Genomic DNA, 134,181 nt, shown 5'->3' with positions numbered 1-134,181 from the left:
TTTGTGAGGAGACCTCCCCCCACCCTCCCATCTTCCTTCAGCCCTGCACCACCCTCCACCCCCGTTTCCTGCCAAGATGTAGGTCCTGGTGACTCGGTTTTGCGTCCTCCCCCGCCCCGTGGTCCTCCCCTCTCCAAGCGGGACTCGTAAAAATCACAGACTCTTAGGTCAGGAGAGGCCCTCAGAGAGCCTGTTGTCTGCTGAACCCAGAGAGGCAGAGCGGGTGGACCGAGGTCACACAGCAGCCAGGAGCAGACTTGTAAGCACACTCGTGCCCCCTGATGCCGGGTCCAGAGCTGTCCCCTCTTTGACAAACCTTGTATCTGGCCCAGGAGTATCCTGGAAAGAAGATGAAATGATTAGATAAAAAGGTCCTCATTTAGACAAAACCAAAATGTGGGGCCAGCCACAACCTTTGCCTTGTTCTCGTGTTTTTCCCAGGAGGAAGCTGCATTCACTTTCGCGCTCGTCCCCCGTGACTTCTGGGGTGCCCTTGATAGCTCGGATAGCTTGATAGGTGACAAGCCAGCCGTTGTTCCTCCTGCAGAGATCACGGTTCTCTCTTGGCAAGCCCAGAGGCTTGCTCACTTCAGGGAATGGGTTTCAAGTTTACAGAATCCCAGCACGGCCCAAAGAATCTACAGAGCACGTTTTAGTCAATGACATTCCAAGATCCCGTTCTGGTGACAGCCTGCCTCGTCTCCTCCTTAGTTCTTAGAACGAATCCGAGCCTTCCGAGCTGAGAGCTGCCGGGAGCTTGGAGTGGTGCCATCGTGAAGGCCAAATGTGCCATGGAAGATGAACTAATTAACGAGCTCTTTGGCATCTCTGAAAGCTAGGATACAGATAGTAAAGAATACGTGTGTGGTATTTTATAACCCTGGACGCCACGCGGTCCTTGCCTAAACTAGATGCCGGAAAAGCCGGGGAGGAGCCAATCCAAACATGAATCTTACGGGTCTAGACCTCGTTCAGAAAAAAAAATCTCCGCAGGCTTCTCGAACCCATTACAACGTGTAATATTGTTCAAAACCACCCACTGGGGATGGGGTGCCTGGGTGGCTCAGTCGGTCGAGCGTCCGACTTCGGCTCGGGTCATGATCTCACCGTTCGTGGTTCAAGCCCCGCGTCGGGCTCTGTGCTGACAGCTCGGAGCCCGAAGCCGGCTTCGGATTCCGTGTCACCCTCTCTCTCTGCCCCTCCCTTGCTCGTGCTCTCTGTCTCAAAAATAAAAACATTAAAAAAAACATTTTTTTTAAACCACCCGCTGGTGAGATGCCTAAAAATCGTTTGATTCAGGTTGGCTATAAACAGATTTTTTTCTTTAAAGGCAAAAAAAAAAAAATTCTCCATTTGAGTATAGGCTTATACGGAAGAGAAAGTTGGATATAAAAGGTGAATACCGAAGCCCGCAAGACAAACCACCCATGGCTTTTCTTTTCTTTTCTAAGAGTCAATTTTTAATTCTTACCCGAGTAATACATATCCATAGTTTTTCAGCCAGCGTAGGTGCATAAAGACCGTTTGCTCCTGGGCCAGGCGGTGCATAACCGTGGGTACACGGCCTTTCTTGCCCAAATTCTCCCCCCTGGTTTGATCATCTTTTTGTGTGTCTTTGTGTTTGCTTGTGTGTTGCTTTCGGTGTGGCACATTCTTTAGTAACTTCCTGAGAAATGTAACCTGGGAAGTCAACATTTAACTACCTTGAGGTTGTGCATACCTTAACACGTCTTGATTCTGCCTGTACCCAAGTATAACTGGGTGCAGGATTTCTGGTGGAGAATAACTCTCTCTTACCCGCCTCCCTCAGGGCAGTGGTTGACATTTCTGGCCCCATCTGGATGCCCAAGCCTCTACGTGGGACTTGGGCTTCCCCCCACCTCCCAGGAAGCATTCAAGTTTCCTTCTTTCTTAGTGTTCCGAGCTGTCCTGATGGTGGTGTGTCCTCTACAGTGTGAACCTCATGCTGGGTTCTCTTGGGAAGTTTCTTAAATCTTCTCATAGTGGTTCACATCCTTTCTTTCTGAACCACCTGTTATTCCAACGTGGGACCTTCTGCGCCATAATCCTTTAATATTTTTTTTTCTTTTCCACTTGTAGTCTTTTTATTTGGGGGGATCTGGCTTCAGGGCAAGGTACTCAGCTCATCTTCTCACACGCCTGATGAATGGTGAATGCTTAGTTTCCAGAACCTTCTGTTGCTGTTCTCTTGTTTCTGTTTTATAGTGTCCTGTTCTTGGTTCGTGGCTGCAGATCTTCGCCGTCTGGGGATGTTCATGATAGCGGGTCTGGGGAAGTTCTTTCCTGCTCCCTGTATTGGCTCTGTTTTCTCGAAGTCCCCTTTTCTCTTGGTTAGTCTCGGGCTCCGTCTTTCACATCACGGGCTTTCTTCAAATATCTGGTGGTTCTGTGGGTCCATTCGTACTGGAGAGTGACACATCCGAAAACAGGCTGGAAGACCTTTGTCAACCGGCAGGCTTTTCTGTAGGGGCACCCAGTTGGCACCTGACGTCTTCATGAGAAGGCCCCCATATCGATTGTAGGTCTTTTCTCTGGGGCTAATTGTTTCTTTACAGATATTTTCACTTCTCTCCTGCCTGGGAAAGAGGAACGTACTAGAGCTGCTATGAAATGTCCTCTTACAGTTTCTAAAAAAGGCATTCCCTCCGGGTGAACGGCTTCAAGAAAGATGCCTCCGTTGGGCAGAAGCCACCCATAGGCACTTGGCCTGGCTGGCAGATGGCATCTTTGGCCCCTTTCTCTAACGAGATGTAGACCTGAGCGAGGGCAGGGCTTTAGGAGCAGAGCAAGGACTAGATTTGTACCGCCCAGTCGTTCCCTCAGCCGAGCGCCTTTGTGCAGTGCTCAGACTGCACGGCCGCACCCGGAGATCCTAGCGCACGCCCGCGTGCTTGCGTCCTGACCTGAGCGGGCAGTCTCTTCACGGTCTGTACTTGGACTCATTGAACTGCTCCTGCCTCGCTGTGCCTGCGCAGCTCCTCCGATCCCCCTGTGGAGTAGGACCACAGCTGTGACAGCTCAGTGGCATGTCTCCGCCCATGTGCGGTGGTCGGGTCCTCTGCCCTGCCCTCCTCTCCAGTGGCGCTGCCCCTGCCACCAACGGGGTGGCATCTTTCACCCCCTCGCATCCCCTGTCCGTCCCATCGTCTTCACAAGCGCAGAACCTCTGTTCCTTTGCTCTTATTCTCGCGGGGGTCTTACGAGGGATGAAAGGAACCCACGTGTCCAACACCCCACCTTGAAGCTTCCCGTCCGAGTTTCGGAGCTTCCCGTCCTGTCCTGGCCAGACCTGGCCTCTGTGGGGAGAGGGGCTCCCGCCAGGACCTGGGACCAGGGAGTTTACTGTCACCGCCCAGGACAGCCACCTGGACACGCACTGTGTGCCTGCTCCTTGTAAGGCGAGCGCCCTTTAGAAGGCTGCCTCTTTGGTCAGTCTTTAGAAGTCGGAGGATATTCGACAGCCTGAGGCATCTCGTAAGGGTCTAGCACTTTATCTAAGCAATCAGAACACTGAAGGCCAGGAAGGGGACGTGACTAGTCCCACTGCTAGTTAGTGACCCCAGTGTGGTCATCGTGATGCCCAATTACGTTTTTTTTTTTAGTTTATTTTGAGAGAGAGAGCGCGCGCATACGGGCACAGGGGAGAGGCAGAGAAAGAGGAGAGAGAATCCCAAGCAGGCTCCGTGTTGTCAGCACAGAGCCCGACACGGGGCTCGATCTCACAAACCGTGAGATCATGACCCCAGCTGAAACCCAGAGTCAGGTGCTTAACCGACTGAGCCACGCAGCACCCCCCCACCACCCCCCCACCCCTTCCGGTCATGTTTTCTGCAAAACTACATCCTGCAGCCACTGAAGGTGCCCTGTCCCTCCCTCCTTGCCAAGGACTCAGAACATCGCGACGCCAGTCTCTCAAACACACATCCGAGTAAACAAGAATGTGTCTTACCGAATATCGCAAATCACCAAAGCTTCTTTGGTAAGAACTATTCTCCTTCTGTGGTCATGTCGCTTTCCGAGCCTCTTCCTGTCTCTTTCCGAGTGCAGTCACGCAACGGGACTCGAGGGCCCGCCGGAGCTTTGAGATGTGGCCTCTCTGCCTCTCTGCTTAGAGACCTTCCTCCGGGGTCTCTGCCGAATTACCCAGCTGTACTCAGCTTCACGTCCTGAACCCCCCCGAGTGGGCTGCGTGGGAATCCCAAGTCGGCGTGGCTTCTCAGAACCTTCTCGGCGATGCTCTTGCCGGGAAGCAAACACATAGAGCTCTCCAGGTCCAGATGTGCTCTTTCTCGCTGACATTGCATAATCTCGGCTAAAACAGCCTTTGGGGGAAGATTTAACATGTTGGGCCCGCAGCTGTCCCAGGGATCCCCCCCCGCCACCCCCCGAATAGCAGGTTACACCTCTGGCCCTTGCAGCTGGTGAGCGGGGCTGCTCCCAGGACACAGTCCAGGACCCGGGGCGAGACGCTGAAGGCTGAGAGCCGGCATGAATGAGATCATGCTTCTTTGCCGAAAATTGCCACAGAGTTTGCCTGAACAGTTAGCCAAGGTGAGGGAGCCACGAAAGGAGACATAGCTTCTCTACCAGACGGGGAGTCCACAGATCTTTCGACCCCACCTCTCATCAGGCATTTCCTTGCGGAAGGACAGCAGTTTAGGGAAGTTTAGGGAGCCTGGTGCCCGAGAAGCATGGCTTTGGGGTGAATTGTGCCCCGGATCTAACATTTCTGTCGTGTGTAGACCCCGCGTGTTTAGGCTCAGGCTTGGGGTGCGTTTGGCCGAGTAATTGGGCGATTCCCGGGTACTTGGGATCTCCGGCTTCTCCGAGAGCCAGCGGAGGACCACGGGGGTTCCTGTGCACCCCGGCCTGTCCTAGAATCTGCAGGACCACCTCCCTTCCCCCCCCGCCTTCCCGCCCCGCTCCGCAGACCCTGGACACCGACTTGTCTGTGTTTACAATGTGTTCGGAGAACCTTGAGGAAAACACATCAAGCAAGCAGTTCTCGCTGGCCGAGGGCCGTCCCATCAACAAGCCAGAAAGACAACTATTTATCTTGTGCTGTTTGACCACGCTGTTCTTAAATGCGAGCACATCTCAACCCTCCGTGGGCCGATCCCGCGGCTAACCTTTTAAATTGCCGACACCCTAGGTTTCATCCCGCAGGGGTCTGTCCAGCTGAAACCATTTTCCTTAAATCGTCACTCCCTTCGTCCTCTTCCTCCGGGAGGTACTGTGGGATGGGGAAAGCGCAGGTTTGGGAATCAGCCAGATCTAGGTTGGAGTCCCCGCTCGGTCACCTGGTATCGGCATGACCATTAAGCCCTCTGGGCGTCTTCTGTGCGGAGTGGCCCCCACGTACACACTGGTTGAATGAAGAGTGCTTCCCTGCAAACCTGCCGTGAGGCTGGGAAGTGTCCAATAGCTCCTTGCTGTGCATCGCCTTCCTCTCCAAGCTTTGCAGACGCCCTCTTTCCTTAACGTTCCATTGACCGGAGCTGCTTTGCAGCCTCTCCCGTCTGCCCTGCTCCCGCCTGCTGCTCTGTCTCCACTCTAACCCAAGCCTTTTATTTATTTTTTTTTAATTTTTTTTTCAACGTTTATTTATTTTTGGGACAGAGAGAGACAGAGCATGAACGGGGGAGGGGCAGAGAGAGAGGGAGACACAGAATCGGAAACAGGCTCCAGGCTCTGAGCCATCAGCCCAGAGCCCGACGCGGGGCTCGAACTCACGGACCGCGAGATCGTGACCTGGCTGAAGTCGGACGCTTAACCAACTGCGCCACCCAGGCGCCCCAAACCCAAGCCTTTTAAAGAGGAAGTTGCAACCACCGTATGCCCATTACTCTCCGGACCCTCGGCACAACCACGGGAGGTCAGTTCAGAGATGAAGCTAACGCCTAGGGAGGGGAAAAACAAAAAAACAAAAAAACAAAAACAAGGTCACAGAACCAGGAACATAGGACTCTTGTTTGCAAACCCTGATTTTCGCCCTGGGCTTCACTGCTTAGAAAATAAAGTTCTACCCTGACGAGGTTCTGATTCTTGATGACTTTGGCCTAGTTGGCAACTGTGGGTGGAGGTTCCCAGAGTCGGGAAGGTGGGGAACTGGGTTAGCCCCATTGTCATTCCCCACCGTGCGTCCTTCTCCCCCCTCTCAAGTCGCTGCCCTTACTCCCAAGCCCATATCAGAACCGCTGAAGTGTCCCCTTCATGCTTGCATAAAAATGACTGGAGATGCCCCAAGTTCATGTTTTAGCCTGGGGTGGCAAATTTGCAGCCAAACTCATGGCCTCTAAAGAACCTCTAGCAGTAAAATCTCAGCGTCTAACCTCACAAACTTCAGCGACCCATTACCTCTGCATCCTGCCCCAGCTAATCACCTCTCCACCTGCCAACACATGCTTTTCAGAGCCGGAAATTAGGCTCTCTCCTTCCAAAAACAAATACATTTCACGGTGCGGGGCAGAGCACAATTAAAGTGGGGTTGGAGGAGTCAGAGAACTTGGACGAAGTCTTAATTCGTGGGTCCGTGACCGAGAAATACTTCTTTTTCCTTGAAGTTTAAAAGTTGTGATTTTTGTATTATTGCAAAAACGGAAATATCTTTTTGGTTTATTCCACGCACGTCAGCGACCGCTTCCCTTAGCCCCACCCGAAGTCAATAGAATGTTCTCCGCAAGACGGTGCTACAAATGCCTGTGTTTCTAAATGCCCCGCAAGGATTGAAACGCTTCCTTAAAGGAAACTCTCTGTAACCTAGAGAGGTGACATGGTTCCAAAGTAGGACGACAGTGGTCTGAGCATCAGGAACCCACATCCAGGCTGTGGCTCGCCTGCTGTGACACCTTGAGTAATTCACTTACCTCTCTGGGTCAGAAGTTGGAAGATCTGTTAGAAAGTCCTGCCTAGGTTTAAACACCCAAAGGTTAGCAAGTTCGATGGGGTTTTTTGTTTTGTTTTGTTTTTTAAGCTCAGTAAGTGACCTCTTTGCTTAAAAGAAATGCATCTCTGTATTTTGTAAGTGAAATCCAAAGCTTAGAACGTTGCTTCCGGCTTTAGTATCTGATAAAGGTGCCTTCAGGAAGGGTTTGGTAAAACAAAGCGTAGTCTGTTAGAGGTGTGGGGATGAAAGTTGGGAGGAGGGTGGGGGAGACCTGCTTCCTAGGGCTCCCGGACCTGAACTGGTCTCCTTAACTTAGGTCCGCATAGAAGGCAGTGTCCCGGGGAAATCTGTTCCAAATGTCAAAGTTCAGCAGTGGGAGTAAAGAGCTGTAAACTGGACCTTTCTTTCTGCACTTCCCAGCTTCCCCCCCTTTCCCTAGCAGACTCCAAACAGGTAGAGAAATCTCAGTGGACTCCAGCTGTGTGCATGGGACCCCTGGAGCCAACGAGGGACACCTCCGGGTCGAATGTCCCTGAGCGGGCGCCGTACCTGTGGGGCGGGGGTGGAGGGATTTTGTGCTTGAAATTGCACCATAAGATAGTGCCTGCATCACCTGCGTCGGAGCCAAAGACAAGTTGGAGAAAAAAGTTTTTCGCTACCAAAGGACATCGTTGGGGCAAATTACTAAGCCTGGCCGAGGTATCTTCAGAGCCTGTCCTATTGGATGGCGACAGGAGTTTATTTCAAGGTCTGTAATACGTTTAACGGACTCAGTGCTACCGTTTCTTTCAATGTCACGGCAGAGCTTCCTGGACAAATGTCTGAACCTTTTTACTGAGGGCGCTAAGAGAATTACTGAAAAAAAGTGAAATGTTATTTTGTAGAACGAGGGTTATTTTGTCTATTTAGTACATACGTATAGCCGTAGCTTTGTAAAAAGGGGTCTTTGTAAAAAGAAATGGTATGAACGTGCACTCTTATTTATTGATTATTGTAAATGAAGATATAAATGACTATTTGCATAATTTATACCTGTGGGAAATTCACTGGAGTATTTGCTATTTGACCGTTTTCTATCAAGGAACAGCATAGGCCCGGTGCTATGACGAGTGGTCTCGGAAAATCACGTGTATTCTCAAGAAAATTTTTAAGCGTGAACTGTCCGTCTCACTGATAACTCTTATTTCCATGCGTGTCTGTGTCTGTGCGAGTCAGAAATTGCACCATCGTTCCCGTGTCCCCACCAAGACTGCCGTGGCCAGGGTAAAAGTGAAGCCGGGGGGTGGGGGGCTTTCAAGCTGTAGAGACTGTTGGGAAGGTGCCTTTTCTGACGAATGACTGGCCTCGAGCCTGTGCGCGTGAGGCTCCAAGAAGAAATAGTAGAAAAAGAACGGTGGTGAAGCAGCCGCCCTGGGTTTGAACCCGGATCTGTCTCCCACCAGCCACGTGGCCTACCGTGAGGGATTCTAGGAGTCCGGGCTCCCCGGAAAACAGAGCCCCAGTAAAGCTTATGTGCTCACGCACCATCGGGGGGATCGGTGCAATCCTAGGGAAGCAAAAGTGAGACAAGGAAGGAGAGAAGAAAGCAAACCAAAGGCAAGACGGCATATTCATGGCCCATCTGCTGGGGATCAGGCACCGCTCTGGCCGCTGAGTATCAACAGTAAATGGAACCAAAGCCCTTGTTGGTAAGCTCCTTGGAGCTTACGTTCTAAGTCGGGGGAGATAGACATGAACCCCCAAATAGGCAAAACATATAGCATGTCACATACGTATAGGTGAGTGCCGGCAGAAAGGCCGGGAAGGGGAATCAGGTTGGGAGCGGAGGGGAAGTGAGATATTAACAGTCAAGAAGGCCTCTTTGAGGGACAGACGTTTGACTAAAGACCCAAAGGAGACGCAGGGACAAGTCCCTGGAAGGTGTGGGGGACGAGTTTTCCAAACAGAGGAGGCAGCAGGTGCGAAGGCACTGAGACGGGACCACGGCTGGTGTTTTTAAGGGACACGAAGGATCCCGCGTGGCTAAAACAGTGGTTGGGGGCGGGGCGGAGAGGTAGGAATTCACTGGACCAGGTCAGGGAGGGCCGGCCCCGTAGGATGTCGTAAGGGCTTTGACTTTTCCTCTGAGAGAGCTGGGATCCACTGGGGGGTTGGAGCACGTGCTGACTCACCTGTCAGCAGGCTGGCCGTGGCTGTCCCGAGGAGGCTAGACTGGGGGACAAGGGCGGAGCTAGGAGGCCATTGCAGCCGTGTGGGGAGAGAGGACACTGCTAAAGACCAAGGTGGTGAGCAGTGACTGAATGTGGATGCCTTTGGGAAGCTGACCCTCGGGAGTTGCTAATGGGTTGGGCGCGGGGTGTGGGGGTCAAGAAAGGCTCCAGGTTTGGTGGGAACGATGACAGTGCCGGGCGCTGTGCGAGGGGCGGGGATGTGGGAGGGGCGGGTCTGGAGTCTGACTTTGAGCAGGGGAAGCTGGGATGCCTGTTGGATGTCTCCTTCATCTCTCCTCAGCCAAGGGTCTTCCGCCCACGGTGCGGGGAATGCCGTGGGGTGACCTGTCCGTCCAGCCCCCGTGATCCCTTCGCTGCTCTGCTGCTGTGCTACTCTGGGACTTGGGAACCTCTGGCGCGTTCCGGGTCCCGGGTCCCCAGGGCACCACGCAGCCATCCCCGATGGCATCCTGCGGGGCCCCCACCTCCGCCTCTGCGCCCCCCTGCCCCCCGCGGTGAGCATTCTCTCCTCTCACCCGGCGGTCTCTGCGTTTCTAATCTTCTGAACACCGACACCAGGAAGCCCTCCGCAAACCTGCTCCCTGCTCGAACGGACACGAGGAGAAAGCACGGGGTGAAAACGCATCAAACTGTCCGGGGGTGGGGGACACGAGAGGAAGACCCGTCCTGCGTTTGGGTCACCAAAGCCTGGAACCAGCTGCCCGCGATCTTGTTTCGCCCCGGTGGCCCCTTCTCGTTTCGGGCACGGTGACTGTGCCGTGAAAAGGTCAGATGTGAGGATGTGCCATTTGGGACCAATGTCAGTCGCCTCTGGCAGAAAACCCACCAAAGCACTGGCTCCCAGCGTTCTTCTAGCTGCGTCGTCCCTAGGCTGTCATCCTCGTCCCCTGCTCCGAAGTGGTGTCCGTGCCCCCCAAACGGCACGTGTGTTGGTGATAAGGGCAGGAGTGAGGTCAGTGAGTAGCCGCAGAAGAAAGCGGTGTCTATGGCTGCCATTAGCTGCCCTTTCGTGAGCATTGTCCCAGGGCTCCAGACACCCCTCACACCGTCATAAAACTCGCACCATCCCGGGAAGTGGGCATCCTGCCCATGAGAAGGCTGATGTTGGGTACAAGAGACTCATTCACAGCCTGCCCGGCAGAGTTAGAATAAGAACTTGGGGCGCCCCCACCCCCCACCCCGGGGGCCTGGGTGGCTCCGTCGGATGAGCATCCGACTTCGGCTCAGGTCATGATCTCTAGGCTCGTGAGTTCGGGCCCCGCGTCGGGCTCTGTGCTGACAGCTCGGAGCCTAGAGCCTGCTTCGGATCTGTGTCTCCCTCTCTCTCTGCCCCTCCCCAACTAATGCTCTGTCTTCTGTCTCTCAAAAATAAATAAATGTTAAGAAAAAAATTTTTTTTTAATCACTTAAAGAGACAGCCAGGGGAGGAAGGACACTCAGATCTCCCTCCGTCATCTTGAAAGCAGGAAATAAATCTCCCATACGAAAGATCCCCTCCCTGCACCAGGAGGTAAAGAGACATCGTTATCACCAGAGATGGAGAATTTAGAGCTTGGAAGGCTGTATAGACAACCTTGTTACTCTTTACTAATTTACTACCCCAGCCCAAATGCTGTTTGGAATTCCTTACCGACTGAACTTGCCAAAGTTAAGTTTTCTTTGTCCTGTCAATTCCTCACAGATGTATTGTCTTTGCCTCAAAAGCATACGGGGCGCCTGGGTGGCTCAGTCGGTTACGCGTCCCACTTTGGCTCAGGTCATGATCTCGCAGTTCATGAGTTCGAGCCCGATGTGGGGCTCTGTGCTGACAGCTCGCAGCCTGGAGCCTGCTTCAGATTCTGTGTCTCCCTCGCTACCCCTTGCCCACTCACACACACACACTCTCTCTCTCTCGAAAATAAACATTTAAAAATAAATAAATAGTATAAAAACCGCCCACCTTGGTCATTTCTTTAGGTCTCGATTCCACTATCAGGCCTCTGTGTACAAGTCATTACACTTAGAGGGTTTTTTCCCCTCCTTTTAATATGTTTCACATAAGAATCCTGAAGGGTAGCAAGAAATTTCCCCTCCCCTACAGGATCATAGGAGCTTTCTCCCAAATGGCCTTGACCAGTTGAGCTTCAAACCTCCTTCACTGACCACAGCCCTGGCAAGTACACCTGTCTCCCACTAGAAGAATCCTCTGGCCACGAGAAGACACGGTCTAGGGCTTGTGGCTGCCAAGGATGTGGGAGGTCCTGTCCAGCCGTCATTGTGTAGACGCAGGTAAGTTCCTGGCTTTAGTAAGCCTGCATCCTCCAGCATCATCAAAACACCCAGATGGGACTGAGCCAAATCATCGTTCTCCCCTTCTTTCAAACACTCAAGCCCTAGATACCAACTGATGGGGGGGGGGGTAGTGAATCTCTAAACGTCCTCCCATGTACAGCATGTGACACGGTGGCCAGCACTGCACTCCGGGGACCAACGCGACCTCCAGCCAGAGGGAGACACTCCACCACGTAGGTGCTACGGAAAACGTTCAGCCTTTTTAAATCTATCAGAAAATAATAGCTTTCACTTTTACCGTCTGTTCCATAAGTGGGATAAAAGTCTAGGCTGCCCTGCCTCCCCGGCACATTTATCTCTCATATTTTAAGTTTTTTGAGTTTACTTATTTTTGAGACAGATGGAGAACGAGTCGGGGAAAGGGAGAGAGAGAGGGGGGTAGAGAGAGAATCCCAAGCAGAGGTCCGTGCTGTCGGAGCAGAGCCCAAAGTCACCAAACCAGGAGGTCGTGACCTGAGCCAAACTCAAGAGTCGGACTCTTAACCGACTGAACCACCCAGGCACCCCTCTATCAGTCTTGTTTGAAAGTCATTACTAAAAAAATAAATAAATAAAAATAAAGTCGTCGCTAAAAGCCAATTCATCCCTGGATCTGTGAGCCAGGTAGGTGGGGTCCCCACGTCAGAGAATACAGACATTTCGGCTGCATGCTCTGGAAACCTGGGCTCGCCACACAGGCTTTAATTTCTCGCACAGGCCATTGCAGTAGGTGGTCCTGAGGTGCGGTGGCTCCATGATGTCACCCACGTGTCGGGTTTCTTCTGTTCTGTCATCCTTAGTGTGTGACTTTCACCCTCATGGTCTCTTCCGGTCGAACGATGTTCTCTACAGCCCCAGCCTCGCATCTCTGTGTCGGGACAGTAGAAGGAAGCCCCAGGGAGAAAATAAAACAGCCCTGGTAGACGTCCATGTATGTCCCATTGGCTGACACTGTGAGACACGACCAGCCCTGGGCAGCAAGGGAGGTTGGGAAACGTAGTAGCTGCCCGTAAGAAAGGAGAGCCTGTCTGTTGACGAAGAAGGAGAAAATGAGCACAGTGGAGGCAGCTGGTTGTGTCCGCTCCAGACTCCTCTTGCCCATTTTGGGGAGTGGGGTTACCTCATTCTTGTCCAATGGGACACCTAACCATAATGACCACTTATTAAACATCTGTCATGAACCAGGAAGTTTGCCTGAGCCTCGATGTTCTCTTTCAATCTTTGCAATAATCCTGAAGGCAGCTCATTATCATCCCCATTTTATAGAGGAAGAAATGGAGACTGAGAAATGTCATGGGGCACCGGGGTGGCTCAGTCGGTTAAGAGTCCGACTCTTGATTTCGGCTCAGGTCACGATCTCATGGTTCGTGAGTTCGAGCCTCGCATCGGGCTCGGCACTGACAGCACAGAGCCTGCTTGGGTTTCTCTCTCTCTCTCTCTCTCTCTCTCTCAATAAATAAATAAACTTAAAAAAAAGAAAGAAATGTCAAGGGTCCCATCCAAGGCATCACCCAGGCAACTGATGAGAAGATCCATGCTTCGACTCTGAGGTCTCCTTAAAGTCTAACTTTCCGCTATAGCCCAACATATATCTTGATCATTGCCTCAGAATAAGGGCTGGTGCTGAGAGATTGTCACACTGCAGATTATTCTTCTAAATTCAGCATCGTTCATTTCCCGGCTATTCCTCTGCTGCCTGTCCCATGGGGTAACTCACTGATATAAACAATCTGGTATCCAGTCTCAGATGGCCATCTGTGCTATTTTGGTCCCCGCAAATATTTTTGTAGCAAACCTCCTGTAAACACAAGTGCTTGAAAGTTCACCTCTGTTTCTCAGGGTCCAAGGGAGCCTGAGTCTTCAGGAAACTGATCGGTCAACATGCCTAGTTCCAAGCAAAAGAAATCGACTCTGGATGATGAAGCAGAAAGAAGTTAATGAAAGGGATGGGGAGTTAATAATGCTGGAGGGGTTTTGTTTGTTGTTTGTGTAATCAAAGGCTCTGACTTTCTCTTCAACGAGATAAGTAAATAAAAGGATATGGGCAGTAAAAGAATTGTTGGCAGAGGTAGAGAACCAAATTTGGGGCAAAGCTTGGAGAACAGTCCCCGAGTCAGAAAAGAAATTCCCTGCACCTGTCCTGCCCCTTGGAGCCCTGGGGAGAGGCACCAGGGGTACCCGCCTGATGCCCTTTCACCACCAGGAGGCTCAACTTTGCAAACTTGCACTAATGCTGCCTCCCCCAAAGCCAGGTGCCTGCCACCACCCCATCTCATATTGGGAGGCAGGACTCCACAGGCAGGAAATTTCTCTACGTGTAGAAGACTATTTAGACGATGAGGGACAGGCATGGGGCACCTGGGTGGCTCAGTTGGGTAAGCGTCCGACTCTGAAAAGACATCTGATAAAGGACTTGTATCCAAAATATACCAAAAAACAAAAAACAAACCCCAAACTCTTAAAACTCGGTAGGAAAACAACCCAATTAAAAAAAGTAAGAAAGCAATCTGAACAGACACCCCACCAACAAAAATCTACAGATGGCAAGAACGTGTTTAATAGGATGCTCAACATCGTAGGTCATCAGGGAATTGCGAATTAAGTCAAGGAGGTACCGCCTCACATCTGTTGGAATATGGCCAACATCCAGAACACAGCCAACATCACATGCCAGTATGATACAGAGCAACAGAAACTCATTCGTCGCTGTCGGGAATGCAAAAAAGGTTATAGCCACTTTGGAAGACAGTTCAGCAGTCTCCCACAAAGCGAAACAGAGTGTTTCGAAAAACACACACACAAACAAAAAACGACGCCGGCGGCAAAAACAATCCACGGAGTGTATTTGGAGGTCTCGTTGGTTTTATTAAGCGACTCAAGAATCGGGCAGCAGCCCGTCCAGCAAGTAGAGAGATGCTCGGAGGAGTTACATAAAATGGCAGATTTACACGGGAAGCGGGGTGACGCGAGAAGTCATCAGCAAAAGAAAAGAAAGGATTGTTTCAGCCAGAACGTCGTCTTTGGGGGGTGAGCGGAAGCGTTTGTATCACGCAGGCGACCCTCACTCGTGCTTGATCTGGAAATGGCAGGTGGACTCTTAAAAGATCACATTCTCGGAAGAGGTTGAAACTGTAGTTAAATCTTCGTTTGCTGTTGTAGGGGGCAAAGGACTCCAAACTGGGCTTGTGTTTTTCTTTTTTAACAACTGTCTTCCCATCTGATCTGGCAGTCACGCTCCTTGGTATTTAACCACACGAGTTGAGACTTGGGAGCACACAGAAACCCATATGCAGATGTTGATAGCTGCTTTCTTCATAACTGCCCAAACTTGCAAGCAACTAAGATGTCCTTCCACAGGTGAACGGATAAACAAACTGTGACGCATGTAGACAATGAGCCATTATTCAACAACACAAAGAAATGAGCTATCAAGTCATGAAAATACACGGAGGAACCTTAAATGTGAATTGCTACGTGAAGGAAGCCACTGTTAAAAGGCTGTATACACCTTGCGATTCCAACCACAATACATGACATTCTGAAAAACACCAAACTATGGAGACGGTAAAAAGATCAGTTGACTGCCTAGGGTCACAGGGGAGAGTGGGAGGGATGAATTGTCAGAGCTGGGGATCTTTAGGCAGTGAAACTATTCTGTATGATACTGTCATCGTGGGTACCTGTCAATATGCACTTGTTAAAACCCACAGAACTACCCAACACAAAGAGTGAGCCCTAACATAAAGTGTGGACTAAGCTGAAAAGGTTGCGGCTTGGAGCGCACAGTCAGGAAGAAAATCTTGAGACATCGCCGGTGCAAAAAGATGGTTTTATGAAAGGACCGGGACGGGACGGGACCCGTGAGCAGAGAGACATGCGTTGGGGTTGTGAGGGGTGATTGATTATATACTTTCAAGTTGGGAGGGGATCAGGGATAGACTAAGTCTCTAAGGAATTTGGAAGCAGGGGTTCCAGGACCCCGGGGGAGCTAGCTGTTATTAGGAAAATGTCATTCGTTACCGTCTAAGAAGACCTCAGTCATGAGACCCTTCAGATGTATGTCAGTGGGCCGTATGCTTGGAGTATGATTGCTAACGTGTCTTAGGGGATAGAGATAAAGGAAGTTTCCAAAGGGAAGGTCATATGTTAAAGGACACTTCCAGGAGGTCAGGATAATGTTAAGCCAAGATTGCCCCTTGCCCTTAGCCAAGTATTAACCTCGAGGCAGCTGAGTTCCTAGAGGAAGGTCACTCTGCCTGTCTCATGAACTTGTCAATGGGCTGTAAGTAGTAAGGAGATTGAATTTTTTCCTTTCGCCTTTGTTGCCCGCATCGTGGACCTTGGGTGATGATGAGGTGTCCGTGCAGGTTCATCGATTGTAACAGATGTACCACGGTAATGCAAGATGTTAAGGAGGGAGACTGTAGAATCGGGAAGTAGGGTGCTTCCTGCTCCATTTTTCCTTAACCCTAAAACTGCTCAACAAAAGGACGTCTATTAAATTTTTTTAAAGTTTCATGAAAAAAAAAAAAAAGAGGTAAGCGACAGCCATGATTATCATAGGAAGTTGCTACCGAATAATTACCCAGAGGGGTTACAAGGTACTCTTTTTGCCCAGGGAGAGGATCTGAATAGTCCAGTCACAGAAGACAAAGAACACATCTTACATGAACCCACGGGTGCAAATGGTAACTAAAGAAACGTAAGCTGAAAGTACCACTTTCCCCATTTTAAATTAACAAAATGTACATTGTGGCGCTGTTTTACACGTGCGAAAACAGCGTATAATTTCAGATGCCACCTGCTGTTCACCGGAGCTGTGAGGCGTTGTGTTAGGATAATTCCCGACTGGTGGGAGTCTACTCGATAAACACTTGGGGTTGCTGGTGTGGGGAGCAAGATGCTCCTGCCTTTTGACCAGAAAAGTCTAGAAATTTATTCTAAGGAAGGTTTCCTGAGAACCGAATTCTACAGAAGTTAAAAACCAATCGTGGAGGGGCGCCTGGGTGGCGCAGTCGGTTAAGCGTCCGACTTCAGCCAGGTCACAATCTCGCGGTCCGTGAGTTCGAGCCCCGCGTCAGGCTCTGGGCTGATGGCTCAGAGCCTGGAGCCTGTTTCCGATTCTGTGTCTCCCTCTCTCTCTGCCCCTCCCCCATTCATGCTCTGTCTCTCTCTGTCCCCAAAATAAAATAAAACGTTGAAAAAAATAATTAAAAAAAAAACCAATCGTGGAATATTATTGTTCAGGAAGAATGTCCTGGTGTCTCCAATACATTGATGACATCTTAAAAAGTGGGAGATGTTACAGGGTAAAGGAGGCTCCGAAAAGATAACAACCAAATGCAACAGATGAACTTCGTCTGGACTCTGATTTGAATGAAACGTAAAAAGATTTTTTTTCAGGGCGGGGGGCAGGGGGGCACTTGGGTGGCTCAGTTGGTTAAGCATCCGGCTTCGGCTCATGATCTCATGGTCCGTGAGTTTGAGACCTGTGTCGGGCTCTGTGCTGACAGCTCAGAGCCTGGAGCCTGCTTCGGATTCTGTGTCTCCCTGTCTCTGCCCCTCCCTGTTCACGCTCTGTCTCTCTCTGTCTGTCAAAAATAAATAAATGTTAAAAAAAAAAAAGTGTTTTTTTGGCATATGGGGAAATTTTAATAGGGACTGGAAATGAGGTGATATTGACAAATTATTGTTAATTTTGTTATGCAAAAAGTGGCAGGTGATTATGTTTTAAAAAGTCATATTAGAGAGACAAGTTGAAGTATTTATAGATAAATTGTCATGCTAAAAATAATCCAAATTTGTGTTGTGTATATTTTACCACAATTTTTTGACATCCATAAAAATATATGTAGTGGTGAGGAAGAAGGGTGTGGGAAATGAAATAAGATTGGTAAATGTTGACGGTGGCTGAAGATTTATTATGAGCACGTTGCAATTTATTATACATGTTTTATATGCTTAAAATTTTCCACAATAAAATGCTTTAACCCATCCCCTTACTACAAACAAACCTTACTACTTTTTCTAGACGTTGAGCTGGGCATCCAGCTGCCTGGTAAAGACTCCATTTCCCAGCCTTCCTTGTGGCTAGGTGTGGCCATGTGACACGTTCTGACCAATAAGAGTTAAGAGGAAGTGACCCCTGACAAGTGCTACTGATGGTTCTTGCCCTTATAATAACTCCCTGTATGTGGGTTTCCCTGGTCTTTGCCATTTCCCCACACGTATCCTAGGGGACAGGGTCAGAAATATTGGGAAAGGAACCAAGGAATCCCAACCTTTTTTTTGCCCCCTAATCTAACAAATTCATTCTTTATTACATAAAGATAAGACTGAAGGATACTCTGTCTCCCTGGATCGATTTCAGGACCAATTTCTATGACTACATCAAGCGAGCCTTCACTCGAGAGTCACTCCTGGAACACCCCATGCTCGCTCTCTCTGGCTTAGTTTAGGTGCAGTGAATCAGAAGAGAACCCATGAACTTCATAGCCACGAGCTGGGACCTTGTCGTGTCAGCTTGTTTAGGAATTTTCTTAGCCATTTGCTCAGTTAATACAGATGATGAAAAATTTGTACACCCCGTCTATTATGTTTCAAGCACCGGGCCAGGTCTGAAGAAGACAAATTAATAAGGTACTATTTCTCCCTCTTTTAAAGATTGTGTCGCCTGGTGATTTAATTTATACAAGACTGTAGACAGAATTATGTGCGCTGTGGTTGGAAAACAGATCTTTCCAAGACCACGCACAGTGCTATTATTTCTGATTAGATATAAAATCCTGACTCTAAACAAATCTCTGCTGGCTTCGATCTAGCAATAAAAGAATAGAGCTGCTATTCAGAGGTTTTTGTTTTTTGTTTTAACTGCAAAAACATTATAACAACAAAAAATATTTTAAAAGAGACAATTCCACTAGTAATCAATACATATACCATTTGAATGTTTCCATTTACTGCAGTCCTTGTTTATATTTATGTACAACTTTTATAAAGCTTAACAAGAGCATATATATAAGATTATACTCTGGGGGCACCTGGGTGGCTCAGTCGGTTAAGTGTCAATTTCAGTTCAGGTCATGATCTCGCGGTCCGTGGGTTCGAGCCCCGCATCGGTCTCTGGGCTGAGAGGCCTACTTGCTCTCTCTCTCTCTCTCTCTCTCAAAAATAAATAAACATTAAAAAAAAAAGAGATTGGGGCGCCTGGGTGGCGCAGTCGGTTAAGCGTCCGACTTCAGCCAGGTCACGATCTCGCGGTCCGTGAGTTCGAGCCCCGCGTCGGGCTCTGGGCTGATGGCTCAGAGCCTGGAGCCTGTTTCTGATTCTGTGTCTCCCTCTCTCTCTGCCCCTCCCCCGTTCATGCTCTGTCTCTCTCTGTCCCAAAAATAAATAAACGTTGAAAAAAAAATAAAAAATAAAAAATAAAAAAAAGAGATTATATTCTGAAACATTTGGTCCCACCCTCCCTTCATTCACACATTTTTCATATGGACTGCCTACGTATCTTAATGGTTGCAGAATATTCTATCATTCTAATAGCATGTTTTACTTAGTTACTATCTAAAGGTTTGTTTTTTAGGTTGTTTTGAATATTTCACCATCATAAAAAAAATGCTATAATACACAACGTCATGAATTTAACTTTTTCCTTTCGGAGTATTTCTTAGCAAAAGTTCCCAGGAGTATAAACGCTAATTCAAGGAGTGATTATTTTTGTGTTCCCTGCCAAGCTGATTTCCAGAAGAATTGAGCCAATTATGATTACTAAGAATACAGCAGTTTGAACAGAACATCACCACGTTTGAGCATTTGCACGTACATTTTGGTTAACTTAGAAAATATACTTTAGAAATTTATTTATAAAAGAATACCTTTTCTTGAGTTTTTAAGATTACAAGTGGGGTTGACCTCTTTATTTGAAATTGACTGCCCTTATATGAAATATGAATGTCCTTGCACAGGATATCTATCGGAGCCTTCAAGATGTCATTGTATCCCTGGCGTTTATTTTTCAGGCTTAACTTTTCGGGGAGCAGTTTTAGGTTCACAGCAAAATCGAAAGGAAAGTACAGAGATTTCCCATACGCCCCCTCCCCCCTCCCACAGTTAGCCTCCCCCATTATCAATGTCCCCCACCAGAAGGGGACATTTGTTACAACTGCTGTCCCCACAGTGACACATCATAATCACCCAAAGTTCACAGTTCACGTTAGGGTGTATCTCTGGCTTTGGATAACATCGATTACTTGTACCAATTGCTTTCAATCACAGTACAGTTTTTCGGGAACCTCGTTAATAACATTTTCTGACAATATCTTGCTAACAAGGATGTCCGGGGCAAGTGGGTCCCATGGCGTTTTAATATATTTAAGCAAAGAGTTTCAACTGATTAATAGATGCCAAAATGTTAATAATTTCACATGATATATGAAATACAGAATAGACCACAGGGAAATACATAGCTCCATCTACTGTAAATACTTTGAATTGGCTATCTCTGGGTTTGTACTTTAGGCCCCTCAGTTTGTTTTCATCATGCATTTAATTAAGAGTTTTGTAAGTGATGTCGGGCTCATAGCATTTTGCTAGACTCTTAAGGGACATAACTGTAATTAACATGAGGATCCTGCCCTCGGATCTGCTCGCTGAACAGTTTTAAGGCTTGAGAGCCGGTCACCTGCTGACCCTGTACTGCCTTGGAAGGACTGAGGTTTTAGGGTCTAAGAGGAGTTTGCTCTGCTCTACCTAAAGCTCCAATCACTGAAAGGGGGTGAGGTCAAATGACGAGAGGGCAAAGGACTTCTGGAAAGGGTTGGAGAGGTGAGTAGGGAAGCGGAGGGAGAGGGGCCAGGGCAAGGAGGTTGCCAATGGTGTTCTTACTCCCAGGTGACCAGCATTTCGAGACAATGAAAGGACGCGGTCAGAGGTGACGGTTCTGTGACGGACCAGGTCATCCGTTCGCAGCAGGAATGCGTTGCACAGGCCAGACGGCATGTTTTGAACTGGAAGAAACTGCAAGCGACTGCTGTCCAGTAGATGAAAAAGGTTCTCAAGTAAAAACCATACCCTGTGGTAAGTGCTGAAATAAAAGCCCGTGTGTGCTATGTGCCTTGGAAGTAGAGAGAAGGAAGACACTCACTTTGCTGCAGGGAGGTGGGGGGCGGGAGGAGCGGGGCATCAGGTCTCAGACGGGTGGCCTCACAAAGGAGGAGACTGGTGAGATAAACCCTGAACGGTAGGATTTCTGAGGGCACAGAAAAACAGGAAGGGTATTTCGGGCAAGGGGAACAGCATGAACAGCTGCACAGAGGCGTGAAATGTCATCATGTGTTTGGGAAACAGGGAGCCTGGTGCAGCTGCAGCTTAGTAAGGTGGCCAGGCGGGAAGTTACATAAGCAGCTTCTGCAGGACCTTGAACTTCAGGGTGGGAAGCCTGCAGACACTGGGGAGCACTGAGAGCCCCAAAGCAGGGCAGAGACGAGAGAACAATCGTCTGGAAGCGAAGCAGAGGGTGGACTGTAGTGAGTGAAGAGTTGGAGAGGCTGGGTAGGAAGCTATTGCAATGAGTTCAGAGGAGAAAGGGAAGAGATCAGAAGCAGGGCAGTGGCAGTATAAAGAGGAGGAAACAGAATCACAAGGGGAAGTTCAAATTGACCTGTGGGACGGACAGTACTGGGCCACTAACTGGACTTGGGTGGCATTTCTATTTTTTTTTTTTTTAATTTTTTTTTCAACGTTTATTGATTTTGGGGACAGAGAGAGACAGAGCATGAACGGGCGAGGGGCAGAGAGAGAGGGAGACACAGAATCGGAAACAGGCTCCAGGCTCCGAGCCATCGGCCCAGAGCCCGACGCGGGGCTCGAACTCCCAGACCGCGAGATCGTGACCTGGCTGAAGTCGGACGCTCAACCAACTGCGCCACCCAGGCGCCCCTATTATTATTACTATTACGCATCTTAACAACTGAGTCATCGTTTGCTGGCTTTTTTTTTCAGATACTCACTTTCATGGATAATTTTTAGAAAACATATAATTGAATTTCTTTGGATCAAGCAAAATATCAGAAATGACTAGAAAAACCTTTATTGCATTTAAGATCCTTTTTTTTAATGTTTATTTATTTTTGAGACCATGTGAGAGACAGAGGGCAAGCAGTGGAGGGAGACACAGAATCTGAAGCGGGCTCCAGGCTCCGAGCTGTCAGCCCAGAGCTGAGCTGGACGCGGGGCTCAAACTCACGAACCGTGAGATCATGACCTGAGCCGAAGTCGGACGCTTAACCGACTGAGCCATTCGGGTGCCCCGCACTTAAGATCTCGAACCCTTAAGTCAGAACCTTGGTAACTTAGTCTCTTCAATAGTGCCCACAAAGCAGGTGCAAAGCATTAAGGTATTACCACGCCTAGTTTTTACCTCTGTCTCCTGCCTTTGCACTGGGCTGAGAGCTTCCGCAAATCAGACACCGACTTCTTTGCCATCATGTCCCCAGTCTTTAGGGGACTCTGAGAACAAGGTCACGGCCAGTGTTCCAAAACCCTTTGTTGAAGAACGAAGCAATAAATAAATGAATGGATGGATGAGGCAACAAAAGAATGAAATCCTTCTTTTGGACTAAATATAATGTGCATCGTACTTGGAAATTGCCCAAATGACCCAGGCAAGGGATGAGTAGAATGAACGCCTGACAGACGCACTTAGACACGCTGGAATCCACAGCGAATAGGAGCCAATTAGCTTCCCATCCAGAGGCAGCCGAAGTCCCGCCACCCACATCCTCCCTCTCCCTAGTAGTTTCCTCCCTAAATCGACGTGTCAAAGAGGCTTTAGCCCAAACAATTTGGATTCGGTTTCTAATACTGCTCGGATTTTCTGCACACTTCACAGACTTTTTGTATAGATACTGATTCAGGTACAAAACCCCAAATACCAGTGATGTAAACAAAGTCATGTTCCTCACCTAAGAGTTTAGGCTGTTGGGGCACCTGGCTGGCTCAGTCAGTAAGCGCAGGACTCTTGATCTCAGCTCAGGTCTCACGGTTTGTGGGTTCGAGCCCTGCATCAATCGTGCTCTGTGCTGACAGTGCGGAACTTGCTTGGGATTCTCTCTCTCTCTCTCTCTCTCCCTCTCTCTCTGCCTTCTCTCTCTTAAAACAAATAAATAAACTTAAAAAAAAAGAGTTGAGGGGCGCCTGGGTGGCGCAGTCGGTTAAGTGTCCGACTTCAGCCAGGTCACGATCTCGCGGTCCGTGAGTTCGAGCCCTGCGTCGGGCTCTGGGCTGATGGCTCAGAGCCTGGAGCCTGTTTCCGATTCTGTGTCTCCCTCTCTCTTTCTGCCCCTCCCCCGTTCATGCTCTGTCTCTCTCTGTCCCAAAATAAATAAACGTTGAAAAAAAATTAAAAAAAAACCAAATAAATAAACTTAAAAAAAAAAAGAGTTGAGTCTCTGATGGTGGCTCTAAGATGTTGGGATTCCAGTTTCTTTCTATCTTGTAGCTCTTACATCCTCAATATGCAGCGTCTGTTACCTCATCTGACAAGACAGATCCAGCGCCCCACCACTGTGTCCTTATTCCAGCCCCAGGAAAGAAAGAAAAGAAGGGAGGAAGACATTTTAACTTTAATGGAATGACACAGAAGTTGCCTGCATTACTTCGGTTCACGTCTTGTTAGCCAAAGTTGGTCACGCGGTCACACTAGCGCCAAGGGATGCTGGGAAATCAAGCATTCAGCTGGCTCACCGTGCACCTGCCGGAAACTCCCATCGCTTACAGAACGAGGTCCTTAACCTTTCTTAGGCCGTGGATCCCCTTGGCAATGGGTTGAAACTGCTTCTCAGAATTCTCGAAGTTTTTAAGAAAATAAAAACTTCAAAAATATTTACATGACAGGTAATTGTGAAATATTTACATCTGTGCTTCTTCCCGCATTAACAACAAATATGGCAGCCGGTCTAATAAGTGTTGTAACTACTGTGGCTGCTGCCTCCGTTACATTCGTCATTGAAGGAAATACTAAACTTCAGTTAGAGGTTAGTCAAAACAGAGATGTATTTTTTTTCCTTATCCTGGTTCATGAACACCCTGAATTCTATTCAAAGGCTTCTGGGGGTCTGTGAACCTACATTATGGGCCCCCCACTAATAGCATAAGATGAAGGGAGACGCATTTCAATCCATGCCCGGGCTCTGTGGTCAGTGCTCTCTGCAGGAGTCAGGGTTCGGTGAGGAGACAGCAACCACAGGGGCATTTGAAAGGGGAAAGTTTAATATAATTATTAACTATAACAATGATTGGTATCACAAGGAATTGACTGGTAGGAAGTAGAGGGAATTCTAAAGAACGTCGGAATTGCAGATGTGAAGAGAGCTCGGGACTGACACCCAGGAATTGTTAGAGGGCATGGCATGGCTGATTGGATGGCAGAGCCGTTGGTGTGGAACCTTCTGGAAATCCATCCATGCTGCGGAAAGCCATTCGTGGAGAGGGATCTCGCTGCAGACACTATGAAACAACCTGTGGCGGTTGCTGGGTGCTGGGTGCTGGGTGCTGGGTGCTGCTGACTGTATACTGCAGAAGTCAGGCTCTGGGGAAGCTACATGGCAGGACTGGGCACTGGGGAAGCCGTTGGCACGGTGGGAGCCAGGTGCTGGGGGATCTGCCTGCACTGCTGTAATTGGTGATGCTTAAACCTGACGGCTGGCCAATTGCTGTTGTTTGACCACCAATTTGCAATTTCCCTCTTTGCTCCAGCCTTGTCTTCCCCATCGATGGTCCTGGGCTTCTGCCCAAGTTCTTGGTTATCTCCTAGTTCTCTCTAAGCAAAGCTTCAAGAATGGACTTGAATCTCACCAACGGGTCTAGAACTCGGATACTTTGCTCAGCGTTTTCTAGTTCGTTCCTTGGAACCACAAATTATTATCCAAGTATCTTCGCTTACCAGGTGGAATCTTATCACACACTGGAAACTTAAGTGAAGTCCCGATGGTTTCTGAGAACCACGTTTGTTACGGCGCCCTACCCAACAGACTGAGTCTTCTTGGACCAAGCCCAGACCTACCAACATCTTTTGGATCCTGGGAACCTTGTTGATTCCAGTTTCCAGATACACTCCTCTTCCAAACCCCCATCCGGTTCCTAGTGTTTGCCCTTTCCTGCTGACCCACTGCTGAAATCCATGATGATTTGGGGTCAAGGCCCTTAGACAGTCAACAGCAAAAGGGGAAAGACCCAAGACTAGCCTTAGGGGCACACAGAAGTGGTTCCTACTGATGTGAAGTTTTTTGTGGAAAGTTCTAGAAACTCCTCCACCTAAAATATTCTTCTTTCTTTCTTCTATTCCCTGCTCCCTCATTCTCCCCGCCCCACATGCATATCTTACCTCCAGACTCTCTCAATACTGGAAACAGTACCATTTGTGGGTTTTTTTTTTTTCCTTTTGGAATTAAAATCATCATGATTTACTGAAATCTCTTTCAGCTACTCATACAGACCCCTGAGAGAGATAATAAGCCATTATTACCTACAAACGCTTTATGATGTCTTATTTACTCCTTGCTTTTAATAAGCTGTCTGCAAATGGGGCCCCGAGGAGGTAAGTCACAACACATGTCAGTGTGGATCGACTACACATCCAGCTTGCCAAGGACAGTTCCAGTTTACATGTGTTGTCCCAGGATGATTTTTAATCGCGTCCCATTTCCCTGTTGCCTAGGTGTAGCCAATAAATCAGTCACTTAACTAAGTTGGAGGGGTCTGGACCGTGTCATTTCATTTGGGGATAGAGAAGTCTGGAGGACGGATTGAATTTGCTGGGAAGCAGTACGGCATGTTGAGGAAAAGCTGTCAGAGAAGAGAAAATGCCATAGAGACGGCTGCAGACAAGCTTTGCTGACTTTAGAATTTGCCGTAACCAACCTCCCAGTGTGAATTGGGTTCCCATCTGTCAATGCACCTGGGAATGGCACACGTTGGCTTTTGAGGAACATAGCCCAGCAATAAAAGCCTAGTGACACAGGCTTGAAGTCAGTCAGTCTTGAATTTAAATCTCAAATCCGGGGCGCCTGGGTGGCTCAGTTGGTTGGGTGTCTGACTTCGGCTCAGGTCATGACCTAGTGGTCCTTGAGTTCGAGCCCCGCATTGGGCTCTGTGTCGGACAACTCAGAGCCTGGAAGCGACTTTGGATTCTGTGTCTCCCTCTCTCTCTGCCCCTCCCCTGCTCACGCTCTCTCTCTCTCTCTCAAAAATAAATACACACTGGGGCGCCTGGGTGGCTCAGTCGGTTAAACGTCTGACTTCAGCTCAGGTCATGATCTAGCGATCTGTGAGTTCAAGCCCCGCATTGGGCTCTGTGCTGACAGCTCAGAGCCTGGAGCCTGCTTCGGATTCTGTGTCTCCCTCTCTCTCTGACCCTCCCCCATTCATGCTCTCTCTCTGTCTCAAAAATAAATAAACATTTTAAAAAAAATAAAAGAAGTTGTTCTTCAAAGTGTTTAAAAAATAAATACACATTAAAAAAATAATAAATAAATAAATAAATAAATAAATAAATAAATAAATAAATATTTAAAAAATCCCAAATTCACTCCTAACTGGTATGTGACCGGGTCCCTTCTCTACTCAGTCTTCTACTGATAATCTGTGTCCCTTGTCTCTTTGAGTCTTAATTCCTTTCTTTGTCAAATTGAGATGATAGTAACACCCACTCTTGAAGCAGCACTAAAGATGAAATGAATCAATGTGGGTAAGGTATTCAGCATAATGCTTGGGGCGTAGCAATCACTCAGTTTCATCAGTCGATATCAGTAGTGGAATGTTTGTCCACCTGTCCTTCTCTGAAAACCTCCTACCCCGCTGTAGTAGGCTGAATAAAGATGGCCCCCGAAGATATCCGTATCCTGATCCTTGGAACCTATGAATGTTACCTTGGGTGGCAAAAGGGACTTTGCAGGTGAGATTAAGGTAAGGATCCTGAGATGGAAGAACTATCCTGGATCATCTAGGTAGATGCCAAGGGTACTTACAAGAGTCCTCATGAGAGGGAGGTAGAGAGAGATCTGACTACAGAAGCATAGAAAGGTGATTTAATGCTGGAAGCCGAAGGTCGTGCTTTGAAGACAGAGGAAGAGACCTCAAGCCAAAGAACACAGGCAGTCACCAGAAGCGGAAAGAGGCGAGGAAATGGATTCTCCCCTCCCAGCCTCCAGAAGGAACCAGCCTGCCAATACCTTGGCTTCAAGCCCAATGGGATAGAGTTTAGACTTCTGAACTCCAGAATTGTAACAGAATCCATTAAAAAAAATTTTTTTTATGTTTGTTTACTTATTTAGACAGAAAGAGGGACAGAGTGTGAGCTGGGGAGGGAAGACAGAATCGGAAGAGAGGAAGACAGAATTGGAAGCAGGCTCCAGGCTCTGAGCTGTCAGCGCAGAGCCCCACGCGGGGTTCGAACCCACAAACCTCGAGATCATGACATGAGCAGAAGTCGGACTCTTAACCCACTGAGCCACCCAGGTGCCCCATAACAGAATGCATTTCTGTTGTTTGAAACCACTGAGTTTGTGGTAATTTATTACAGAAACAACAGGAAACTAAGACACCCACCCATGGGGGGAGCCTCTCCATAGTCATATTTCTTTCTTTCTTTTTTTTTATCGAGGTGTAATTGACACATAGCGTTACATTAGTTTCAAGGATACAACATGATGATTTGATACTCATATATTGCAAAATGATCACCACAATAGATTGTCCCCTTCCATCACCGTCCATAGGTACAGAAGCCTTTTTCTCGTAATGAGAACTTGTAAGATCTATTCTCTCAGCAACTGTCAAAAATGGAATAGCGTTATTATTAACTATGGTCACCACGCTGTACGTTACATCCCCATGACTTATTTCAACAGCCTTGTTACTTTCCCTTGGTCTAAGAGTGCACACGTGACCTAAGCGGGGACAATTAGATTCTTCCTCCCAGGCGTTTGGAATTTTGACCTAGGCATGTGGGTGTTGAAACACATCCATGGCAGAAAGCCAGAGCCATGGTTCATGACCTTCTGTTGCTGGGTTTCTCACACCAGTCATGCTTCCTGCCTGCCCCTTAGATTAGTCAGCTCTCCCTCAGATATAACAGGGATCTACTGTGGGATTCAACGGTATCCTTTCAACAAAATCCCTTTGTCAATTAAGGTAGCTAGCCTTCAATGTCGGTTGACGGTCACCCCAAGAAACCGATCAATACAGACAAGCTGTAACGAACAATCATCGGAGAAAACCGCTTGTCTGCAACAAGCCGCCGGACCACGGCCTGGCTAACAGCCCCAAGTCAGGCTTCTGTGGCTTTAAAGCAGTTACAGTCCCTGAGAAGCTCCACAGCACAGTTGAACAGGGAGCAGACGAAACACCAGGGCTGCTGAGAAAACGGTTCTTTCTCCCTGGCCCGGCACAGTCAAAGGTGAGGCAGCTCATTTTGACGGGGAACCTTAAGGAAATGTCATTTTTTTTTAAGGCTTATTTATTTTTTAGAGAGAGAGCATGAGCGAGGTAGGGAGAGAGACAGAGGATCCGAAGCAGGCTCTGAGCTGTCAACACAGAGCCTGAAGCAGGGCTCGATCTCACGAACCATGAGATGGTGACCTGAGCTGAAGTCGGATGCTCAACCGACCAAGCCACCCAGGCGCCGCAGGAAATGTCATTCTGAGTAGATCTGCGTGTTCTTGACACACGACTGGATTTTCCCTAAGAGAGGGGTGGGGGTGGGGGAGGAACTGAAGAAATGTTCCCACCGTCTGGTCGCCAAACTGGCAGGGAGAACACAAAAGATGCATAGTTCAATCTAAAAGAACTCACGTTTACTCAGGCATGTGGTGAAGCTCTGCGAAGTGTGTTGTTCACTTTCAGAGAGAACACTGCAGCCAAACCCGGGGCCTCACGAGACGCCACCCCGGAAGAGCGCACAGAAGCACGGGAGTGAGTTTGCTTCTGTCACTAGCCTCCTGTATATCTTCTGCTGACCATTCAAGAGCCAGTTCGGTGACAGCGACTTCCAAAGAACAGCTGTCTTTTCCCTAAGGCTTCATTCATCCAGCAGGCTTTTATTGAACTACTGCTTTGTGCCTGGGACGGTACGAAGGACATGTGATCCAAAGAGGATCTGACATCTTTTCTGCTCCTGGTGCGGGCTGATCGCTGAAGTGGGAGACACAGGGAAAGGCTCTGCTTTGATATGAAGCATCTCAGAATCCTGCCAACGGGATTGTCGGCGTCTGGAGGGCACAGACCATATGCGATTCTCTCATTTCCTGGGGTGCCCAGCACAGGAGTATGAGAGTAGAGAACCCTCACACTCAAGGCGTACTCAAATATGTGCTGCTACTTTTATTGAGTTTATTTCGGCGATTCTTGCTATATATGTCTCTAATAGTCACGATGACCGTAACTCATGGAACGCCGATTAGGTGCTAATACATTATTCACCGAATTCTCTCAACCTCAAGCCGCGGGTACTCATATTATTTACACTTTATGAAGGACAGAAATGGTGCTCTGTAAGGTGGTCTTGTAAGAGATAGGGCTGGATTCCAGTCTCGACTGTCTGGAGACGGAGGCCGACCTCTCTCCTGCCGTACGTGGTCCTGTGACCACATTTTATGGAAAATTTGCTAAGGATCGATGAAACTTCAAGCTTTCTATTTTTCATAATCATTTGACTTGCAAGGATGGAGATGCAATTCAAATGGTTTTAAAAATATTGGGGGCCGGGTGCCTGGCGGGGCTCAGTCGGTCGAGCGTCCGACTTTGGCTCAGGTCATGATCTCGCGGTTTGTGAGTTCGAGCCCCGCGTCGGGCTCTGGGCTGACAGCTCGGAGCCTGGAGCCTGCTTCGGATTCTGTGTCTCCCTCTCTCTCTCTCTGTCCCTTTCCTCTCACACTCTGTCTCTCTCAAAAATGAATAAACACCAAAAACAAACTAAAAAAAAATGAAGCTGACTTTAAGGCTATCTTACAACGCCTCTGTCTCTGTCTTTCTGTCTGTCTCTCCTTCCTCCTCCACACCTTGTCTCCATCTCTCATCTCAGTCTTTTCTATTTTTTGGTGTTCTTGACTTCCCCTGAAATGGGCCCTCTCCGCATGAGGGGAACACGGCTGCCAGGACCACACGCTTACGCCCACTGACCAGTGAGGCACCGGGATTCCTCTTCACCAATTCCAGGCACAAAAATCTTAGGGAAGGTTTTGATTGGCCGGGAGGGGGTCATGCGGCCAGGAGAAAAGTGAATTGTTCCAGCCTTCACATGGCCAGCTTTGAGATTAGGGGTGGGGTCTGTGCCTGGCAGTCCGTGGAATGACGCGGTCAGAGGTGGGATCGTGGGAAAGAGAATTTCTACTTAAGAAAACATGGGCTGCACCAGGACAGACAAAGCAATGTGTGTGCATTGCTGCCTAAGACATGGGCCGTTGCCTCCTGCGGTAGCTAATGTAGGTGTAACTTGCATTGAAACTACGGAAGAAGGTACATTTCACTCAACTTTAAACAGAGGAGGGGATGGGGCGCCTGGGTGGCGCAGTCGGTTAAGCGTCCGACTTCAGCCAGGTCACGATCTCGCAGTCCGTGAGTTCGAGCCCCGCGTCAGGCTCTGGGCTGATGGCTCGGAGCCTGGAGCCTGTTTCCGATTCTGTGTCTCCCTCTCTCTCTGACCCTCCCCCGTTCATGCTCTGTCTCTCTCTGTCCCAAAAAAAAAAAAAAAGTTTTAAAAAAGAAAAACAGGGAGGTGAATGGTAGTATAAAGAAGAAAGGAATGATAAATCTACCTAAACTCAATATTAAAGTCGATAGTTCCGTTGAACTGCATTAAAAGAAAATCTGGGGAAACCTGATTTTATAATTCTAAGCTCCTTGAAAAATGGCCTCCGTGCAAGTACTAATCCCCTGTGAATGTTGTTTACCAAGTAACAATTCAATGCAAACTCAGAGTATACTATGTCTTTTTTCCCCCAATTACAAAAAGCTAATGCCAAGATATGGGAAAATTGCTATAGTCCGATGTGAGGGAGGGGCAGGGAAAGTCAATCAAATACTGTGACACAGATAAGGTTACCACAGGGCTATAATGTTTCTGTTGTTTTATTTTCCCCTGTCAGAGTGAAAAGATACTGAAACTCTATAGGGGGGGCTATTCAGGGCGCTGGGAAAAGTGGCAAGGACTTTGGGGGTAACTTTCCCTGGTAAACTACTGAATTGTCTCAAGGTCAGGCTTCGTTCCTTCTAAATTAAACAAGCCTCAGGGATTCAGTACCGATGTGAGTGCAAAAGACAGAACTGAATCAAAAGTCATCCCCCAAAACCAAGAGACTCCAAGATGCCAGGAGATGACTTGATTTTTACTCAAGTTCAAAGAGAGGCGTGGGGCGCCTGGGTGGCTCAGTCGGTTAAGCGTCCAAATTCAGCTCAGGTCACGATCTCGCCATCTGTGAGTTCGAGCCCCGCACCGGGCTCTGTGCTGACAGCTCAGAGCCTGGAGCCTGCTTGGGATTCTGTATCTCCCCTTTCTCTGCCCTCCCCTGCTCACACTTCTGTCTCTCTGTCTCGAAAGTAAATAAACATTAAAAAAAAATTTTTTTTAATAAAAGATTAAAAAAATAAAGAGAGGCGTAATATAATTATGATCTGGGACAGTGAAAAAGGTATTGAATGTGTCTGACTGGTGTGTTTTTCTCTACATTTTATTCCAACTGAAAATGTTACTTGAATAGATTAAGGTTCACGTTTAGCTGTTTTATTTATTTTGTTAAAAACAAAGCAAAATAAGCTCTCTTTTCCTCTCTCTCTGACCCTCCCCTGCTCATGCATCGCACACCCCCTCTCAAAATAAATAAATAAACTTAAAAAAAAAAAAGCAACATAACAAAAAAGTTGAACCATGTGGTAAAGACCGATAATCTTTTTTTTAAATAATTTTTTTAAGTTTATTTATTTTGAGAGATGGAGCATGTGCGCTTGAGTGGGGGAAGGAGTAGAGAGAGGGGTAGAGGGAGAAGCCCAAGCAGGCTCCGTGCTGTCAGCACGGAGGCCAACGTGGGGCTCGAACTCACCAACCGTGAGATCATGACCTGAGCTGAAATCAAGTCAGACACTGAGCGGACTGAGCCGCTCAGGTGCCCCAGGCCTGCTGATCTCGATCACAGTTCACAAGGCCCTTTGGTCACATGGCAGAGCTCTGATGCCCAGCAGGGCTCTGTCGGACTTACACCTTCTGCTTCCCAGAAGACAGACTCTGGGTGACCTTGAAACCACCGCTATTCGAGGGGAGAGCAAAGCACACACATTTTCACCCTCCAAATATCCCTAATTCAGCTCCATGTCTCTCCCATTAGGACCATCCTGGTCAAAGCCATCACTTCCTTACAGTTTCGCAAATGAATCCTTCGATTTTGTGCTTCTCCGTTGTCTACACTGGCTGGAGTTAACATTAAAAAATGTGTATCTGGGGGCGCCTGCGTGGGTCCGTCAGTCAAGCATCCGACTTCGGCTCAGGTCGTGATCTCGCCGTTCGCAAGTTCGAGCCCCACATCGGGCCCTATGCCAACAGCTGAGAGCCTGGCGCCTGCTTCAGATTCTGTGTCTCCCTCTCTCTCTGCCCCTCCCCCTCTCAAGCTCTCTCTCTGTCTCTCTCTCAAAAATAAACATTAAAAAAAATTTTTTAATGTATATCTGATGTCATCACCGTTGGCTGAAAAACCTATCTATGGCTTCTCCATCTGTGAAATGAAACAGTAAGTCCTTAACATGATACACAAGTTCCTTTGTATTCTGGTGCCACTGCTCCTGGTTCTCGGGCCTTTGGACTCTGGGAGTTTCACCGATGGCCCCCTGGCCGGGCCTTTGGACTTGGACTGAGTTACAACCCCAGCTCTCCTGATTCTCCAACTTGCAGATGGCAGACTGTGGGACTTTTTGGCCTCTATGACGGGGTCAGCCAATTCCCATTAAAAATCTCCTCTTCTATTTCTCTCTCTATACATCCTATTGGTTCTGTTTCTCTGTAGAACCCTGACTAATACAGAAGTGTGAAGAACTCCCGTATTTCCTTTACCCTGAAACTCCATCCACTTTTCACCAATCATACCGATGATATCTTTTAGGGCCAAAAGATCCAAACCAAGCAAGGATTACACGTTGCACTTACTCATCATATACCTTTAGTTTCCTTTGTTCTGGAAGTGTTTTTTAGTCCTTCTTCGATCTTCATGATCTTAAAATCTTTCAGTCGTTTTGTAGGCTATCCCTCAACCTGGGTTTGTCTGGTGTTTCCTCATAAGATTCAAGATGCTCAGGGGCGCCTCGGTGGCTCCGTCGGTGAAGCGTCCGACTTCGACTCAGGTCATGATCTCACAGCTCGTGGGTTCGAGTCCCACATCGGGCTCTGCGCTGACAGCTCAGAGCCTGGAGCCTGCATCGGATTCTGTGCCTCCCTCTCTCTGCCCCTCCCTGGCACTCTCTCTCTCTCAAAAAGTAACACTAAAAATTTTTTTTTTAATGCATGTAATGCAGTGTGGGGTGGGGCCCACTTTCTGTCTTGGACTGCAGGTCCAGCTGTCGTGTCCCTGGCTGCTGGCCAAAGCAGACCTTGTCCGGTAGGGACCCTTGACACGGTCCACGCACAATAGCTGTACTTGGCCTGTGCTGTGTCACAACGGCAGTTCGCGGGATAGCGTGAGGACATGCTGCTGTTTCTCTGCGGTTAAGTTTCCCCCAATAAAGCCCATATTATAGCTGCGCCGTGTAGCACGCTTCGGGTGTATCTGTGACCTGTTGCCTGAAAGTTAACATTGAATACTTGAGTAAGGTGACGTCTGCTAGATTCTCTTTTGTAAAGTTCTTGTTTTTCAACTAAGAGTTATAGGGGAGATGCTTTGAACCTATGTTACTATCCCATTCTTTGTCCAACTTTCACCCAGGAGATTTAGCAAACACTGATATTTCTTGTCTGATGATTGCCAAATGGTGATTTTCTAATTCCATCATTCCTTCTAAGTTTTTTTTAAGAGAGTGATAGAGCATGCACACTCGAGAGGGGGGGCAGGGAGGAGGGATAGAGGGGGAGGGAGGGAGAGAGAGAGAGAGAGACAGAGAGAGAGGGAGAGAGTCTTAAGTAGGTCCCGCACCCAGCACAGGGTCAGCGAGACCCTGACGTGGGTCCCGATCCCACAGCCCTGGGATCATGACCTGAACTGAAATCAAGAGTTGATGCTCAATTCACTGAGCCACCCAGGAGCCCCTATTCCTTCCAAATTTCTAGTTGCATTCTATCCTAAGGAAGACCTGTCTCTTTTCTCCTCACTTATTCATTCATTAAACACACACACACACACACACACACACACACACACACACACACACACATCAGCGTGGACTTATGGATTCTATTTTACTCCATGGGACATAATCTCCTACTATCATCATTTATTTTGATGTTCCAATTTCCCAGATTTGGCCAGTGGGAGTCCCTTCAAATGGACTACGTTGTTGTTTTGAAATGTCTCCTTCACTCTTCGAGCATTTTCATGTTTTCTGGCACGACAAGGAGGTCCAGGCTCACTTACGCTTTCTCTGTCCCAACCGTGAAATCAGGTATTTCTTCAAGGATTCCCAGTTCCTTTTAGCAGAAGATGGTGTTTCAATCTGGGTGTTAGGTATTCTCCTGGATATAGGGCTGCTGCTCCAGGATTCTTTCAGCGGACAGAGCTAGGAAGTATATATACATAGATATACTTTTATGTATACTGAAAGCCCTAGGTTCACATCAGCATCTCCAATTCCAACCTGACCACTCAAGCCTTCTTCTTTTCTCCTTTCTATATGTGTAACCCCATTCTCCAACAGTGAGGAATGTGGCTTCCGTGGTCCTCAATATAGTTTTTCATTTGCAGAGTCCCCTTGTATATACAATTGGCTGCCTGACTTTGCAGGACCGCACCCACCTTCCTTGTTTTGGCTCTGATCTCCACGCTCGGCTGACTTCCTAGCTGAATAGTGGGACGACTGTATTCTCCTGGGTAGATGGAAAAGCTGAGAGAACCAGTCACTAGAGAAAGATACACAGATAAGCAGACACAGAGGGGAAAAAAAAATCACAGAAGGATATAGAGAGTACCTTTGAGTTCCTGAAAGCTTTCCAACTCCTGGGTCTACTCCTTTGCTGCAGCTGTATTCCTGCTCCCGGCTTCTGTGAGAAGCGTCTGCAACCTTATGATACAGTTCTTCCCTTTTGGTGAAGCTACTTCAGGTTGGTTTCCGTTACTTGCAAACAAAGAGTCTTAAGCAAAGGTATATTTGTATCCTGACTTGTCCTACAAAAAAGAAAACAAATTATGGAAATAATCAGGGCAGAGGGAAAATAAAAAAATTTGCCCACCGAAAATGCATACCACATGGTACTATACCGTTGCTTAACATGGGCTGAAATATTAGCTCCAAGATTTCTAGTGATCCAAACGAAGTGTGAAACACTATCCCTGACAAGAGTTTATGTCTCTGGATTTAAAAACAAGCCAGCAACTAGAGCATGAATAGATAGATCATTGGAACAAAATGCAGAGTCTACAAGTGAACCCTTCCACAAATGGCCAATAAGTGGCAAACCGTGTAGCCATCTGGAAGAAAAAGAATTTGGATCCATCACTCATCCCATATACTCAGTCACTGCCAAATGGATCGATGTTTAATTGCAAAAGACTGGAAGTCTAAGTGCCCACCAATAGAGAATTAGTTAAATAAATCAAGGCACATCCCAGCAATATAGTGTTATGGGGATTGAAAAAAAATAGCAAGGGGATGCCTGGGTGGCTCAGTCCGTTAAGCATCAGACTTCAGCTCAGGTCATGATCTCATGGTTTGTGAGTTTGAGCCCCGCATTGGTCTCTGTGCTGACAGCTCAGAGCCTGGAGCCTGCTTTGCATTCTGTGTCTCCCTCTCTCTCTGCACCACCCCCCCCCCCACTCTGTCTCTCTCTCAAAAATAAGTAAACATTAAAAAATTTTTTAAAAATAGCACGGACCTCTGTATATATTGCTGCAAAATACCTTCAGGATATATTATGTAAAGAAGGCAAGGTAAAGTAGGCGTGTAGAGCATGCTACCATTTTTGTAAATGAGGAAGTCTTGGCTTGTATGCACATGAAAAAATTCTTCTGATGAATGAGGAAGAAATATCTGCTTGGGGACAGGTGTGAGAAAGAGATTCTTTCTACTATATACATTGTTATGCTCTCTGAGGGATGAACCATATGTATGTACCACTCTTTTTCTTTATTAAAAAAAAAAACTGGTGAAAATTAGACAAATCCGCTGATGGAGAAGACCAGCTAGTCTTGACAGATTGAACGGACAGCAGGAGGGGCTAAAAGTTTTACCTGCCCCCAAATTCCCACTGCTAGTGCCTATTTTCACCCTGAGAAGCCATCCTTTTCACAAAGGATTATCTCCCGAAAGCCTTTATGTGTGTTATCGGAGAGGTCTGTTGCCCACAGTGCGGTACGTGTAAGAAACGTTTTTATGGAGGTCTGCCCAAAGCATTCTATTTCCTAATTTTGCCCATGAACATTCCATGTTAAGGCGAAACTCCAAGCCAAACTATGGTAGATGTATGATCAAAATTTGAGCACAGTAGTGACTGACAGCACGCCAGTCCGGAAGCCAGACTACCTGGGGCTCTAATCTCAGTTCACTTATTAGCTGCTGGAAGCTAGTCAGTTTCTCCATCTGTTAAAATGGGGCCAGTTACAATGCCCATCTCCAATTTATATCAGAGCATGTGCGCCTTAGGGCAGCCAGTCCAATAGCAACAAAATGTGGCCCACGTTAAGACATCACGATTCTTCTAGCACAGCAAAAAAAAAAAAGAAAAAAAAAAAGAAAAGAAAAAACAAGTGAAACTACTGTTTATCCCACTGTGTAAAACACATGATCACTTCATGTCATCAGTAAGATTATTAGTGCGATGTCTTACAGTCTTTTTTTGGTAAAGCACACATACATCTATGAGTTCCAACCAGCACATCCCACTTGGGACTGGCCAATTTTTAAGTGCTCAAGAGCCACACGAGGCTGGTGGCGGCTGTAGAACACCGGCTATCTAGCACGGAGTAGGTGCTGAGTGCTAACGCTTAAGATTGGAAGCATCCCCTGCAGTGCACCAGACTACCCCAGGAGTCCTCTGGAAGAGATGCCTACATTTGGGGGTAAATTAATAGGATTCTCTTTAAGCCCATGACTTACTGGACCTCCATCCACTCTAATTCACAGACACGAGGTGTGGCAGAGGGTTGCAACCTATGCAAAGAGACAATTTACATAAGCACCCCCCCCCCCCGTCTCCGTCCCATTATCCGGTTATTCCTATTCCGGGGCGGGGGTGGGGTCTGTTGTCTCCCCAAAAGCGGAGGGCCCGGCACCACCACCGCGGGGGAGAAGCAGGCGAGTGGGAAGGCCCTTTAAAAAGGGGAGGCGGTGGTAAGAGGAGAGCTGAGCCTCCGGAGAACAATTACGGCCGTGGGGAAGGGCCACGTTTAGGGGGCGGTGGGTGTCAGAGGGGCAACGATGGAGGCGGACGAGTTCCGAGAGCCGGGAGGTTCTGCCGAGCCCGGCGAGCGCTCGCGGCCCCGGCGCGCGGGCCCAGGAGCGCGGCGAAGGCGCCGGGCCGCAGGCGGTGGATCGCCCCGGTCCACTCCCGGCGCTGGGCCGCAAACGCCGCCTGGCTTCCGCCTCCCGCGTCCGCTGTCTCCCGGCTCCTGAATGGCTGCGGGGCCGGGATTAACCTTTCACCGCCGCGCTCTGTCCAATCACAGGCTCGCTCTCATGCCGGCGCGGGGCGAGCGGGGCCGAGCGGAGCGTGGGGGCGCGGAGGGGGCGGCGCGGGCGCCGGTGGGATTCTTCAAGCGGCTGTGCGCCGTTGCCGCGGGCCGTGCGCGGGCTGCGGGCGAGCCGGGCTCTGCGCAGTCTCCGCAGGCGCGGGCGGGAGGGGTCGAGGCGGAGGCGCGGCGCGGCGCAGGCTGCTCCAGGCCCAGGTGAATGGAGTAACCTGACAGCGGGGACGAGGCGACGGCGAGCGGGAGGAAATGGCGGCGGCGGCGGCGGCGCCAGGCGGCACCGGGAGGCCTGGGCTGTGACGCGCGCGCCGGAGCGGGGTCCGATGGTTCTCGAAGGCCCGCGGCGCCCCGTGCTGCAGGTGAGGCGGGCTCCCGCGGAGCCGCTTTGTGTGCGGGGCGGGGAGCGGCTGCGCCCGCCTCGGCGCGGAGGCCCGCGTGGGCGCCCGGGCCCGGACCCGCCGGGGAGGGCAGCCGGCGCGGGCAGATGGCGCGCGGCCTCGCCCGGTCCCGGGCGGCGCGGCCTGCGAGCCGGGCGTCCACCGGGCCGGGCTCCGCGCCGCCCGGCCCCTGGCGCCCCTCCGGAGTCGGCGCCGTGGAGGGCCGCGGTGCGGTCGCGCTGGCGGCGGCCGGGGCCGCGGAGCCCGCGCTGCCGCCCGCCGGGCCCGCGGAGAGCAGGCTTTGACAGGTCCGGTTACGCACGCGGGAGCGGTGCGGGACCCGCGGCGGCGTCCGGGGAGCATCCTGGGGACCGCGCCGGGCCTGCCCGGAGGGCAGGGAGGCCGGCTGTCGTTGCTGGCGGGGAAGCGCGAGCCTTGGGGTCCCGCCCGGCGAGGATTGTTCGCGTTTATTGGCAGGTGACCAGATCTGGGTCCCCCGGGGCGGGTGGCCGGGGCCATCTTTTCGCCCCTCCCCTCCGATGTTTTTGTTGCCAGAACGCCTGAACCCTGCAGAGGAGCCTTTCAGGAGGGTTTTTCATCCCCGGGAAGTCGGTGTATGTTTTAGGTTAGCGCATCAGATCCATGGGGATGGTCTAGAAAAACCGAGCTGCCCCGAAGGCTTTGCCCGCGGCAGAGTTAACACACCCCGTAATGTGTCTTTAATAGCCCTGAGATTTGTAAAAACAAGGATGAGTGAGGAGTCCTTTGCTCTTCAGGGTTCAGTCTGTGCGTTTGTGAAGAAAAGTCCTTCTTCCGGGGACCCGCTGCTGATCCACATGGAAAGTCTGAGCATTCTTAGGATTATCACGAGATAAGCATTCATCTTATTAAAGAGTAATTAACTTTGAAGCCTGTGCCGCTGGGAGGTGCTTCTGGCTTTGAATTTTCTGAATCTTTACCGTCCCGATTTTCACTTGTCTTCTGTTGCTTGTCTTTCAAGTGCAGCACACTCAGTGAGTGGAAAAGGACAGGAGTTAGGAGTTAAATTACTTGGAAAGTACACATTTTTTAATGTGCTCTCGTAAGAGGTTCGCTAAATTGAAAATGTATGGATGTAAACATGTCGTTTTCTCAACAAGAAGCCATCTGAATCGAGAGCTCCAACAAGTTATTGGACGATGGATGATGGTGCAGCATTCTGAATGAGACTGCGAGGGAGTAGCGATTTTAGGACTGTTAGTATTTGGGGGAGTGTCATTAATAGCTAGGCTCTGGAATAATCAGTTTCTTTCGCAGTGTTGTCTTTGGAGCCAGTTAGCTACCTGTGGCGTGTGTACGTTACATGGAATATGTGGTCTACACACAGACATATATGGACACGTGCATATAATTATTTCAGAACTTCATTTTAGGTCACATAAAACTTACTCTATAGATTAGAAATACTGTAAACATTGCTTGTAATATGATGGTCACTATAAACATATAAATAGCAACATGGGTTGATGGATTTATCCATGGTATACACGTGCTGTTTTAAGAAAAGATGTATTCACTAATTTAATTCGGGGAGAAAAGATCTTCTTTTCCTGCAGTTTAACGCTATCAGCTCACCATCAGAGGTTAAGTTCCGTCGACTGTATTATGCCTGCGACTCTTGTGTATGAGTTGGTACAGCAGGGTTTTGCCCTTGCCAAGTTTTCTTGTCCTGGGTTTAGAAGACGTTTTATTTTGATGTGGCTCGTGATTCTTACCTGATAGTGATTTGGGGGGTGGTACATAGGTGGCAGTTCGTTTGGTGTAGTGCTGCCTTCTAGGAATGACGTTTATGACCCTGGGACTCTCCCCTGCCACCATCGCACGTGCGGGATGCTTGTTTCGTTTGAGAAAGTAGGTATTTCGTAGAGGTTCCCTCACTTGTGACCCGGATAACATCCTGTGGTCATTACTTGTGGCAGAGGAAAGAAAGGAAACGTTTATTAATAAAAAGTGCCTCCTCCTTCTGTGCCGGGATATTTCGGTTGCTTTTCTATACCTGCTCCTTCAGACCTCCCTGAGACAAACGCAGTATCATCCTTCTTTTGAAGACCCCGATTATTGACCCGAGCTGTGAACCTGGAAGTAGCAGTCAGGAGTCAGTCATGGTTTGATTTCAGAGTCCTTGCGTGTGGGCTCTTTGCAGTGCACTCCGTTACTGCAAGTGGATTTTAGGAGAAAACGTGTGTCAGACGCGGGTGAGTCCTGGGGCGCCTGGGTTGCTCAGTTGGCTGAGCATCAGACTTCTACAGCTCAGGGCATCATCTCATGGCTCGTGAGTTCGAGCCCCACGTCAGGCTCTGTGCTGACAGCTTAGAGCCTGGAGCCTGCTTCGGATTCTGTATCTCTGTCTCTCTCTGCCCCGCCCCTGCTCAAGCTCTGTCTGTCTCTATCTCAAAAATAAAAGTAAAAACACTAAAAGAAAAAAGAAAAAAAAAAAGACAGGTAAGTTCTTAGATAATATTTGTTGACGGGGCGCCAGAATGGCTCAGTCGGTTAAGCATCTGACTGGCTCAGGTCATGATCTCAAGGTCAGTGAGTTTGAGCCCCGCGGCGGGCTCTGTGCCGACAGCTCAGAGCCTGGAGCCTGCTTCAGATTCTGTGTCTCCCTCTCTCCGCCCCTACCCTGCTGGTGCTCTGTCTCTTGCTGTCTCTCAAAAATGAATAAATGTTAAAAAAAAAATTTTTTTTTGTTTTAATTGCTGAATGAATGGAACTTTCTCTAACCTTAAATATTCTGGTGACCCCTGATTATCCGAATCATTCATATTTTTTTCTTTTTTCGTGGTAAAATCGGCATCACAGAATTTACCTTTTTAACCAATTTTAAATGAGGAGTTTGGTGGCGTTAAGTATATGTCTGTTGTGTTGCAACCATCACCACTGTCCATCTTCAAAACTTTTTCATCATCTTCACCTGGAACTCTGTCCCCATTGAACATTACCTCCCCATTCCCCCCTCCTCCCAGACCTAGGCACCCCCATTCTTCCATCTCTGTGAATCTGACTGCTCCAGAAACCTAGTATATGTGGAATCATACAATATTTGCCCTTTTGTGACTGGCTTGTTTCAGCTGGCATAGTCTTCAGGGCTCATTCATGTTGTAGCATGGGTCAGACTCTCCCTTTTTTTTTTTTTTAATGTTTATTTATTTTTGAGAGAGAGATAGAGCGAGCGCAAGTCTGGAGGGGCAGAGAGAGAGGGAGACACAGAATCCGAAGCAGGCTCCAGGCTCCGAGCTGTCAACACAGAGCCCGACGCGGGGCTCGAACTCACAAACCGTGAGATCATGACCTGAGCCGAAGTTGAACGCTTGCTTAACTGACTGAGCTACCCAGGTGCCTGTCCGACTCTCCGTTTTTAAGGCTGAATAATATTCCTTGTATATGTGTATACACGCCACATTTTTTTTATCTGGTTTTTCATGGATGGACGCGTGGGTTTCTTCTGCCTTCTAGCCTTGTGACTAATGCTGCTGGGAGCATAGATGTACAAGTATCTGAGTCCCTGGCTTCACTTCTGGGTATATACTCAGAGGCGGTCAGGCTGTTTCTTGATCATCAAAACGCTAGAGTCGGAAGTTACTGCAGTATGAGTTTTCTGAGGGTTGCTCTAGGCGGTTACACTATCCTACAAATAATTCCCCTCTGTTCAGAGATGAGTTTAGTCTCCTTGAGTCCCAGGATTTACTCATTTTTATGATCTTGCTTCCTATCACTGCTTGGCGAGTAGATGTGCGAGGAAGTGAATTCATTCAGTTGATTCATCACGGGGCTTTGGAGTGCTCTGATGCTGCTAGAGGACGAAACTGGGAAGGTCTGTGTTCAACTTGTGTAAACAGTAAGTTGAAGCCAAGTGATTTATCTTGTTTACCTTGTGCTCTCCCTGTCGGACATTCAAGAGTTTACTTCGTTCAGAAACCCCAGTGGATGTATGTGTGTTATACTGGGTCTTATTCACAAGTTTCTTTGGAATATTTTTTCCTATCGTTAACGCACTTACGACTTGCCGAAGCAGGTGATGATCTTACGAAGCGACACCCTGCCTTTTGTAGTCTACCTCCTGAGCCTGTCAGGTGGATCTTTTGTTCTTTATTTTCTGATTCTTTGATGTTCATCAAATCCTTTGCATGTTACAGGCTCATTTTTTTTTTAGTTACAACTAATTTCCGCTAAGGCGATTCTCGTGGTAGTACACTCTGTGTAGACATAGCCATTTAGTACTTTATTATTTGTCTACTTTGAGAAAGGATTTGAGATTGTCTTACACTGATGGGCTGATTTGAGAAGACCGAAAACAGTGGCCTAAGTGGAGGGGTAGAGTGTGGAAGTTGCTGGAAGGAATTATCAGTGAGAGGCTGAGGGCAAGGACAGCCTCGGCATCTTCATGTAACCGAAGAGGGTTTTTTTGTTGTTGTTGTTTTGTTTTGCTTTTTTGTTTTTAATTTTTTTATTAGTCAAAGCAAAAGAGGAAACAGAACTAATTATATAGTCGGCATTGACTAATGAGAGGAAGTAAACCAGGAGAAGCCGACTTCTGTCTCATATGAAGAAGAATCATTTGGATTCTTGCCTAAAATGACATTAACGATAGATGGAGAAAATGTGTTGCATTTTACAGATGGGGAAACATTTTGCACCTGCCATTTTAGAGAAAGCGGAGAAGAGCCTCAGGCTTCAGTAGTACAGGTGTGCCTCGTACTGGTAATTTGATTCGTCAGAGTTTAGTTAATTTATCTTTCAGGTGATGTCCCCGCAATATCAATGGTCTCATTCAGGCTTTTGACCGATGCTGAATCACGATCCAGTCACAAATGAACCCTTTTCTGGATAGCGTAGGCAGTCAGGATCTTCCAGATTCTCTCGGCTAGTCTTTAGGAACGCGTGGCAGTTGCCTTTCTTACATGGTGGTGTATACTCAGTGAATGAATACAGAGAGAAATGCATTATTTTTGAGGTCAAGTCAAGCTGATGAAATTGAAATCTTCAGTCATATAAAAAGGCCTTTGTTAAAACAGATCCCCGAGTACAGAGTGGCTTTCTCGTTCATCTGAAATTGTCAATGAATTGTTAGGACTCTTTTTCATACACAAAGTTGCTTTACATTTTAAATAAGTGACTAAGAAGATGCCACAAGAAAACATTGTCGGAGGAGGTCCCTAAGCCTGTTACTGGAAAGAAGACAAAACGATTAAGTTTTGGCCCTAGCGTTCTCATCTTTGAGGCTCATGGTAACAGTAAGTGTTGGCTGCGTTAAGGTTGATAAGATAGTAAGGATGGAAGAGTGCCTGGCGTAGAAGGTGCTCAGATTTGCCTAATGAACTGATTAATTTATATTTAATTTTTTTTGGAGTCGTCCTTAGAAGCCAAGATAGGTTTACGGAGCATGATATTGCTTGTATATTAAGGCTTTTAGACAGATCGTCGCTCTTATTTTGGACAGATCATGCTGTCTGATTCTTGATTCTCCTCCATTTGTGATGTACATATGAGTAAGTGCATAGAAACATTGTGGACCAAGAGAAGCGTTAAGAAACTCATGGACGAAAATTGCTATAAAAATCGGGAGTTGAGGCAGCCTGACTGTGGTGGTTGTGATGTTGGTTCTGTTTTTGCCGACAGCCCGATGTACACAATGAGGTCGCGATTTAAAAAAAACACGTTGGGAAAATTCCTCTGGGAATTAGGTGTCTACAAACCCATTCAGAATTTTAAAAATAACGTATTGAACTCAAATAACGAGAGGAGGATCCCAATGTCAAACTCGATCTTTGAAATGATGTAGAAAGGTTCTTTGACCAAGGAGTTAGATCAGCAAGACTATCGGAAGGGGAAAAGAAAGGCAGCAGCAGACTTATCTAATACTTTGAGATTCCAGGACTTGTGTCTTTCTGTTGGTTACAGCCTAGGAGGGCAATGAACCTGTCAAACCCTAAGATTTGAAGGCCTCTGATCAGTGGTATTTTAAGCTTTTTCCACCTTGGAGAATTAAAGATTAATATTTTACTATAGCATCATAGGGATGTCTGCACTGTATCAAATAGTGCAGCTATCTATCTGACTTGGGTCTCTGTAATAGAGATACCAAGTGTAATAATGCCTTTATATTGCTAACTCTCCCTAAGTAACCGTTATCCTCCTATTATGCATGAATAAAACATCATCCTTGAATCTGTATTTCACACCATCATGAACCGTTTATATATCTGTCACACATCCTTGGTGTAGGCCACTGGTTCTTACTCTGTAGACAGAGACTACGGATTTGATGAAAGATGTGAATCTTATTTCCAGAAAAACGTACATACTCATAATTTCACATGAAATTATACGAGGTGCAGGGATCCCTCCTGAATCCTATCTGCACGTGCTTGCTTAGGCCATGTCTACACAAAGACAACTAATAGGTTAACTAAGGAGCAGTGACAAGATTCTGGATGGTTGACGCACAAGTTCCACACGATTGATGGAATCGAATGAACAGTGCAGAATAACGTGTGGTCAAGAAACCTCTGTTCTAGTTGGCTTGACTTCTAAATAACTAGCCGTGTGGTAAGCGCAGGTCACCTTGGCCTTTGTAGATTTTAACTTTCTCACTGGTAAAATGAGAACATTTGCAAGCCTCTAAATATCTTCTAGTCAGTAGTCTTTAAGGCACCCCTAGAACTCCGGGACCTCTCCATTTCAAGCTGAGGGTTTCGACTGAACATGAGGCATGGAAAAGAGAGGCTGCATTTTTCTTGAGTATTAAGGTTTGTATACAGGGACCACGGGAAAGGAGACCACGGAATTGTGGGCGGGTCCGAGCAGGGAATGTAAAATGCAAACGTGGAGAAATTGCCTTGAAAAGTATAGAGGGAGCCAGATTTTGCCTTGACCGGATGGCAGAATCTTTCAGACACAGTTGAGACTTTTCATCGTCTGTCTCTGCTTCCAGTACAGCTCAGTAAATGTGGGTGAATGAGGAGAAAATTTCACAGAAGCGGTTTGAAGCCTTCTACCTGACCAGTATGGTGAGGAGCCAGTAACCCATCAGGAGGCCCTGGGTACTATTAATGAGAAGAGGGTCTACTGGGAACCCTGGCACTTTAATTTTAAAAGCTTTTATTTTGTGTTGAACACTGTACTGAGAGCACCTAGCTTTTTTCCCAGTCTTGTATAGCTAAACATTAAAAAGGGAAACTCCCAAACTTCTAAATCTTTAGATGTACCTGCTGCATATACTAAACTCAAGTGATTTATTGATCTTAGGCCAAACATAATTTGGGGTGTGTTTATTCTTTTATTTTTTTATTTTTGATAGAGACAGAGCGTGAGCAGGGGAGGGGCAGAGAGAGAAGGAGACACAGAACCCGAAGCAGGCTCCAGGCTCCGGGCTGTCAGCACAGAGCCCGACGCGGGGCTTGAACTCACAAATTTCAAGATCATGACCTGAGCCGAAGTCGGACGCTCAACCGACTGAGCTACCCAGGCGCCCCAATAATTTGGGGTGTTTTAAGGAAAAGGCAGAATTTTGTGGCTAAGAATATGTGAAGAAATGATTAAACAAACCAAACCAAAATCACCTAAGGCATTTGAGTGCAGTAGGTAAATTGAGCCAGAGGTGAGGCAGAAGCTGTAATTTCTGGTCTAAATGCAGTTAGTGAGCGCCTTCAAAGGAATGATTCTTTTTTTGCTTATCTGATATATGCCTTGAGTGTTCAGCCCTTCTTCGCTAAAATATGGGAAACAGTCACTGCCAAATAGTGCTTCCCTTTGGAGATATAAAAAATTTCCATCGACATATGATGCAGTTCTGAAGGAGAATGTTGTTTTGACACTCAGTCTTTGTAAACACCTAGCTTTTGTGTTGGTGAACATTAGGAAAAGAGAATTCTGGGAAGTTTGTTTTACTTGTGAGCTGGGTCTGTACCTTCACCAAGAATAGGGAAAGAAGTAATTGTTTTAAAGCCTTTCTTTAAATGTGCACACGCATAGCACACGTACATATACACACAGAATACACGTATACATGTATGAAGCCTGTATTATCTAGGTCTCTGCAGCAGATGCTCGGTTAAAGTGCTTACTTGTGTTTTCTGTATCGAGTGAAGACAAAAATCACACAGTGCACGGTAGTTTCGGGAATATTAATTTCTCTAGTTTATTTCACCATGTCTGAACCCCCTTTATGATAGCAGTCTCGTTTCAGGTAGTACTTTTCATTTTACTGGAGAAGTTCGTTTTGTAGTATTTGTATCAGGTAGTCAATTGTGTTTAGTCATCAGTTGAATGGAATAAAGATACTAGAAGAAATGGCGGGATATATGGTCAGTTATTGTGTGTTTATGGAGCACCTGTGTTCCTAGACTAGAAAGGCCGAGAGGAATGTCAGTGGCCAGGGCTGATTTCAGCTGCCAGCGGCTTTAAAATTAAAGCAGTATTTTTACTTAAATGTGTTCATGCAGAGTCAGCTGAAAATGAAACATTCAGTTTGCTTCTGTTATTTTTAAATTGCATTTTACTCTTTTTCAATCCCCTGGGGAGATCAAAGGGACCATATCCAGGAGCACCTTATTTTGACTAGCAAATCGGTGTTAATCGACCCCTCCTTTGAGATTATCGAGTATTGTGTATTGTGGAAATGAGTTGGGAGTCAGAATTCAGGTAGAATTCCACCTCTCCCATTTATTGGTCAGTTGGCCTTGGGTAGGTTATTTCAAATCCCTGTACAATGGAAATGACACTTGCTTCAGGGCTGTTTTGAGGATTCAGTTAGATAATAGATAATTGAATGCTCCATTAAGGTAAATCTTCTCCCTTCCCTCTTTCTGTGGGAACTTCCGGTATTTCATAGGTACCATGGTAAATGAAGCATTTTTGCATATTGTATTAAGGATTTTTACTTCTCTTTTATTCAACGTTTTTTGTTTTTTTTTTTAATTTATTTTTGGGACAGAGAGAGACAGAGCATGAACGGGGGAGGGGCAGAGAGAGGGAGACACAGAATCGGAAACAGGCTCCAGGCTCCGAGCCATCAGCACAGAGCCTGACGCGGGGCTCGAACTCACGGACCGCGAGATTGTGACCTGGCTGAAGTCGGACGCTTAACCGACTGCGCCACCCAGGCGCCCCATCTTTTAAAATAAACTTTAAGTGAAATCAGTTTCAGCTGATAAACAGGAAAGTGCCTAAATCACAAGGATGTACAAAGTGAACACGCCCAGATCGAGAGCAGATATGACCAGTATTTTACAAGCTCCTCTCAGTGCCCCTCCCAGGCAATTACACCCCCGCCCGCCCAGGTCCCCTGCCCCCTCCCAAAAAAAAAAAAAAAAAAGCAAACACCGTAGTGACTTTTCCTTATTTCTAACTTTATGGTAGTAGAAGTTATATAACCATATGGTATGATTTTGTGTTGGAATTTTGTGTTGGGTCGCTTCACTTAACATCTGAAGTGTGTGAGATTCACAGTATTCTGTTGTATGAATATGTCCACGTTTACTTGTCTGTTGTATTGTTACTGGACACTTGTCTTGCTTTCAGTTTTGGCTGTTAGGAATAGTGCAGTTCTTTTGCATGTTTTTTGGTGAATATGTGTCCATTTCAGTCGGTGTTCACTTAGAATGGAATTATTTGGGTTATGGGACATGCGTATATTCAGAGCAGATACTTCCAGTTTGCACTTCTACTAGCCTTGTATGAAAGTTCTCTAAGCGTCACATCCTTTCCCACGCTGGATACCATGTGTCTTCCTTTTGGCCGTTCTGATGGGTGTGGTAGTAGCTCATTGTGGCTTAATTTGCATCCTTCTAATTGCTTATGAAGGTTATTGGCCATTTGATACCCTGTGCTGGGAAGTCCTTTGCCTACACTCCATTTGCTTCTCTGCCTGTTCCTTACTAATCGGTAGAAATTGTTTCCGTATCTCCTACCCTGGCTTGCCTTTTCACTCTTAATCAGATCATATCATAAACAGACATTTTTAATTTCGACGTAGTCCACTTTGTCCATTTTTTCCCTGTATGATTAGTACTTTTAGTGTCTGGTCTAAGAAATTTTTGCTTACTCCAAGGACATGAAGGTATTCTCTTAAGTTGTTTTCTGAAGACTTTATTGTTTTACGTTGCACATTTAGAACTGCAATCCAGCTGGCACTGATTTTTGTGTATGACTTGAGGAAGGAGTCAAGACTCACTTTTCCATCTGGATACACAGTTAACCCAGTTGTTATTTGAAAAGAACGTCCTTTTTATGGTACACTACAGTGTTGTTTTTGCCATTAATTAAATAACTTGTATGTTTGGGTCTGATTCCGTGGCCTGTTCTGTTGCATTGTTTTGTGCCATTACCCACACTGTCTTATGTATTGTAGCTTTATATTAAATATTAATAAATCAGTTGACCTTTTTTTTTTTTTTTAGAGAGAGTGCACGTGCACTTATGCTCATGTGTGAGCGGGGGAGGGGCGGGGGGGGAGAGAGAGAGAGAGAGAGAGAGAGAGAGAGAGAGAGAATCTTAGGCAAGCACCATGCTCAGTGCAGTGTCTGATGTGCATCTTGATCCCACTACCCTGGGATCGTGACCTGAGCCAAAATGAAGGGTCAGATGCTCGACCGACTGAGCCACCCAGGCGCCCCTAAATCAGTTGACTCTTGAGTGTTAAGCCATCCTTGCATTCCTGTGATAAACTGTAACTGGTTGTGATGCATTATCCTTTTTATACATCCCTGGGTTCAGTTTGCTAACATTTTGATGAGTATTTTTACACTTTTGGTTTGAGAGATAGGTCTGTAATTTTACTTTAACCATGATGTCCTTGTTGGATTTTGTTGTCGAGCTTATGCAGGTCTCACGGAAAGAGTTGGAAAGGATTCCTTTTCATTTCCGTCCTCCCGAAGGGTTTGTTGTTAAGATTGTAGTTGTTTCTTTAAATGTTTAGAAGAATTCACTCTAGTGAAGCCATCTGGGCTTGGGGGTTTTTAATAATCTTTTTTTTTTTTTTTTTTAAGCTATAGGCCTCTTCAAATTTTTTGTTTCTTTAGATGTTAATTTTGGTCGGTTTTGTTTTTCAGGGAATTTGCCCCCTTCTGAAGTACTTTCTTTAGCGGCTACTAAGATGTAACTGATACTAAAAATAGAAATAACCAGATAAAACTTCGCTCCATTTGGAAAAATTGCAACTTTTTCAACGTTTATTTATTTGTTTATTTATTTATTTTTTTTATTTTTGGGACAGAGACAGAGCATGAACGGGGGAGGGACAGAGAGAGGGAGACACAGAATCGGAAACAGGCTCCAGGCTCCGAGCCATCAGCACAGAGCCTGACGCGGGGCTCGAACTCACGGACCGCGAGATCGTGACCTGGCTGAAGTCGGACGCTTAACCGACTGCGCCACCCAGGCGCCCCATAAATTGCAACTTTTTAAAGAGATTGTTAAGTGAGTTAACATAAAGAATACTCTTCATTGTGGTTCATGGAAGAATAAGCAGTGGTTAATGCCACTCGAATTAAGTTTTTTAAATACTCTTTCAGTTTAGGCACAAGTGTGATTTATGTGGACAAAGTTCCCTGAAAACAAATTATATTCAAAAGCTATTGTTATGTGGAATCTGTAATTAGATTCGGAGCTAAATTTTTAATCTTTGACCACATTGCATTTTGGATTAATTCGACTAGTGAATTATAATTTAACATGTTCTTGGTTCTTTGCAGGATTGTTTCTAAGCGATAGTAAAAATAAAAATAAGTCGTTAAAGTAGGAAGTAATGGCACCTTAAAAACATTTTGGGAGTGGGGCAGTCCATATTGAAATAACCTCTAGGATTGGTTCTTAGTGGTAAGAATTGTCAGCATTTATTCATTCAAAAAGATCCTGCTTGTGCCTGGCACCCCAGTTGGTTCTGGATATATAGATTTACTGTCTTTAACTGAAACTGTTGACTTTCTGAAAAAGTGGCACTCGATGAGACCTACAGTTGAGTCTGAGGGGTGGGGGGGTGGTGGTATATGCAAAGGCTCTGGGGTAGAAAGGCCCTTGGTGGATGTGTCTGCAGGGAGGAGGTAGAATTACACAAGTCCCAGTTAGAGATAGATGCAGGGCCGTGTGCAGTAAGGATTTTCGATTTTATCCTCTAAGTGCAGAGGGAATGCGTTGAACTTTTGAGCCATCTTGCTATACTGGTTTGACTCATGTTTTCCCTATACCTAGTTACATGGTGCTTTGAGCTCCATTAATATTTTTCTCTTGTTTTTAATCGCTTTCTTTTCTTCCCCCTACCTAGGACTGATGGTTTTTGGTAGTCCTTGGCGGGAGGTTGGGTCTGGCAAATAACAAAGATTTACTCATGCTTTTGGTGTTGAGTGCATTCAGACAGTTCACTTACTGCCTCGGTCCCTTACAGACCTCAGGCTTTATCCATACAATAAGGCGGAAGCAGATGTAGAAAATTCTAAAACACATTTGGGGTGTCCTAGTGGCTTTGCTGGGTTCTGGTAGTATAGGAGGTTAACAACACATTGCCTTTGCAGGGTTTGGTAGCTGCCGGTTTTTTGCCCTTTGGTCTAGTGTGGATTCTTTCCTATGTTTTTTTTTTTTTCTTTCTTTCTTTTAAGAGGGTTATAAATATTCTGAAAGATGTGAGCCTGCACTCGTAGTTTTGGCTCCTGCTTCTTTCCCATCCTTTGTAGTCCCCAAATATGTCAGTAATGTCACATGCTCTTAATTGTGCCTCACGCGGCGTGTTCTTTAGTGAGGCTCTTGCAGGGTTTCACCTCCTCCCCCCAGTACCCAAGTCCTCTTTTTCACGCCTAACATTGTATCTATTTTTTTAGTGATTTGCCTATGTGATGTAGCCACTGAATTAAATGTAGGTGTTGGGGGATGATGTAGGAGAGAGAGAGGAGCCAGAGGCTGACAGCTCCACAGACAGTTCCCGTCGTAGACCCGAGGGGCTCCCGGGTGGCTCAGTTGGTTAAGTGTCTGACTTCGGCTCACACCATGATCTTGCCATTCGTGGGTTCGAGCCCCCTGGCGGGCTCTTTGCTGACAGCTTGGAGCCTGGAGCCTGCTTCAGATTCTGTGTTTCTCCCTCTCTCTCTGCCCCTCCCCAGCTCGTGCTCTCTCTCTCTCTCTCAAAAATAAATAAACTTTAAAAAAAAAAAGAAAAGAAATAAGGCAGAGGCTGAAAGGCAGATGAGGTCATGTGCCCAAGATCTCGTAGCTTACAAATGGATCCCGTCACCACTCTGACTTTGGAGCCCACTTCTTTTCCCCTCTCGTCTGGATTCTTTCTGTAATGTGTGTGTTCTGGGTTTAATTGTAACTGAGTGAAATAAGGGTGGTGACCTCAGGAGGCTGCATCTGTTCTGATGCTGCTTCTCTTTTTTGAAGCATCTCTCGAATTTCCGTAATGGACATATATGTTTTTAAATTGTGTTTAGCAGTAATGAACCTCCATCTTTCTTACTAGGTCAGGTTTTGGAACAGCCTGAAGTTCTCTTGATCGCCCAGTGTGGATCTCCAAGTAGAGATGTGCAAACAGGTAGCCAAGGATAGAGAATCATCCCTAGAGAGAGAGTGACCAGCCATCCTGCCTCCACGGTTGGGATAAGTGGGTGCCTAGTGCCTGGGACAGGGCACTTGCAGTGTGCAAATAGAGAAAGTTCCTGTATGAGTAGAGGCAGTGATTACAACGAGGAAAAGGAAGGTCCTTTCTAAAGGAAAGAGTAAACTTCAGAAGCTCCTTGTTTTGTCCGTCACCGCTCCTGCCTCTGGGCCTTGGAGGGCCTCATACACAGAGCCCTTGGCCGAGATGAACTAGGTGGGAGCCCTTGGCGTGTGCTGAGACTAGACGAGCAGAGGCCCAGATCTTGTTGGAGCCGCGGGTTCTCGGCCCTGGTGGGGCTGCGCAGGAAGCCCTTTCGGCTGTGGCTCCTGCTTATCCTAACCTATCCTGCTGTTTGGACACTTGTGTGGGGCAGGTGCCACGCCACAGGGCTTATGATGTCCTCAGCGTGACTTGCCTGGTTTCTTTTTAGTGCATCTTCACATGCTGGCTCCTCCCCCGCATGAGGCCCTGTTACTGTCCCCACCCGGACTGAGTCCCTCCAGGTCTGAGCTCCCGCCCGGCGCTCACCTTCTCCAGAATACAAGCCGGCGGTACGGATGTCTCGCTCAGTAAATATTTGTTGAATGAATGAATAATTCAAGGGGCAGGAGGCAAAACAAAGGTCTTTTAAGTGGGGAAAATCACCCTAAGCGCCCCCCCCTTTTTTCTCCCCCTGTGTTTTGATAGTCAAACATCTATATCAGTGTTTACTAGGGTTTCGTTTTTCACTTTGTTTTAAAAATATTTTCAAACTCATGAGCTGTAGGAATAGTCTAAAAAATTCCCACACCATTACCTCCATGTACCAATAGTTAACATTTTGCCACATTTGCCTTCTCTCTCTGCATTCCGTTGTTGCTTTTCCGAACCTTTTTAGATCAAGTGGCAGGCCTTATACTCTTCACGACTGAATACTCGAGGTAGATTTTCTAAGAACAAGAGCAGATTCTCTTACATAATCACAGTGTAGTCACCGAATTTGGAGACGTTAGCATTGATGATGACAGTTACATTTCACCAGTGTCTCTATGGGGGGAGGAAAAAACCTTTTCCTCTGGGCTCTTCGCGGATGGAGCCTGTGAATTAAATTGACAAAGGCCAGATGAACCAGACAGAAGATTTGTTTGGCATATGCACGCTGGAGATTCACCCGGGAGGAGTGAAAACCCAAGGAAGCAGTTAGGCTTGAGAGTGTATGTACCATTTTAATAAAGGGCGATGTATTTTGGACGCGTGACAAGACAAAGGAATGAGAGTTGGGGCTTCTGGGGATGGTCAGTCGTGGGAAGGGAAATAGATGAGGGAAAGTAACAGGGGCCATGGTAGTAAGGTTTGTTTATGCAGATTCACATCCTCCGGGTCTTTGGGATAATTAACGTCTCTTCCTGGTACTGGAGTGGGGAGGAGGGACACTTTCACAAAGCGACGTTTATGTCCTGCGTTGAGGCAGAGAGGGAAAGGGCAGAGAATTCCTCCCGCAGCTGCTATTTCTCCGTTGCCTTCAGCCCAGAATACTCTCTACGCCAAAGTGGCCTGTTTTCGGGTGGCCTGTGCTGCTTCAGCCCAGTAATGTCCTTTATGGCCGTTGTCCTTCTGTTGTACGGGATTCAGTCCAGGAACCGCACCGTGTGTGTTGCGTGTAGTTGACACGTTTGTTTCCACTTGGAATCTGGAATCTTTTCTCAGACTGTATCTTCTGTGATACTGACATCTTTGAAGAGCAGGAGCCGGTTGTTTTGTGAAATGAACCTCAAATTTCATTTCCATGTTTCCTCATGATTAGATTCAGGCTTTGCAACTTTGGGCAGGAAAATCTACATAAATGACGTTTCTTTCTCAGTTCATCACATTTGGAAGTTACATGGCCATTTGTCCCAGTCCCAGTTTGTCCCAGATGTCACTGTGGTTAAGGGTGTCATCTCTTGGGTGTTCCCGGGGCAACGTTACCAGTTTTCATTAGGGTTCGTAGGTAATCTGTGCAGAGATACCTTAAGATGACGTAAATATTCTTTTGTAAACCTCACCCAGCATCTTTAGCATCCGTTAATGACTCTTGCCTCAGTTAGTAACGTGATGGTTAAAAATGGTGATTTTTTTTCTGTCTTTCCTCTCCGTTTATTAGTTGACATTAAATAGAACTTTATCTAGATTTCACACCTAATAAAACAACGTTTCTAAAGCGAGTTTTTGGGTTTTCCCAGTTAGTTATGTTGTAACTTTAGAACTGTACATTATTGCTGAAACATCTTCAAGGTTTCTATCCAATCAGGTTGCGTTAATGTGCAAGACGATTTTGCCGAGGTTCGGAGCTCTGGGAGGACGAGGCTGGCGGGATAGGATAGCTGGATGCTGGCAGGATTATCATTGTGCAGATGGGTGCCTCTGTACCTTTGATGGCTTCTGATCAGCCCTGAATTTTCTTTGTTGGGGGACGGGGCAAGGATGGGGTGTTAAACTTGTGAGAATAATGTGGGTGGTTTAAAGTCTTTTAAAATGTAAGAAGTATCCAAATTGAATTTGTTATTTGGCCTGCAAAAAGATACATATTAATTTAAGGTTAGATCAGTAAGGCTTTTTTCTCTACCTGGAATTAGTTAATGAAAACCGAATTTATTGATATTTCCAGCTTTGCTTTAATTCTGTGCAAGTCAAGTATGAGACGATCTTTCCTTTGAAAAATCTTACAGTTTTGGGGGGAAAATCGCTATAGCAATAGTATCTAATGTGGAGCAGAAGATACAGATTAAGCCATGATTTGGGTGGTAGGGTGGGCCCCTGTGTGCTGCATGAGAGGGGAGTCCAGTGATAGGTTTCAGGTTCTTTGGGGTGAGTGAGTGGCAGGTGGGGGCCCGGAAGCGGAAGCTCATGTGAAGGCTGGGATACACGAGTCAAGCTCATGTGAAGGCTGGGATACACGAGTCCTGGGCTTCTGGGGAAGGCAGAGAACACGAGTGGGTGCACGTCTTGCGCTCCAGTGCTTGGTGCTTCCCCCCTTGCCCGGAGCTTTTAATATGTTTGCTTTCGTGACTCAAGTTGACTGAGCTGAATGGCCATCATAGTCCGCGGTCTCTCAGACTCGTTTTGTCTCAGGACTAGCATCTCTTTAAATTTGTTTTTCTTTTTAATGTTTATTCGTTTTTGAGAGACAGAGTGTGAGCGGGGAGGGGCAGAGAGAGTGGGAGACACAGAATCCGAAGCAGAGAATCCGAAGCAGGCTCCAGGCCCCGAGCTGTCAACACAGAGCCCGACGCGGGGCTCGAACCCACGAACTGCGAGATCATGACCTGAACCGAAGCCGGACGCTTAACCGACTGAGCCCCCCGGGCGCCCCAGGACTAACCTTTCTTTAGTATTAAAACGTTCATGTGTTGTATTGTGTTAAAACAGCTTAACATAGAAAATGGTGGCCTTTTTTTTCTCTCATGGATGTTCTTATGTGATACATAAAAGATAGACAAGAAGAGGGTCATGAATTGAGTAAATTCTAGCACTTGTTGAACAATGTTTTTATTGAATAAAGGACAGACTCTTGAAATCAAACAGTAGCCTTAGAATTCACCTTGAAAGTTAGCGGTGTATTAAGTTTTTACCTCTTGAAACAAACTGAAGGGTAATGTCCTTGTAGGTAACCTGAAGGGGAGGGACAGTTCCAAGTGCCATTTTGGTGTGTAGGAATGTTGTCTTTTTAAGAAATATTCCAAGTACGTGGGCCACTGGCCGGCAGCCTAGAGATACTTTTTATGTGGAGATTTTGATGGATGATATTTGTTAAAATGGTGTTTGACCTGTATTCAGTTTCGGTTTTGGACAGATCTAATTTTAGGCTTCATGACATTGAAATGTAAACATAATATGTTTGTTACAGATTTACAGAAACCCAGAAATTTGGTTCATAGAGTAGTGCGAGAGAAGAAAGCTAGTGAATTTGTGGTTTAAGTCATAGAAGCTAGGGTAAGTTTTACCACATTTAATGGCTTAAGAAGGGAGAAGTTAAAAAAAAAAAAACCTTTTTGTTTTCTTTGTTTTTGTTGGTTTTAATCTAAAGTCTAAATTATTTCTCTCTAGATTTATTTAAGTAACCTCTACACCCAACATGGGACTCGAACCCATGACCCGAGAGCAAGAGTCACATGTGCTACCGACTGAGCCAGGCAGGTGCCCCCGGAATCATTTCTCTCTAAACTGTGGTCTTCCTACAAATCATCCTCCACGTGAAAGCTTGTTTTCCAGTTCTAAAAGCAATAAATTGTTCGAACTGCAGGAAATTTTAGAATGCAGAAAAGTTTTAAGGAAAAAGATGGCTTATGGTCATAATCCCACCCTCAATTTTTGGATGAATTTTTTCTCTCTCCATTCTTTCCTTCCACCTTTTCTTTTATTTAGTTTGTAATTTGACTTTGTCGTGATCTTCCTCTAAATAAAAGTGCTTTGCTGTTTTCCATTGTATTCCATACTGTAAGCAGTTTTGTTCATTACAAATTTTAAATTTGTAATTAAAATTTTTTGTTAACATTTATTTATTTTTGAGAGACAGGTCACGAGCAGGGGAGGGGCAGAGAGAGAGAGGGAGACACAGAATGCGAAGCAGGCTCCAGGCCCCGAGCTGTCAGCACAGAGCCTGACTCGGGGCTCGAACTCATGGACTGCAAGATCATGACCTGAGCCGAAGTCGGGCGCTCAACCAACTGAACCACCCTGGTGCCCCCAACTGTCATCATTTTTTAGATGTTCATTTTTGAGAGAGAGAGAGCGAGTGCGTGTGTGCAGGGGAGGAGCAGAGAGAGAGGAGGACTAGATAGGACGGGAGTGTGGTTGTATAAATCCTGCCATACACTGAGCATTTTCTGTGTCACAAGAACGTTTTTTCTACCAAGCTTCACATACGTGATCTTAACCAGATTCTCAGTAATAGCTTAGTATATTTTACAGGCAAGGAAACCACCTTAGAGGGAGCCTGATAAACCGGGGTCTTCTTGAGACTGGACCCCTTGTTGGCTTTCAGATGGTTTTTAAATGATAGATACTTAAAAAAAAAAACAAAAAAAAAAACCAGTTTGCTTTCCGGCTACCCGGGTGACCTTACCCCGTGCCCCTCCCACGTGGCAGGCCTCAGAGAGGAGTGACTGTAAGTGAGAAAGTATTAAGGGGTGAGGGCATCACCTCGGCTTCCGAAGGTCAAATAGCTGAGACTACTCGTGCCCCGACTCTAACTTAGAAAAGGAAGGTCGGTGGGAGTGGTTTTGAAACAACTTGGGTCCTTGCTGTGCACAGAATCCTCTTTGAAGGAGCCAAGCTTTGGTGCGCTTAGCTCTGTCATCATTTTAAAAGCTCCTCCCCCTAATGTACGTGGATGGCAAATTCTAAGATTTCTCTAGTATTCAAGTTCCAAGAAATGGAAGTTTGTTATTTGGCATGGATATTGTTTGAGAATATATTTTATGGGTTTGTTTTGTTTTAAAGATGAGTGTTGAGGAAATATAATTGAAAGCAGAACCTCCTCTTCACCCAGAAAAATCTGTCCACACAGGTAGAGGGAAGAAAACAGTTTTCTTACTGGGTAAGCATTAAACTGGAGGGCCACGGGCCTCACAGGCTGTCCGCTAAGCAGGCTCCAAAGACCAAGAGATGTCACTCTTCTGTACAGTCAAGTGGTTACAACGCTTGACATCCATGTTTTCAAGATAAAATTGCTCATTTCCTCATATCTTCATGACAGAGGTAGGTTTTGCAGTTTGGAGTTCGGTGGCAAATGAGGCCCATCTCTACCTAGGAGACTGGGAGACATCGGGCCTTGTCTTTCTTGAGGATTAGGTTTCAGGGATACCTTTCAGGTGCTAGGAAAACGTTCCTGAGATGGGAGACCGGCTACGGGCTCTTTGGCTTTTAAAGAGATTCACTTACGTTTGGAAAGTGTTGAGAAAGAAATTGTGAACAAAGGGAAGGAGGGAGAATCTCTTCCCTTTATGATCAACTGGGAGAGGGAAGCCTCTTACTTGTAACTTGCCTTTAGGCCAGTAATCGTCTAGACCCATCACTTTGCATCTATAACCACGGACTCCCTTGGTGATTTCAGGCTTGGTGGGTAAAATGCCCCGGATCTCCGACATCGTGTTTGTTGCCAGGATCCAAAGGCTCGTCAAACAGTCCTTAGTTTTATCTGTTTTCACTTACAGAAGTACTTTGACAGCATTTTACGGTCACGGTGTTAACGCGTGGGTGTTTTCTTTGCTTCACTATGGGACTTTTAGTAGTTGGCACATGTTGGGCTTCGTGAACGTAGGAAGGAAATCCGGACGGCGATACCTATAGAGTTAAGAGTGTCGGCACCTGTGACACGTTGTGATGAAACGACTGAGTTGTAAGTTGTGTTACCGGTCTCGAAAATGTGTACCGGCAAGCTCTAGATGCTTCTGGACCTTAGATTGGAATGGTTAAGCTGGCTGTTGTCACAAGCCTTTGTCTGAAGGGGTATGGCTGGAGTTAGATGCTAGTTATTGTGGGTGAAGTTTGTTGGTTCGGACTAAACCCTGACCAAGTGTCTGATACCTGGCATGTCTTTTTCCGAGCCATCTGAAAGGGGCTTCTCAAACGGGAGTGTGCATGTTTGTAGTCAAAGTTCTGATCATCAGTTAAAATGAGAAAACTTGACCTGTTGGCTCTGTATGTATGAACACGAAATAAGTTTTCATTGTACTTGGTGCGTTAACTCTCTGACGTCTGTACCGAAATGCCTAAGGAGATAATTTGGGTGACAGTAATCTTGTAAGAGTGGAGTTGAATTTTAAAGCGCTGTCAGCTTTATTATTTTATTAACGGTGTTTTGACAAAAGGTGTGAGTGTGAGTTACAGCGGGGTGGAGCGTGACAGATGAGGCCTTGATGGTGGACGGAGTCTGTATCCTCCCAGGTGGTGGGACAGAATGGAATTAAGCGTCACAGGAGGAGGTAGCTTTAGAAACCCACACAGACTCCAGGAGAGGGGAGATCTGCTCCTGGGAAGCACGGTTACCGACCCACATGGTGTTCCCGCAGTTTCAAAGTCAGATTTTACGGGGCGGGGGGGATGGAATTTACTGCCAAGAATTCTCCCTTCTATCTAACTGGATTGTGCCAACAACCTGCACACGTTCTCAGTTGTACTAGAACATAACAAACGCTAATTTTGAAGGCAGCTCTTTCAGGTGTGTACTGTTTTCTTGACTCTGAGTAGAAGAATAAGTTACCAGGAATCTTACTCTGATAAGTGAAGTATGCAAAGGAATTTTCTTAAAGTTGGTTTTTAACAATGACTTTAATGTTCTAAAATATTCTCTCTGATTGCTTTTAGGTTACCTGGGGTGTGAATTAATACAGACTTGGGAACTGAAAGAACTTAGAATCAGCATTTTGAGGTAAATATGTACATACTACAGCAGTGCTAAGACCTGCTTTGTTAGCTGACTAGCAAAACGAACTTGTCTGTGAGATGAGAAAGCGTCACCTGTGCTCGAATGGCCTTCGCCCGACTAGACCAGACACGGATGAGTTTCACGGTTTCTTTTCCCGAGCCTCTGGGAGTGGAGACACTGCAGTCATTAGCGTAATGAGCACGAGCAAGATTTGGTGTCAAAGCCGACAAAATCAACGTTTGTTACTTAAATTAAGCTTCCCGTGTTAACACACTTCCTTAGTTTTTGATCTGTGATCTTTTACCAGAACCGCACTGAATTTATAGTTCTTTATAACAGTATTGTTGGGGTGTGTTCTGAATTCTTTTATTCATGAATGAATTCTGTAAGAGAGTTTATAGTGTGCATTGAGCTGTTGTGTTTTTAATTCCATTCTGAGAAATTGAAATCGCTGACAGATTTCATGCACGTATCGCGGTGACGGGGGTTTCTCAGCCAAGTGCCTCTTCCGGGGATCTTCGTTTCTTTGGTGTACGTGAATTTAGGAAATGACGTATACCTGGCATTGTCATTTTTACCCCCCGTTATTCTAGCTGCTATCTTTAGATTTTGTTTACTGTGTTTGATTTTCTTGTATTCCTTTTGCAGCCTTTTCTTGAACTTTCCTCTGACTTTTTCTCTTCCCCAGATCTCTGGGAATTAGGCATGCTATTGTTGCCAGCCCCCACTCTCTTGTTCTTTGTTTTAGAATAAGACTTCATGTCCTAAAATAACCCAAATGTCTTTTGTTTAAAATGTAATACAAAATAATGGTCTTTTATTTAACTCTTCTTCTCAATGGGGCTTTCTTGTAGATGTGTTTATATTCAGTTTTAAGTACAGGAACCTTAAACTTGGCTATTTTTGCATTTATTTTTAGAGCAGAAGCTTGGGCATGCTGTGATTTTCCAATAAACTGCTATCACAATGTCAAGATGCAGCTCGGACAACAGCAACACAGAGATCTCAAACATTAAAACGGTAAATCTGTGATTTATCTATCATACGTGGAAAGAGGAAGAGCGTTTGTTCGTGTGTTTTACTAAATTATTTCTGAGAAAATACTACGTAGAAGCTACACAATGGCCTCACCAATTTCGTGGATGTAAATTGTTCGTCCAGAAACTGAAACTCTGTCCTCGAGGAGCCATCACAAGGCGTTGTCTGTTGGCTCTGCGGAAGCAGTTAATCAATAATCAGTACGTCTGTGAAACTACAGAACGTTTACTTACCAGCAGGGATTCAGAGCTTTTCCTTAAGACCAGCTTAAGGGGAAAAAAAAAATCTCCTTAAACACACCAACGAAAGTCAAAATTGGCAAAATTACAGATTGTTCTGTTATCACATTATTGGATTACCTGTTGAGGTTTTTCATCTTGGATTCGCTTTCCCTAAACAGAAAGTATCTCTGGGGCCAGCCACTGTGCATTCAGTCGGTGAAGATGAACTTAACTATTGTGACCTTACGGAAAAGCAGGTTGAGAGGGTTAAATCGCGGTCCCCTGTCTCCTTGCAGACCCTCTCCCGCACCCGCCCTCCCAGGAGAGGGTGTGGATTTCCAAAACCTACACAAATACCTTTGGAACTGTGACGATTCTGTTCTGTACGTTATTGTGCGACACTCGTGACTCTCTTGTTGAGTTTATCAAATACTCGCTTGAACTTGATTCTTCTGCACGCGTGCTCCTACACACGTGTGCTGGTAGAAGAATCAGGGTGTACATGCATCCCTGTGCAAATGCGTGCCAGGTGACCTGATGTCTGCAAGGCGCACAGAAGCCGTTTGAAGGTCTTTATCGTCACTCACGTGGGCACGGTTTTCATTGTACAAACTGCACTGTCTGCCACGTTCTGGGGGTGGCTTGGTGTGGCGGGCGAACCGAGTGTGCAAGGGAGTCCCAGTGTCACCACTCATACATATTTACTTTTCGAGAGTCTTTTTTTGGAAACAGTTTCAAACGTACAGCGAAGTCACAAGGTTAAGAGTGGGGCAGAGAATCCGCGCTTTGCCCCATTTGCTTAACGTGTGGCACACATTTGCTGTACGTGTATGTGGTTTCTTTGTCTGAACTATTCGAGGAGTAGTTGCGTACATCTCGTGGCCCTTTACCCCTGGACACCGTGGGGTCTGCTTCTTAGGAATAAGGCTGCTTTCTTAAACAGCCTTAGTGCCGTGACCAGCCTCGGTGACTTTGACAGTTCTGTCAGGGGCTCTGTAATGCCCTCTGTGGCATCGTTCTGCAGTACAGGATCCAGTCTGAGATCACTCACTCCAGTTAGCGGTCATGTCTCTTTATAGTCTTTCATCTGGAACGTTTTTAGAGTTTTTCTTTGTATTTTACACATTTTTTAAAGGATACAGTCTCCCTTTGGAAAAATAGAACATTCTTCTCATTTATTTTTTTAGACTCTTTCTCGGGACTTATTAGTTACAGTTCTGCCACTGTTATCTCTGTGAGAAAGGATGGTGGCAGCGGTGACAGCAGCAGGAAGGGGTGTCGCGGGTTCCTGGCTCCACGTGGTGTTGGCAGGTGAAGGAAGAACTCTTTGGGGACTGGCATTGCCACCTTCCTCCTTTTTTATTCTCTTCAGCGGTCAGGACTTATGCTGATTTCCTGACCCCTTTTGCCATAGTTTTGATCGGTCTTGGATTGGCATTTGAGTTGGGTGGAGGCCGAGGGAGGGGGTCAGGCTTTCGGCATAAGTCGTCCCAGACAGTGAGCAGCCCACGGTAAGGAAAATGCAGAATGGTTTGACCGGGTGGTAGTCGGTGGGAGGGGCCTGTGGTCTGGGCCGTGGGCCTGCAGAGTGGCCCAGTGGACCTCAGGAGATGAGGTGCCGTGGCTTTAGCTTTGGGTTCTTGGCAGCCGTGTTTGGTTAACCCTCGGGCGTGCAGGCAGTGGGCCTGAGGAGTTGAGAACAGTGAACGCCGCGCGGGGGTAAAAAGAATGGTTGGTGGGGCTTTGGTTCGGTAGACGATGAGCGGATTATTTCTAGGAAGAACACAGTTGGTAGCGTTCAGACCGTGCTCCGCAGTCCTTTGCTCGCCGTCCTCCTCCCAGTGGGATGACGAGAACGATCGTAGGTCATCCTGGCTGGTCTGTGCTGTCTGACCTGGCCGCACCTGCGTGGCTGCTGTCCTCGGCGCCCTGTGTCCCCCACTACTTACAGGAGATCGCACCGGCACTGGCCAGATGTTGAGTTGTGGTCCACTGAACTGACCTCTGAAATCAAGGGAGACTGGAGACTTCTCGTTGGATTTGATAGAACAGCTTCAGTCGCTGTCCTGTATCATGGTCGTCCATTTCACGCGTCAGGAGATTCAAAGGTTCTCGTCAAGGAACGAAGAGTGGGCTTCTTTCCGGTTTCATAGTGATAACAGTGAAAACTCGCAAGCATTGTGGGGGCAGAAATTTCCTTTGGGGGCAGATAAATGCCGCTGACAGTCAGAAAGCCGATGGTGGACTGCCACGTTGAGGTCTGAGACCCTGACCCTCTGTGTGCAGGTTAGGAGTTTGAAAAAGACTCGGGTTTAGTTTGTCATTTTACATAATCCAATTCCTCTTTGGGAAAGAATACGTGAAACACAGAAGAGCCCTTACCTACCGTGAAAAACTCAGAATGGTTGCCCTTTGTCTTGATTCATCTAGGATATGTGTAATTTTAAAGGTAAATATTTAAATCGTTGGTCAGCTGTGCAGTTGAGCTAGGTTGTCAGTCGAGGAAAAGACCTTGTGTGTTTATGGTCTTTAGATACAATGACAAAGTGTTGGCAGGTATCTGCAACTTCAGTGCCTTCCAAACATTATCTCGCAAGTTTATCGATAGTGGCATCAATAGAATTGATAATGGTTGAAAATGTTTGTTTATGCACCCACATGCTTCGCACGTACATATGTATTTAAAGAGGCATCGTATTCATATTTTCTTTTAAAGGTATATGACGGGCATGGTTCTCTATCAGTCAATACAGATCCGGATTTTCTTCGTGAGTTCAAAGTATTGTATGATGGAACTATACCGTCATTTACTTGCTCACTTCTTATCAGTGCGTTTGAAAGGTATTGCTTGTTCCCAGGTACTAAGGCATCAGTACGTATCCGTGTCCTTGTTTCTTCGTGTAGTTGCCTAATTATTTCAGACGAGTTTCTAGGTGTAGAATTGCCGGGTCGGAAAGTACGGAACGCTTGACTTTTTAAAACGATCGTCTCAGATCGAGAAAAAGCTAAAACAATGACAGGGGAAGTTTGAAAGGGTCCGGAGGAGTGATACTCTGATGTTTCTCTTGTCCCTTGGCTTTCTTTCGTCCTTAACCCTGCATGGCGGTGTGACGGTATTCTTTCTCCCTTTGCAGTGAGCTGCGCTAGAGCAAAATGCAGTGAGAGAAGCACTGGATGAATGAAAGCCCTGCTTTGCAGCCCCTCAGCATGGCGGGCCTGCAGCTCGCGACCCCTGCCTCCTCACCAATGGGCCCTTTCTTTGGACTGCCGTGGCAACAAGAAGCAATCCATGATAACATTTATACGCCAAGAAAATACCAGGTACTAATGAGAACACTAACACTGGAGCGGTTCCACTGAAATGGAGTCGATTAGCGCGTAGTTGACATGTCTTATGTAAAACCCATTTACCTTTTCAAGCTCTCCTCTTCTGAGTAATTTTCTCCTTCCGGATACTTTTGTTCCTAATGGCCCTTTTCTTTTCTAACATCTGCCGGCCGATTGACGTAATCATTTTGTTTGTGAAGTTCCTTATTGTTTCCCCTCTGAAAACCTCTCCCCTCGCCATACCCGCTTGGGTGTGTCTGTCCTCAAGAGCTGGGAGGGAATGGAGACGGTTCGAACCACCACCGACGGGCAGGACCACGTTACTGTAAACTCAGTTCTTCCTGTTATTCTTGGGGAGTTTTCTGTCCCCCTGCAAAAATAATTCTCAAACAGATTGTAAACGCTACCCCACGCGTGTTTCTACAACACAGCTGGCCGTACGTCACAGGCATTTTCGCGCCTGTGGTCTCCTTCTGGAAAGATGCAGAGAGTCTGTGTTTTGGCAGACTTAGCAGAGGAAGATCTCAGGAAGTAGTGAAGTTTCCTGAATTAAGACAGAACCCAGTTTTCCCAGTGTTGCACCCAGATAAGAAGTGTGGCGTCTTCTTCCCCACTGTATTTCTAGGTGGAACTGCTCGAAGCAGCTCTGGATCATAACACCATAGTCTGTTTAAACACTGGCTCAGGGAAGACGTTTATTGCCGTACTACTCACTAAAGAGCTGTCCTATCAGATCAGGGGAGACTTCAACAGAAATGGAAAAAGGACGGTGTTCTTGGTCAACTCTGGTAATGCAGAAATTGTTTTATCATACTGTGTGGAGGACATTGGATGAGATTTTACGGTTGAGCACATTTTTAAAAAAAGTTTATTTATTTTGAGAGAGAGAGAAGGGGGGGGGCAGAGAGGGAGGGAACGGGGAATCCCAAGCGGGCCCTGAGCTGTGAGCACAGAGCCCGACGTGGGGCTTAATCTCACAAACTGAGATATGACCTAAGACCAAACCAAGAGTCGGACACTTTACCGACTGAGCCACCCAGGGGTGTCCCGTAAGCACTTTTTCTCTGTGGCTATTAAGTTAGATGATGGAACGTATAGAGGGTTTGAAGAATAATATATTTGTTGAGATTCTGAGAGCAGAGATAGCATTTAGTCTTCTCTTAACTTTATAGTACTTCTCTTTTAAGCGTCAGCCGTTTTATTTCACAGATGTTAAACTTCAGCTTTTTCCTTAAACGTATTTAATTCTGATGCTACGGTTTTTGCATGGGCTACCTTTCGGAACATAAGCTAATCTGTGTCGTCACAGTTATTTCTGGTTATATTTGTTTTAGCTTTGCAAAGTCCATCAAAAAGTGCTTGATTTATGAGACTGGTAGCATTGTGATTTGTGATTTTACTCTGCCAATTACAGAAGGGGAGGTAGGTGCTTCTTAAAAGTTAGATATTCAGTTAGAGTCTGTGATCCTGGATTTGTGTTTGGCTTTACATATTGAAGCAAAAAGTGTAAAATGTGAACCTGAGCTGCTGGGGCACTGGTCTCCTTTTTTGTTTTCAGATGGTCTCAACATGTGATGTTCTCCTGTACTTCAAATATATATGAGACCGTCTTATTTCTTGGCAAAAGATCTGATTTTACTGAAGAAAACAGGAGTGGGGGGTGGATCTGGAGTAGTGCCCATTCTAGCCTAGAAGTTCTGTTCTTAGGTTGGGAAAATCGGCTGTAAAGAAGGAGGGTGGCATAGGGTTCTCTGACGTGAATGACGGAGGACCAGGTCTTAAGTCTGGTAAAAGCATTTTGGGGGATCACCTTGGAAATACGGTTTTCAGTTGGCTATCTAAAAAATCGGGGGTTAGGTAATGATATATAATAATAAGGATTTCCTTAGCTGTCTTAATCATTAGTAGTCCAGAGAGCCAGCTACGTAAGATTTGTCCTATTTACAAGGAGTATTTGTATCTGTAATCAGCAAACCAGGTTGCTCCACAAGTGTCAGCTGTCAGAACTCATTCAGATCTCAAGGTTGGGGAATACTCAAGCCTGGAAGTAAATGCAGCTTGGACAAAGGAGAAGTGGAACCAAGAGTTTACTAAGCACCAGGTAAGACTTGGAAGGAAATTTCCCTTTGTAAATCCCTACGAGTCCTCGACTTCGTCTATAAGATGACCTTTAGTCTTGGTTGTCTTTGTTTAGTTTGCAAACTCGTTCCTGTACTTTGTCAGCCTAGGAACCAGCCCTCCCGTACTCTTTCTCACGGTCTAAAACCAAATGAATAGGAATGTCGTATAATGTTGCTCTTACCGCACAGGAGAGAAACAGCTTTGCAGTGTGATTTACTGGCTGGAAAAACACAAATTCTGATGACGTACTTCCCGCTTGTGGATAACCTGCTTTTCAGAAAATTTACGCTTGAGTTAAGTGTCTTGAGACTGGAGACGCTTCTCGGTTGAGACCTTTGGGTCTTTGACCAGAGACTTCCTCTGACTTACACGTTTGTGTGGAGCCAGCGTGCGTAGAGGGTCTTTTTGGTGTTGGTGTGTCTGCAGTGGTTAGGAGATGCCCCGTAGCTCAGCTGGAGCAGTGCACACGGACCAGCGTGTCTCGCACACGGGGTTGAGTCCTCATCAATAAAACATTGAGATGTCCGCACAGAGATAGTGCCCTGAAAAGAACATTTGGTCGGTGTCTTCTTCCAGAAAACCTTGTCGGTTCAACGGGAAAAAAGAGGAAAACACAGGGTGAATTGCGTTGTCATTTGATTACATCAATAGGTCTCATCAGTCAAAATGGGGCTAATAGGAACCTGGAAACCTGAAGTAGTTTTAGGAGACTTATCATAAAAGCATGGTCCCTGTTATCAAGAATTTTTTTCCCCTAATCTGTTTCCGTATTTGCCCATCTCTGCTTCTTGGTTCCAAAGTACTAGCTTGCATACATTTAGAACGTCTGTTTTGATTTTGACTAACGAGTTCCTCACTTCTCACCTACAGAGTGGTGGCTCCGTAATCTGATTTAATAGAAGTGTATCCAGGCAGGTGGGCAGGTGAACGTACGTTCGTACACTGATGTCCGCTTTCTTTTAGGTTCTTGTTATGACCTGCTATGTCGCCTTGAATGTTTTGAAAAATGGTTACTTATCGCTGTCGGACATTAACCTTTTGGTGTTTGATGAGTGTCATCTTGCGATCCTAGACCACCCCTACCGAGAAATTATGAAGGTAAGTTTTTAGGTTTTTATCAGTCTTAATGCAAGTCAAATTCCTGAGAGTAAGCGGTGTTTTTGTATATCAAAAGCAGTAATATCCGTTACCAGTTTTGGGAGCTTCACTCCCTGTATGAACGAATGAATGTGAAATTAATTTTCACTGAGATCTATAATAATGAACTGTCATGCGTAACCTATAGTAAATCTAGTCCTGGGATAAACTTTTAAGCATAAGTAAATGAAGTACGTAATGCGTGATACATCCATTATATCATCTGTCGTAGCACATTGACATACGCTTCTTGGATACAGGGATCTTTGAAACAGGCTCCAGTCATTCCATAAGTGATACTTTTAGTGTCTGCCCATCTTCCCGATTTGTGTCAGTCTGGCAGTGTCTCTGTCGTCCTGGCCTCGCGGAACGAATGCCTCACTGTCAGCATCTCTTATCGTGTCAGCTCTGTGAAAACTGTCCATCGTGTCCTCGTATCTTGGGACTGACTGCTTCCATTTTAAATGGGAAATGCGATCCCGAGGAATTGGAAGAAAAGATTCAGAAGCTGGAGAAAATCCTCAAGAGTAATGCTGAGACCGCAACTGACCTGGTGGTCTTGGACAGGTAGGCGCTCGGCTGGGGTTTCCCCTTCCGTCCCTTTCCTGGGGCCTCCCGGGCAGCACCTGTACAAGTGGACGGGTGCCTGAGGCAGGGAACGAGCGAGTCTGAGAATCCTTAGGGCAGGGACCTCCCCTTGTCTCCACAGAGAACAGCAGATGGAGGGGCTTCGTCTCTCAGAAGATGGCATGAGCGTGGGCCCCTCCTGTTTGCTGATGTGGACGAGGACCGGGAGCCAGGACAGGAAGCTTGTTTCTGCCCACGTGTGTTCATGGTCGTTCCAACCTAAGTGTCCACGTGATACTTTGCAAGAACACGACTTTATGGACAGAATTCAGTATTTTGCACTATGTTTAAAAAAAAAATTTTTTTTTTAATGTTTATGTTTGAGAGGGAGAGAGAGAGACAGAGCACGAGCAGGGGAGGGGCAGAGAGAGAGTGGGAGCCAGAATCTGAAGCAGGCTCTGCGCTGTCAGCACAGAGCCCGACGTGGGGCTCGAACTCACGAACTGCGGGGTCGCGACCTGAGCTGACGTCGGACGCTTAACCAACTGAGCCACCCGGGCGCCCCTACGCTGCGTTTTAAACTGATTGGAAAAACCCCGGTGTTTTGCAAATGGGTGTGACTGTGTGAGAACAATGTTGTTTATGCTTTCTGGGTTTGTGTCTTTGGAAAGGTAGCTGCTTTGAGATTCAGTAAAACGTGCACACATACACGCTTTTTGATTTGAGTTGGTGGATGGGAGCTTATACCAATTAGGTTTATAATTAAGTTGATTCAACTCACCTTAAAGCATCCTTATAGGCGATAGTTCTTGGAACAGTTATAATGACTAGAGAAGCCGATTTCTCAGGGAGTTAAATCAGACAGGTTTTGAAATCCTGGCTTCCACTGACTGGGAGTTGTATGACTTCAGGCGAGTCCTTTATTGTCCCGGAACTGATAAAGTGATGTTGACAGTGGTTTCGGGGGATTCCTTGATGATCAGTCACGTTGATACATGGAAAACATCTTGCAGTGTACCTGCCATTTAATAGGAACTTGGGGAAAGATCTCTTTGTAGAACGAGAAGAAAAGGTAATGTTTCAGATCCGTGGGATGTAAGGATTCAAAATACATGAAATCCACACATGAGATACAAATCTCGCAACCTTTCGGACGCGGTGTTTTTGACTTTCTCGAGCCAGAATGAGCAGATGTGGCAGTGAAAGGCTGTACTTTTGTTCCGAATTAGATTGGGAAGCCTGCACTACTTGAGGTTTGCAGAAGTAGAGGTATTAGGGCATTTAAGTAAAACTGATAAGTGGTCTATTGAACCTGGTACTTCCCAGTTCTCTAAGCGTCACTCTCTGGTTAAGTATAAATCCTGATGGAGAATAATGAAAACCGTAGTATTTACACATGTCTTTAGTGTATTTCATTTCCTTAATCGTTGTTAGTGCTTTCATTTAAAAATTTTTTTCAGTGTTTATTTTAGAGAGAGAGAAAGCGAGTGCGAGCATGGGGGTGGGGGGGGGGGGCGGGGCAGAGGGAAAGGGAGCCAGAATCTGAAACAGGCTCCAGGCTCCGAGCTGTCAGCACACAGCCTGATGGAGAGCTAGAACCCACGAGCCACGAGATCATGACCTGGGCCGAAGTCGGACGCTTAAGCGACTGAGCCACCCAGGCGCCCCAGTCATTGTTAGTGTTTTCGAATATTATGTGCTGTTCTCGTTGTCCTAGTTCATGAAAGGCATAAGAGATCCAAGGATGATACCATAATTGGTTCAAAGTTAGGTGAGTTTTCCTTACAAGGATATGGTAAAAACACATTAAAATAAAGTTGAATTTGCAGATGCTAAGAGTTTCGAGTAGTGTGGAGGTGGATAGATTCAATGATAGCATTTTCCCTCTATGATCCGCCCCCGTCCCTATTTCTGTGTCTGAGAAGTAATCATTATTGAGTTGTTTGAGTATCTCGATGCCCAAAGAGGCAAAAGCTGAAAGTCTAAACCTACAAACCCTGGGGTAATAAGGTCATGATAAGACTCACAGAATTCTTGGAACGTGGGCTCTAGACAGTCACTCCTAGAGCCCTCCTGAGCAAGCGTAGCACATCTGAAAGTGAGCGCCCTGGGAGGAAGACCACTGCGAGCCTGCCTGTGATCCCAGGGTGTAGACACATATTCGGGGATCGTAGTGCGGGAGTGAGTTCACTGTGGCAGTGACACCCGTTGTTTCGTTACAGATACACTTCTCAACCGTGTGAGATTGTGGTGGACTGTGGGCCGTTCACGGACCGAAGTGGCCTCTATGGCAGGCTGCTGCTGGAGCTGGAGGAGGCACTGAACTTTATCAACGACTGTAACATATCTGTGCGTTCGAAAGAGAGAGATTCGACTTCAATTTCTAAGCAGGTAAGCGTGTCCAAGTAAGTAGAGAAAGCAGAAGTTGAGTTTTCCTGTCGAAACGACAGTGTGCTTCTCGTGAGGCTGTTGGTATGTTTTAGTTCAAGGACTTGTCTTCTTATTCCTGGACTTTTTTCATGGAACAGATCATACCGGGTTGAGTTCACGGTCACCTGACATTATTAAATGTCGACCTCCTTGGTTTCAGGAAATAGGTTGGAAAAAGGAAAACAAGGAGATGGGTTGGGGTCCATTGTTGTTGTTGGGTCAGATGAGTTAGTCAAACCCTCGGGCTGAACGAATTCTTCTGCTGTTACCCGTGTGTAACTGGGTCTGAGCCCATCGCTCCTGAGTGGCACAGCTTTGGGAGGAGATCCTTTTGGATAAGTGGTTCCCAGAGTGTGGACTCCAGATCGGCAGTGTCAGCGTCCCCCTAGGACTTGTTAAAACAGATTAGGGACTCATCCTTTACCTGCTGAAGCTGAAGCTCGGGAGGGGTTCAGCTGGCTGAGACGTGACAAGTTCTCCAGGTATCCCGATGCATTGAAGTTTGAGAATCGTCATCCTAGGACTTTGCAAACCATTTTTTTTTTTAATTTTTTTGTTTGACGTTTATTTATTATTGAGAGAGAGAAAGAGACACACAGAACATGAGCAGGGGAGGGCCAGAGAGACGGGGAGACACAGAATCCGAAGCAGGCTCCCAGCTCCATGCTGTCAGCACAGAGCCCGATGCGGGGCTGGAACTCACAAACTGCGAGATCATGACCTGAGCCGAAGTCGGACGCCCAACCGACTGAGCCACCCAGGCGCCCCACAAACCATTTGTGAAATAACGCTGTTACATCAGAGTCCAGATTTCTCTCCTGATGATTTTTTTCTGGAGCAGCCGTGCTTAGACTCTTCTCAGCCCTTGATTTCTCACTAAGTCTGCATTCAACCCAGTTTGCCTTTTACTGGCCTGCAGACCCGGCAGTCCCTCAGTTACAGCCTCGTTAGGGATTTACATTCCGCTCTGAGCTAAGAGCGGAAGATGTGGCTCTCTGGGCATAAAGTGCAAGGAAAATTCTCTTGCTCTCGTCTGACACCTCAAAGAAAATTGCTCTGCTACATAATTCGCCTCGCGTATCTACCTGGAAGTCAGTGATTCCGTTTTACTTGTAACAACAGACCTGAAATTAAATTCTATTAACCTTATACGGGTGCGTCTTTTATATTCTGTTAATGATTACCTTCTCTGGGGAAGACAAAAGGATGGTTCTGGGCATACACGTATATGAAAAAGTAGAGATTGAAAAGCCCACCGGCCGCCCCCCTCAACCTTGGGGCACTGGCCTCAGTGTCTGGATGAGTGGGGTGAATGTATTTTGAAGGGGCCGATTGGAGACAGCTTCAGTCCCACTTGAACCGTGCGTGAAAACGCTGCGTGATGTTACCGTTCAGCATTTGGCTCTTTCTGTTGTCCTGTAGATACTGTCAGACTGTCGTGCCGTATTGGTGGTCCTGGGCCCCTGGTGTGCAGATAAGGTCGCGGGGATGATGGTCCGGGAGCTGCAGAAGTACATCAAACACGAGCAAGAGGAGCTGCACAGGAAATTTCTATTGTTTACAGACACCTTCCTGAGGAAAATCCATGCACTATGTGAAGAGCACTTCTCTCCTGCCTCACTTGACCTGAAATTTGTAACTCCTAAAGTAATAAAACTGCTCGAAATCTTGCGCAAGTACAAACCGTATGAGCGGCAGCAGTTCGAGAGCGTCGAGTGGTATAATAACAGGAATCAGGATAATTACGTGTCCTGGAGTGATTCTGAGGATGACGACGAGGACGAAGAGATCGAAGAAAAAGAGAAGCCGGAGACCAACTTCCCGTCTCCGTTCACCAACATCTTATGCGGGATCATTTTTGTGGAAAGAAGATACACAGCAGTTGTCTTAAACAGGTAAATAAACGTCCAAGATTAGCGGCTCTTCCCGTAGTGGAGCGAGGCAGCTTTTGGCTTGGTGGAGGGATGCTCTGTAATCGCTCTGAGACTGGCGGAAGGCCCAGGTGGGTGGCCTTCACTCGATACCGTCATGGGTCGTGTGCGATGCTGTACCGGCATTGACGGGGGGGAGGACGTGCGTGTGACTGTCGCGTTCCCGAAAGGCTGGGTCTGACGTGACCTGAGATTTTTTTTCTCTTGAAGGATGTCCATCGGTCGTGACCCGTTTGACACAGAGAGCGAGTATGGAAAACTTCCGTGACGTTACAGTGAAACACTTTTTGTCTCCCGTTTAGTTGTCAGATGCAGTTCAGATAGTTCACCCGTGACTGTGTGTCAGGCTTTGTGTTGAGCATTTCACACCAGGCTTTCCCCTTCACGTAGTTGGAGGATAAATTTTACGGGGAATCATCGTGGTTACTTTGTTGCCGCTGCTGCTGTTAGCTTTTTCCTCCTGACAGATGTCGATTCAGGGTTGCAGATCCGCGGTGGAAAAAGTTGAGAACAACTGGGTTTGCAGTTTGGCTTGGTTCATAGACTGTATGTTAAAACTTTCTGACTCAGAAGAAAATAAAAATGTTGGGGAAGCATTCCGAGAATATTGGCAAAGGACGACCCTGCATCCAGACTAGGCCGTGGATGCCCGTCTCCCCCCTCCTCTTTGGCAGAAGTTGATTCTTCCTGAACGTCGGCCCAGCCAGGGAGCGGTAGTCCAGATCTGTGTCAGACGGTCTGGTAACGTGTGGTTCTTCCTGGTTTGTGTACAGATGCTGTGGTATCAAAGGGCCAGAAAGGGGCCTTATTTTGTGCTTCAGACAATCAGACGACGATCTGTTTCTCTCTGAGATCCATTAACTGGCCAGAGCTGATCTCTGAGAGCCAGTTCCGCAAGTAGTGATCTCTGAGGAGAAATTCGGCTTTGGTTCCTGTGGTAATTTGGGATTTCTCCTCCCCCCCCCCCCCCCAAACTGCTTCTCACTGTTTTGGGGCTTTGAAAACTTACTTGAGTAATGAGAAATTGGACTCTGGGGTAGTCATCTGGCGGTCTTTAGTCTGGTAATTTTCATAGTCATTGGGCCTGATCCTTATGATGAATACAAAGTAAAATAATGTCAGGTAGTGAATTACATTGGAATCCGAAGTTTAAGGTTGGAAAGGGACTCATTGACTATCTAATCCAGCCTACTTATTTTTATAAAAAAGAAAGGGCCTCAGGAGGAAAAGTGATTGGCTCTGAGTGAAATTGCTAGGCAGTGGCAGAGACAGTTCTAGAATCCTGATATCTCCCTCCTAGTTTCCAGTTCCTTCTACAATCATGATGCCCTTGGGCATCACAGAACACTAAAAACCAGCGCTTTATAGTGGGCAGACCATCCGGGACGCAGACCAGGGAGCGCATGACCGTCAGGATTGTTTCTTAGAATGGGGGAGAGGCATTTCAAGGGTCAGCTCCAAGCTTCATTATAGCCCTGCCCCCAGACAGGATGGTTTAAGAATTAAATACACTTTAGGGGACTTGGAAGAAATGGGGTACATTTTCTTCTTCTCCCTCTTCTCTACGTGAATTCTTAAATGTAGAGCTGTGCCAGTTTTCACTGCAGGAATACTAGCCTGAAACCGTGTATCAAAAACCAATCAGTTATTTCCTATTGACTTTGAGGATCAGATTAATTGTGATCAGCTTTCATGAAAAGTGCCTGGAATTTAGTGTTGGATGATGAATCAAGAGCGGTTTGAGAGTCAACTTTATGGGCAGCTAATGAAATATACAATAGAGGTCTTGTTCCAGTAAGCTTTTTAATAAGCTTAGAAAAACTTCCTGAAATCCACATTCTTTCCTTCCATCAGTTTAATGGGAGGAAAACCCTTCCTCAGTGAATAGTTTCATGGGAGTCTAAGCTATTGTGATACATGGGCAGTTTTGTCCTCTCCTAATTAAAAAAAATGAATCATAGCTACTTCTGTGTGTAATGTAGCCACGTGTATAGTCTTAGGATTACACTTTTCCTTTTGCCTTACGTATGGGCTTTATGGTTTATAACTTACCTTTAATTTTGTTTTGTTTTTTTAGTTTATTTTTTGAGACAGGGAGTGAGAGCAAGGGAGGGGCAGAAAGAGAGGGAGAGAGAGAATCCCAGGCAGGCTCCGCACTGTCAGCACAGAACCCAGTGCAGAGCTTGAACCCATGAACTGCGAGATCATGACCTGAGCCGAAACCAAGAGTCGGACGCTTACCTGACTGAGCCACCCAGATACCTTGGTTTCTAACTTACCTTTTAGATATATATTTAAAAATTTTTTCTTCTAACGTTTATTTTTGAGAGAGAGAGATACAGTGTGAGTGGGGGAGGGGCAGAGAGAGAGGGAGACGCAGAATCCGAAGCAGGCTCCAGGCTCTGAGCTGTCAGCACAGGGCCCGACGTGGGGCTCGAACTCACCGCAAGATCATGACCTGAGCCGGTTGGACGCTCAACCGACTGAGCCACCCAGGAGACCTGCTTTTAGATCTCTTTTTAAATTTTCCAACACTCCATGAGAAAGGAAGGTGCATGTATTAACTGTATCATAGATGAGGAAGTGAAGACTCCGTTTGTGATCCTCCCCAAATAAGGCAGATATGGCCTTTTTCACTGTGTCATTTATTAGTCTTGTATGACAATCGAATCTGACATGCCTGGGTTTACATCCTCTCTCTACCCCTTTCCCTCTGTCTCCCTAGTAACTTAAATGTTTACAGAAAAGTTGTGAAGAGATTACAGAACTCCCTTGTCCCCCTTAGTTGGCTTCCCCCGTCCACTGTTAACATCTTACATTACCGTGTACATTTGGCCCAACCAGGAGACTAACACTGGTGCGCTACTGTTAACCAAACTTCAGACTTCAGTTTCATTTACCAGTTTTCCCGTTAGTGTCATCGTCTTAATCCCAGGTACCCTGTTGCATCTAGTTGTGTGTCCCTGATCTCCACTGGTCTCTTGTATTTTCTCTTTTCCCGTGGTTCTGATGACCTTGAGAGTCTTGAGGAGCACTGGCCAGGTAGTTCGTAGACTAGCTCTCAATTTGAATTTGTCTGATGTTTTTCTCAGGATTAAAATAGGGATTTAGGATATGGAAGAATACTGTAGAGATGAAGTGCCCTTCTCTTCACATCGCATCAGGGGGACTCATGGTTATCGACGTGAGACATCACCAGTGACGTGAAACCTCGTCACATGGTTATGGTAGTGTTTGCCAGGTTTCTCCTGGAAGGTGTTCTTTTTCTCCTTACTTTATTCTGTGGAAGCAAATCACTAGGCCAATTCATTTATTATTGGAATTCTTCTGTGAGGAAAACTTCTTCTCTCTTTGATCCTATTTATTATTTATATTCATTGGCTTAGGTTCTTTTCTCACTGTGGACTCATGTTTATTTTTTTAAATATTTTCTTTTAACATTTATTCATTTTTGAGAGATAGTGCACGAGCAGGGGAGGGACAGAGAGAGAGGGAGAAGCGGAATCCGAAGCGGGCCCCGGGCTCCGAGCCGTCAGCACAGCCCGACACGGGGCTCCAACCCACAACCCGCACGATCATGACCCGAGCCCAAGTTGGACGCTCAGCGGACTGAGCCACCCGGGCGCCCCTCACGTTTGTGTGCTTCGCACTTCAGGCTTTAACCTGACGTTAGGTCATTTACCTTGTTGCTCTCGTTGTTCCGCTCTGAGCCGTTGGGGCTCCTTGAGGTCGGCTCCTGTGTCCCTTCGACACGCCCTCATCCTTTCTGTTGTTGATCAGCCATTTCGTCAACGAGCCCCAGTTCCTTTCATTTCTACTCACTTTTTTAGATGTGTATTTTGTGGAAGCTATTTAACTTTTACAAAAAGTGTTTATTACTGAGAGAGAGAGAGAGAACATGCGTGGGGGGAGGGGCAGAGAGAGAGTGGGAGAGAGAATCCCAAGCAGATTCCACACTGATAGTGCGAAGCCTCACATGGGGCTCGGACCCACGAACTGCGAGGTCATGACCTGAGCTGAAATCAAGGGTTGGACGCTCAACTGACTGAGCCGCCCGAGCAACCCGAAAGTTATTTAACTCTTTAAAGCCTCAGCATCTTCATTTGTAAGATAGAAATTACTTCTCTGTTTCTTAACGTATGTGAAAATGGCTGTTCTATCACCTGATACAGTAGGTGCTGTTTTCTCACGTGCTCTACGCACACGTTTGGGGGCGCGTAGTGTCTGTATACTAGAACTATCGGTGATGGTTCTTCTGGTGGAATCACAGAGGAATTACATTTGATTTGTTCATGTTGTTAAAAAAAATGTAATGCGTAAGGAGACGATTAAAAGCTATTGTTCACATATTTTAGTACTTGGCAGACATTTCAAATGATGTGTTTGTTTCTTTGAATTTTTTTCCCCATACGGTTGTCTGCACAAATTTGCAAGCTTAGTGAAATCACAGTTCTACTGGTTTTCTGAATCTAGCGCACATATTTCCTATTTCTGACCATGCTGCTTCATTTTTTGTTTGTTTTTTTTTTAACATCTATTATTTTATCTTGAGAGAGAGAGTGAGAGACAATATCCCAAGCAAGCTCTGCACTGTCAGCACAGAGCCTGACGCGGGGCTCCATCTCACAGACTGAGATCAGGACCCGAGCCAAAATCCAGAGTCAGCCACCCAACCCACTGAGCGACCCAGGCGCCCCTGCCCATGCTGTTTCTGATGTAACTGGGAGGCGATGCGTGTAACACAGTGCATTGTGTGGGCTGGTGCCAACTGAGTGAGCTAAGTACAGAGATTGAGGGCAAACATCTAAAAACTCTCAGTTTTGACAGTGATGTCTGCTGCATATAAGACCGTTGGCTCTTGAATATTTGTTTCATTTTCTCAGTAAATTTTCATGGAAGTTGACAAAAAATACTGCTGATGGATTTGATACTAGAAAAAAATAACTCGTTCTTAGCTGCAGATAGTTTGAGAACTCTGTGCACTAGAGAGCAGCAGGGCTTATTGAACCGCTTGCTTGTGCGACAGCTGACAGAAACTCAGTGTGAAACTCAAAAGAAACAAGTAAGACTTCGTGGCCTCTGTTCATGGTACGGCGAAGTCTCTCAGCAGTTTGCGTAACTCACTTGTGAGCTCCCTGACCATCCTCGTGTCTCTGGAAGCCTATAGCTTTGTCTGAGGAGTGTGATTAGGCATCCCCTCATTTATCTGATAAAGTTTCCTCTCTAAACTCCATCATCACAAGTATATAGCATTTAATTACCGCTTACAAGAGATTGGGTTTGTTAACGTGCATATTGTCTCTTCTGTCCTCTGCAGTATTGATGTGAGTTTCAGTAGGAGAAATACGTTTACTCTTAGTGCCTTCTGCTTCTCAGCTCGTGAAATCTGCTAACGTGATCATTTTGGCAAAGTAAAACCCATCCTTTGCCTGACTGAGTTAATTATTTTGCCTCCTGCCTGACATGAAGTGCATTTTTTAACCTCTTGATGCTTATTTGCATACACAATCCTTTGGAAGTACCTATTTCTAAGATAATAAATTTTGTATTTCAGGCATGCGATTTCTTGGCCTGTAGCGCTTCTTTCTGTTACTGACATCGTAAGCTTATTATAATAACTAAACAAAGCTTGGAACATATTAAGGAGGTTTCTGATTCTGAACATTTTAAGTATTTGAATGTAGAACAGACGTGTAAACTAACCTAGACGTGCATGTGTTTGGCTGATTTGGAGGCAGGGAGATATTCTAGATGGCCACTCAAGGTTTCTTCCAGCTCTTTGATATTAGTCTGTTTCATGTATTTAAAAAAAAAAAAAAAAAAGAATGGTTTGACTTAAAAATGCAATTTTCTATTAGGAATTTATACTATGCGTATGACTTCAGAAGAACCATCTGGAATCACTTACGTCAGGTGTGGAACCATTTATCCCGTGTGCTGAGTTTTTGAATGTGGATATTTCCAAAATAGCTGTAATGGCAACACTAACTGTTAACCTCTGTCCCCGAGTAACGTGACCCCCCTCCCGTAGCTTTCTTCCATCTCTCAACCAGAAGGCCCGCTTTGGGTTACTGGCGTTCTGGATTAATACAGAGCAACAGGCAGGAGGAGGGACGAGTTGGGGAGCCTGTCTTCCGTGACAGGATGGGATGGGGACTCTGGCACCGACTGCCGTGCCGAAGTCTGGCGTGTTCTGTTGTGCAGAACTGGGGTGGGGGGGGGGTGTCAGCGGCCTGGGGGCAGGAAAGTGTTGGGCCTGGAGGCGCGCCTCAGCAGACAGGCATCCGTTGCCCTGGAGCTCTGCTTCCAGTGATACAGGGCGTTGTGGTGGGATTAAAATAACCATGCTGTTTCGCACACAGCAGGAGCTCTCTTAGTGCATGTAGCCGGAGAATGAGGTTTCCCTCGCCTCCGCCTCTGAATCCCCTCTTGGCCTCAGGGTGTTGGTACGCATTCTGCATAAGTTTGGCCATAGAGACAGGGGCTTGACTGCAGCCGCAAGTTGTGTGTGTGTGTGTGTGTGTGTGTGTGTGTGTGTGTGTGTGTGTAGAAGAACATTGAGCTTTCAGAGAAGTGTGTGCGGCTTTTTCATGATAGGTCCTGGCCTGAGGCCAAGATGTTTGAGGATTCCATGTTTCTCCCTGCCTAGCTCTGTCCCCTACTGGGCTACATTCCTAGTAAGTCCTCACTGCCAAATTAGAAAGTTGGACGTACTGTGGCCATTTTGTTGGGCAGGCTAAATCAGCCCTGTATTTGGCGTTACCAGTGAGTGTTTGGTCCACAGATCGACGCGGTGAAGAGTGGCAGTGATTTCTGTTTAAGCTCGAAAACAAAACGTAACAAAACAAAACAAAAAACAAAAACCACCAAGACCCGTTGTGTTAGGTATGTCGGCAAAAAATACACGTAATTTCCATTTTAAGGGAGACCTCACAAACAAAAAAGTTTAAATTTTTTTTTTCTCCCTCAGCAATGCTTAACTTCCAAATGTATGTAATTTTCTTAGATTGATAAAGGAAGCTGGCAAACAAGATCCAGAGCTGGCTTACATCAGCAGCAATTTTATAACTGGACATGGCATTGGAAAGAATCAGCCTCGTAACAAACAGATGGAAGCAGAATTCAGAAAACAGGAAGAGGTAACTTAAGTTGAAACAATTGTACAGTAACAATTTTCAGAATATATGTGTATACATATATACATACATATGTATATATATGTACACACACACACACACACACACACACACACACGAACTCTGCTCCTAGGAGCTCCCTTTCTTCATAGTTGCTTGGCGGCATTTTCGGTCGCATAGAATACTTGCTCATAGATAGACTAGCCGTCTCCTATGAGGTAGCTGTTTGGTGATTCATATGTTCAGAATTAGAATAGCCGTCTAGGAAATCAATTTGGTCTTAATTACCATCAGCCATTTCATTTTCCTTTATTGGACTGATGGCATTTCCTAGAAAAACAAAGCATGTGTAACCGTAACTCCTGTTGACTGCATATGACTGAGCTACAAAATGAATTTGTTCTCCTATAAAGTGTTTTGTTTTCTGTTTAAAGTTCTGCCTTGAATACTTCAAAAATAACGCTGTATTTTAAAGATTTGGGCTTAAAGTTTTTCATACATTCTAAGATTTTAATATAGGAGACAGCATTGTAAAGATGGGAAACCTAATATAGTGCTCTGGCTGGCAAACAAAAAGTTTTTATTTGAAGTTTGTTATTTAACTTCAAGGTAGACTAATTCACGTTGGCATTCGTTTTCTATGTCGTAGCTATTTGATAATATTCCAAGTTTGGAGAGTCTAACAGCCAGTATGATAGATCTGTTTAAAACGCAGCTTACTTTATAATTTAACTTCTCCTAGATTGGGAAATGGTGTTATTTTAAATCTAACATAAAAAATTTTTCACTTACCTTTTTTAATGAGTAGTTCTGATTCCTTAAATCGAAAATGTCCCAAGATGCCAAAAAGTAAGTAATGCCTTACTTGTAATTTTGAATTACAAGTGTTTTAGGGATTCTAGTGAAAGAGTCTTGACATCTTTGGGAGGCCGTTGGCACAGTGTCACGGCCGGAAGATACCCTATGTGAGGTCAGAGTATCAGCAGGACTCCAGAAGCGGGTTCGTTTGGTCACTGTTGGCTGCATTCTGTGGTGGCCATTGAAGAAGCCAGCCTCTCCGCCCGGAAGGCTTTCTGTGGCTCGTGCATACTTGTGTGCAGCAAAAGGGCACTTTGATTTTTCAAGTCGTGCTCAGCTGAAAATAAACCAGAGTCTCTCTGCACACGTGCTCATGCGTCTTGGTGTTTGTGTGCTCCTGTCATCTTTAGCCTGGACTTGAAGATCGAGTGCGCCTAGAGTACGTGTCAGAAACGGCAGTTTTCACTTACTGGTACTGCACCGTTCCTTTGGAAATTTCTTAGAATTGCTTCTCTTGGTGGACTCTTTTCAGGTACTTAGGAAATTTCGAGCACATGAGACCAACCTGCTTATTGCGACAAGCATTGTGGAAGAGGGTGTTGACATACCAAAATGCAACTTGGTGGTTCGTTTTGATTTACCCACAGAGTATCGATCCTATGTTCAATCTAAGGGACGAGCAAGGGCACCGATCTCTAATTACATAATGTTAGCAGATACAGACAAAATAAAAAGTTTTGAAGAAGACCTTAAAACATACAAAGCTATTGAAAAGGTAAGTTCCGAGAGTCAGTAGGGTGTCTTTAAGTTGTTTTTTTTTTTATGTGCAAAGAAATGGGTAGAAGCAGTTTTACCTGCAGAGCGTAGTCTCAGCAAGGGTGTGCAGTGTGTACGTTTTGAGAAAAGTCAAGCAACCACAGAGCCAGCACTATTTTACGAACTGTTTGAGAGCCCACAGTGAAAATGGTCCTGTGGATTGTGGGGGGAAAATGCCTGGAAAGTGTGTCCTGTTGGTGTGGGCGCCGCAGTCCCAGTTGAGGGGCTGAGTTGCGGAGCCGTCACAGGGTGATGACACAGCCCCTGTGCGTGTGCGTGTGTGTGTGTTTGTGTAGATACGGTACCGTGCAAACCTTGTGCACGTGCGGTGAGTGTCTCCACGGTTGGAGCTGGGGCGGGGGGAGTGCTCCGGGAGGGAGTTTCCGCATCAGGTGACTTTGGAATTCTGAAGCATGTTTAGGAGAGAGCGCTGTTGCACGTCAAAAGAGCTTTTTCCGTAGGTGCAGAGGCAGACAACTGACATAGGGCGACACGGTATTCTCCTTGTAAAGTCTGTTTTTACAACGTCCAGATCTTGAGAAACAAGTGTTCCAAGTCCGTTGATGCGGGTGAGACTGACGTTGAACCTGTCGTGGATGATGACGATGTGTTCCCGCCATATGTGTTGAGGCCCGATGACGGTGGTCCGCGAGTCACCATCAACACGGCCATTGGACACATCAACAGGTATGATATGAAGTCACTTGCGTGGAAAACCTAGGAGTGTTACAAGGTTTAAGTCTAAACCTGTGAGTATTGTAGTGTTTACCTGTTGCAGACGATCACCAGTCTTTGCATTTGTGGCTTGTAACATTTTGGTGAGAGAAAGAAAAGAAGTTGCTTTTTTCCACTCATGCTCCTTTTTGGTCAGAAGGTAAAAAACCGTATTGCACGGTGATAAATGTTTAGGTTTTGTTGGAAGGCTGACTTAATGAAGGCATGATTTTTTTTTAAGTTTATTTATTTATTTTGAGAGCGAGAGAAAGCACAGGTTGGAGAGGGGCAGAGAGAGATGAGAGAGAGAGAATCCCAAGCAGGCCCCGAACTGTCAGCGTGGGGCCTGACGCAGGGCTCGAACTCACGAACTATGAGATCACGACCTGAGCTCAAGTAGGACGCTCAACTGCCTGAGCCACCCAGGTGCCCCAAGGGATGCTTCTTTTAATTAGATTTAATTTAATTTTACCTTGCTCACTGAATTTTTTTTTTTTTATCCTGAAAAATCTCGTGCCATGAACGTTGAGGGATGTTGAATTTTCCATTAGCTGCGATATTACAAGATGATGATACATTAACTTGTATTTCTGATCATGGGCTAATTTACTTTGTCCAGAATTGGTAATAACCTTTCCAAGAACTAAGAAAAGCAGCTACATGCCTAGATCATGTATCAGGATAAGTTTCTGTGCAGAGGCAAAATAAAGCAGCAACCGACGTAAGATTTTTTTTTTAACTCTTTAATTTGAAACCATTTCACACTTTAAAATGTTGCAAGGATACTGCAGAGAACTCTCATACGCCCCCCACCCAGAGAGACCCATTCAGGTTTTGCGAGAATGTTTTTGGTAGGGAGAGGATCCAATCCAGGATCAGGAGTTGTGTGTGTTTTTCTCATCTCTCCAGTCTCCTTCAGCCTGGAATTATTCTTCAGTTTCCTTGACTTTAATGACCTTGAAACGTTTGAAGCTTATAGGCCAGCCATTTTGTAGGCCGTCTCTCAGCGTGGCTTTATCTGCTCTTTCCCACGTTGAGCCCCAGGTTGTGCACTGGAGCCGGCACATCACAGAAGGGATGCTCTGTTCCCGTCCCGTCCCGCCGGGCGCACTCAGTGTCAATTTGTGCTCTTACTGGTGGTGGTGGCTCCTGATCACTTCCAGAAGGTCTGCAGCTTCCTCTGTCGTAAAGTTGCCTTTTCTCCCTCCATAGTGAGTGTGTAGTTCATGGGGAGGTGGTTTAAGACCATGTAAAATTTATTCCTCTTCCTGGTTTCACCCATTAGTTTAAGTATCCATTGATATTTCTGGCCTGAATTGATCATTGCTGTGGCATCTGCAGAATGGTGATTTTCTGATTCCGTTGTTCTGTTTGCTGGCATTCTGCCGTGACGAAGAGCTTTCTCTTTTCTCCACTCATTTTTTCTTTTTATTTATCAATGTTTTTATCTCATACAAACTGAGGGACTTCTGTTTTATTGAGTGCGTTATATTTGTTTTGATGTTACAGTTATCTCAGATTTGGCCGTGGAAGCCCCTTCAAGCTAGTCTTTTTTACATCACCATTGTTCTTTGGTCACTTCCTTATTTTATGGCACACTAAGATGTTCTAGATTTAACTCCTATTTTCCTTGCCCCAGCCTAGATATTGGCTGTTTCTCCAAAAGCTTCTGGTTTTTTTTTTAATGGCAGATGAGTAGTGTTTAGAAACCAAAGTCTGAGCACTAAGTGTGTTCATTGCCTCTGGAGTATTGCTACTCTCAGTCTCCTTAGTCGACAGAGCTAGAAACTACGTGTGTGTGTGTGTGTGTGTGTGTGTGTGTGTGTGTGTGTGTGTATTCACATGCACATTTATAGCTGTATTTATTTGCATACCTGACTACCTTTATGTTGTTACGTCCACTTTTACCATGACACCACAGGGTTCATTCTAGCTTTCCTCTTTTCCATCTTTGTTTCTGGCTTCTTCCATAGAGAGATGGGACTCCCATTGTCCTCAGAATAGTTACTTTTATGTTTAGTATCCCTGAACGTAGACAGTCTCCTACTTCGCAGGGCTGCCGCCGTGTTTGGGTGTCCCGAATGCACGGGTCATGACCTTGCAGGGCAGCTGCTCATTCTGCTGCCCTCCTTGTGTGAGTCCTGCCCCCACCGGATTACCTTCCTGTCCCAGCCAGCGCCCTCCTTGCTCAGTCTCTGCGCCCTTGAAGCTAGCTTCCTGCTCCGTATCCCTCTCCTTGTACTGCTGTGGGGTGTGGTGGGAGGGCAGGGGCGGTCTTCTTGTTCTGATGCTTTGCGATATGTCAGTACCGGGCTGTCCTTCCGGCCTCTTCTGACGCCCTCCTTGGGCGGGGCCTGGTAGTTTGCCAGGGCACATAAGACAGTAAGGACCAAACCCTGGCGGTGTGTTCTCCTTACGGATTCCGCACAATATTTTTCTGTGCGGTATGGTAGCCCTGGGCGTGCCTTTTTAAATTCGAGTTTTAACTTTAATCAAAATTAAATAAAATTCGAAGTGAGTTTCCTAGCTGTCCTCACCGCATTCCAAGTGCTCCGTGGCTGCTCTGTTGGACAGTGTTGACACTGACTGTCACGGCAGACGATTCTTTTGGACGGCACTGTTCCATCTTACTGAAAGTTGGAAAGCAGTGAACTCACACTTCCCGTGTCAGTACCAATCCAGTAGAGGGGAAGAGGGACATAAAAACTTAAACTTTAGGATATGACTACCAAAACGGATTTTTTTCCCCTATTTCTCAGTTGTGGATTTAGCATCAGAATTTCTTTTTCTTCACAGATACTGTGCTAGATTACCAAGTGATCCGTTTACTCATCTAGCTCCTAAATGTAGAACTCGAGAGTTGCCTGATGGTACATTTTATTCAACTCTTTATCTGCCAATTAACTCACCTCTTCGAGCCTCCATTGTTGTAAGTTTAGAAAAAGAAATGATTGTGCCTTGAAACTATGTCACTAATGGATTTTTTTTTCAGCTTCTCTACGCCAATGCAAGTTATAGGTAACTTAGGTTTAGATCTTTTTTTTTCTTAATTTTATTTAATGTTCATTTATTTTAGAGAGTGTGCGGGGGATGGGGGCAGAGAGAGGGAGATGGGACCTGACGTGGGCTCTGCACTGACAGCAGAGAGCCTGACACGGGGCTCGAATCCACAAACCATGAGATCGTGACCCAAGCCAAAGTCTGATGCTGACCTGGCTGAGCCACCCAGGCGCCCCACTTTAAATCTGTTCTCCAGGGAAGGTTTATAAGTCTCTTTTGTGGTCAACTGCACGTTCAGATCCTCAACAGACTGTATAGCTAGATGACCCCTAAAGTTTCCTCTGAGATCTTACTAGTGTCAGCGTTTCTGACCGAATCCCTCAGCTGTGGCTTAAGATACTTCCAGGAGCAGAATTTATTAAATATGTTTGGGCTTTTGTAGTTGTTTGGTTGTTCACCCGAAAATCTGCCTCTGTGTAACTGCTGTGCTTGGTCCCAGTACTGATTTCCAGATATTCCGGGATGACTAATTTCCCTTACATATGAAAATTTGTGCTGTTAATGTGTATGTCATAGTCACATTTTGACTAATCTCTTCATAGATTAGTCGAACTAAGATACGTTAAAATCTTACTGAAATCTGTATTCATTAAAATTGTCAGATCTCCATCATAGCTGATCTAGGTTTTACTGGGCAGGACTTTTAAAAATGGCCGTTTCAACTGTGGAAATCAGGGTTTTAACAAACTTGTTGGTATTTTTCAAAATGAAGAACTTTACTCTGGTAAAGTTCAGCTTTAAAGATGCTGGGGCAGAGGCTTCCTAGAAGTCGTATGTGCTAACGATCGATAGCTACGCTCATGTACAGTGGAAATGTTTTTTGTTACTTTCAGGGTCCGCCGATGAGCTGTATACGATTGGCCGAAAGAGTTGTAGCTCTCATTTGCTGTGAAAAACTGCACAAAATTGGTAAGAGTGATTGAAAAGCACATGCAGATAAAACTAAGGTTGAAACCCTTGTAAAACCAAAGCACATCAAGGGCCTCTGAACTCGCTCCTCTCCTTGTGCTCTGGTGAAGGCGGACGGACGGACGTAAATACGGTGTAACGTGAGGGTCCTGTGACACGTACCAGCTTTGAGGCCACAGCTTCCCTGCGAATACCTGTAATGTATTTGCTCCCTTTACTGACCCCTTTTCAACACATAAAGGTCTTCTTGTAACTGTTGAGTTGTGAGCGTTTGTGTTTTAATGGGTCGTTTTCTCAGATCGGCTTAGTTTACAAATTAATCCACTTAAAAAAAAAGGGAAGTCTTGTTGTCTATAGACTTTGTAAAACAGAGTGCTGTTTCTCTGTTCAGACGTCATTTAAAAACACTTTTTTTTTTTAATTGAAGTGTAGTTAACACACGATGTTACATCAGTTTCTGGCGTAGGACATGGTGGTTCCCCAAGTCTGGACGTTATGCTGTGCCCCCCGCAAGCGTAGCTGCCATCTGTCACCATACAATGCTATTCCAGCACCTTGCGCTATACTCCCTGTGCTGTGCCTCGTTTAGACGTTATTTCTGCATCTTGGAGCAGAGTTTGTAATCCTCACGTTGACTATATGAGCGCCAAAATAGCCTCCCTGAAGCATCACGTCCGATTACGCTGTGCTGCTAAAGCAAAGCTGCTTTAGTTTTCACCCCCCTTCCCGTTGCTTTCTAATATCGTGCCGCTCTGGATTATTTACTTGTTAGAGAGGCAAAATCCGGATTGTTTATGTTGATTCTCGGTACATTTCCTAGGTGAACTGGATGACCATTTGATGCCAGTTGGGAAAGAGACGGTTAAATACGAAGAAGAGCTCGATTTACATGACGAAGAAGAGACCAGCGTTCCAGGAAGACCAGGTTCCACAAAGCGAAGACAGTGCTACCCAAAGGCAGTTAGTATCGGTTAGAACCGCACATGAATCTAGCCTGTCTGACTTTTTATTTCCTGCTACCTCAAATCTGCATTCCCCTGCTTGGCTTCCCAGGCCTTGTAATTTGGCCCGCTTGGGATCTCAGCTCGCTTCCTCCCATCACAGCTTCTGCCAGATCAGCCAGCCCCTCCTCGTTCCCGTGTGCGCTCTGTGCTCTTTCCCACTTAGGACATTGCTTTTGTATTTCTCCTCAAAAGGAGTTTGGCCTCATTTGTCAAGTTCTATCCAGAATGAGTTCATTCCCTTTAGAGAGGTGTTTTTTGTTTCATTCCCTTTAGCGGGAAGACGTTGGCCTCATTTGCGTTCGGGACTAAGACAAGAGAGGATTTGCACGGTAAGGTAGGCAGGTGGAAGGGTGCCCGCTCAAGGTGCGGGCGCACAAGGATTTGTCGGGAGCCAGGATGTGGCCCGCCTGCGGTCAAAGCCAGTTCCGCCAGCGTGCCTCGTCTGGCTAACTCTGTGGCATCCTGGCAGGATTCATGTGCTAAGACGTCCCTGAGTCTGACTTCCGGGCAGAGCCGTACTGGACTGAAGGTCTTATTGAAAAAATACTTGCTAAGATTTTTCCCCCATAAGAATTACAAACAGGGGCGCCTGGGTGGCTCAGTCAGTTGAGCGTCCGACTTCGGCTCAGGTCATGATCTCACGGTTCGTGGGTTCGAGCCCCGTGTCGGGGTCTGTGCTGACAGCTCAGAGCCTGGAGCCTGCTTGGGATTCTGTTGTCTCCCTCTCTGTCTGCCCCTCCCCCGCTCATGCTCTGTCTCTTTCACTCTCAGAAATAAAAAAAAAAAAGAATTGCAAACAAAAGCAAAATTTTGCTGTGTATTTTTCATCCTAGCCTAGAAGTATATGGTTCTTCTGTTTTATTTTTGCAGCGCTGTTGAGCATTTTACTTTTTAGACAGTTTTCACTCAGCCGAGCATTTTCAAGATTCAAAATCATGTCAGTTGTTTAAAAATTATGAATATTAACCCGTCCCCTGAAATGCTTGTTTCCCTCAGTTTTCCTCAAGGGCTTGCTTCTCTGTCTTCCTACTCGACATTTACCCCGGAGACCGCTGGGCTTGTTTCCTATGACAAAGGTCGTCAGTCATAATAAGTTTTAATCAATAGATACGTTCTGGATTATCTGGCATTCTGATAACCCTGTCTCCTCACCAGTATTTCTGTGCCTTTTAACTACAGATGCAATCTATGCCCCTGAGCCTCAGAAACTTGACGACTCTGTTGCGTAGGGTCGTGTGACTATTGAGAGCTTGGAAACAGTCTCAGGCCCGTTTAAACTGCAGTTTACTCCTATAACTACATAGCCATTAAAAACGGTACAGATTTGTATTGACCAAGAAAGGTGTTCTCACTGTAGGAATTGGAGATAAAAGAAATAAGGTGACGACAGTCTTTGTTGTGTCATTCCGTGGGTGATGAAGCACACGTGTGTGTGTATGTTGATCCACATTTGCACACAGGAAAACATCCGGAAGACGATGCGGTCTGTCAAAAAGTTAATAGTAGAGGCGATATCTGAGCAATAGAGTTACGTGGGACTTGTAAAATTTTGCATGTTTTCTGCTATTCTGCAGTGAGTAAAGACTAAAAGCCCCAAGGCAGAGTTCTCTGATCAAAAGAAAGAGCTGAAATGAGCGTTTCTAAGAAAATGCCCTACAGGGTTTGGTCGTTTTTATAAAGTTTCGGTGTTAGAGTCAGCAGTGCGTTATGAGGGAGGTGACCATGGGCCACCAGAGCCCAGGCCTGAGCAGTGCTGGCTATCCCCCAGAGTTAAGGAATGAGGCCTCCTGCCCTGGGTGTTTGCTTCCCTTTTTCTCATCAGCTTTTAGGAAAGCTGCAAGTAAATTTGTTTGTTTGTTTGTTTGTTGGCCAGTGTCTGGACAAGAGGCTGTCACACTTGCTTAAGTTTTCTTTCTAATTTTAGATTCCGGAATGTTTGAGGGATAGCTATCCCAAACCCGATCAGCCCTGTTACCTGTATGTGATAGGAATGGTTCTGACGACACCCTTACCTGATGAACTCAACTTCAGAAGGCGGAAGCTCTATCCCCCTGAGGATACCACGAGATGCTTTGGAATACTGACGGCCAAACCCATACCTCAGGTAGACAGTTCTTTAGGACTGCTGTCGATAAGAGGGAACGGCTAAAGCCATCTCTCGTTACCTCAGAATGTTTGCTACTTAAAAGTCAAGGTGTCCCTTCTGTTCCCCGGATTGACAGCGTCGTTCCCCCTCTGAAATGAAATGTTTGTGATGGAATAAAATACCTGTTAACTCTGGGGATGCTTGATTTTTCTTTTTGCTAAGATCCCGCACTTTCCTGTGTACACGCGCTCCGGAGAGGTCACCATATCCATTGAGTTGAAGAAGTCTGGTTTCACGTTGTCTCTCCAAATGCTTGAGTTGATCACAAGACTTCACCAGTATATATTCTCTCATATTCTTCGGCTTGAAAAACCTGCACTAGAATTTAAACCCACAGACGCTGATTCAGCATACTGTGTTCTACCTCTTAACGTTGGTAAGAAGGGCCCAGACTCTGACGTGTTGGCCGATACTAGCTGGAAAAGGGAAGCTTGCGTAACGTTAGTCTATGGTGGCCGCTAGAGAAATCTCTTACTAGAGACCGCTCCAAATTAGACACCTACTCGAATACGTAGCTTAAGTAAGAATCCCACCCGTATTCTATTTTAACGAGCTAAAGAGTCTTTTCCTTCCCTAAGTGAATGACTCCAGCACTTTGGACATTGACTTTAAATTCATGGAAGATATTGAGAAATCTGAAGCTCGCATAGGCATTCCCAGCACAAAGTATTCAAAAGAAACACCCTTTGTTTTTAAATTAGAAGATTACCAGGACGCAGTCATCATTCCGAGGTGAGTATCGAAGCGGAGCGCCACACGGGGGTGGCGCTTTGCTTCGGGAGAGTCGCTCCCTCGCGTGGAAACCCAGGGGGGCCGTGGCGTTGGGGCATCTCCTGGGAAGCATAGGTGTCTCTTCCTGGTGGGGCCTGTTCTCCCTAGCTGACTTCCTCTTGTGAGAAACCACACCTCGAACGCTGTGGGTGGAGGGGTTTGATTTTGTGAAGTTCAGATCATCTACGCGCTGTTGAAAGGCTTTCTTAAAATCGTCTTTTTTTTTTTTTTTCCCAGTTTATTTCTTAGAGAACGAGGGGAAGGAGAGAGCGAGGGGAGGGAGAGAAGGAGGAAGGGAGGGAGGATCCCAAGCAGGCTCTGAGCTGTCGGCGCGGAGTCCAACCCAGAGCTCAGACCCGCGAACCGTGAGATCATGACCTGAGCTGAAGTCGGATGCTTACTGACTGAGCCACCCGGGCACCCCAAAATCTTCCTTGTTTTAATCCCCAAAGTCTTAAAGAATTTGATTGTAAACAATAGCTTCTTAAACTTCTTATAGGGAATAATGGTATTAAGTGCAACGAAGTAGTAAATCAGGATGCTTTTTTTCTTATTTTGTAAGAATTTAGGCGATAGTTTTTGAGCAATAAATTTAAATTTTTTTTTTTCAACTTTTATTTATTTTTGGGACAGAGAGAGAGAGAGAGAGAGAGCATGAACGGGGGAGGGGCAGAGAGAGAGGGAGACACAGAATCGGAAGCAGGCTCCAGGCTCTGAGCCATCAGCCCAGAGCCTGACGCGGGGCTCGAACTCACAGACCGCGAGATCGTGACCTGGCTGAAGTCGGACGCTTAACCGACTGCTCCACCCAGGCGCCCCAGAGCAATAAATTTAAATATAGGAACCTTTCATAAAATTAGAGTACTGGCTGTAATTCGGTCTTTCCTGATTTCTGTTTTTTCTTCTTTGCAACTTAAAATCATATTTAAAAACTTTTTTGACTTTATTATTATTCATTTTTGAGAGACAGAGACAGAGTGCTAGCTAGCAGGGGATGGGTAGAGAGAGAGGGAGACACAGAATCCGAAGCAGGCTCCAGGCTCCGAGCTGTCAGCACAGAGCCCGACACGGGGCTCGAACCCACGAACTGTGAGCTCATGACCGGAGCTGAAGTCCGACGCTTAACCGGCTGAGCCACCCGGGCGCCCCTTAAAGTCCTGTTTTAAATGTCAGCTGTCATCAGACTGTTAATACATGAGTGGTGCCTTCATGCATGTATGTGGCAGGCACCTTTCATGTGTAGCCTGTTTGTAATGCAGAGTGCTTGCTCACTCGGTTGGTAGGATATTGGAAGTGCTCTGCCCCGTATATATTAGTGAAACTAAGAGAGATTGAAAGGTGCCATGTAGCTTTCATGTGTTAATCAGAGTGATCGGAGATCTTTAGAATGAGGTTAACCGTAACGTAGGGTGGAATGGAGAAGCGATTTTTACTTAATATAAACATAATTTTCATCTTACACCCACCTGAAATATATTATTTGGAATTGAAGTGCTCATCAACGCTATTTGTTTTTAACCTTTGAACTTGAAAATCATAATTTGCATTTTCATATTAAAAACACACGTTGAGAATAGTTGCCTCAAATGTATCGCTTTTCTTTTTTAGATACCGTAATTTTGATCAGCCTCATCGATTTTATGTAGCTGATGTATACACTGATCTTACCCCACTGAGTAAATTTCCTTCCCCTGAGTATGAAACCTTTGCAGAATATTATAAAACAAAGTATAACCTTGATCTGACCAATCTCAACCAGCCACTGCTGGATGTGGACCACACATCTTCGAGGTAAGGGGTTTCAGAGATGGCATTTGACTGTCACCTGAGGCACTATTTGCAGAGGTCGGCAGACAACCATAGGGGGTCACCGTCCCACTGCCTGCCTGTAACTCTGAAACCGGGAGATTCTTTGCACAGAGAACTGCCCAGGGTGGGGTCCAGGAGTTCTCAGTTTAAATGAGCTCTTCAGGTGATTTGTAGGCACACTGAGCTAGAGAACCCCTGTGAAGGGTCGGGGTGGGGGGGGATACTTCTTTTTGTTTGATAAAAATATTTTGAAATTCTTACAGACTTAATCTTTTGACACCTCGCCATTTGAATCAGAAGGGGAAAGCCCTTCCTCTAAGCAGTGCTGAGAAGAGAAAAGCCAAGTGGGAAAGTCTGCAGAATAAACAGGTAACGTGTTCACTATTACTCTAGCATCATTTACTATTTTGAAATGTTAGGTTTGACTTCTTTATCAGCAGGTTGAACTGAGTGACTTAGGAAGTTTTTGGAAGATCCCCAACACTTAGGCTTTGTCATGTTTTAGCTAATACCGTGTGTGAACCTGTATTTGAATGGCTTTTTGGAAATATGATGGGTTTCCTTTGATACTTGGTCCACTGGCAAAATTCGATTCATCCTCATAAATCCTGGATTAAATCCCATGCAGCCTTAAGCCTTAAGCCTTAAAAGGGATTGTTTTTAGAAGTAAGACTTTATTAATATTCGTGATTTTTGTCTTTATCCATTAGTGAAATTGGTCTTTAATTTTTTTATTCTTTTGTGTGTTTGCTTTATATTTGTCCACATTTTTGCTTATTCAAAGATCCTGGTTCCAGAGCTCTGTGCTATACATCCGATTCCAGCATCACTGTGGAGAAAAGCAGTCTGTCTCCCTAGCATACTCTACCGCCTTCACTGCCTTCTGACCGCAGAGGAGCTAAGAGCCCAGACGGCCAGCGATGCTGGCGTGGGAGTCCGATCACTTCCCGTGGATTTTAGGTATGCCTGTGCTGTCAGCCTGAAGGAGCGCGGGGTTATGGAAGCCTGTTTGCAAAAGAACTGAATTAAGTTCCGATTTTAATTTCATATAAGACAGTTCTTAAAAGCTTAAAAAGAAAGCACAGATGTCTCATACATGAAATAAATGCATCCTTTGATTCCTGCATTCTTGTGAAGTTGCACAGGGAGAAGGGGGTCGTTCCTCCTTCAGTGATGGCGGTCAGAGCGAAAACGGAAACAGTTCTTTGTTGCCCTGCTGACATTGGAAGACCACTTCCTCTTCTGTAAAATCAAGTCTATATTAAATGGCAATTGCCTCAAGATGTTCTTTGTCTTCTTCTCTTCCCGCTAGGAAAGTTTCCGCGTTCTAAGGAAATTATTGGCTTAACCACTCAGATTAATTTCGGTTACCCAATTGTGGAGACCACAGTGGTTCCAGGGATTAAGGAATCTTAAAACAGGACAGTAGTAGTCACAGCTGCATTTGCTGAGTACTTACCTCGGCGTCGAACACTGGCTCGGATGCCGTGGCCTGTCTTGGGTCATTTAATCACTAGGACGGCCCTATGGGGTGGGAGTGGTCAGCCCTCTTCCGAGTGTGGGAAGCCGGGGCGCAGAGAGATTCCGTAAATCACAAGCTCGTTAGCCGGAGGGCCTGGGATCCCAGCCCAGACGGTGGCTCCGGGTCCCGTTGCCAACCCCGCGCGTCGCCCCCACCCCGCGCTTGCTGTCGGGCGGCGGATTAAAGCGGTGCAGGGAGCCACGTCCCGCTGCCTGACGTACTCGGGGCAGAATTCCGATATGGTGATTTCTGCCTCGGGGACTTGTTTCTCCTCCAAAGCGGGAGCTCGTTTGGAGGGATCGTTACTTTACTTACTTATGTCGTTGACGTTGTTCTTGCTCTGAACCTCGCCCTTTTGAAGGGTCTGACGAAGTCATAAAAATGTCTTTGCAGATACCCCAACCTAGACTTCGGGTGGAAGAAATCTATCGACAGCAAGTCCTTCATCTCAATTGCTAGCTCCTCTTGGGCTGAAAACGATAATTACTGTAAGCACAGCACAATTGTAGTCCCTGAAAATGCTGCACGTCAAGGTGCTACTAGAACCTCCTCTCTAGAAAATCACGACCAAATGTCTGTGAACTGCAGAACGCTCTTCGGTGAGTCACCCGGTAAGCTCCAGATCGAAGCTTCGACAGATCTCACGGCGACCAACGGTCTTTCGTACAATAAAAACCTTGCCAATGGCAGTTGCGATTTAGCGAACAGAGACTTTTGCCAAGGAAATCAGCTGAGTTACTGCAAGCAGGAAATACCTGTACAACCAACTACCTCATATCCCATTCAGAATTTATACAGTTACGAGAACCAGCCCAAGCCCAGCGATGAATGTACTCTCCTGAGTAACAAATACCTTGATGGAAATGCTAACACATCTACCTCAGATGGAAGTCCCGCAGCGGCCACGACGCCCGGTACTAACGAAGCTGTTCCCGCGCCCCGGGACGGGAGGGCTTCTGCGCAGAGCCCTTGTCCCGGCTACTCCTCGAGGACTCTTGGCCCGAACCCTGGACTCATTCTGCAGGCTTTGACCCTTTCAAATGCTAGCGATGGGTTTAACCTGGAGCGGCTTGAAATGCTTGGTGACTCCTTTCTAAAGCATGCCATCACCACGTACCTGTTTTGCACTTACCCCGACGCGCACGAGGGCCGCCTTTCCTATATGAGAAGCAAAAAGGTAAGAAATACCGTGTTTCTCACTCAGGGTAAGCGTTCGGCGTGCCTAGGACGTGGGGTCACGCGCCCGCTGGTTTCAGAGGACGAGGGATCGCTCAGACGGGAGGCTGCCTTTCCCTGATGAAGCCCCCAAGGTTTGGGGCGTCAGCTGATCTGTGTGTGCCTTGTGGATGGATGGAAATTCAGCTCTGATGGGACCGTTTGCGAGAATCCGTGTGCTCGCTGGGTCCCCAGGGGGTGTGAAGAGGTACGAGGCGTGGTTGTTTGGGGGGGAGGGTGCTCGCGCTTGAATTTCAGTGGAGAGAAAAGTTTATCTGGGAGAATGCCGTCTTGGCACACAAGGCATCCGGACCTGGAGAAGACACAGGTCTTGCGCGGAGGAGCTCGTCTTCAGGGTTTTTGGAGAGTGAGGAAGGGAGGGGAGCCCGGTGACTCCCCAGCATAAAGGGGGTGACGCCTGAGCTCCGAGCACGCAGGGGACCGAGAGCCCGGAGGAAGGGTGTGACCCCACGCCAGCGGGAATTAAGATTTCAGGAAGGGAAGCGGCGAAGGTAAAATGTTTAAACGATGATAAAAGAGGTGTCACAGGGCAACACGTCCGTGCTTGACGTGTAACTTACAAAGCTGCTCGTTGCCCCGGACGCTCAGAGAGAAGGACCGTCGCTGGGAGGAGAAGGCGTTCGTGGAGGAGGTGCACTGGCACCTAGTGTGTAAACAGTGAACAGACGGCAGGGCGCGTCGGCAGCACTCAGTGACCCAACTGTGGCAGCAGGCAGAGGAAAGGGTAAAAGGGCAGGTGTGGGAAGCTCTGTCGTGGAAGATGTTCAAGGCTGGGCCCAGGAGTTTGCGCGTGTTTGGGATGTCGGGGGCACTTTTCGCGTCAGGGACTCTTACCGTTCTGGAAGCGCTGCTTGTACGTGATGGCTCTGGTAGCAGAGTGCGGTCTGAGTCCAAGTGCAAAGCCAGACCGAGCGGGGCGATCGGCTGGGCTTTTGCAGAGTGTAAGCAGGCAGAGTAGGGGATGGTTCTCGAGTTCCAGCAGTGAGGACAGGACCGAGGCGAGTTGTAGTTCGGGGGGAATGAGAGTTGAAGCTCACACTTTCTAAGCGTTTCCTCCAGCCAGACGCTACTTTTGCAGCCTTATGTGTTAGATCAGCCGCCTAATTAAATTCTGCATACTTTTATTACATTTAAAAAAAAAATGTTTAATGTTTATTTATTATTGAGAAACAGAGATAGAGCACGAGCAGGGGAGGGGCAGACAGAAGGGGAGACGCAGAATCCGAAGCAGGCTCCGGGCTCCGAGCTGTCGGCACAGAGCCCGACGTGGGGCTCGAACCCACAAGCTGCGAGATCATGACCTGAGCCGAAGTCGGACGCTCGACCGACGGAGCCACCCAGGCGCCCCACTTTTATTACATTTTTTAGATTTTATGTATAATTGTATACACTTTTATTATCCCTCTTCTGTAGACGAGAATCCTGAGGCAGGAGGTGTTAGCTTGCCCCGGGGTCACGTGGCAAGTACGTGGCGGAGCCCAGACAGTGCGGCTTCAGAGACCGTGCTCTTCACCGTCACACTCCCCTACCTCCGATGTCACTCTGTAACACCGGACACTACACTGAGCGTTTTACAGACCTCGTTTACTCTTCTCACTGAGCCCCTGGGGGCTGGATAACATGCCTCCATTTTGCAGGTGGGGAGACTCCTGCCTGGAGAGGTTGCTTTTGGTTGGCGTAAGGTTACTTAACTTACCAGTCGGGAGGGCGTCGGAAGCGAGAACCCGTTCCTTCCACCGCCCTTCTCACTGCCCCTCCGTGTGATTGGGGGGCAGAGAGAGCCGTGATGCCGGGGTGTCCTTGTGTAGGCTGGGGCCGTGGCGGCGCTCTTGGTGGGAGGAGCACAAATGGAGGAATCGGGGTGAGGATTAGGGTTTTCGGACCTCGTGGAAAATGAAGTGAAACGTTGGGATCGTTGAGAATTTAGGACTGAACTATGGCTTGGGCGAATAGTCTTCATGAGAGTGATAATCAAAGCTGTCAGAACAAATGGGGTCACCAAGAAGGTGGTTGTAGGAACAAAACATCAGAGGCTGAGAATCGGCGTAAAGCGATAGCACATGGACTCTGTTAGGTAAGGAAGAAATCAGCGTACGTTTCCGAAATAGCATCTCTGCGTCTGCCGGACAGGTTTGGCTCCCTGCTTCCAGTAGAGATCATCGTTATTCCCTCAGCCCGGTCTGGTGTCCTGACCAGGCCTGAGCCCCTCGCCGGTCTTCGCGCGGACTCCACGCACGCACCCCCGCTTTGTTCCTCTCTCACGGCCCTCCCCCCGCTTGTCGAATGGCCTCTAGTTCTCTCTTCCCGTTCCGTCCCGCCACCCGTGCCATCTGAGTGGATGGGATCGCCGTCTCCGTCCTCCTGTTGCCGGCTGTGATGCTGTGATTCTCCGACTCTGGAAAAGGATGCTAGCGTTTATCAGAGCCCTTACGTTTCTGACAGCGTGCCTCACGTAGTGTCACCTGCAGACACCGGTTCCCCCCCCCCCCCCCCCCCCCGCCCAGCTGTGTCACCTGCAGGGACTAGCAGTCCCTCAGTTTTCTGACTGTTCTCTCAGGGATGTGGGTACCTGTTCGGTGGTCCCGAGTTCCCCAGAGAAAGGGCTCGTGAAGTACTTAGTAGAAAGGAACCTGGTTTATAGAAAATGCATATGGCGTGGACCGTTCTAGATCCTTGTTTCCAGGTTTTTACTAGACGTTTCTAGGTAGAAATGTTAACGAGTGAGTGAGTTAGGGAGGACATGGGGTCTGTAGGAAAAACACAGCACAGGGCAAACAATGACTGTTTTATTGATGTGAATAAACACGGAGTTATTACCTTTTGCTGTGTTTTAAAATGATTGAACAAAAATGTCATTTGTGGCTTAGGAGTATAAAATGATTTTAGCTCCATTTACTCAGTGCCAGTTTCCACTTACATAGCTAAGAGTCTGTGGCATTTCCCCCCATTTATTTCATTACGAATATTGTGACACCTTAGATGCTTTACAGGGATTCTTTTCTATTCTGATAGTTCCAGTTGGCAGTTTGCATTTGATATCATCAGGTTGTGTTTTTTTTTTTTTTAAGTTTGAAATTGTGTGAATTGTTTGTTCTGACTTTATAGGGAATTTGCGTATTAGTTTTTTCTGATCTGTGTTTTTATATCCAGAGGTATTCATCTGACGACACTAAAGGTTGTAGAATACACAGGCACGTAAAATTTCTTACCGTGAATAGGCAGAAAACCTGTACGTTCTTTATAATTGATGACCAGTTGTGGTGATACGAACATTTAACTAAAAATGTGTTTATTTGCCTGGTGTGAACTCCAGCAGTGGGCATTTATGGATAAGTGTCTTACACGTTTTTTCTGCTAAAGGTCAGCAACTGTAATCTGTATCGGCTTGGAAAAAAGAAGGGACTGCCCAGCCGCATGGTGGTGTCCATATTTGATCCCCCTGTGAATTGGCTTCCTCCTGGTTATGTAGTAAACCAAGACAAAAGTAATACAGATAAATGGGAAAAAGATGAAATGGTAAGTTTTTGGTAACTGGAAGGACTTCTACTTTGGTGAACGGGGAGAATTTTGTTCTCTTAATTTTTTGTTTCTTTTCCGTGGCATATTTGTAATAGAGTAGGAATTTGATGTGTTAATTTCTCTAAGGAGACTGTCTCTTCATTGAATTCAGAAACAGTGTTAGATATTTTTGGTGGGGGGGGGGGGGGACAATTCTATCATCTCCCTTTTCCAGAGGTATATGATGTTGTGACTCTGAAAAAGAAGAAAACAAAACTCCATAATATTTCACTTTGTTACCCTGTATTACAATTGAGGACAGACCCTTAGCTCTGTTCAATAAAATGACTCTTCAGTGGTCTGTGATCTCCTATCTATGAAGTCATTAATTTCAGTAAAGCCTTGCTTTGTAGTTCAGGGATTTCTCAGTGAGGACTAGGCCTTCTCTAGTGAACTAAAAAAAAAAAAAAAAAAAAAAAAAGATCCTAAAGGTTGTAGTTTTTTGGAAACAGTTTAAATTTTGCCAGGGACTTGAGACGACCAAGTATTAGCTGCAGCGGCTTCATTTTGTCTCGTCTTGAAGGCCACCAGAGGGCACCTCGGAGGGCTCATGAGCCGGCAGAGCGGTCGGTCCCTCCCCGTGGTGGGCGGCTGGGGAATGAGAGCGCCTCTTCCAAAGTCAAAGGCGATCTCTCTGGCACTTGGCTTTTTCGGACATTTATTTTGCATTAATGAGAAACTCGATCGTTGTTACTTCATTTTTCCTCCAGGCCAACACTGAGAATACTGTTTCTTTCACAGATTTTGCCTCCTAAATATGTGCTCTTCACGTCTTCTTTCTGACACGCGCGTCCCGGTTCCTGGGCTCAAATATTTCCAGGCCTGATGCTCTGCGACCCTGTTTTGATTTTTCTCTCTTCATTGAGTATATTTTTAACTCGTGCAGTATTTGAGATGATTTCAGTGTCTTACAGAAATTGACCTCCTCTGGAGAAAAGCATCAGAATATTTTAATGCAAGTTGGATTAGAAAAATTATATTCGTTCCTGATTTAGAAATGGGTGGAACCTTAGAGGAAAATATGTAGATTTTGAGAACTTTAGAGAAAATATTGCATATCTATGAAAAACATTCCAGTGATAATTATTCTGCCTTGTAAGTAGTTTCATAATATTATCGGCTCTTTAAAAAAAATTAGCATCAAGGTGACATTGACAAGTCCTTTTGATTAAAAAAAATTTTGTTTTAAGTTAGAACAGACATTTCTTATTTTCCTTAACATTTCTGATGACCTGGCACCGTGACTTTCGGAATATATTAAAGATCCTGTTGGAATTTTCACTTAGTAATTTATGCTTACTGAAACAGACACAGGAGAGCGTGTGCATTCCTGCTTCACCCGCCTCGCTCCTCCCCACGTAGGTTTAAGAGAAACCTTTGCATGCGAGTGCAGAAGGTAATAACTCAGGTAGAAGGTTGACTTGAACTGGAAGCGGAAAGAGTTTTATGCTGGCATTTTTCTGAAGAGCCTGAAGTGTTCTTATTTAGGGAGGTCGGACCCCGCTATTTCGCAGATGGAGAAACTGAAACCCAGAGGCATTAAAGAACTTTGCTTTATTTGTGATAAAACCCAGTCTTTGGGGTTGGTGTGTGTACATTGCCAATTTCAGACTATAGGGGCATCTTACTGAAGATATACGAAGATTCTATTTAATGAAACGTTTTTTCACTCTGATTTTTTGTCTTAATGGCAGTTTGCCTTTTTTTAGTGCAAGGACCAAACAGTAGTCAAAACAGCTCATGTTACCTCGAAGAGTACAGGGCTTTTTGCAGGAAGTAGTTCCTAGAGGTCTGCCACTATAGTTTTTTCTCATATTCTTCCGTAACCTTGAAAACGTTTTACGAACTTTTTTTATTAAAAAAAAAAAATTCAGGTATGTTGTCGTGGATACATACACATCTACATTGGCTCACTACTCGTCTTTATTTTCAGACAACTACACTGTCCCTTTTGAGTCCGACTTAAAATGAAATATTTGCAGTATTTAAAAAATACTTGACAAGGTTTGAAAACTTTTGTCAGGAGATCTCTGGAAAGTTGTTGCTATCAAAATTGAAGCAAACTCTCCTGCCTTTCGCCCCAAAGGAAAGGAAAGTCTTTTTATTTTATTTTTTTTATTTCTTGCGCAACAGAAATTTGGCATCTCTTAGCATTGCAAAAAAGTTACATCATTACTGAATCCTAGCCCATTATTAAGGTTGTCATTCACAAATAAGCTTTTGCCAAAGAAATTGGAATTAGCAAAGATCTTCTGACAGAAATTGGATTGTTGTGTTTCATGTTAGTCTAAATTTTCTTCTGTTTTTGTCAGTTATGCTATAATCTGTTCCTCTGATTACTGTAGCACGGTGGAGGGGAAAAGCATAATTTCCCAAATTCGTCGCTTAGTTCAGTGATCACTTTTGGTTTTCAAGCAGAGCAATCCAGTTTTACATTATAGCAAATGTACTTTGATTTGCAGTGGAAAGCGGGGACAGAACTTTCCCATGAACCCCTATTGCCCATTTTTAATATTCTACAGATTTTTAAAGCAGTTGATCTTTTTTCATGTATTTATACTCTTCGTGGCACAGATAATGCTTTCTCTGCATCTGGACTTTGATTTTATTAATTTGAAAATCTTTTCGAAACATTTTAAAACTTTGTCAGCAAAATCGAAGACCTCTGTGATCGGCATGTGAGTGCTTTTATTGTGTGTCTGCCGGAGTAAGCCTCCTTAGCTGTGGCCGTGCCTCGCGGACATTAATTTAACTTTATATCCATGTACAGAAATCCTTAACTTAAAGCTTCATACTGGCTAGAGGTCATTTTATAACTTAGAAAATGAACATTCAAAGAACATGTTTTACTTTGTTTATATGATTAAATAACTTATTTTATGTTAATTGAAAACAAATGGCCGTGATTTTAAAGTTGCCTTTTAGTATTTGTGGTTGTCATTTGAAATTATCCACAACCCTTGCTTTTATTGAGTCTCAGACCCTTTTAAAAACAGCAGCTATGTCTCCCCTCCTTCCCCATTCCCCGTCGTTTCAGACAAAAGACTGCATGTTGGCTAATGGCAAACTGGACCAGGACTTTGAGGAGGACGACGAGGAGGGGGAGGATCTGACGTGGAAGGTTCCAAAGGAGGACGCCGACGACGACGATGATTTCCTGGAGTATGATCAGGAACATATCAAATTCATAGATAACATGCTAATGGGATCAGGAGCTTTCGTAAAGAAAATTTCTCTTTCTCCTCTCTCAGCCACTGATTCTGCATACGAATGGAAAATGCCCAAAAAATCCTCCTTGGGTAGCATGCCATTCTCCTCAGATTTCGAGGACTTCGACTATAGCTCTTGGGATGCCATGTGCTACCTGGATCCCAGCAAAGCCGTCGAAGAGGATGACTTTGTGGTGGGGTTCTGGAATCCGTCGGAAGAGAACTGTGGTGTCGACACAGGGAAACAGTCCATCTCTTACGACCTGCACACCGAGCAGTGCATCGCGGACAAAAGCATAGCCGACTGTGTGGAGGCCCTGCTGGGCTGCTATTTGACCAGCTGCGGGGAGAGGGCTGCCCAGCTGTTCCTCTGCTCCTTGGGGCTCAAGGTGCTCCCGGTAATTAAAAGGACTGATCGGGAAAAGGCCATGTGCCCCGCCAGGGAGAATTTCAACAGCCAACAAAAGGCCCTTTCAGGGAGCCGGGCCGCCGCCTCGGTGGCCGGCCCGCGCTCCTCCGTCCTGAAGGACTTGGAGTACGGTTGTTTGAAGATTCCACCACGGTGCATGTTTGATCATCCGGACGCAGATAAAACACTGAATCACCTGATATCGGGTTTTGAGAATTTTGAGAAGAAAATCAACTACAGGTTCAAGAACAAGGCTTACCTTCTGCAAGCTTTTACACATGCCTCCTACCACTACAATACTATCACTGGTAAGAAGCCCCAGCCCGCACTCCGTTTCTCTGAAACGGCCACCTTGCGTTAACTGCGTTACTGGGGCCCCGTTAGAGAAAAGCATCCTACGCGTGTACGGGCTTGGTGCTTAACGTGCACGGTGGAGGGAGGGAGCAAGAGAAAAACGAAGGCGGCTTTCTTTTCCTCTGCTTTCTGGGAGCCCTGCGCCTTATCCTTGGCAGCTGGCGGCCTGGCCCTCCTTACGCGCTCGCGTAGACGTGCCGCACGGGGGAGTTTGAGCCTTCGTATTCTGTTGTGTTTTTCCCATTTGAATCTTCCCCCGGTGGCTCTCTGCTGCCTGTTCAGTGCTGGTTTTGGTTCTTGATTCATTCAGACGTTCTGGATGAACTGTCCCGTCTCTTGACGGTTCTTCCTGAACGGAAAGGCCCCTCCCTTTCTTAAGGTCCCTTTGGATCTAAAGATGAGCCGATGAAAAGGAACTTCTTCGGGGAGGGCGTCATTGCCCTCGCTCTCGCTCTCGCTGCCGTCTCCCACTCGGCACTGCGCCCCAGGTTCTCCTCTTCTATTTAGTAGGCGCCCGGGCCATCAGATGAGAAGGGAGATTAGGTGCCTGGAACTGCTGTCAGCTTCAGCTTGTGAAAAGCCTGTGTACTTTTTTCTGTATTCGAGTAGTAAGTGCTTGAATCTGGAATCCCAGAGCAGAGTAGAGGGTCTGTATTCAGGAAAACAAGAAAGGTTGAGATGATCAGAAAAGCGCAAAGCCAAAAAGTAAAAACCGATCTGGCCCTGAACCGGTAGGACCGACAGCACGGAGGGCTGTTTCTCTTTGTGCAGAAGCCGATGGTCCCTCCTGCCCTCTGCGGAGCGAGGGGCCCTGCCTCGGAGCTCCACGTGTCCGGGACGCGCCGCCCCATCTGTCCCTGCCCCAGCCTCCTGGCTTGCGCGGGTCCTGCTGGGCATGGTGAGGAGATAGGGGTGCCGGCCCCAGGCTGGGGGCCCTCTCCGGTGCGGGCAGCCGACCCGTGGTGCCTCGGGTCTTTGCGCACGGCCTCAACTCTCCTTTCTCCGGCCCCTTGTTCGGGTCAAACTCCGCAGTTCTTGCGCAGGCAGAGAAGGGGGTTTTCTAGTACACTGGCTGGCCTCCCGGGTGGCAGTTGTGACCCAGGAGTGGAGAGGCAGGGCGGCCGAGTACACACTCCGGAGTGGGGCCAGAGCGCGGGGTGCGCGGGCAAAGAGCACACTGTGCGAGAGTTACACGGGGGCAGAGCTTGGGGAACATGGGGTGCGCAGGGGCAGAGTGCAGGGTTCGGGGTTGCAGGGGCTCAGAGCGTGGGGAACACGGGGTGCGCGGGAATCAGCGCTGGGAGCACGAAGTGCGGGGGGGGGGGGGGGGAGGAGGGCAGGCGGGGCAGAGGGGTGCGTGGGGCAGGGCACGACTGGCCCCAGACCGCCGGCGCGGGAGCGAGGCTGCCACCGCTTCGGTGGCGCTCAGCACCCGCCTGGTCAGCCCTGCGCCCCCGGGGTGGGGGTGTGGGGGGGGCGCCCTGCTGGGGCCCCCTGGCCAGCGTGGGTCCCCTCGCGCAGCGCTCTTTGGGCCACCGTAGGCTTTTAGGACCCCCAGTTTATAGATACGAAATACGCTTTCTTGGCCAGATTGAATTGCCAGAGGCTTTAGTAAGTGTGGCACGTCACACGGCTTGTCACTGGAGCGGATGCGTGAACTTCGCCCGAAGCCCGCCAGGCCCGGCTGCGGTGGGTCTGGGGCCCCGCGCGCGCGCGCTGCGGGTTATCGTGCGGGTTACCGTGCGGGAAGGCGCGAGCTGACGGCTGCGCCCTGGGCCGCCCGCAGATTGTTACCAGCGCCTGGAGTTCCTGGGAGATGCGATTTTGGACTACCTCATAACCAAGCACCTTTACGAAGACCCGCGGCAGCACTCCCCGGGCGTCCTGACCGACCTGCGGTCCGCGCTGGTCAACAACACCATCTTCGCGTCGCTGGCGGTCAAGTACGACTACCACAAGTACTTCAAAGCCGTCTCCCCCGAGCTCTTCCACGTCATCGACGACTTCGTGCAGTTCCAGCTGGAGAAGAACGAGATGCAGGGCATGGACTCGGAGGTGAGTGGGGCGCCGCCGGCAGCCAGCCCGCCGCAGGCGCTCCCGTCTCCGGACGGAGGGAGGTGACAGCCGCGCGCGCTCCCGTGGGCCCTTTACCCTTGACCGCGCCCGCGGGGCCGCGCGTGGACCTTCGGGGGAGGGAAGCAGCCGGGGCCTGGGGCCCGGTCGGATCGGGCCGCCCCGGCTTCCCCTGCCCGAAGCCAGCGTGAACCTTGGGGCTCGCGCGGTTTATTCTGCCTTTGCTTGTTCGAAGGGGTCAGAAAGGTTCGCTGATGCTTTGTCAGGTAAGCGTCACAAACGTGTGTCTGTTCTGCTGCTGCTGCTTGAAAATAGGAGAACTCACTTAAAAACCAGCCTTCTGAGATTCTAGCCGGTGGCATTTGGGAGGCTTCTGGCCTGAGTTCAGCCGAGGTTCTTCCGTGATGGAGCTCATTTTAACGTGTTCCGGGCTGTTTTGAAGTTTTGTAGCAAAGGATCTCACTTCCATCTTTCCCCTCTCTGATCCCTCGCTGCCATCCTTCTGCAGGCCTGTGTGTACCCAGGAGAGCACTCTCGGGTCCTGTTCTGCACGTCCTGATTCCTTTGTTTCTCTTACTTTTGTAGATTTCTTGTAAGGCGGCAGGAAATGTGTGCGGCATTCTGGTGGCCGTTTTAATTGTTCCTTCGGTGATCTGCGCCTTCCCTTCTTTTAATTGCCCCAAACCTTGGCTGGGGAGCAGTGCATTTCCTTTGACTTGCCGTGAAAGGAATTGGAGGTGTGGCCGCAAGGGAAGTGTCAGAGCCTGTAAACGCTACAGAGCGTGTGCCGGAGGGGAATCCCCGTTCCCCGGCGGGTGCTCGTCCAGGGTGAATGGTCCGAGTTGGAGCACAGCTAGCAGTGGAGCACAGCACTTAGGAGCAGCCCCTGTGTTCTCAGTAGGACTTCTGGTCTCGTTCTTCAGAAGCGTGTAAGCTTAGAATTTGAGGCGCTAGCCAAACTTCGACTTCAGCCGTTTTTGATGACAGTGGGCCACGCCGGTTCTGTTGTGTCCCCTCTTTTCCTGACCTTTGTTTACATAAACGTATGTATCAGGAGTCATAAAAAGTGATTAGAAATGTCAGTGGTCTGGCTTTTCTGACTTCCTGCTGGATCTTAAAGTCTCTCCACCTCTCCGGGCCTCGGTTTCTTCTTTTGTGAAAGGAGAGAATTAAACTCAGTAAGTTTTAAAATTCCTTTCTACCTCAAAACCATGATGTACCAACAGTAAGTGTCTTTTGTTTTCCCAAGAGTCAGCATTACAAGTGGTTTATATAGAGCTCTGTGTGGCTAAACGGTCCATCTAGAAATTTAAAAAAAACCTCACCTCTTCTTTTGTTTCTCACAAGTAATTTGTGTTTATTTTATAAAATACAAATAAGCAAAAGGAAGATTAAAGTTACGCAAATATGCTGCCTTAGGGATAACCACACTTAACGGTCTGTGATGTTTCATTGCTAATGCGTATAAACATAAACATACATGAAATATAAAGTGCCATTATATTATGCATAGTATACCACAATGTGTTTTTTTCACTTAGTGTATTGAGGACACCTTTCCACGTATCCAGCGGCATTACAACTTTCAGTAGCTGCACAGTTGTCCATATAGCTCTAATGGAATGTATTTAAACAGTCCGCTGTGCCTAGATATTTAAGTTGTTTTTACTTAGGGCTTTTAATAAACATACGTGTGGCAAATATATCCAGTACCTTTTTTCAGATAAATTCCTAGAGATGGGATTCCTGTTCAAAGAATTTTGAACTTTTAAAAGGCATTAGTATATTCATAATTTTTCATTACATTAATTTGAATACGTCTCAGGTACTCTTAATAGGCAGTGTGTGCTAAGGGGCTTAATAAAAAGGGAGCTGGGAGAAATCTGTCTTCTAGTAGAATTTCCCTGGCAAAAAGTGGTAACTTCTACTCCCCAAAGTAACTTACACAACCCTTGCCCGTGCTGTACGGATTAGTATTCTGCCTAATCCTTGCCAAGCCGCTAGGGGGTAGAAATGTTTTAAGATGAAGTTCTTTGATGAAGAGTGGATTTGAAAATTTTTTTCATACGTTCATTAACTATTTCTAATTTTGTGTTAAAGTTGATTTTGTTTTCATTTAGAAGTACTCTTTTTTCCCTTTGCTGAGTATAGAATAATACTGAATGGGGAAGGGAGTTGTTTTTGTTTTTTTTTTTTTTTTCTTTGAGAAGTTGGAAAAATCTTTTTTTTTAGGTAAGATAATGTTTATGAAGAACCTGTTACAGTGTACTAGGTGGTTGCCCCAAATGGTTGGTGGTGTTACCCTTGTTAAAGATACAGTAAGAGTCCTTGCTGAGAAGAGAAACGCACTTCTGTGGAACGCCTTTAAAGATGGTCTTTTTGCTTACGCATCACTTTTCTCTGTGTAAATAGCTCAGGAGGTCTGAGGAGGACGAAGAGAAAGAAGAGGATATTGAAGTTCCAAAGGCCATGGGGGACATTTTCGAGTCACTTGCTGGTGCCATTTACATGGATAGTGGGATGTCCCTGGAGATGGTCTGGCAGGTGTACTATCCTATGATGCGGCCGCTGATAGGTACCGTTCGCTCCCCTTGGAAAGAAACAAAATCATCCTTAAAAAAGAATGACAAGGATATCACGCACGCTGTTCTTTCGTTTTGATTACAGAAAAATTTTCGGCAAACGTGCCCCGCTCCCCTGTGCGAGAATTGCTTGAAATGGAACCAGAAACTGCCAAATTTAGGTAAGGCAGAACGTGCATGGAAAAAATTAAGTTGCTTGAAAACGGGGGGGGGGGGGGGGGGTTGGGGAGTTGTCAGAGATGTCATAAACTAATGATTCTGAGAAATGTTTACACTGGGGCATGCGCTCTGCACTTTATATTTGTAGTCTGATTGACTTTCCCTTTTGCTTTCATAGAGTAACGCCGCGTTAAAAGCGAGACGCAGCCCCGTCTGTCGGGGTACGCGCCCCCGTGCGCTGCACGTTTCCTTGTGTGCTGTCGGCTTGCACACCCCCCCCCCCCCCCGCCCCGAGTGCGTGCTCAGTGCTGATTGACAATCATAATAAATAGTTCTGACTTCTGATACAAGCTGTTTGGTTTCTTCGCAGCCCGGCTGAGAGAACGTACGACGGCAAGGTCAGAGTCACGGTGGAAGTGGTGGGGAAGGGGAAATTTAAAGGCGTCGGCCGAAGCTACAGGATTGCCAAGTCCGCGGCAGCAAGAAGAGCCCTCCGCAGCCTCAAAGCCAATCAACCTCAGGTTCCCAACAGCTGAAGCCCCTTTTTAAAGTGAAAAACACAAAAAAAAGCAGAATTAAGGGGAAAACCATTGAAATTGACAAGGGTGATTTCAAGTCGGTAGTGAGCGGAATGAATCGAAGGCAGAATTTAAAGGTTGTTTGATAACAAGCTAGATTACAGAATAAAACATTTAACATATGTATAAAAATTTTGGAGCTAACTGTAGTTTTAGTTTTTTGCGCAAACACAATCTCGTCTTCTTTCCTCACTTCCGCTTTGTTCAGATCACAAGAGTGCTTTAATGATGACATTTGGCAAGTGTTCAAAATAATTATCGGCAGTTCTCTTTTCGTTTGGGGTTTTTGTTTTTGTTTTTGTGTTACCCTAGTTTCGTTTCTGTCAGCTTCGCTTAGTGGTAGGAGGCCAAGGAGCTTTACAGCTGAGACGGCCCCTGGATTCCGTGGGGCGTCCTCCCCTCCTCAGCCTGGGCACCGGCACGGGTCCCCCGGTGGCCCATGCGCCCAGGAGAATGGTGCGGTTTGCCAGAGGAGAAGAGTGCCCGCACCGTCCTCTCTTTCCATGCCCTGTCACGTAAGACGATGTCTCCCGGTCGCCGTTGCACTTAATATATAGTAAGGGACAGGTTTTTCATTAACGTTGGCTGGCACGTTGGCGAATCAAATTTTCGTTTTCTCATGCCACGTAGTCTTGCATAGAAAAAGGTTCTCGCCTTAAAAGTAAAGCCCTCGTGGACGTCCTTTTGATTTCCGATCCTTTTGGAACAAACTATTTTACATTCCCTTCATCTTATTATGCATTTAAGATGTCGAGACCGTGTGATACTTGCAACTCACTAGTGTGGTTGTGACTTATTACAGGATTATATTAGCGTTTCTGTCGTATGTGTCCTGAAGGCATCTTGAAAACCAGAATAGATACGTAGTCTCTGGATTTTTTCGAGGCACCATAATAAAAAGGATCTTTGGCTAAATACCCAGTTTTACTAAAAGCCTCCTGCTAGGTAGCTCCACTGATGGAAATTGTGGCAAACAGTTTTGCCCTGTAGGCTGTTGCTCTAACGAGATAACCTTTAGACATATCACACCTAAAATATGCTGCAGATTTTATAAGTGATTGGTTACTTATTTAAAGAAGCAAAACAAAGCACCTTTACCGTTAGTCTCTTCTCACGTCAATGTCTTACTGTACTTTTCACAGTGTCGCATGCAGATCTCACCTACCAAAGCCGTGCTGTTAATGCCATGGAAGTGTAACGTTTGTGATAAACTGCCGTAATTTTGATACATCTGTGATTTAGGTCATTAATTTAGATAAACTCATTCTTTCCATCTTTGGAAAAGGAAAAAAAAAAGAAAACAAAAAAACATTTTTAGGCATTTGCCGACGTTTCTTTAATTAGACCTGTAGGCACTCTTCACTTAAATACCTCAGTTTTTCTTTTCTTTTGCATGCATTTTTCCCGTGTTTGGTGCTATGTTTATGTATTATGCTTGAAATTTTAATTTTTTTTTTTTTTTTTTTTGCACTGTAACTATAATACCTCTTAATTTACCTTTTGAAAAGCTGCGGGTCAGTCCTGCTCTCCCACCGACACACCAGTAGAGGTTTGCTGCAATTTGCTCTGTTAATTATGCTTGAAGTTTAAGAAAGCCGAGCAGAGGTGTCTAATGTTTTCCAGCACATCATCCTGAACTTGATGCTTCATGTAATGCTGCGTTTTTGTTTTCAAATACACTCAGATACTGTATTTCTTGCTTTATCTGCAACCCCCCCCCCCCCCGCCCCAGAGAAACACCTCTCTCTGCACGCGTGCGCAGGGAAAACGGTCAGCTCCCCTTTCTAAGGAGACCTGAGTTGGAGGGCGATGTTAAGCTTCTCCAGTGTTACTCGTTGTCTCCGGTCTTAAATTTCAATTGCGATCTAAATTATTCAGTGTGTCTTTGAGCAAATTGATTTGGGTAGACTCCTTTTGAAAATACTTCTTTCCGATTTGGAACCTTCGCTTTCTATTCGGTTTTTTAAAATAAAACCTCAGTGTCAGATCTCCTAGCAAGTGAAAACCAAGCAACTCTTGAATTATATTAACTGTAAACGTGTATAATTGACAAGTAAGGCTGGATGTGAATTGTACTTGTGAGGGTGATTTTGTGATGACGTTATATCACAAATCTCTTCTTAATTTATAAACTACCTGATGCCGGGAGCCCAGGGCTTTGCATTGCGTCTGATGCACCAATCCCAGCGTTAAGGGATTCCCTCGCCTCCTGGCACCAAAACCAGATTGTTTCACAGTTACAATTCCCGTTGGGAGAAAAATGCCTCGATATATTTTGTAACCTTAAGAAGAGTATTTTTTGTTAAAACTAAAAAGTTCAGACTCGGATATGATTAGGTCATACATTCTCAGGGGTTCAAATTTCCTGCTCCCGTTCAAAATGTTTTCTCAACAGCAACCTTTCGCTATTCCATTTTTCAGTGGTTGGAGACAGATAGCTCATTTTGATCTGTGACTCACACTCGGACGGATTCTGTGATCCCCTGGTTGACGAAGTCAAAAAATAAAAACTCGAGTTAGACAAACGAGATGGGTTACGAACGCTTTCGTGCTGCTGATTTTTAATGCTGTAAAGTCCACCCCCCCCCGACCCCCCAGTTTAGCTTGTTGAAATGTTTTGCATCCATCGATTAAGGAGGAAAATCACTCTCTGTCGCCCCACTTGCCACCCGCGTGTGTCATCCCTTTGTTCCTGTGATTGCACTGTGAGAGCGAATGTAACGGAAGCCCCGCGAGCCCAGGGCACTGGGGGGGGGGGGGGCGCCACGGGCACGTGTGTGCGGGGCAGGGCGGGGGGCCGGGGGGTGTCCTGAAGAAGCAGCTGCAGAAGCTCCTTCCGGTGATTGTGTGGAGGTCAGTGGGGACGAACCTTCGTTGTACAGATTTTTCCTTTCTCTCGTGATCTCCTTTCCACGGTCCTAACTATGCTGCGTTTTGTAATAGCTTTGTCCCCCTCCGTTCTGTTCGTGTAGCACAGAGAAGCCTTGCACTTGGTACCGTGCTTTACCTCATTTCAAGGAAAATCTGCTTCACGGAGAGGAAAAAAAAAAAAAAAATGTGGTTTGGCCTCGCTGCTGTTTTGATTTGCCGGATTTGAAAAAGATGATTATAATGCCTGCAATGTGTCATATACTCGCACAACTTAAATAGGTCATTTTTTTTTTTTTTTTTGTCTGTGGCATTTCTTACTGTTTGTGTATGACAAAGATCTGTTCACTGAACTCTTAAGTATGTTTTAAACGTATTTGTTACTCTTTTTTTTTTTTTTCGGTTTTCCTTTAACGTCATGTGAAGTGATGAAATCTAGAATGACCTCTAACACTCCTGTAATTATCTCTTAAAAATACTAATATTTTAACATTCTTAATAATAGCTGGCCCTCAGAGAGATTCAGACTGCCCTGCCTAAAGAGCAAGAGACTTGAGGCCGCTTTGCTTCTGTGGGTTCAGTTCCCAGATGCGACCGCTCACCCAGCAGTGGGCTCTTTGCCATCCTTCTCCCCCGGGGTGCTCTGCGGGGACTGCGGGGTGCAGAGAAGAGTCGAAACCCAGACCGACCACGGTTCGTTCCGTCTTCAGGCCCGGTTGATTTCAAACCTTCTACCTTCCTCTGCTAGGGTACCGAATCCTTTCACACAAAAGTTAAGCCACCAAGCTGAGACCCTGGATACCTTTATTTAAACTGCATCTGAAATTAATGTCGGAGCCCTCAACCCAGCCCGTGCTCTCTGCGGAAGAGAGACTCGTGTCGCGTCCATCAACCTGTACGGTCGTTTTGATTGCGTTTGAATAGGTCTATTTTTTCAGCCGCTGATTACTTTTCGGGAATTCAGTTCTTTCCAAATAAATTTCTTTATTTTATATTGTACATGCGAAGTTTCTAAGATAATGTTTAAGACCAAGAATATTAAAGTGATCTTTTAACAGTTGTTGGAGACCCTGGTAGCAATATCACGGGAATTTACATCGAGACTGTTGTATTCTCCACTCGCAGTGAAAATGGTCTTTCAGAACTAACTTGTAAATATATTTTAGTCATTGATTGATTGGTCTTTTTTTTTTTTTTTCCCCTAGTCCATTTTCATTTGGACGTCAACCACAGACACTTTAAATCCTACAGAGGCACTCAGAATTCACTGCATCAGCAGGGTTACATAGCAAAAATGCAAAGGTGAACCCCAAGTAGAATCTCTGGCTTTTTCTGCTGTAAATAGAGTGAAGGAAAATGACTAAAATCGAGAAAAACTAACATGATTTGATTGACAATAACATATTCACCATCACATGCTGCAGCTGTTTTTAAGGAACATGATGTAATTCATTCATACGGTCACCATGCTGCAGAAATAACGCAGTGCACCTTATGGGTCCCAGTTCCCTTTAGTTGTTTCCTTTTGTAATAATTGTAGCAGAGTCAATCTCCAATAAAGTTATGGTCTGTTCATTTTGTGTCCTCCTCTCTTTTTCTTTTCTCGTTTTGATTCGTTTTGATTCGGTTCAAGCGGGTGATAACACTTAAAATAGTTGTAGCAAAAAGGACCCGTGAAGTGTGTTAATTCCCTGGTCCTATGAAAATGCACATTTTCATAAGATGAAAGCCCTGTCTCCCGAGCTCTGCTTCACGCTGACTTGTGGGGTGGCATAGTAACAATTGTCTTTTTCTTTTCGAGATTTAAATCCTAACCAGTGTGTTTTTCTGAAATTCTGCCACATTGAATGTGTTCCGAGTCCTGGGTTATCATGTGATACATTTGCCACGTTCCTTAAGTGAATTTGATTATTCTGAAACCAAGTGGTTCAGCTTCTCTGTCTTTAGAACGTACTCCTGATATTCATGGTTGGCTGTGCAACAATTCTGCGATTCCAAGATTTGACCCGATCTTTTTGTAACTCGGTAAACTCAGGACTACTAGAAATGATTTGGCTGTAGGGACAAGACGGTAAGTATAAGTTTCTCAGAACGAGAAAAAAAAAAAAAAATCTTAGTTTTCCTTGGTGAAAAGTTTAATCCCTAACTTTTTCCCTTCCTTCCACCTTCTCTAAACGAAAGGAGAAAAAGCCTGTGTATTTTCATTCTGAGGAGTTTGGTTAAGGGCCACGTGCGTGTGCGTGCCGGTGTCACGGCCCAGGAATCACTGGCTAGTTCAGGCCGAGCATCGGTCTGGTCCCACCGCCCCTTCCTGCCACCGTGACCCTGCCCTCCCCTGGCTGGCAACAGAGAACACAGCCGGGCCGAGCATATCGGTTTGCAGGTCGTGATGTGCGTGAAAAGAATCCAGATGGACGCGAAATGTTTTCTTTCTGCGGATCCATCGGCATAACGTGACGCGTGCTTTAGATGGGCTGGCGGATGCCGGTTCACAGCCGGCTGGGTCGGAAACAGACTTGTCCTTGCAAAGACGCCAGGAGCAAGGGAGGTGCACTCACGGTAGAGGTGCGGGCCAAGAGCTCGCTTTCTAAGCTGCCTGCAAGGCAATGCGGGAACGACCCTTCGATCTTTTTCTTTCTTCTTTTTGTGACAAATCACGCATAAAACTTTCCCGTCTTTGCCATTGTTCGGTGTACAACCCGCTGTCGTACAGCCGTCGCCGCCATCCGTCTCCAGAACTTTTTCTTCGTCCCACACTGGAGCTTTGTATCCGTGAAACACTAACTTCCCTTCCCCTCCTTCCCCCAGCCCCTGGCATCCCCCATTCTACTTTCAGTCTCTGGATTTGACCCTTCCCCTGTGAGTAGAATCAGGCAGCATTTGCCCTTTGGCCTCTGACTTCATTCCATTCAGCATAAGGTCCTTAAGGTCCATCCGTGTTGGAGCAGGTTCAGAACTCCCTTCCTTTTTAAGGCTGCATAGTATTCCATTCTGTATATTAACACCGCGTTTTGCTTACCCATTCATCTGCCGACGGGCGTCTGGGTTGCCTCCGCCATCCAGCTGTTGTGAATAACGGTGCTTTGGTACTGGTGCCCACACGCCCTGCATTCCTGCTTTCCGGTTCTTCGGCGTGTACACCCGGACGTGGGATTGCTAGCTCATGACAGTAATTCCGTGTTTAATTTTTTGAGAGACTGCCTTACCGTTTTCCACCGCAGCTGCCCCGTTTTACATTGTCCTCAGCAGTGCATCAGGGTTCCGGTTTCTCCACATCTTCACCAGCACTTGCTTTCGGGGTTTTTTTGTTTCTCTGGTCGGTTGGTGGTTTTATCACACCTGTGCTAACGGATATGAGGTGGCGTCTCGTAGTATTGATTTGCGGTTCCCTGATTGTTAGTGCTGTTGAGCATCTGTTCGTGTGCTTGCTGGCCATTTGTTTTAACTTCTTTGGAGAAATGTCTGTTCAGGTTCTTGGTCCATTTTTGAATCGGTTTTCGTGGTGGTGGTGAGTTGTAAGAGTTCTTTATGTATTCTGGGATATTAAGCCCTGACCAGATTTGTGATTTGCAAATCTATCCTCTCCTTTTGTGGGTTGCCTTTGACTCTCTTGAAAGGTTCTGAATTGCAAAACACATTGGCCTCAAGGCTTCCTTACAGGGCCTGTGGGCCCATGACAGCGAAGGTTTGCTGAACATATACTAAACGCCTGATCTGTGCTACATGTTTTTTTCGTTTTATGCCCCTTGCTCCTCACCACAAGTATGGACGTGACTGCTACTGGAGGGCAGGAAAGCACAGAGATTCTAACTGAGATCCGGACTCAGCCCGCCTGGTTCCCAGCACCGCGTGACTTTGGCTAAGTGGTTTAGCCCTCCTGGCCTCACGCCCTTGCCTCTACCATGAGGAAGGGCATCGTTTGGATTCAGTGGCAGGTTGTGTACATTGCTGGGCGCGGTGCCCACACGTCATGAGCCCACAACCAATGCTCATTGTTACTGCCGCAGTCCCCCTTTTGCAGACGGGGACAGTGAGGCACAGAGAGGTGAAGTTCGCCTCCCTAGGGACAGAGGGGTGCACCCTGCCCGTCTCGGGTGGACGGCCATTGTCTTCCCGGTAATCCCAAGTCTGCAGCTTTGAGAGAGGCCTTGTCCTGTGTCATTGGCTCAGCCTGAAACGGTCCTGGCCCTCCCCGCCACCTCTACTCCTCCAGCACTGCCCTCCTGCCTGGCAGACCTAGCCGGCACCTCCTTTTCCACCACCCTCAGCCTGTGCCTGTGCTTTGGTCCCTGCCACTGCCCCCCGTGTCTATGAGCTACAGGGATGCAAAAGACTGTGTCCTCACCACCACTACGCGTCCCAAGTCCCAAATGCTTCTGGACCACAGTAGAACCTCGCTAGATGCCGGTGTCGGCTCAGTGCTGCGGTGTTCTCCATCTGCTGTCCGTAGACGTCCGTGATCCCTCGGGAGACGTGCCGTGCGGGTCAGGAGGGAGGTGGGCATGGGCACAGAGTGGGGAACATCTCTGCTTTTTACAATATTTTCTCCAAAGAGACTAGGACCTGGCGTTCCTAAATATTGTCATAGTCTTGGGTGAAGGCTAGGTCCCCTGGTCATTCTGACACATTTGGGACACGTCGAGCTGAAGACCCGGTAGAGAAATACCTGGAAGAACCTGTGATCTTCCTCAAGATTCGGTTTAAATGGGCCCCAAATCTCATAGTGGATCTTTTCCCTTTTTGCTCAGACTACTAGGCAACTCAGAGCCAGATTTCCGGTAGACCTCCAGTTCCCTCTACTGACTCCAATGTTTATGCAGCACCTTCTGGGTGCAGGCCCTCCCCCAGGGGGTGCTGGGGGCAGAGCAATGAATAACGGGAAGTTTTTGCTCTCTTTTCAGGCTGTAATGTTGTGGTGCATCCTGGTGGGGAAGACAGGCCGTGGCCAAATCGACAATAGTTGTTTCCAGGGAGCAGTTCCCAGTGCGCCCATTAGCACACGCGTCTGTAATCACAGACGTTAGCGCACGCGTCTGTAATCACAGACGCCCGCCTTGCGTCTCCACCCTGTCCTGTAGCAGCACTGGGACTGTCACTGTCGCACTGTTGCCACAGACCCTTTGGGGAGTGGGAAGGGCTGGGACAAACATGTTGGTACTCCTTGGTCCAGAATAGGTTTCTTTTTTTTTTTTTTTTTAATTTTTTTTTTCAACGTTTATTTATTTTTCAGACAGAGAGAGACAGAGCACGAACGGGGGAGGGGCAGAGAGAGAGGGAGACACAGAATCGGAAACAGGCTCCAGGCTCTGAGCCATCAGCCCAGAGCCCGACGCGGGGCTCGAACTCATGGACCGCGAGATCGTGACCTGGCTGAAGTCGGACGCTTAACCGACTGCGCCACCCAGGCGCCCCCAGAATAGATTTCTTAAGCAGCCTACTAATTGTCTGACCTGAGGCTGACCTACGTGAGGAAGGGGCTCCTTGAGGAGGCAAAGAGTGCTCTAGTCACAACTTTGAACTTGGCGCTGGCTTTTGCTGCTTCGGCCAGGGGGCCAGCGTGATGGGTGGGTAGAGCCACCCTTCACACACTGGTGATGACAAGACAGCCAGCCGTGGCTCTCCCCGTGACAAGGGGGCCGGGGGGGGGGGGGGGGGAGGCAGCGCCCTTGTCGTTTCCTCCCACCCAGAGGCCAGGCTCCAGTGTGGGCAGACACAGCGGGACAGAGTTGCTTTTATGGGAAAGCGCGTTTGAGCTTCAAGTTCTTTTAAGAGCCGTAAGGCCACTTTGGGTTTTATTTGGCGGTTAGTTATTTTTACTTATATTTACCTATTTGGGAATAAAGGGCTGAATCAGTCCTCTTAACAAGCCAGGATTCCAGCTTGCGGTTATGTTTATAAATAGGAAACCGAGGCTTTCCAGAAGTAAGGCTCCCCGAAACCAGTTTTGTTGACAAAGGGGACGTACTGTCAACCAGCGGTCTGAGCATCTCGAGGCATCTGGGATTCCTGAGTCCCAGACACGCCCCCAGGGCGATCCGGCTTTAACCCTCCTGCACCAAGGATGCCGAAAGGAGCCAGGCAGCGATGTCCAGGAGCCCGCACCGCAGCACAGCCCCCGGCCAGCCACTGTCTGGTCAAGTCGTTAGCCTCCCGTAGCCTCTGCCTCGTCCTCTACGGTGAAGGAGTTGGCCCACGGGATCTGCTAACAGTCGACACACAAAGCCACGAACGTTGAATTTGCGAACGCAGAAGTAATAGAGATTTGAATCCTGGCTGAGACCACGAATTCCTAGAAGCCGAGCTCATGTCCTCGCTCTTTTCGCTCCACACATTTATGCGTTCGTCCGCGAACATTGGTCCGGCACCCCCTGTGGCCGGGGCCCCTGTGGGGCCACCGTGGAGTGAGTGACATTCGTCAGCCAGACAAGTCGGTCACCTGCGCAGAAGCTTACGCTCCGTGGGGGTGCGGGAGTGGGGAGGGGAGACCGATCTTAACAGAAGAAATCTGATCATTCTGGAGAACGATTCTCGCCGGGAAGACAATAAAACAGGGTAGTGTAATCGTGTGAAAGGCTGGGGGGAACGTGACCAAGTTTAAATAGTAATGACAACATTTATCGGGTGCTTACTGTCCTCAGCACTTGCCCTGTGTTTCAGGTCAGAGTAGGTATGACCGCGGTTCTCATTTTACAGACGAGTTAAGAGAAGCCGGGACTCTGCATCCCTGAGAGCCAACAACACACAGAAGCTATATTCAGGGCTCAAGTTCCGGTGGCAATGGCTGCGTGTAATCAGTTTCAATCCGGTGTTCCCTCTGATAAAGGACTGACTAGGGCACAGTAGAAGAAAGCCTGGACGCTTAGGGCTGGCTTACTGACAGGGTAGTACTTGAGCTGGGGTTTTGAGGGATGAATAGAAGTTCTTACAGAACGTCTCACTATAGTGGTCGTTGGCCTGTGGTGCCGTAGACGTTGCAGTCTTTTCGGTAGAGCACGTCATTCTTTGTTATTCCTTTGTTATGACACCTGCCTACATCATAAAGCCCTGATTTTGAGTTCTCTAAGGTAAGGAATTCTAAATCTTCCAAATTAACTCACATTTTACCCCGAGTTTATAATTTCAACACGGATGATGACATCCCTGCCCACGTTCTGAGGGCAGGCTGTATTTTTCCGGGCTGTGCTTTTAAGCCTTGACTTCCGTAAGCCCGTCTCTGCCGCTCTGAGTCTCGGGTTCCTCAAACATAAGGTGAGGGTTCAGCCGCACCAGCAAATGTGAGTTAGAATCACAACAAAATCAGCATCTTGGGGAGCTGAGAGGCCCAGGCAAGGAACCGCGGGAGTGGAAACTGTCCCCCGCTGTGTGTGCTGCGGAAGGCCCGGGGGGGGGGGGTCCGGGGGCCCCCTTCCCAGCTCAGCCAGAATTGTTCCCGTTTTATCTGTTTTATTTATTGAGCTTTCTTACGACATCGCGTGGGAAGAAAGGGCGCCACTGCCAAAAACTAATGTTGGAGAACCACTGGGACACAAGCCTGCTAGGACCCTGCGACTGGCCGTCTGTGGTTCTCTGTGGGGTTCTCCCCCCACGGTCTGGATCTCGGTACCGTTTCCGCACTCTGTAAAGCGGCCGCCGTCCAGCCCAGCTCTGGCTACCTTTCGCTGATAGGTGAGCTAATCCCCAAACGCGGCAGCAGCGGCCTTACAGCGAGGGTTTCTATTACCTCGTTATGAATTACGGTGGAGTGCCCTGGTGAAGGGTCGAAGGTATTTGAGATCCTTTGGGAGCAAATGCTAGATATTACTAAAACGAGACTCCATTTAATAGGTGATAAATCTTGATATTGTAAGTTTAATATAGTTTGATGGTTGTAAATCCAGTGAATCTACTGTAGGAATTTGCTGTACGTTGCGTTTATGAAATATTTAGTCAGGTGCTTTTAAAGGTACGGCTTTTCTCATAAGGTACTAATTTTTATGGGCTCAGCAAGAAAATTTCATACTGGTGTCACCCATGCTGCCGTTTGTGGGACTTGGAAATGAAAAAGGAAAAGGCACCGCGGGCTCTTGCTTTTTGTATTATAAGAAAGCTCTTCGGACATTTGGCAGTAATAGCCAAATCAAGTAGATATTAGCGTATTTAAGGCTATACTTTAGGATTAGAAAACGGTAAGACACCAACCACTTGAAAATAAGCATACATTTGATGTTTAGACCGCAAACACTAGAAAGGAGTATACATGTGGGGTTGAAATATGGCCGCAGTGTGGATGTTGGGGCGAGTCTACTGGGTTGATGGCCACGAGGCCTTGAGTACATCGTAAGCCATGTGGACTTGTTTTCTATTGCTGGGCAACAGATTCACATAAATTCGATGGGTCAAAACAGTACACATTTGTTACCCCCCAGGCTTCTGTGGGGCAGGAGTCTAGGCACAGCTTAGCTGGGTTTCCTGCTTAGGGCTTCACGAGGTCGTGACGATCAAGGTGTTGCCTGGGCCGTGGTCTCATCTGGCCTGGGATCCTTCCAAGTTCGCATGGTTTTTTGGCAGGATACACGTCTTGCAGGTGCAGAACTTCCGGAAGCTTTCTTCTTCAAGGCTGGTAGGAGAGCTGTCCTCCCCCCTCAGTCTCTTTTCAGGGAAGGCTTGGATCCTTTTATTTATTTATTTTTTTGAGTTCACCCGATTAGGTCAGGCCCACCAAGGATGATGCCCACTTTGATTAATTTAAGGTCAACTGATTAGGGTCCTTAATTACATCTGCAAAATAATTTCTCCTTGGTCGTATACCATAACCTGTGACAGTGACATCCCGTCATATTGCCCACACTCAAGGGGAGGGTGTTATTTACAGCATACACACCAGGGGATGGGAGTCTTAGGGGCCATCTGAGAATTCTACCCGCCATACCACAGATGTGACCTTCCGCAAGTTTCTGTACCTCTTGGCGCTTCCCCTTTGAGGGCTGTCAAACGGGGGTGGCGATTCCTACATGTCTTGGAAGGATCTCGGTGGCCTCTGTGAGAGAACGTGGAGTAAGCTGGGGAGCCTCAGGTGCCGTGTGCCAGGTGCCACGGGCAGGCAGGAGGGGCCAGGTGTGGGGGGTGCCACTAATGCCACGGTTCTGCTTTGGCTGACGATACCTCAACAACTCTGTGACTTACCATAGAAGGGCCATTCGGTGGGACGGGTTCTCCCCTCCTCCCTGCCTACCCCCTGGCTTCCCGGCACCCCTCCCCGAAACGGTCCCCGTCGGTCACCTTCCATTTCTCAACCAACGTGACCCCGGCCGGAGGCAGATAGGGGAAGACACGTTTTTTACACAGTTGCCGTGGGTCGCCGGCAAGCTATCGGTCAAATACTATTTGGAGCACAGATAACTGCTTTTGCCATTGTAACCGAAGGCGCACTCCCCGCAGCAGCCGTAATTACAAAGGCAGGGAAGTGGAGGGAAAATCCATCTCATTTAAAAGTGTTTTAGTGTCAGCAAACACATTGCGATGCCATTAAGAAAGTTTTTGTTAAGGACACGTTGGACTTGAGGTTTTTAATTTGTTTGAAGTGTTTTGCTAAAACAGAATTATGTTGGAGTTTACATAAAAGTAGAGACTGACATGAAAAGTTTTAACTTAAGCAGCAAAATATAAAGGCTAATCTTATTTAAAAGTAATATGTATGTCTTGATTGAGTGCCCAGATACGCTCAGCTGGGACTTTTTAGTGGAATCGGGTCTAAGCTGTTACACTGAGTTATACCGAGAAGGTTTTCCTGAGCTTATATTGCCAGACCTGAAATACTCTTGTGGCTGCATTTAATAAAGAAACGAAAGTCTTGAGTAAGGGGATATGATTTTTTATGACAGAAGGAATGCAAATAACTTTTAGTCTCATTGCCTTGACCGGGTTCGGTTTGATTTGATGGAGTTTAATAATGACTTATAACCTGTGCTGACAATATGCAGGCCCGCACAACGTCATTTAACTCATTTATTCTGCTTGCTGTAAAAACAAGGAGATGGCAAATAAATATATGGAACGTTCATTGTTTGTCAGAGGGCCCAAGCCAAGAGTTTTCAGTGACCTTTTAAAATATGGTCCCAGGCTAGTACTAAAATGCCTGTCACTCAGCACACACACTTGCATGCTCTGACCTTTTAACCCGTGCATCTTGTGTTTTTTTCTCTTTCAAATGGGCGTATGCATTTCCAATCAGCTGCAATAGTTCGGGCTCTTGCATTGGAGGATTACTGTAAATTGCAGCCTGACAATTACAATACGCAGGGCACCGGCGAGTTATTAATGGGCTCGCCTACTGATGGCCTTTCAGCGCAGCCTCGGACCTGCTGAGACTCAGCCTAATTAGATCCAGGGGTAGCGGCCCCTGTGGATGAGGTGAGTTGAGGGGGGGTGGGGGGGGGGTGGCGGGAAAGGGCTCCCCGAGACCCCGCCTCCAGCAGAGGAAGATATCAATTGATTATGGATGGCTCCTGTCCGCCATGTCGGATCTCTGATTCACCTCCTCCTTAATGACTTGTATTGGCTTAAGGAGCTCTGCACGATTTGACAACGTCAACCTCAGCTGACAAAGACCAGCAGGTGACTTTAATTGAGGGCTTCTATTGCAAGAGATTTTATGCAAGACAGAGCAACAGTTCAACAGACACAAAAGAGGCCTGTAAAAAAAAAAAAAAAAAAAAAAAAAAAAGTCTGCAGCCGTTTCTGGGAGACTGGGAGCAGACCCGGAGTTAGCTACTTTACTTTCGCTTCGTTTATGCTTTTTTTCAGCCCTCCGGTGGTGGGATCAGGAAGGGAGACCCCCTTTCCTAGCCTCTCCCCCACCCCCACCCCCACCCCCCGCCTCCCCCGGCCCCTGGAAATTCTGCCGCCGTCTCTCCTCTCTTGGGTTTCAATATTTATCTTGAGGGATGAATTATGTCCAGGCATAAATGATGTTTGACACATCTCGATGCTGGGGGGAAAAATGAAATGTTTCACTGCTCTGAAAAACATTGCCCAGAACACATCACGCGTCCTGAAAGAACTGAGCACGCTGTTTAGTTTTAACAAAATTAAACGGACGGCCTGTCTGAAGCGTCGGAAGGGCGGAGGATAATGATCGGTGAGCGAATGAATGAATGAACGACAAAAAAAAATGATGGCCGATAGGATCGCAGCCTTGGAGCCCCCGGAAAGGAGGGGGGAGGGAGGGCTAAGCGGGGTCCAGCAGGAAAGCTCTAAACGGGAGGGTCCGTTAGAAAACCCTGGAGGCGATGCCTTGGTGTTTTGCAGGGTTGACTCACCTAGAGGTGTGTGTCGTCCAGGTGGGTGTGCGGCCAGCACCTGCTGCCGGCCGCTGGCATGAGCCACGTGCTCGGGCCGAGAGGGGCTGCGCGTACCTTCTTGGACACTGTATCGGCAGCCTGTCCCGCCGGCCCTCGGACCTCCACGTCCTCTTCACCCCCCACCGCACCCCCCGTGCACTTAACACTCCTCCTCACCCGACTTTCTACCACGATCCCAAAATGCCAAGTGTTTTCACGCCTCCAGCTTCGGCCTCTGCTACTTTCTCCGCCTGGAGGCCCCTTTCTCATCCCTCCCTCATCTCACAGGCTCCTATTTACCCTTCAAAGACTCCGGCCCCCTCCTCCAGGAGACTTTCCAGTGCCTCTGCCCTGGCATTCTGCCTCCAGAGCCTGCACGCCCACCCACTCCGCTGCAGGGGACGGGGAAGCATCTAAACATCCGACCGACCGGCCAGAACCCAGTTTGCACCCCAAGGAAGGGGTGTCACAAGGAGCGAAGGCAGTGCTGGGTTCTGGGGAAGGTGGGTAGAGGTGGAATCGGCGGTGTGCGTGGGCGGGGGGAGGTTACCTTAAAAGGGAAATGGACTCTGAGGCTGGGCAGGACTCCAGGGCCGTGGTGGCAAGGTTGTCCCCACAGAGCTCGGACCCGGGACGTCTGTTGGGTGCCAGTGCTGGATGGTCGAAGGGCTAGGAATGCTGGCCCAGAAGGATTCCTGATTTGAAATAATGTGATAAGGAAACTCCAGGATCCCATCAGCCTACAGCCTACCTTGGTCCATGAGTTCTGAACAGGTTGGTGGTTGCCCCGTAGCCCCCAAACGGGAAAATCCATACACTCCAGCCTCCCCACACACTTCCACTGTCATGGTCTCAGTCTCCCTGCCCCTGCTCTGTTGAACAATCGTCCGTCTCCACCTGGCCTGCCCTGCCCAGCTCTCAAGGCAGCCCCTCCTCTGAGAAGCCTTCCTGGATTCCTCATCTTGGTAGAACTATTTCCTGAGTCACATGTTATCAGTCTTACTCTGCGTTCCTGGAGCCCTGCCTTGAGCCACTGGGGGCTGGGTCTCAGGATCATCTCTGTATCGCCCAGGGCAACCCCAGTTTGTTGAATGAATGAGAAAGCAAAACGGAGGAACAGATCCCAAAGCGTCATCCACAAGTTTCGGAAGTTAGGTTGCTTGATTTTTTGTTTTTAATTAGGACTTGGAACTGTTGAATACTTATTTGGCAATGACTACCTTTATTAAGTAACTGATAAGCATAGTAATCAAGGGTATCTTATTTGGTTGCTGAACATCTACTACGCAACGGATTTTGTGGATGGAGGTTGTTGGCTCCTGCCGTGGAGGTGGTACCAGTCCAGGTGGGGAAATGGTGCACAGAGGCAAACAGAACAATGTAGTGAGAAGAAACTCACACCTGGACCAAAGAGAAAGAGGTGGTTGGAGGTGGGGGATGGAGACGGAGGGGTGATGGAGATGGATGTAGGGAGATGGGGGTGATGGAGATGGGGTGATGGAGATGGGTGTAGGGAGATGGGGGTGATGGAGATGGGGGTGATGGAGATGGAGGGTGATGGAGATGGGGTGATGGAGATGGGTGTAGGGAGATGGGGGTGATGGAGATGGGGGTGATGGAGATGGAGGGTGATGGAGATGGGGTGATGGAGATGGGGGTGATGGAGATGGGGGTGATGGAGATGGGGGTGATGGAGATGGAGGGTGATGGAGATGGGTGTAGGGAGATGGGGGTGATGGAGATGGGGGTGATGGAGATGGAGGGTGATGGAGATGGGTGTAGGGAGATGGGGGTGATGGAGATGGGGGTGATGGAGATGGAGGGTGATGGAGATGGGGTGATGGAGATGGGTGTAGGGAAATGGGGGTGATGGAGATGGAGGGTGATGGAGATGGGTGTAGGGAGATGGGGGTGATGGAGATGGGGGTGATGGAGATGGAGGGTGATGGAGATGGGGTGATGGAGATGGGGGTGATGGAGATGGGGGTGATGGAGATGGGGTGATGGAGATGGAGGGTGATGGAGATGGGGTGATGGAGATGGGTGTAGGGAGATGGGGGTGATGGAGATGGGGGTGATGGAGATGGGGTGATGGAGATGGGTGGAGGGAGATGGGGGGTGATGGAGATGGGTGTAGGGAGATGGGGGTTATGGAGATGAGGGTGATGGATATGGGGTGATGGAGATGGGGGTGATGGAGATGGAGGGTGATGGAGATGGGGTGATGGAGATGGGGGTGATGGAGATGGGGTGATGGAGATGGGGTGATGGAGATGGAGGGTGATGGAGATGGGTGTAGGGAGATGGGGGTGATGGAGATGGGGGTGATGGAGATGGAGGGTGATGGAGATGGGGTGATGGAGATGGGTGTAGGGAGATGGGGGTTATGGAGATGAGGGTGATGGAGATGGGGTGATGGAGATGGGGGTAGGGAGTTGTGGTGGATAGAGATGGGGGCATCCTGGCTCTTAGAGGAAGGAGAAGATGAGGAGTCTCTTTGTCATCATCCCTGGTGCCCAGGATGGGGGCAGTCCGAGCTCCTGCAGTGCAAGGACCATCACAAACCACCTCTCCTACCCGAGTGTCTAGTGCAGAGCTTGAAACCAGAGGTTTCCAGTATGTATTTACTCAGTGAGTAATGTTGAGTGTGCAGATTGCATCCTGAGTTGACGCTCCAGCTTGGACTTCAAGCCCGGCCCGGCTGTCCCAGTGCCTACCCAGCCTTTTCCAATGGGCACGGGAGACTCATTGCTTCCTCTGCCTTACTTTGCTCGGTCGATGCACCTGCTATCCTCCGTCTCTGGAAAGGCCACGCCCCCTTCTTCCTCCTCCCTCCTGCTCACCTCTCCCTTAGCATTGCCTCCTCTCGCCCTCTCTCTAAGACTATCCTCCGCTTCTGCCTCTCCTACTGGCCTGCCTGGACCTTCCTCATGACCCCTAAGCGGCAGCTCGATCTTCAACCTCCCTGTCCTGCTATCCGTGTCCGTGCAGTTGGCAGACTTTTCGGGCAAAAATAGCCCAGACCACGCCCTGCCCTCAGATGGCTTTGTCCTCCCCTTTTCTCCACTCCCTGCCTCCCACCCTCCTCGTGTGGCGCCTCAGCTGGCCCACCACAGCTGTCACCTGACTCCAGCCCTCCTCTTCCACTCCGTCTTCACCCCCTCCCCACCCGCGCTCGGGCCGCACAGGACCGGGCTCCATCCGTTTGCTGGGTGACCTTGGGCCAGCTACTTAGGCACGACCCTTGGTTCTTGTGTGGTTAAGATGAGCGGTCTGGTTGCAGGGGATGGTGCGAGGTGGAGACGACGTGACACGACAGAAAGAAGCGTGGCTTTGGAGTCCGGCAGGCCTGGGTTTGCACCTGGATTGTGCCGCTTAGCAGGTGTTTGACCCTCTTGCGTAGAAGTGACCGTGGCTGCATCACTTCAGGATTCTTCTGTTTCTTAGCACGGGGCCAGACACACAGCACGTGTGAAATAAACAGGCCTGTTATCGCCTAAGTCACATCCGTGTCTTGAAGATGATTATTCATCCCCTGCCAGTTGGCCCCCAGCCCCAGGTGAGGGGAAAAGGTGCTGCTCGTGGCTGTACCCCCATTTATTTGGGGACTATATTGCATTCCTTTTTCTGAAAGGTAATTCAGACCTTGGAGCCACAAACACCCACGTAGTCGGGAATCTCCAGGCCAGGCTGGGGATTGATTGCTGGCCCGCACCATGGCGAGGTCAGTTGTTCCACGACTGAGCCGGTCCCCTGGATGTCACCATTGCCGTGGCCTCGCCTCCTGGCAGTCATTCTCCAGAAGGACCTCATTAGGCTGCCAGGGGAAGGCATCCTGGCCGTGTTGTCAGACTCGCTCTGCCAGGCATCACTCAGGCCTTGACTGAGCCCCTGTGGGGGCCCTCAGACGGTTGAAGTCATCTTTGTCCCTTCGCTTGTCACTCTGGAGAGGACAGTGGAGCCGAACTTCTTCCCTGCTGGGAGGCTCTCGGAGGAGGTTTGTGAATTTCATACTCCTTCCAAAAGCGCGGCCGTGACGGATGGCTGTTCCTGGCCAAACCCGGCCGAAATGGGACCCGCATTTCAAAGTGTCAGGCTGCAAAAGGCAAGGTAGGGGGACGGAGGGTGGGAAAGAAGACTTGGCGGAGGCGGCGGAGGGCTGGGAGAGGGGAGGCTGGGGGATGACGTGCCCGGGAGCTCACCCGGGAGGGCACAGCCTGGAGGGCGGCGTTGCCCCGGTGGCTGTCCCTGCAGAGATTAGGCCCCTGGCACCTGCCACGTGTGAACCTGCCGGCCCCCACCTAAGGGGCTTCGGTGAGGGAGGAGTGGCCCATCAGGAGATTTGGCAGCTAAAACCCTAATCCCCCGATGGGGTGCAGAGATGCAGCCCACCCTCTGGAGCCGGTCAGATTTTAGGGGCTGGGGGCTGTGTTGACCGCCTCCTCTGCCCTCTGCAGGGAATGCCCAGACCAGACCTTCCGCCCTCCTCCCCGGGCCTCATGCTGTTAGAACCGAGCAGTGTGACGGCCGTCTGGGGCGTTCGGATCTTCCAGCAGAATCCTTCCCTCCCTCAGACCATTTTCTAAACCAGGAGACAGAGAGGTGCAGAGAATAGATGTGGCTCATCTGTGTTCTCACCTCCCCGGCTGTGGAGCTGAGGCAGCGGTCAGCCCGGGACCCCTTTCACTTGAGAGCATCTGCTATTTTCTTCATCTGTTCCCCCACCCTCACATCTTCTGTGTGGTAGATGTTTCTTCTCCAGGGTCCTTCTGTTTCAGTCCTTCCCGAAGCAGCAGGGACAATAGAGACGGATGGGATTTTGAACAGGAGTGTGTCTGTGAGAAATCACAGGTGACAAGAGCCGGCTCCCAGTCTGGCGAAGGGATGATGGGGAGGAAGACATGGTGTGAAAGTAGGAAACCTTAGCAAGAGACAGAGGACACGATGGGGGTTAGGACTATCCCTCAGGAAGGAGTCTGAAGACTCATGATCTTGTGGTGGCTAAGGTGCCTTGAATTCTTTTTGGGGTGACAAACAAACAAATGATGGGGATGATGGTGGTTGTGATCATTGTGGTGGTAGTGGTAATGATGGTGATTATGTTGATGGCGGTGGTGGTGGTGGTGGTGGTGATGGTGATGATAATGATGCCGGTGATTGTAGTGATGATGACGGTGATGATGATGGCAGCGATGATGGTAATGGTAGTGGTGATGATGGTGATGATGGTGATGGTGATGGTGGTGATGATGGTGGTGATGGTGATGGTGGTGGTGGTGATGATGATGGTGATGGTGGTGGTGATGATGGTGGTGATGATGGTGATGATGGTGGTGATGGTGATGGTGGTGGTGATGGTGGCGGTGATGATGGTGATGGTGATGATGATGGTGATGATGGTGATGATGGTGATGGTGGTGATGATGATGGTGATGATGGTGATGATGATGGTGATGATGGTGATGATGATGATGGTGGTGGTGATGATAATGGTGATGGTGGTGATGATGAAGATGATGGTGATGATGATGGTGATGATGATGATGGTGATGGTGATGGTGGTGATGATGGTGGTGATGATGGTGGTGATGATGGTGTTGATGGTGGTGGTGGTGATGATGGTGGTGGTGATGGTGATGATGATGATGAAGATGATGGTGATGGTGATGATGATGGTGATGGTGGTGATGATGGTAGTGGTGATGATGGTGGTGGTGATGGCAATGACAATGGTGAAGATGATAATGATGGCAATAACTCACTGGGTAACTTTGGGTGAGACGTTTATCTCACAGCATCTCAGTTTCTCCATTTATAACATGAAGAGGTAGAACGTCAGCCTCTTTCCTCCTGTGAGGTTCTGTAATCCAAAGGGAGGATCAGAAGGATGTAGGAAAATCTTTTAGGAGAGAAAGAAAAGGGACCGGAGGAAAACACACCAATTGGGACCAAACAAACAGGAGCGGAGGGAAATTGTGCGGCCACGAGACGAGAGAGCAACCTCTCCCCAAGTCTCTCTCATCCTTAGCCTGGGAAGCCCGCTCCTCCACCTCTGGGGAACTAAGAATCTCTCCGGCTGGAATGGAAGTGAGTGACCAGCACAGAGGGCTGACCGTACCTGATTTCCCAGCCGGCGAGCCTCACCTGCTAATTACATCTACCAGGCCTGCCTCCACCGATTTTGGCCCCACAAAATCTCCACCCCGCCCGCAAAGGGTCTGGAGCAAATCATTAAAATATCAGGTTTCCAACCCCTGGGGGATGAGTAGGTGCTAAAAAGAGGCCAAGCTGTTTTTGTCAAAAACCAATCAACTCTCACACACCAAATATCCCTGCTTGGTGTAGGCAACCCGCCTGGTGTTTAGGGGTGTGAGAGGCAGCGGGAGGGGCACGGCGGGGGCTCTGGGAAAGCGCTTAACCCCAGGGCACCAATTAGTTGCCCTCCGGGCCAGACAGAGCCACGGGGAGCCAGGGAAGAGAAATTACCCTGTGAAGAACCTACAGGTTCTCCACCAACTGCGGAAGTTTTTGAAAGCTCAGGCTTTCGCCCTGTAGCGTGGGGTCAAGTCTTGCTCACCTCTTATAAGGGTCACATGGGTCCGTAGCCGTGGTCGAAGTTTGCAAGCTACAAAGCACTAAGGAAATGCAGTTCATTCATACACTCCTTCACTCAACAAAGCCTTCTTAGAGCAACCGCTGTGTGCCAGCCCCAGAGAGGCTGCTGGATCCTAACATTCTGCCCTTGGCCGCCACGTCTTCCTTTCTCCGGGTTCTCCCTTGACCTCTGTGACCACAGCTTAGTCTCCGGCACTGGCTCCTTCTCTGCCTGACCTTGGATGTGGGTGTTCCTTGAGCTTTTCCCTCGGTGCTGCTCTCCCTTCTTCCCTCTCCTCATGACCTCTTCTACTCCCATGGCCTTGATTACCCACTGTGAGGATGGCTCCCCGGGACATCATCTTCAGTCGAGACCAGTCATGCTCCCTTCTGGTCTCGTATATCTGTCCATCCCCTGACTTCCCCTTGGATGGCCCTTCACATCAGCTCCTTGAGAACCAATCCCCTTCCCAGCCTCTCCGAAGCCGCTGCTCCCCCGGTGCTTCCTGTCTTAGTAAAGGGCTTCCTTTAGCTTCCACCCAGTTGCCCAGATCAGAAACGTGGGAATCACGTTGGTCCCCTGCCTTTGCCATCTCCCCATTTGCCTCCCGGTGAGCCCTCTTCCTGCCAAGTCTTCTTCTGTTAGAGCTTCTGGTTTGGGTTGTCCTTCTCAGGCCGGGCAGGACACATCTCGGCAGCCTCCCCACTGCTCTCCGGCCCCCACTCCGGCCTTTTCTGACCCCTTCTCGGCGCGGTCACCGCAATGACGTTTCTGAGATGCCAGGCTGATTCTGCCACCGCCTCACGTCCGGGAGACCTCTGGTCCTAGCGACTATTTCCCTGCACAGGGTAATAGGGGAGCCCCTCCGTAGCCTCCATAGCTCCCGGGGTCTCGCTGCTGAAGGGCCGTCTTCCAGTGTTTTTCACCGGCTTACCACCCTAGATCTAAACAGGCCACTCAGCACCGTAGGCCTTAATATCCCCATCTGTGAAAGGGGGATAGATAACACGTGCTTAACGCACAAGATCATTGTGAGGTTTGAAGGCAGTAAGGCGGGTTCAGTTTCACAAACAGGGTCATGGATGTGTGTGTGTGTGTGTGTGTGTGTGTGTGTGTGTGTGTGTGTGTAGCAGTGTGCTAGGGAGTACAAAGAATTGCAGGGTAAGTATGAGGCACTTTCTTATAATTTCGCTTTTACTCAATTCTCGAGGCCCAGTGTCTATCCATCTATCTATCTGTTGTTAATATTTGTTTATTTTGAGAGAGAGACAGGGACAGAGACAGAGCACGAGCAGGGGAGGGGCAGAGAGTGGGAGACAGAATCCAAAGCAGGCTCCAGGCTCCAAGCTGTTTACACACTTCAGAGCGTACACATCTCAGAGCTTACACACCTCGGGGTTTACACATCTCAGAGCTTTACACACCTCAGGGTTTACATACCTCAGAGCTTACACACCTCAGGGTTTACACACCTCAGACCTTACACATCTCAGAGCTTACACACCTCAGGGTTTATACACCTGAGAGCTTACACACCTCAGGGTTTACACACCTCAGACATTACACACCTCAGGGTTTACACACCTCAGACATTACACACCTCAGGGTTTATACACCTCAGGGTTTATACACCTCAGGCTTACACCCTGAGCCGAAGTCGGACGCTTAACCGACTGAGCCACCACCCGGGCACCCCACCAATACGTTTTTATATTAAAACAAACATGAACATATCATGGAATCGAATGCAGATTTTGCATCCATGGAAAAGAGAAACATGAGCTCTGGCAGACACGATGGTGGCCTGCCCACATCTCCTCACCTAGAGAACTTCAGGTCTTACCACTTGTCTCCCAAATGCTGTGGAAGCTCACTTCTCCTCCCCCGTGCAGGTCAGAGGGCTGGGAGACGAACACCCCCTGGTGGCAGCCCTCAGTCGATGAGTGGCGAAAGGTGGTGTTGGTGTATCGAGGCTGCAGCTCCCGTGTTCACAGGGGTAGGAGGTAGGGTGGATGGATAGCTCGGAGGTGTGTGAGCTCGAGAATTCATGGGCTCTGAAGTGTGTAAGCTCTGAGGTGTGAAAGCTCTGTGGTGTGTGGTCTCTGAGGTGTGTAAGCTCAGAGAATGCATGGGCTCTAAGGTGTGAAAGCTCTGAGGTGTGTGGACTCTTGCGGTGTGTCGATTCTGAGGTGTATAAGCTCTGAGAAAGCGTGGGCTCTGAGGTGTGTAAGCTCGAGGTGTATACCCTGATGTGTAAGCTCTGAGATGTATAAACTGAGGTGTGTAAACCCTGAGGTGTGTAAGCCCTGAGGTGTGTAAACCCTGAGGTGTGTAAACCCTGAGGTGTGTAAGCTCTGATGTGTGTAAGCTCTGAAGTGTGTAAACACTGAGGTGTATAGGCTCTGAGGTGTATAAACCCTGAGGTGTGTAAACCATGAAGTGTGTAGCTCTGAAGTGTATAAACCCTGAGGTGTGTAAACCCTGAGGTGTGTAGGCTCTGAAGTGTGTAAACCCTGAGATGTGTAAACCCTGAGGTGTGTAAACCCTGAGGTGTGTAAACCCTGAGGTGTGTAAGCCCTGAGATGTATAAGCCCTGAAGTGTGTAAACCCTGAGGTATGTAAGCTCTGAGACGTGTAAACCCTGAGGTGTGTAACCTCTAAAGTGTGTAACCTCTGAGGTGTGTAAACCCTGAGGTGTGTAAGCCCTGAGGTGTGTAAACCCTGAGGTGCGTAAGCTCTGAGGTGTGTAAACCCTGAGGTGTGTAAGCCCTGAGGTGTGTAAACGCTGAGGTGTGTAAACGCTGAGGTGTGTAAGCCCTGAGGTGTGTAAACCCTGAGGTGTGTAAACCCTGAGGTGTGTAAGCCCTGAGGTGTGTAAGCCCTGAGGTGTGTAAGCTCTGAGGCGTATGGGCTACATTAGCTCCAGAGTCCCCAGCAGCACCTGCTGCTTGACCTTGGTGCCCACCACGGTCACAGGCTTGCCCACCTAGACCTTTCCGGCCACCTTCCCTTCCTCCTCTCGTTTTCCCGCTCCCTGCCGCTGTGTCCTCGGATCCTTCCTCTCCCCCAAACAAACCCCTGTCCCCGCGCCCCCGCCTGGCCTCAGAGTCTGTTTCTGGGGGAAAGAAACTAAGCCGCGAGACCCCCACCACAGCAGCAGCAGGAGAAGCAACCATGAGGACAATAGAAATAGATTCCGATTAGCAGGTTAATCGTTTTCCACGCATCATCCTCCCTGAATCTTCCGTTTCCTTCGCAGGAGGCACATTTCCAGATGAGGGTGCTGAGCCGCAGGGGGGTCGCCCGGCTCGCCCCGGCCTCACGGCTCACGAGCACAGCGCGGGGACTCCGGCTCTGGAAGCGTCTGGAGCCCGCGCTCCCACCTCTAGGCACACGGTCGTGTGGGTGCCCTTTGGTGGAACCGTCCGGAAGTTCGACGCTGGGGAAAGCTCTGGTTGACTGGAAGCCAGGAGGTCTGGGCCGGCCGGGCCGCTGCTGAGGGGCCCCGTGAGCCCAGCAAACCCCGGGCCGTTCCTCATGTCTCACTCACCGCTCTTTTCGAAACGCTTTCTTTGCCTCTTGAATTGCTCTCTCATTTTCCCACTGGCTAACTCTACTGGGCGCCAGAGCTACCTTGCCGTCCTCCCAGCTTGCTGAGTGAACGCTGTGGGCTTCCTTCCAGAAGGCAGTGTTGGGTCCATGCCGCCCGGTGGGGGTTTTCAAGGAAAGCTCCAGATTCAGATCTCGACAGGACATTTCCCCACCTTAAAATATGGGTCACTACTTAAAAACGTTTAAGGGGCGCCTGGGTGGCGCAGTCGGTTAAGCGTCCGACTTCAGCCAGGTCACGATCTCGCGGTCCGGGAGTTCGAGCCCCGCGTCGGGCTCTGGGCCGATGGCTCGGAGCCTGGAGCCTGTTTCCGATTCTGTGTCTCCCTCTCTCTCTGCCCCTCGCCCGTTCATGCTCTGTCTCTCTCTGTCCCCAAAATCAATAAACGTTGAAAAAAAAATTAAAAAAAAAAAAAAGTTTAAAATCCACCCTCTGGTCGCCCAGTTAGCCCCATGTGGGGGCTGGATTTTGCCCGCTGGCTACCAGCTAGTGGCCCCGGCTGCGAAGTGATACGGGCTAGAAGCTACGGGGGTAAATGGGCCATCTGCCTCTCCCGTAGGGGAGCCGAGGTCCCCCCGGCTTCCATTATGGTAAAGGAAGGGGCCTGTTCCCCGGGCCCAGCCGGCCTCGGCGGGTAAAGACCTTCCGCTGAAGTGTCCCTGCTTGAGGCTGAGTCCGGACCTCCCTGTACAACCGGGGAAACCGAGGCCGACGGGGGAAATAGTGTGCCAAGTTCCTACCCTCCAGACGGCGTCTGAGCCAGAGAAGAGCCCACCCCTCCCCGGCCTCCTGGGCTGTTGGGTCCCCGCAGGGCGGCGGCAGCCTCCTCGCTGGCCTCTGTGGGTGGCTCTGCCCATTGGTTAGTTTCCAGAGTCCGGGGCCGTGGAGTTTTGCTGACAACTGCCAAAGCCCAGGCTGAGTGGTAAAAGCCACCAGACTTCAGAAGGACCGTGGGTGTTTATTTAAAACCTTACAAACAGTTTACAGCCAATGGAGCACAGTTTACAGGCAAGGACCTCACTGCCGGGCGGCCCTGAGGGGCCGCAGAGAGGGCACACGGCTAGTCACTCCTCTGTTAGGGGCTGGTGGGGGGTGTGCTGGCTGGTGGGACCGCCTCACCGGCAGCAGTGGGAGGCTCCTGGCTCCCTCGGGTCTCCCCGCCCCCCTGCTGTGCACTGAATTGTGTCCCCTCAAAAGATGCTGGAGTCCTAAACCCGATACCTGGGAATGTGACTTTACGTGAAGATAGGGTCTTTGCAGATGTAGTCACGTTAATGTGTGGTCATCAGGATGGGACCTGATCTGTAATGACTGGTGTCCCCATGAGAAGGCCCTATGAAGAGGGCCGCCTGGGTGGCTCAGTCAGTTAAGCGTCCGACTTCGGCTCAGGTCATGATCTCGTGGTTCCAGAGCTCGAGCCCCGCATCGGGCTCTGTGCTGACAGCTCAGAGCCTGGAGCCTGCTTTGGATTCTGTGTCTCCCTCTCTGTTTCCCCCCTGCTCGCACTCTCTCTTTCAAAAATAAATAAAGATTAAATAATTAAAATATATATAATTAAAATAAAAAATACATATAAATAATATATATAAATAAATATATATTAATATATATTTATATACTATGTATACTATATGTACACTATATATACTATATATAAATATAAATATATATAAAAAAATATATAAAAATATATATAAATATATATAGTATATATAGTATATATAGTATATTTATATATTATATAATATATATAATATAATATAGTATATAGTATATATAGTAATATAGTATATAGTATGTAATATACTATAGTAGTATATACTATAGAGTATATAGTATATAATATACTATATAGTATATATATAGTATATATTATAGTATAGTATATATATATAGTATATATATAGTATATATTATAGTATAGTATATTTATATATATATAATATATACATATTTATTATATACTATATAATATATAAATATATTATATTTATAGTATACTATATATATATACTATATATACTACATATAGTATATTTATATACCATATATAAATATATATTAATATATAAATATATATTAATATATAAATATATACATAATATATAAAAATATATTTTAATATATAAAATATATAATTAAAATAATTAAAATATACATACAAAAATATATATATATATAAAGAAGGCCCTATGAAGACACAGACACACACAGAGAGGAGAAGCCCCTGTGGCCATGGAGACAGAGTTGGGGTCGTGGCGTCACAAGCCAAGGACTGCCATGATCCCGGGAGCCACTGGTAGCTGGAAGAGGTAAGGAAGGGTTCCTTCTGGAACTATCAGAGCACGGCCCCGCCGATTCCTTGACCGTGGACTTCTGGTCCTCGGCACTGTGACAGAATACGTTCCTGTTGTGTGAAGTTGCCTCCCTAGGAAGCTAACGAGCCCCCCCTTCTCCAGGGCCTCTGCCGGGACCCATTCACTGCCCGCTCCCACCCACGGCGCTCTGGGCTCCAGACCCACATATACAAATGCTGCTTGGCGGTGTCCACCCGGACGCTCCTTGCGCCCCTCCAGCCCGGCTTCCCTGCAGCAGGGCCTGGCTGTGTCCTTGTGGTGCCCAGGCAGGCATCGGCGGCCTCCGTGCTCAAAACGCCTGGGTCCTGGAGCAGGTGAGCAGGAAAATGGCAGATGCCACCCGTGGGCCGAGAGCACGTAAGAGACAGCAGGATTCCTCGGGAGGGCTGAGGAGGGCAAGGGAGAGGGGCAGATATCCTGCCTTTGAGGGTGGGACGAGCCAGAGGCCCTCCCCCAGGCGCGGGGCCATCGAGTCTCCGACTGGAAGTCCAGGCAGGGTCTCCGTAACCCCTTGCTGCCTGGTTGTATGGGGACCAACAGCAGCGGCCCCGTGAGACTGCAGATCCTGGGACCCTCCCCAGACCTGCGTACTGAGGACCTGCATTTGACCAAGGTGCCTGGGGCAAGTTGCATCACAGAGGCCAGGTGCCGGGCTGTGGAAGGGAATGTGGCTGAACTTGTTTTTCCCGTGCCCCTGGGCTCAGCTGGGCTTTCCACCAGAGCTGGACAGCGCTTAAGACCTGCCGTCTTGTGTCGAGAACAAAAGAGGACATTCCAGACTTCAGGGGCCCCCAGACTTGTCTTCTTCCTCTGCTTCCAGCCAGGTGCTCCAGGCAGAAACCTGGTGAGACGTGGAATCCTTCCCTCTCGTGACCCTCTGCCCTTGCCTGGTCACCAAGCCCAGGAAGGCAGGAGGCCTGGTGTCGCTCCGTCCCCATGGCCGGTCTCTTCTGCTTCTTCCCGGACAACTCTGAGGGGCCCTGAAGCTTTCCGGGCCTGCCCTTTTTTTCTTTTTTTAAAAAAAAATTTTAACCTTTATTTTTGAGAGAGAGAGAGAGAGAGAGTGAGCCGGGGGAGGAACAGAGAGAGTGAGAGACACAGGATCTGAAGTGGG

The 134,181-nt window shown here is 47.4% G+C and overlaps 1 protein-coding gene and 1 long non-coding RNA gene across 10 annotated transcripts; both read left to right on the top strand.

Annotated features, from left to right (window-relative positions):
* Positions 1-37,451: 37,451 nt before the first annotated feature.
* DICER1 (dicer 1, ribonuclease III) lies at positions 37,452-110,762 on the top strand. Of its 7 annotated transcripts, none has more exons than XM_023255999.2 (29): positions 37,452-37,511; positions 58,644-58,707; positions 59,624-59,724; positions 63,098-63,284; positions 63,916-64,078; positions 65,261-65,391; positions 66,375-66,509; positions 66,955-67,115; positions 69,338-69,506; positions 70,968-71,440; positions 78,483-78,615; positions 79,943-80,185; positions 80,759-80,913; positions 83,737-83,869; positions 84,834-84,909; positions 85,730-85,869; positions 87,838-88,017; positions 88,222-88,435; positions 88,638-88,791; positions 90,439-90,621; positions 90,903-91,008; positions 91,424-91,599; positions 92,555-93,338; positions 96,758-96,913; positions 99,993-100,881; positions 102,714-102,982; positions 105,413-105,575; positions 105,668-105,743; positions 106,112-110,762. In XM_023255999.2, the coding sequence occupies exons 4-29, from the start codon at positions 63,138-63,140 to the stop codon at positions 106,275-106,277; spliced, it is 5,775 nt and encodes a 1,924-aa protein (XP_023111767.1). In that variant the 5' UTR covers positions 37,452-37,511; positions 58,644-58,707; positions 59,624-59,724; positions 63,098-63,137; the 3' UTR covers positions 106,278-110,762. The 7 variants fall into 7 exon arrangements, with proteins under 7 accessions (XP_023111767.1, XP_044916408.1, XP_023111766.1 ...); XM_045060473.1 differs by lacking the exon at positions 37,452-37,511 and adding an exon at positions 37,538-37,672 and having other exon boundaries at positions 59,629-59,724; XM_023255998.2 differs by lacking the exon at positions 37,452-37,511 and adding an exon at positions 37,538-37,672.
* A 3,718-nt stretch (positions 110,763-114,480) lies between these two features.
* On the top strand, positions 114,481-124,009 carry LOC102900584. 3 transcript variants are annotated; one of them, XR_006599959.1, is made up of 5 exons: positions 114,481-116,852; positions 119,398-119,576; positions 120,794-121,008; positions 121,125-121,279; positions 123,789-124,009. It is a non-coding gene; the product is annotated as an uncharacterized LOC102900584 (long non-coding RNA). The 3 variants fall into 3 exon arrangements; XR_440617.4 differs by lacking the exon at positions 123,789-124,009 and having other exon boundaries at positions 114,481-116,461; positions 116,643-116,852; positions 121,125-121,948; XR_002743249.2 differs by lacking the exon at positions 123,789-124,009 and having other exon boundaries at positions 121,125-121,948.
* Positions 124,010-134,181: the final 10,172 nt, after the last annotated feature.

The sequence above is a fragment of the Felis catus genome, chromosome B3 (genome assembly GCF_018350175.1).
Source record: "Felis catus isolate Fca126 chromosome B3, F.catus_Fca126_mat1.0, whole genome shotgun sequence".
Lineage (NCBI taxonomy): Eukaryota > Metazoa > Chordata > Mammalia > Carnivora > Felidae > Felis > Felis catus.
Note: the sequence above shows the minus strand (reverse complement) of the source record. Positions and strands in the feature narration are given on the sequence as shown.

Bases quoted from the DNA above. Each gene is read 5' to 3' on its own strand.
- DICER1 (XM_023255999.2), top strand. From the start codon at position 63,138: ATGAATGAAAGCCCTGCTTTGCAGCCCCTCAGCATGGCGGGCCTGCAG. The intron at 88,436-88,637 runs GTAAGAAGGGCC...TCCTTCCCTAAG, and splicing joins TGTTCTACCTCTTAACGTTG to TGAATGACTCCAGCACTTTG. The intron at 91,009-91,423 runs GTAACGTGTTCA...GCTTATTCAAAG, and splicing joins AAAGTCTGCAGAATAAACAG to ATCCTGGTTCCAGAGCTCTG.